This window comes from Tetrao urogallus (genome assembly GCF_951394365.1).
Source record: "Tetrao urogallus genome assembly, chromosome: 2".
Taxonomy (NCBI): domain Eukaryota; kingdom Metazoa; phylum Chordata; class Aves; order Galliformes; family Phasianidae; genus Tetrao; species Tetrao urogallus.
This window is the reverse complement of record NC_136814.1, coordinates 20,527,833-20,641,146: the sequence shown is the minus strand read 5'-3', so window position 1 is coordinate 20,641,146 and position 113,314 is coordinate 20,527,833. Positions and strand designations below refer to the sequence as shown.

The 113,314-nt window shown below is 39.5% G+C and overlaps 1 protein-coding gene across 1 annotated transcript; it reads right to left on the bottom strand.

Annotated features, from left to right (window-relative positions):
- Nucleotides 1–7,422: 7,422 nt before the first annotated feature.
- Nucleotides 7,423–70,853, bottom strand: PTPN14 (protein tyrosine phosphatase non-receptor type 14; the record flags this gene model as incomplete). Its single annotated transcript, XM_079549910.1, has 18 exons — nucleotides 7,423–7,551; nucleotides 11,693–11,856; nucleotides 13,753–13,987; nucleotides 14,952–15,080; nucleotides 18,456–18,674; nucleotides 19,660–19,803; nucleotides 21,931–23,420; nucleotides 25,032–25,110; nucleotides 28,242–28,299; nucleotides 30,577–30,659; nucleotides 31,270–31,357; nucleotides 33,003–33,091; nucleotides 34,401–34,488; nucleotides 36,207–36,277; nucleotides 39,151–39,218; nucleotides 41,652–41,749; nucleotides 62,671–62,840; nucleotides 70,680–70,853. The coding sequence occupies 18 exons, from the start codon at nucleotides 70,851–70,853 to the stop codon at nucleotides 7,423–7,425; spliced, it is 3,576 nt and encodes a 1,191-aa protein (XP_079406036.1).
- Nucleotides 70,854–113,314: the final 42,461 nt, after the last annotated feature.

The following is a 113,314-nucleotide window of genomic DNA, read 5'->3' as shown; positions in this document are numbered from 1 at the left end:
GTTCACCAGATCGTTTTGCTGAAAGCTGTCAGTGCTCTTTAGCAAGCACTTGGTAGTGGAATACATAAAACTGCACCAGATCTTACAGTTCCAGAGATTCAGGACCGTTTAACCACAGCCAAGCCTAGAAAGGATGTACCAGCTGCCTATTTCAAAAGCCTACCTTAACCTTGTCATGCAGACCCTTGTGTAGGGAAATAGCACCTTCACGTCAGAGGTGAGAAGTCCAGGCTCTGATCAGAGCTATACCTCAACATTAGAGAATGAAGAGCAGCTTAATTTGAGCACAAGTAGCTTTCCCTTGAGACACTGGTGTGCCATTTATAGAAGGTTCTTCAGATCTCAGTGTAGCTTCGGTTATGCCAATCAGGCTAACATGGAAAACTAACACAGGCACAGAAGGTGCAAATGCAGACCACCCTTAACCAGCAGAGGAAAGAACTCAAGCACTGTTTTCCTTGAAAAAAATGGTTTATTGTATATTGTGAATATGAAGGACAGCCTTACCAAAAAAAAAACCAACAACTTAGTGATGGAAAACATTTTCATATTTGAAAAGGCTCTATTTACATAAAGGCAGTGAAGGGTAAAAAAAAATATTGCAGTCAATTAATGCCGAATAGAACTTTATAAAAAAAGAAAGAGAAGAAACAGTGCAAAAATACTGTCAAAAGTAATCAGTTCTATACATAAGATAAAACTGACAAGCATAAGCTTATGTACTGATAAGAATAATACATTAAGATATAAAATAGCATGCATAGATTTATTTTTTTTAAAAAAGGCTTTCAATATCATAGCATAGTTCTGCCATTCATCCCTAACAGGAGATGGGGGGACAGCAGGGGCATGTAATTGATATCCCATTTCTCTACAAAATGTATACATACAGTGAGGGTGTGAGATTCAGATTACTGTTTGAGCTAAACTGTCATGTACAGAATTACAGAACAAATACAACCAAAGCATAAAAATACTGAAGTAAAACAGGACAGTAAAATCCAGTGACATAAAACTTATTTAAACATGTTATTTCATTTAACATGACCCACACAATTGTGTGTGGGAATATTACAGTCATCTGCATGTGTAAACTCTTCTCCTTTGTAAAATATCAAAAGAAAGGTACTTAACCAATGAGGAAAACGTGTTTTCCATATGGAGCAATCTCAACAGGGTAAACAACTAACAAACTATTAACAATGTTTCTGGCACTAAAAAAGCTTTTTCTTTTTAATTAAAGATTCCGAGTAGCAGCAAGAAAATACTTTTAACATACACAAAAAGGAAGTTCTTACATATTTATGTATAATTAAGTTGTGGGACTCACCAACATAGGATGTTGTGAAGGCCAGAGGAATATGTGGGTTTAAAAACAATTCATTGAAGATGGAGCTATCAGTGATTTTTAAACACAAAAAATGGGATACATATAAAACTTGGGAAGCCCCTAAATCACTGATTGCCAGCTGTGCTATTGGGACTGAACCCTGTGCTACCTTCAGTTATCTTTCTTCCTTTAGCATCAAATACCAGCCTGTCCTGGAAGAATTTTATAGGAAGCCTTCCTCACTCTCGCCTGCCTGATCAGGGACTGCTTCCACTGAAGTGTCTGAGTACAGAGACTCAATCCAAAACACTGACCATCTTTAAGTACATGATCTAGAAGAAGAAAAACAAAACTATTAAGCACTAATACTTGAGCAGATCCCTGAAATGAATATAGGTTGTTTGATTTTTGGAGGGTTTTTTCACTGTTAAAGAGTACTGGGATTTTCCAATGAGAGCTTCTACCCATGACTTCCAGGCCACTCTCCAAAGGCAAAGTCCCACTACTGCAGCAGGGCAACTCTCAGCTAAGGTGTGCGCAGCTCAAAAGTATCAACACTTCAACAATGACAAAATCATCAGCTGAAAAATGGCTGAGAGGAACCAAGTGAATTTCACTGGTTTTAGAATATCTAACAAAATCTATTTACTTTTAAATATTTATATAAACACTGCTATTTTTAAGCTGCACAGTATTGTTTTGTTTCACAATCTAACAGGAATCTAATGAATTTATCTGTGGCTAAGAACTCAGCCTTCTCTTGTTGGCCAAAAAGCCCAAACAACCAACTGTTCCCTTCCTCAAATCACAGTCCTTGCAAGTCAAGGCTACACATGGCTGCGTGCTTGATGTCCTCCTCTCTTCTCTCACATGGCAAGAGCTTCCTCAGTTCTGTGAGGAAAATGTTTACAAAAGGCTAAGAATGAGCTGGGGACAGCTGCCTTCAGGATTTTGGCCCTGTAGCCCTTCTTCTGTTGACATCAAAATCCATACTCCACAACTGAACCATACATACAGCAGCAGAACTGTGTACGTTTTTATGGAGTACTTTTATGGAGATTAAGTTTTCATGCAGTGTTTTACCTTGCAAGATCAGTTATGAATATTTGCTCCTTCAGTATGATACACCTTTTATTTCATGAAATGTGTGCCACCCTCGAGTTCCACGTATATTCTTTTCCCTAAAAACAGCAGCACAATTTAACCTCTCAGTGAGGTATGAGAGCTGCTACAGCAGGGATCAGCCATACTGATACTTCTGCTTTTTGACTGCACAGCTCCTAGACTGTCAGCAAGACTGACAGCAGCTAATTCAGTCTTCATGTCATCTCAGAAAACTGCTGGGAAGCTGGCTGCTGTGAGCAGCACTGTATGGTTTATAACTGCTGAATTTTCCCCACAGACGCCTGCTACCCACAGGTGAGTCTCCTTTCACTCGAAACACTAATTCAAGGAAAAACTACTTCCAGTAGGGCTGAGCATTTGGGGTCCCTGTACACCTATATAATAGAAATTTGTGGGATCAAGCTCTGTCTTACCTCAGCTGACTGAGGACAAGAGGTGCCAAGGAAGGCCTGGGCAGCAGCTGGAGCAAGTAGGACCTGAGCAGCTGATGTACAGCTCCACTGTTCTCCAGCGCAGCCCATGGAGGACAGAAACTGGATGTCAGCAGTGCTGGGCAGACTGCTGGTGAGCGACTCAACTGCGAGCTCCCATCCTCAACTCAGACAACGTTAAGCATGAAATGCTCTGACCATAACATTAAGCAAAAATTTGATGCCATCAACCTCAACGCAAACACTGTTATGAGTTTAAAGAAAAAGAAGCTGTTAAATATTGTGAAAGAAAATATAGATTAAAAGTGCATGAAAAGGAGAAGACAGAATTCCCAAGTAAGGGTCATCCACTCTGAGCTTTCTCCTAGAAAATAATCCAAGGAGCATAGGCTAATAGGAGCATAGGCCAGACTGCAACATGGGAACCTTGGAGAAGACTGCTGGTTTCCAATCCAAATGTGATTCCATTTTCTTTAAATTGGTGCTTTTTTTTCTTTTTCAAATAAGATTTTCAATCCAAACTTCACTCAAAATGGATGAAACTGTTCTACTGTAACCTACTCACTGTCACGTTTTAGGGTTAAAAAGTATGTGATGCTGCAACCCAAAATTTTCTTCCCCTTGTGCTAAAGAATTCTGCTGTTATGTCTGCGGGCCAGAAACTGAACAGAACTGCTGCTTTAAGTCTGATGGTTTCTCTCCTACAATGACCAATGAAACTGGATACAATACACGTTTTCCTGTCACTCCCTAAAGGGTCAGGAAATTTGCCCAAGTGGTTTGGGGCTGATAAAGCTACAACAGGTTAAAGTCAGGAGGTTCGGTTTTTCCCCTACAAAAGTGTAACCCGTTTCAGTAATAAATCATTGGCGTGCTGAGATTCATTTGCAAGCTGGGGTAGGAAGGAACCTCTAAAGACACACACCACCCCAATTCACTGATGATATTAGCAAGCAGATCAAGTCAAGATAAAATACGTCAGGAAAAAATAGACAAGTCAGATGAAAGGGAAAGTTCAAAATTACCATTCTTTGACAATGAAAGGGAAAAAATGAGTCACGTTGGCTTCTATCTACCACACCAGTCTCAGGAGTTAATTGGAAATGACTGTTTACTATGTGGCCATTTATTTGGCTCATTAATGAGTACTGACTTAATTTGGAAAGGATTTTTGGTGCCATTTCATAATTAATATTTTTCTAAGGCACTTATAATGTGACGCTTGCTTAATTTTCCTTTTAAACACAACTATTTACATTCTCTTATGAAGTAACTTTTTTGTACTGACTGTAGAAACAGTAGGGTGCGTTTCAGCCAAGAATAACTGAGTAATAAGACACAGGGGCAGATTATTTTCCCTCCTGATTTTCTACTTCTCAAATTCCAAGTGGAGCAATGGGACTTGACAGCTCTGAGTTCAAACTTAATTCATCATTAGGAAATTATTCAAAAAGCTAAAATGAGATAACTAATTTAATACACTTTGCTTCAAGGTTTATTCTTTGGCTTGTTTCCCAGATATAAAGCATCTCTGTGCAATTATCTTGCAGATGCTGCTGAAAAGACTTGAAAATGGTTGCTGCTAATGTAACAGGAGATACGTTGGCATTAGCAGGAGGAATTAGAGAAAACTGAAGTTGACTGAAAACTCAACTGATCCCTAAAAGGAACATGGTCAAGATATTACAGCTAAAGAACTCATGGCCATTTGTTGGTTGCTGAAAATCTCTACTAGAATTCCTGTCACACTGTTACACCCATATTGCATAGCAGCAAAAAAAGCAGAGTTTTACATGCATTTCAGAAGGACTCTGGTACAGAGCCTTAGATTAAGTCCTCGCAGCATTTAGGGAAAAGCAGGAGTGTAGGTCCCCTTAGTGATCCTGAACTCAGAGGACTTGGCTTAGGCCTTTATACACTGACTTAAAGCTAGTTATGGCTTGGCCGTATGCATTTAAAACAAGAACAGGAGAACAACCAGTTTTCTTTGTTGCCACACAATAGTAGGGACATTTCAGAAAAGCAGCAGTGTGAGATGCTCTCAGATGAGTGCAGTAACTGTGACTGCAAAACATAAATGCCTTTCTGGATGGCAGTCTGTTCTAGGACGCACCTGAATCGTTTGGGAGCTGGGAATCTATGTCCCATGGCCTTTAACAATGTCAACCTGACCTGTCCCATCTGCTGCTGCTGATTTTCTGTTCTTAGCAGAAAGGCAAACAACTGCTTTCACATAATGCCACATAGCAGCTGTATCCTCAGAAGAAATGAAGAGCCGTTTAGGAAGGAAAAACAGTAGGAAATAGGGAGAAAAAAAAACAGGACACCAGCTTGTGCTGGGGATGCAAAACTGCAGGCAGAGGGAGGACAAAGTGAGCATGAGAGGAACGCGGATTCTGGAAAGGGAGGAGAGTGACCTTGGAGTGGGGGTGAAAATGGAACCAGAAAGGAGTCAAAGATAAGGATGGGGCCACGAATTCGGAGGTATGGGTAAGGCGGAAAAGCAGTGAAGGACTAAAAGATGAAATTTATCTGGGAAATGATTACCAAGAATTTAACTGAGAGTAACTACATTGCGTCTGGTTATTCAGGGAGGTTGCAACACCACCGCTCTTGGAAATTTTTGAAATTTTACTGTATGTGCCCCTGGGTAAGCCTGTCCAACACTGTGCTCAGCAGGGAGTCTGCATGGGCTCCCTTCCAGCCTGATCCATCCTCCAGCAGGTCCAAGCAGAGCACTGGCAGGAGGTCGTAGCAAGGAAAGGAGAAAGGAGTCAGCACGATGAGGGGAGCAACCTCAGTGCAGGAACTTCTCTGTCCGTCTCATGCACCATAAGTAACAAAGTGGGAATTACGTCATGACTTGTTAAGGGTATTTTTTTTTTTTTTTTAATACAGTTCCTGTCGCTTCTAAATAACTGTAAGTACATGCTACCATGCATATGCTGCAAGGTAATTCATAATGTGATTTGCTCCAATGAAATAAGCAGTCTGGAGAAAGGATCGTGCACAAAGTTGTGCAACACAGCTGGTGAATACTGAGGGACAGAAGAGGAGAAAGAGCAGAGGATGGGCCTGGCCAGTGAAATACTTGCAGGATGTGAATTTTTTTCTTAGCTCTACCATAAACTTCACTTTTGGGCCAGGGCAAGCCATTTAAGAATCTGTAATCTAGCTGTGAAGTAGATGAGTACATTTGTTTCCCTTTTCTGTTCTGAACTTCAGGCAAGGACTGTTAGTCCATTATGTGCTCATGCAATGTCTGGTACAACAGACTCCTAATCTTAACTGGAAACGCTGAACACTACCAAGATAAAAGAGTAATAATAAATAGAAGGGAGAACCTAAATGACCAGTAGTGTTGAAACAGCAGCCTGAGAAGAGAGATGGTTTGTGCAATTTAATACAAAAAACACCCTAACAATACCAAAAAACTGCTTGGTACATGCACAAATCACAAGATGGTGATGGGGAAACAATCAAGGCAGACTCTAACTTAAAGCCCTCAACAATCACTGCTGAACAGAATAAAAACAGTACTGATCATTTTTACAAAGATCAGTGGACTAGAAAACACAACAACTACAGCAAGGAAAACACAGGAAACAAAGACACGTGACTGGAGATGTCCAATTTGAATTTGATTCCTTTTCCACACAAGGTGACCATCAAGGCAATAAAAGTTTCTGTGCAATTCGTAAAAGATGCTTCATCTAATACATGTATTTTTTTTCAGCTGCATGTAGTTGAAACCCCTCTACTGCTCAACCCATATCTACAGGAAAGATGCGAGTCTCACCCTGCTCTTGGTCAGTTTTCTAATACTGCTTCAACTCTTACACAAATCCCTTCAAGGACCACAAATAGCAAAGGCTTAATTTAAAAAATCCAATATTGCTTTTTTAAGGACTGATCTAAAACTGTAATTCTCATGGAATTTGAACAGTTCAGCACCCAAATTCTCTGCCCTCACAACAGCCTGTGCTTGAGCCCTCTGTAATGTGCCCTGCATATGCAGAGGCTTAGGTCTCCCTGTCCCAGGACGGCGTGTCCTCCACTTCCATTCATATAGAACTGTACTTGACATCTAGCAGGTCTGTCCTTTTTCTTTTTAAATCATAGAAGCTACACATCTGGGTCAGAATGTTCTTATGTAAGAAGAAGCCTGCTGCCAAATAACTGTTCATTTCAGAAATTGTGTAGTAAAATAAAGCCAGTATTCTACATTTATGAAGGATTGCTTTCCCTACGGACATGTTACAATGCAGACCAGTCATGTCAAATATAGTTCAATTCAAAGCTAACCATAAGTTTTAAAAGTTACTAAAGTAATTCACAAATTATTCTAAGAAAAATAAATTATATCTTCTATAAAATAATCCACGGGAGACTCTAGTAAAGAACAAATTCCTTACTTTCAAGACAGCTTTACAAAGTGCAACATGGATTGCACGCTGTGTTGTCAAGGCAGTTCTCCTCATTCATCAGAAAGGTTCAGTCAGATCCACAAAGCTGGCTCTGAGATGTTTGAAGAGATTAAATAAGTCTCGAGTTTTGCAGGAACTGGATGAGCACTTGATAGACAAATTTGTACTGGGCTATGGTCTGGATCATAAACATTCTCTGCTCCCGCAGGTGTCTCAGCATCACAGGGACATCCACTTTCTGTAAAGTCAAGGAAAAAAGTCATAAAGATGTAGGTTTGTTATATCAAACAGTCATTGCATCAAGTTTCAGTTATAATGTAATGAATTTTAACCAATCATAGTGAACTATTACAATTTTTTGTCACCAATTTTTGAATAATTTAAGGATTAAATTATTAGCGCACAAAAGGTTACTGTGCACTCGGTGCTTTCCCAGCTAAAGCTTATGTGAAGTTCTGGACCAATCTAAACTTGCAGATGACCACATACTCTCATCCTCCAATGGTGTACCACTTATTACCTCTCATGAATTGAACATAAAGAGTTTCTTCTATTTGAAAGTTTCTAATTCAATATAGCTATTTTCAACTCAGTAAAACGTACCGTATTACCTCAGGCTAAGACCTAAATATATCAGTAAGGTCTAACACAAAATTGGAACAGCTAACATTGTATAGTCCAGTTGAACTCCACCACTCAGTGCCAACTGCTCTGATCCATGCTCAAGTACATTCACTGAGGGAGGATCTGAGAGAGTTTTTAAATGAAAGCAGGTATGTGATTTGAAGAGTAAAAGTTCCTCAAACAAAATTGAAGTGCAGGCAAATATACTGATCTTTCCACTACAAGACGGAAAATGACTGTTACCAAAAGATCCAAGAACCCTAACAGCTCACCTCCCACAGCTAAGTCTGTGCTACTGCATAACACTCTGTAAGACATAGTCCATAAAGTGAAACAGTTGATCCTGAAGACCCTAAATCCACCATATTTATTTTGCAGACTTCAGGCCAGTGTTTGTTGCCATGTACTCAATGTCCATTAGCAGCTGGAAAACATTAGATGCCTTCCAAAAAGGCATCTTCCAGCTTTGTTTCATCCAAATGAAATTCATTTGTGTGCCCTGAAAATGCTCTGCAACAGGAACTAAAGTACAGTAAGTGGGGACAGATTGGAAGATCCACTGTAGGAGGATCTAATCCTAATGAGCACATGGATGCACATGCATTCTGTAATGGTCTGATTCAGAAAACGAATGACCTGGATGAAGCAGAGATTTTTCTGAAGTAAAACATTATGATTTGCTGGAAAATTCACTTGGCATTACCATCATATCTCCAGAATTGAGAGAGAAAAAGAGCTATGATGTTACCATGTTTCAGCTATTAAAACAAGTACACAAGGAACCATTCGAAAGTCACTGAGCCATGAAACTGAGCCATGAAGCTGAGCCTGAGGCTCAAATTCAAAGAAAGTGTACGTAGCACATCCCAGGATGAGGGATTTTCAGTTTTCTATTGCAGCAGTAAACAAACACAAGGATACATGCTCCTGTTGAGTGAAGTTCTTAAGTACTGCAAGATACAAAACCTTATCAGGCAACACAAGTGCTCTTTGTAACATTAGTTGCCATTCCCAAAATACACAAAAGAACGTGGCAAATTTTTTGGCTGCAATGAGAAATATTTCAATTACAATGCCTGAGCAAAAGAACAGAGACAAATTAAGATTTCTGCTAGTCAGTGGAGGCCCAACTGAGCATGCACACACAGTGGAAATTTTCTGGAAAGTTTAAAATAATAATCACACTACATATCCATTTCTGTCTGCTTGCATAAAGCTCAGAGTCTCCATTCTGTGTAAACAAGCTCCAACCCATATACCATTGCTTTCTGAAAACAAGGCTAGCTATTCTGCCACATCCCCAAACAAGCTGTTACAGGACAATTCTAGAGAGTCAACAAGCGTAAAGATCTGTACACTGGGATGAGTAATGTTATATTATCTTTGGTGGGTAATAAGGAAAACATAAGCTCTTTTCAGTTAACTTGGCTAACTTGGAGAAAGCCTTCCTGTGGAACTGATTGCTTACAAAAGCCATTTGGTCCTTGCTGAGCAAAGTCACGCGGAACTCAATCGCCCCTGAATCACTACAACAAAATGCGGGCCAGCTTCAACCTGCACAGCCACGTTTATCTTCGTGGTTTGGTGCATGACAGTTCACTCATTTGTACTTGGCCTCAGTGACTCTGTGCATCTCTGTGCATCACACAATACTTTCATTTATTCTCAGGAAAGAAAAGCCCATCCTACCTATTTGACTTCACTCTCTGTTGTCAACCTATTTTTTTACTCCAGGTAAGCAGAACCTTCAATACACCTTCCACAAAAGTCACGTAGTGCTTTGCTAAGGTGTCTTTTGCAAAAAGAAGAAAAAAAGAAAAAACATGACTCAATTTCTGACTCTCAAACTAAAGATCTCCCCTATGAAGATGCACTGAACCTATGATCATGAGTTCATGTTCCAGCGACTACAGCAGTAAGGACTTAATGATGTGACTTAGCACATTTCTTACTGTATGGCAGTCTACTGAAAATATATCCCTGCAATGGGACACAGAGCTTTAGACTCAAGCAGCAAGTGCCTGCAAGCTGCAGTGAGTGAAGCTGTACAGCAGCCAATTCAAAATGATTCTCAACTAAAGCTGAAAACTCAAAATCAAGCAGAATTCCCAGCATTGCTGCAGACTTCCAGGATGGTCTTTATTAGCATTTTCAACCTCTTTCTTCCATGTTAACATCAGTACATCTACTTATAATGACACTTCTGAAGAAATCAACCAATTCCTAAGAATTAAAGCTTTTTAAGTGACCACCCATTTTATTTCAGAAAGAAACGCAAACAATCCTAATTCAAAATAAACAACTGTGATCCCTGCATGAAATGAAACCTCTTTGTAGAGAATGCAGTATCTGTTGCAAGCTGAAAAAAGCTCTGCTTAACTAATAAATACATTTTTAATCTTCTTTTTTTAATTAGGTTTTAACAAACAAAAAATGTTAACTTACTACAATCTAGAGCAACAAAAGCCTTAAGGAAATTGTATTTAATATTAATGATTTCCACTGTTAATCAAGATGCATGGTTTAAGAGACATCAGAGAAATCCTTTATTACTGAGCATTACCACCTGCTCCTACTGAAGTTGGTGGGAATTCTTTTCAATGTCAAGGCTCATCCACATGCTTAGAAGTCAAAGTGTCTCCTTTATCTTCACTTGCTATTCAGCCACTCATGACCAAAATAAGCCCATGATCCCTAGGTGATCTTGTAACTACAGAATAACGAACTGCTGGAGGGCAAAAGAGGACAGAGAAGAACACAACTTCTCGCATCACTTTTTTAAAAATAGTGAAGAGGAAAGTGCAACTTTTCAAAACTACTGATGAAGCACCAACTTGTCTCCTCTAGGACTCACACTGAATGAGCCAGGAAACTGCACTTTACCTAGCACCACGCACAGAAAGGTTCAAACCTGTAACTGTATGGGCACAAAGAGTGGGTGAGCATTTCAGGCACATTACTGGGGGGGATAGGGGAGTAGCTGATGTGTGCCAATGTGTCACTCTTACCATATTCTCATGTCTATGAGAGGTTTTGTCTTTGAGCAGTTCCTTTGGAATAGAAATCCCCCGTTTAAATAGCTGTTTTGCATATGTTGAAATTGTGTGGCATGTCGTTATTCAAGATGTGATGTTTTTTCTGGACATGTCTCCATCAACATAGTACAGGTGAAAAGCAAGTACCTGCACATGGTCATTTCCCTGGGACTCTTATCCTTATCATTGCTCCAGACTACATTACTAGTTTTGTAATATTAGCTGCTATTCTTAAACATCCATTCCCCAACATGCACACAGCTTTCCTTACGACACAGCCAAGTTTAGTTCCAGATGAAATAAGAGGAAATACAAGAGATGGAAAAGTCTGAAGTGTGAGTTTACAGAGCAGTAAATGTTACTTAGAAGCGCATGGAAATTGACATTATTCTTTAGACTCTGTCACTGTGCCCTTGTGAACATGCCATCTCTAAAATGTTAATTAAATAGAGGTACAAATTCTTAAAAGACAGAAAAAAAAAACCTTAATTTTGAATGTGTTAAAATAATGTTCATGAAAACACATAAGATCAACCCAAAAACAAACTACAGTAAGTAGTTTCTGCTCTGGGAAATCTCTTCCTATCATGTTTAATACCCTTATTTCGCAAAGGTAATAGAACAGAAGCATTTTACTGCCTTTTAGTTTTAACCTCACAAATGTAGCTGGTTAGTGAAGGAATGAGCTCAGGGTTTGCCCTGAGATAAAAGCTTACTTACTTCATTATGCTCCAAGCACCCAATCATCAGCTCTGTTAGGATAACCACTCCAGTCCTTCCTACCCCTGCACTGCAGTGAACCACGATAGGAGGGTTGCAGTTGTTGCTGCTGTCCAGCACGCTGTTGGTGTGGCGACGCACTGACTGTATCTCCTCTAAGTAAGCTGCAATGTAAAACACAAAGTTGTAAACATCTATATGTCTAAAAGTTGAAATTAAAAAAAAAAAAAGTCATTCTTTGTCAAAAAGAATTTATATTTTTTACAACATACATTTTTTGGCCAGTATGTACTGAACAATCCCAAATCCAGCAAGTGCCAGCTGGTTGTCAGTTATTACATAGGAATCTGCTCCTTTAAATTAAATTGTGCCTTTTAAAAATTAAATTCCATTTTCCCCTCTGCAAACCTCCAGGTCCCTTAAGCATATGATTCTAGATATTACTTACAGCAATTTCTGCTATTAACAGGCTAGGATCAAAACCCTTGAAACTACTCCCTGTCAAAGCAAGTATCTGATGGGATGTGGGCAACCATCTGCCCTTTTAGCCACCCTCCCTTCTTAGCAAGGCTGGGTCTTACCCACCTCTCTGCGCAGGGGTTGTTTCTCAAGAGTTAGCTCTTCTAAGAGCTGTCTTTTTTCTCCCAGTCATTTCTTGAAAGTACACAAATCAAGAACAGTTGGTGCAGCTGTCCTAGCACTGTTAAAAGCAATCTACTGTCAAGCTACACCATCTTAATATATTGGAAGCTCACTTGGCTGGATGAACACTCTATACACTATAACTCAAGATCTTACACACTTGGCATCACAGCTTTGCAGCCCAAGCTGTCCTTTCAATACAGACAGACAGGCTGTGGCTGGAGGCTTACCAGAATCAGAAAAGCTGCATTTTAAAGCACAACATGAAATGGGACTGTATGTAGTGGCAAACAATGGGACAGAGGAAACAGGAACAATCCGCTTCCAATTACTGCCATGCCTAACCACAGCTACAGGGGCTGGCAGGAGGAGCACAGTACAAAACAAACCAGGAATTGGGCAGTGAGAGCAAACTCAGTATGTTTGCCTTCAAGCCAGAGACCATGACTCTCCTTTGTCAAAGCCAGAATGGCTTTTCTATGATTCTTCCCTGGTGACAGAACTGGGAAAATAACCTACACCATGCAAAGGAGAGAAGATCACTAAAGTACCGTTGCTGACAAAGGGTTCAGCTTCAACAGGGCCATGCTGCAGAGGCTGCAGAGCTAGTACACCGTATATATGCTTCTTGAGTGAGAACTTAAAAAGCTCTGCATCACATTCCATTGTAGTGCCAGAGAAGTGATTTTAGTTACATTATGGTTGAATTCGTATTACTTACTGTAATTGTGTTTACTACTTGGTAAGAAGTACAAAATCTTATAAACTCATTACAGATGAACACAGTGGCTACATTTGTCAGAAATGCATGAGCTCGGACTGTATTTAATTGTGAAGACTCTTTGCATTGTGTGAGTACATGTGGTTAGAAGAGTGGCAGTGTGTTCAGACTAACTGCATTTGGAATAGAGCTTTTTGCTCTTCTGAAGCAAGTCCAACACCTCTGGACTACCAAATACTGGCTGTCAGCAATCAGAGCCTCCTACAGAACTGGAGGAATTGTGCTGTCTTTCACTAACATCTGAGCCTCTCTCACCCAGACTTTTCTAATCACATTTCCATGCAGCCTAATGTCTCATACACTCATTAGAGCTAGGCAGTGGCAGTAATTTACGCTGACAGATCAGCCAGCTGGGACGTCCTTTTATTTGAAATTATCCGTCTTTAGCACTACTGTTGCCTCTGATTTTTCCTCCTGTTACATTCTTCCAGAATGAGACCCTCACCATAGGTCCTACCTCTTGAATCCTACTTCTTTCATCAAATCACAGGACAGTCTAACCTAGTTGAGGCATCTCTATACCGCAGTAGTAAACATTTAAAGTCAATTACAGCTCTGACCAGGGGCAGTGAACTGAATCCAGTGTGAATAACCTTTTGTTTGATATCTTTTATCATGCAAGTTCAAGAATGCTTACATAAAAAGCCTTGAACTTCATCTGGACATCCATGGTCTGGCCAATCAGTATACTGCAAATGCCACACTGTCTTCTCATCTCCAGAGAGCAGATGCTTGACCTTCAGACCAGTGGTTGCATAGCAGCCGGAGTCTGTGCGGAACTTGGTTGTCACCTTGAACTTCCCATAAGTGGCTGAGCTGTGCTTAGAGCCCAGTTTAGGCCAATAACGATGACTCTTACTTCTTCCTCCCTCCTTAATATCACACAGACACACACACAATCAAAGAAGAACAACAGTAGTTAGTTGCTGCAAACAGAGAGAATAGAACTCTGCAGATAAGCTAAGTTTTCATATTCTGAACAACCAGAATAGCAGGGAGCACCCCATAAATAAAGTATCCATTAAAATTCTGTCATGTATCATATCTGAATGTAAAAGAACAGGAATCAGAAAATGTTTACATAGGTAGAGCAGACACATTAGAAATGTTTGAAGAACAAACTTGCCTTGGAGCAAAAGCCAGCTATTGTCTACAACATCTCAGGAAATTTTCTCCTCCTAGGCAAGTCTTTCCTTTCAATAGAAAGGGATTCTCTACAGCAACTTCTAAGTATCTGTTTTCATCAGCCTTGGGAACTGGACAGTGACTTGATGTGGTATGGCACTCCCTCTGTTTGTTAAAAGCAATCAGGCATAAAGTTGAATGCAGTGTTAGTTAGCAAAATGTGCCAGTTTTTATAACGTAGCACATAGTTCTTGGATTACAATAGAAATAACTGTTTTGCTTGGCATAAGAATAAAAGGATTTTTTATTTTTTTTACATGGACACTTATACAGAAACAACAGCTTCTAGTGTCTTTTCAGCTGATAAGAGTGGTGGTATGCAGAACTGGCCTTGGACAGGGTGGAAGCCTGTGTCGTTTTAACCAGCAGCAGTTTAGCACTCTCACATTCCAATGGAAACATCTTTGTTTTGTTTGGCCAGACTGGAGTGAAGCAGGGAGAAACGGGTGTTCTGCTAGCTTCACTTTAGTACTTGCCAAAACAAATGTTAGAAAGTTACAAAATACAGTACTAGAGCAGTCCAGGCGTATGTTCAAAGAGAGTAAGAGGAAAAAGGACTGTTGATGGAAAAACAGGTTAATGGAATGGGAAGCCATGATAATGGGAGACTGACTCACATCAGAAAGATCCATGTTCTGTGATTTTACATACCTCTTCAGCTGTGACCATGGCTATAACATTCACCCCCTGTTCCCATACCATCTGCCAGAAGTCATGGCACGTGTGTGGCAGAGGTCCTTGGGTAGCAATGTAGTGCCACTCCTCTCCGCCTACGGTAACCTGGGATGAAGAAAAAAGAAAGAAAGCAAAAAAAAGTCAGTGCCCAAGTTCTCAGCAGCACTTGTGCCAGAACTGCCCTTTAAACAAAAGAGACCATAACGAACCCTTTGCTTTTTTCTTCCTCTACTGTTTTTCAGAATTCTGAACATGAACCATCCTTCTGATAAGAGCAAATCTGACAAAACACAATCTTTTGTGTTTCCACGTCCTTTCTTGATGCTCATAAACATGAAGCTTTCAGCAAAATGTCATCCATTCTTCTTGCCATTGCATCTGGATTATTCAGACGAAAGTATTTTGAGGCCCTGTTTCAGAGATGGCTTAAATACAAATAAGCAGCTGACTGACTTCCCTGGGCTTTGTGACAAACCCATGATGAAAAAGAACTGAGCACCAGGAAGTATCTGCATACGTTTAAAAGACATTACATTGCTGGAAACGAACTCACAGTAGCATAGAAAACCTGAATGGAAATAATATTTTGCACTAGGGCAGCTAAGGGCCTCCACTGTTCAGGGTCTCCTTCAACTATTTTCCACTCAAGCAAAAAATAGTTTCTTAAACATACTCTTACTACACTGATCCCTGTTGAAGATATGGCCAAAAACGCTGCAGTTATGCCCACACACACAACAAAACAGTCAGACAGGTCCAGCTAGAGGTGAAATCAAGACAGGCTTCATTTCATGTTTCCATTCCTCACTTACCTCAAGTTTTTCCAGTTTAGAAACTGCCATCTACTTACATAGTAAATCCAGCTGGAGTCATGTAAGTCTATTTCCCCAATACATAACTGGATTAAAATCTTATGGAAATATTTATATGCATGACAGCATGCAATGAAATCATTTTTGGAGCACATAAATCACTTCTATGTGTAAAATATATATATGACTGATTATTTGCTATATACACATCAGAAAAACTTACAGAAACTGTTTTTTTAACCAAAGGTGAAAATAACCAAACCACTCTGACACCTACTAGATATCAAAAGTAAAAGGAACAGTTAAAAAAAAAAAAAGAAAAAAAAGCAGTAAAAAAACCCAAAGAACTCAAAACAGATGAACTAATTAGTTTGAAAAGCTAAAACATTTTTCCTTTGCAGACTAAGAACTTCTAATTGTATGTCAGTCCAGAGCCACTTCTCACAACGAAGTTATAAATCCTGAGAAGATTTATAACAACAGTGTTGACATATCCATAGATATCAAGGTGCAGGTGGACAATGCCACCAGCAGAGAGAGGGAGAGGTCAATCATTCTGACAGGTTGAAGCATATACTACATTTACGGTACAAATGTTTGAATATCTTTTCAGAAAGAGAATCAAAACTGTTATTCAAATAGCTGTTCTTGAAGCTGAGTTCCTCGGGTGTTTGCACCTATAGCTAGCACAGTGTTTGTATGGTAACAAATCTCTCACTGCACTGGAAACAGTTTTCAATCCTGTACACTTAGTTCTTCCATTTCATACTCTGCATCACTCCCCTCTGGGACGGAGGGTTAAACACTGCAAGCCCAATGCAAGTAAGCTCCTCAAGCTCTTGCACTAGATGTAAATAAAATCACTACAGCATCAATGTACACCTTGCGCTGCCATATTGGTTCACAGTCACACGTGGTATGCTATTACTGAGCTTTTCCAGTTAATGCTGGTCTGACTCAAACAGTCAGATGAAGTGGTCTTAAGAACTTAATCCACTAGTTTAATTATGATATGCATCTCAGGTGTAGGTGAGTTCTTTGAGTCTTCACTGCAAAGGTCAGTGGTAAATAAGCAGAGAAATACTGAAAAACTGTACAGCTCGCAGGTCGTGCGATGTGAGCTGGAATCCTGCAGGCATGGATCTTATCAGGATGATATAGGAGTTTGTCTGCTGACTTCTGGTCCAAATATCCAGCCTCCTGGCACACGATATGAAAGACCCATAAATAGTCTGAAGGGAATGTGATGCCTGGAATGTTTACTGCATTCTAATGCCCTGACTGCAGGATATTAAAAATTGAACATTGGGCTGCAAACACACTGTGACACTGAAGTAAATTTTGCAGATGCAATTTCACCTTCTTAGCAAAAGAACATCTGCTTGGCTTCAGTAAGCGCCACTTGGAGTGCAAGAGAAAAACACTGGCAAGGACTGCTGTCATGTGCTGAACTATTTGTGCGTGTTCCTGGTTGCTCTGTGAATGTGAAATGAGTACACATCCAACACTGACACTCAAGGTGAAATGTGGACTCAGAGCTGGCCAAGAAAAATTCTTTTCAGGCTAGTACAGGCTTGTGGGAATAATTTATGTTAGGAATCTCAGGATTTTATCCTCCCACAAAGTAGATGAAACATTATGGGCTCTAAAATCCATCATCGTACCAATCCCTGATTATGCAAAAACTCAGTATCTGCTACCTACCAGGCTATGGTAGGGAAAGGATAGCCAGCCAGGATTCTGGTTCAGAAACTGTTTTGATTCAACAGGATTTAGTACTGTAAACTACAACCAAAGAGGCCAGCTATTCTCTTTCAATTTTAAGAGGCTTTTACTCCAGTAAAATATAATGTTTTGTTTATTATTAATTTCTTTTTAATTTGCGTTCTGACAAAGATAAAAAGCAGAGAGCCCTCTCTGACAACAAGAGTATATATCAGCTGAAGGAAAGGTGTTAATTCTCCCAGGATAGAGCAAAAACCAGCAAAGAACTTTGTGAATTGTTACTGGAAACTTAAAGAAAAGCAAGCATCTGCAGCCACCGCAAGATAGTTAAAACTGTTAAAATTGGCCATGTTCATAGAGTAACAGAGTCATCTCATATCTCAAGTTATTTCTACATTCAATTAACTAGAAGAAATCTGGCTGTCTTGATAAAACCTTATTTTAAAACACTGAAGTCTAATGCAGTACCCAAGCAGGAATACAGAGATTTCACTACCATATACCAAATATTGCAATATTTATGTGCACATCCTGAAATATTTACGCAAACATCCATACAGCTATTACTCATAACAGCACATGTTTTCTTTGGACACTGTAAATATTAGGGCAGATTTAACTCATGTTCATGAGGTTTACGGAATGCAGCATCTCTTTCTACATGAGCCATCAGAGACCATGTTGGCAGAGACACACGTAAAAAAAGTAAGAATTCTTCTCTAAAATGAATTCCAAGTCTCTAGAAAATAAATCAACTCATGCACGTTAATTGACATGGGACTTTACAGGTGCCTACGCTGATGTAAGTGTACAATGATGCACCCCGTTTTAAGTTACCTTTTTTAAGTTCCCAAATTACGGAAAATACTACTGTACATCCAGAAATGCAAACACAATTCTAACATACCTTCATTTGCAATACAAAGCCCAAGAAAGCTTTTACCTTTATATGTGAAGCATTGATATAGCCTGTGTTATTTTCTTTGGTCGGCACCAGCTCCACTCGGTTCTCCTCATAAGGAACAACTTCCCTGATGCGGTTGCGCTCAGTGTTTTCAGGCAAGACAGCAGTGGTGAAGATCCCATCTGCCTTTTTCTTTGGAATCTGCTCATATTCTGTAAACACCATCCCCTCTTCCAACTTCCTCTTCAAGATTTTGCACTTGGATTTAACAGAAAGTAACACCAATTGATTAGCTCTTCTTGACAGAATGCCCCATCCATCAGTTCTTTGGATTTCAACATATAACCATAATGTTCTCTCTCTCTCTCTCTCTCTCTCTCCTCTTTTTGGTCACAGTTATCTGAGAAAACACGACTTTCTCTATTTCTACCGAATGAAACAAATAAATTTTACATTTGCTATTTTTAAGATGCATACCATACAAAGGAAAAGCACAATACAGATTCAGTATGAATTTGTATGTAATTTCTCCACAATAGATACTTGTAAAAATATTTAAAATTTATTTTTTATGAAGAAGATCACACCAAAAGACATGAAGTAATAAGCCAGTTTCAAAATGCTGTGCAACTTGCATGTATGCAGTTTCTGTGACTGAACAAAACCTCACCTACATGCAAACCGAGGCTGAGTTCTGTCATATGCATAACAGACAAGATAAGGCTGGAAAATTCTGCTCAAAAAGCCAGAAATATTCGTAGCAAATATCTTTCAAATCTTAACAGCAGAAACTGTTTTTAATTTCTGAAGTTCCAGATACATGTGCATACCCAGATTGCAAACATTAGGAGACAGACAACTTTTTTTCTTCAATTCACCTAGAGACATTATCTGAACTGGTTAGTTGTATCAGAACATGAAACATTCCAAGGATGGTATTTTTAGGTACTTCCTGATCAAACAAAAAATGTGCAAGATTGAATTTACAGCTTGATCTTATGTGATGCTGACAGACGTGAAACGGTGAACAGCCCCAACTCTCACTGACTTCTGTGAACACTGAAGAGATTTAAAACACTTAGCATCAGAAGATGTGCAAGTGTTAATTGCAGACCTTTGACATTTATGACTCTGAAAATGGTTATGAGAAATTGTTTCATATGCTAAATCAAATGTTAATATTTTAGAAACTTCGCACTGGGAACAAAGGAAATGAACAACATTTCATAAGCCTCCATCTTACCCTCTCATCCATTGGCACCTTGGCTACTTCATCCTGGCTGTCCTCCGGCACTGGAACCCTAGCAACCGAAAGTCCATTCAGTGCTGCCAACATCAAGGGCCTCTTCTGGGCCTCCAGGCCTGCCATCTTCTGCTTTTCTAGATTCTTTTGGCAAGAAAAGGCACGTTTTCATCTCTGTGTGATTATTTATAATGCCAGTAAAATGCTGGAATGTTTTTTTAATCTCCAAAATCTGCAACTTTCTGGCCAAGGAATGCAGATGATCACCATTAGCATCGTAAATTCAAATACAACCTCTATTCTTCCTGTTATTCCTCAGAGGCCTGCTCCTACACGAGCACAGAATTTTAATTTCAAAGGAGCAATCCCAGCTTATAATACAGTTTACGTGCCATCAGAAGACATACAAATACAATCTCGAGCATTTTTCTGCAAATACTGCTCTGAACGTAGGACACAAAACACATTACCCTATACATTTAAAGTAGCTCTACTGCAGCCAAGACACCTGGGGCATCTTTTAAAAAGCAATAATTTCAATCTATTCCAACATAGCAATGTATTACAGAGAAGAAAAACTATCCTGTGTTAATACTTAAAATGAAGTCTTTTGATGCACTCGGTTATCACGGTGATTCAAGTAGTACCCATGATGTTCGTTGCACTAAAAACTGAGGTAGGGAGTGGTACTGTTTCTCACATTCCTGCTTTGTAATATGCTGCAATATGGCAAACCCGAGTACAGATTTTCAGCTCACCCTGCTGCCTTCCTAATGCCTCCAGGAGACTGAGAAAAGGGACAGAATCTCCAGAATGAGCAAAATTATGAATATTTTACTCTGTTCTTTTCATAGTTCTTTCTCTCAGATTTGGAGGAAGAGATGGGCACTAGGGAAGCCTGGTTCTCAGCATGCATACAAAAGCTGTGGTCACCACACGGGCCAAATTGAGCTCCTGGAAATACAATACTGAACCTGAAGACCCTCAGACACAGCATGTTTTTTTCAAAAGCTTGAGAGCTTTTTCACCACCAGTGCTTTCCTCCAGAACACTGAGTAAAAAGAAACAAAAAAGCAAAACAAAAATCCAAAAACTCTTTGCTTTCTCTTCTTATTAGACTTTCAGGAAGGAGGAAAATGCAAGTCTTTTTCCTTTCTTTTTTAATTTTTATGACTCTTTACAAGCTAAAGCCTGTTTGAAAGATTAAGGTTTTCAAACCATCACTGTGTATGTATGCGTAGTATGGGGTTCCTACAATAAGGGAACATTTGCATGCCTTAAGACACCTGAACTAAGCTGAAACCACCTTAAAAGTCTAATGCTAAGGCAACTAATTTACTTAAAAAAAAAAAAAAAAATTAACAACTAAAACATATTTTAACCAAAGGCTGATCTGCATCTTTATTCAAAGGAGCACTTAAGCACCTCTAACCTCTCAGCTCACCTTCATTCACATTTTTTATTCCTTTTGATTTCTGCAGCTCAGCAGGTTTTTTTTGTTTTCTTCTCCAGAAGTTCAAAAGAGCCTGTACACTTCTTGTTCACCATATCTGCCGTATTCACCCATGAAATATTATGTTTTATATTTGGGTATCTATTTTATTTTTGAAGGTTAAGATGCTGTATGGAGTAAACTCAGCTTCCATGATACAGCGTAGAGGCCCAAGTTTAACTGCTAACTATTCCATAAGTGTAAGAATCACTAATGAATGAGAAGCATTAAAAACAATTTTTCTAAATTTCTTTGAATATACAGTAGTATGTAAATGTAAGCATATTCCAAACTCTTTCCTTCTGTGACCTACTTGGACACTTCATTAATTTCCTTCAGAAATTGCTTAGGAGCCAAATTCCAAAACAAAAAACAGACACCCTGCTTTCTGTGACTGCAGTTGTACGTCCCAGAGCATAACTTCAAGCCACATTGTCACATAAATAGCTTCAAAATACAAGTCACTGAAATGCAAGCACACCTCATTTCTCCCATTGCCTCCAGTGTCACTGAAGTCTTTAAATACAGTTTTTATTCTAAATTCATCCATAGTTTAAAACAACTATGTCATAGGTGTGTACAATATTGTCATACCTGAGTACAATAAAAAAATAAAAATCCAGATCCATGTAATTGTAGCTGACCCACTGGGTCAGCTTTAAGCAAATCCCACCTGTGTGTTCCCCACAGTTCACATGCCAAAAGGCTGTTAGGTCAGTAAACGGACCTACATGATTACCAATTCTCAAGATGCCCCCGCAACAAAGGAAGACACTTACCCTCATCATGATTTCTCTCTCTATAATGCTGTCCTCAATAGAGAACATTTCAGACACAGGTCTTTCCTTGACAGGTTCTTTCTTCACCCTCTCCTTTACACTTGTGAGGTCAGGCTCTGAGATAGAGGGCCCGAGCGAGGACCCATTTATTGCCACTTGATCTGTCCGAGACACACTGATGGCCTTGGAAGGCCCTGGCCTCATGGCCTTGGCCCTGGCTACGGCCACGGAAGCACTAATATGGTCCTGCCTCAAGGCTCCGTTGCTGACGCTTTTACGAGGCCCGGGATATTCTGGAGGAGGTTTATTTGGTATTCTAGCCAAGGCAGCTTGCAACTGAGCACTGTACTTCATGTTCTCATGGAGGGCTCTTATCTGTGACACAGACTTTGCGGTTTCTTCTTCCTCTTCACTTTCGCTGCTGTGTATCAGCATTGTGGCATCAGAGAAGGTCTTTTTGTGATGGTAATGAAGAACCTGTTGAACTTCATGCCCCATCTGAACCGACTCTTCCGGCTGCACCTGCTCCCGCAAGGTGTTCCTGCGTGGCAGAGGAGCGTTTAAAGTTTTTAAGGCCATGGCTTCTATGCCACGTACCATATTGCTGATGACTTCCAAGCTGTGGCGCTTGTTCACAGCCGCATGGTGTTTCACTGCAAGGAGGGGTTCGCTGACCTCCTGCAGCGACTGGCGGACGACCGGCGAGCTGTCCTCTTGGAACGTCTTTACCGAGAGCTGGACTTTACGCGTGACCAAGTCCGGACTGCTCCCGCTGACATACTTGTGCCGGTGGCTTGCAAGGTCGGGTGTGCTGGTGGCAGGACGTGGGCGCGGGTACGGAGGCGGGGGTCTGAAGAGATAGTTCTTTAACATATGAGCAGTATTGTAATTCTGGCTGCTCTGCAGCTGCATGTTAGCCAGTTCCGGTGTGCTGACCGTGTGTGATATGGCACTGGCCGCTGTCTTATTCTGCACAGCACTGTTAGGGTTCATTTGGTCAGAGGGCGTAACAGGCTTGTTGTAGCTACCACCCTGAGGCCCGTAAGTGACCGTATAAGGATGCCTCTCTCGAATCTCAGGTTGACTGTAAACTAGGTCTTCTGGCTGGTTATAAGCATGCGTGTTTCCAATATTGAGATTCCTCAAAGACTGACTTTGGCTATCCATCTGGATCACTCCTCTCTTCATTTGCCTCATGACAGTTTCATAATCTGGAGTCGGTCGGTAAGACGGGACTATGATTGCACTATGTCTGTGGCTGGGGATATAGTCTGCTCTCATGATGTCACTTCCAGGGATGCTCAGGTTTGAGGACATTGGAGATGCCTGAATGAAGTTCTGTGAGCGATTCAGGGAGTTCATGCTGTGTGCGCTGCATACGCTCCCATTGGGTCCATTACCATTCAAGTAGCTGAAGTCCACTGGACACCTGTCCAAGCTGGTCTGAGACCTACAGTAGAAGGTTTCTTCATTTCCATGAAAAATGCTGTCTGTGTAGAGCAGAGATAAAACATTCAAAGTTTAACATACAAGGACTTGTTATCAAAGCTGAAAATGCAGTCTGCACCAATGATTAGAGAGACAGCTTAGTGTACAGCTGCAGGGAACATTTGGTCTTGGGAGCATCCTTGAGTCATAGAACTAAGACGAAATGACTTCCATAAACACTCCCAACAGTTAGCAAAATACTGTAGCTCAGATCCTTGTGGGAGGCATGAAAAGGGAAAAAAGGAAATGTTTTTGCCTGGCAAGGAAGAACAGCATCTCTCTTACCACCTTGGAAGGATTCACTGATGCTACTTTTTTTTAGGAATTTGGTGCTGCTAACCTATGCTAATCCTGAAAATGTTATGTTTTTGTTGTTGTTGATACACCGCTCTTCGTTACCCAGAGTAGTAGATGATTGTGAACTTGTAGATTCTTCTTCAAACCAGTCAACAGTTTTAAGGATTGGAAGTACAGGGGTATCAAGACCAAGGAGGAAAAAAAAAAAAAAAAAAAAAAAAAAAGGAAAAACAACAAAAAAAGCCCCACCCTACAGATGTGTTAAAAATATTAGTTCAGCAAAGGCTACTTAAGATGGAATGAAGACATTAAAGATGATGTCAGGAGTCATAACTTTACTGCAAGACAGTCCATGTCAAAAAACTTGTAAGAAACAAGTAGCATCTCCCAAGCCTCTGAAACTAACTCAGTTCTTCAATAATTTCAAGAAATTTGCAGCAAGACTGAATTAAAAAAAATTAAAAATCATCTAAAATTAAAAATATCCCCCTCCAAGATGCTGTACTTAATAGTAAAATAGTAGTGCCTACTAAGACAAATTCATATATATACATATAGTTCTTCAGGGAACTATATTGATTAGCTCATTTCGAAACATACCAAATTCTTTCTTAAAACTAGTCAGACAGCCATAACTTCAGAATACTATCAGGTATGACTAAGAGCTCCTCTACCAGTGAGAGCACTTCAACTCTAGTTCTCAGGAACTGCAGAGAACGTAGCCAAACAGACCTGGCTGCATGTATTCCAAAAGGCAGCATGGGTGTGGTTAAGGGTGTGAAACTGAACGTGTTTAGAGGCTGGGCTCTATTCCCAGCCTTGATCAAAGTAACCTGGTGCAACCTCTCAGAGGATTTATTTGTTAAACATGGGGGTAAAAGTGGTTAACTCTCCTTCAATCTGTAAGTATAATGCAGGCAGACATACACTGAGTTCTGTCACCATGGCACACAGATTACTCCTGCAACAAAAGATGTTTTGCTGTTTCATTTTCCTTCACTTCATTTCTCTCCCCACCCCCAGCTGGCATTGCCTTTGAGTTCAGCCATCAGATTTCCTTTAGAAATTATTTTTCAGCTTGCTGAACTGGAATGCCAAGTTTAAGGTCCATGTAATCATGCAAAAGTATTTTAGAACTGAAATTTGACTTTAAACACAAGATTTACTGCAGTAGTAGCTTCAAGAACTGCTAGCTGTCCTCCAACATGATCACAGCAGTACTAGAAATCTAGATAGATTAGAGATCTAGAGTAGGAGTTTCTCTGCATGCACATACAATTAAGGTCCATTTGAGGTAACACATATGCTCTAAGTACCTTGTGAATTATGTGTTTCAGTGTAGTGATCTCCACACTGGACATGCATAGGAGGCAGTATAAATGGATGTTGTCTAGGCTGAAATAAAAGCACAAGATAGAAAAGGATTAGGAACTCGGTTTGCTACGTTTTTGCAAATGAAATGTAGAAAAAATAATTCTCTGCCCTCCCCACCAATTATTTCCTACCCAGCCAAACACACATGCTCAACATGTGTAAATTCTTAAACTTTAAGTCCAAAACTGATCAGCTAGATGCATTTATAGCAAACCACTTCAGAAAACAACATTCAGATTCCCATCTCACTTAGAAGATTTGAGAAATTTATAGAAAGTCCCAGTCTTTGAAGAATTAAAACAAGCAAAAACCAACACCCAAACACCTAATTGGGTCAAAAGTTGAAGATGGAGCAAGCTCAGGGACCTAGAACACTGTTATATAAGCAGCATCAGCACAGATGGACTTAGAATCTAACTGCAGGTAACCTGAATATTGGATTCACTAAAGAAAAGCCTTTTTAACAGAAAAGGATCCCAGAACTCAGCATTAAATCAGGAGAGTTATTTACAGAGAAATAAGTCACAGTTGATGCCATATTCTACTTTGTCCATCAGTAAACTGATACAGTTTGCAATTGCACTTCACCACCTGCACTGTAATGTCCTGTCTGGAGCTGCTGAGCAGTTTATGAAAGCATGCTTTGATATACAAGGAGAGCAGGGAGAGAAGGAAGATGCTCTTCTCTGTTCCTTAACAACAGAACAAGGGATTGTCATCTAAGCTGATTTAACTAGTTCAAACTATTAAGGAATTCTTTGGATGCCCAAGGTCAAAAAGAAACACCAAATGATTTAGTTTTGCATGCACATGCACAAAATGAACACCAAGCAAAAGTTTGCCAATGAAGAGGGGGTGGGGAAGGGGTTAAATTTACATTTCCTATGTAAATGGGGAGACAGAATGAGAATCAAAGAAACTGAGTGCACATATGAATTCTTGCATATGAAATGGCTGTTAAGCCAGGGCTGGAAGATAACAGGAAATATTTCTGCTAGATGAATTACTTTTAAGGGTATAAAGCCCTACTATCACTGAACAATTTGGGCAAAGGAGACTAATCCTGAAGACCCATGTAGGAGAGATTAGCTGGGAACAAATCAAGATGTTTGAAAGCCTAGAAAACGGAAAAATGGTGGGTGGAAGAAACATGGCAGGAGAGAGTTACATTTACTGGAAATTTATAGATCTGGATCAGATAGTTGCCTTTGTTACACAACCAGACAGTACTGAAGCTTCCTGCATATATGCATATGGTCTGGGCTTTTTTTTTTTTCTCCCTTTCTTTCTTTTACATTTTTCTTTTGTCTTAACAGTATTGAAAGCTTTCAGGCATGGAGAACTTCAATACCCAACTTATGGATCACATGGATTAAAAAACAACAACAAATATGTGACACATATGGAGGAGGATTTGCTGTGAAAAGAAAGTGTGAAGTGCCTTAAAATAATAGTTAATAGGACCACCACAATGTCAAAACCATATGAAAGGTCTTACTGTGAAAATAACAAACATGATTCTCAGTCAAGCAGTACAGCCTCACTCCAAAGATTCCACTTCAATTACCATTCATGCCTACTGATTTATTACTACACAAGACAAGTGAATATGCAGGCTTATAAAAGTGCATAGAGAGCAGAAAACAGCCACGAGGGCTTTCTTTTCTTTTTTTTTTTTCCTTTTTCTCCTCAAAGAGAATGGCTCAGACAAGTTAGCAGAACAATTATGAACACATTAAAGTTCAACACAAATGGTCAGCAGCCCCGTTCAAGTTTTAACAGACAAGCCTAATTTTGATCCTCCTTTTTTTATTTTTTATTTTTAAATTTGTTGCCCACTTCAAAATAATCAAGCAGTGGGATTTAGTTTTCCTCTTAACGAGTAGATTACCTTTATCTGTATCTAATAGAAAGCTCTCTCGTTCCCTTTGTGATATATCTGAGGTTGTAGCATAAGAACACACAGCACATTTCATTTCTTCACTTTAATTTTTTTGTTGCCACCTCCAGGGGCCAGATTAGCAGACTGAAAATACTTTAGGAGTGCTTAAGAGAACATAATACACAACCACTGTGTATTAAAAAACACCCTAGAAACAAGCTGAGAATGAAAGAATAAAGAAAGCTGAAGCAACAAAAGGTTTCCTGCAAATGGCTGGGAAATACGAAATGCAACTTTTACAGCTATGGCAATGCATGTGCACTCAGAAAAATAGTCTGCACTGAAATCTGCAAAGATAAAACTATCCTAATATCAGTACTGCTTACTGTTAGTTTTGGAACATTTTTGCTAGCAGTTATCACATCCTGAGGACATCAAGAAAACATTCCTGCCCTTATAAGCTTTCTGCTCACTACGTACCAGTGCTCTAAAGGATCAACAGTGCTGCTACTCTTACTTAACGGGTTCTGAATTACTGTGTAAGAAATAACGACATACTGGATGTTTAAATTAGATTCAAAAAAGCATCCTTAGAACTGACCAGGCCAGAGGGGAAATATTCCCACGCAAATACTCTTTTTTGTCAAGATTTCAGGAAAAAAGTTTTTTGTGTTGGTTTTTTTTTTTTTTCTTTGGTCAGAATTATAGTATTTATCATTTCAAATGGAAATGAGCAGACTGAAAAAAAATCTCCAAAACAGTCTCGGATTGATGATAAAAATTTTACTTAAAATAACACTGACTTCATAGAGAGAATAGGCACTCAAGTCTAGAAACAGAGTAAACTGAGTTAAACTAAACTAGATTTTTACAAAAATCAAATCATTGAGAAAAACACAAGAAGCTGTAAAATTAATGCAGCGAATGGATCCCAACATATTCAGCAAAAGATGGCTCAGAGTACTTCTAGGTGTAGAGGACTGCTTTCTTTAGAATACAGTGTCAATCCAGTAGAAAAGACTCTTAGTTTCTGCAGGGCAAGTAAAAATATAGTTCCTTGAAGACTGTAATTTAAGAGTCAGTGATGATATTATCCAGTTAAACTAATCAACTTGGGCAGCCACACCCCTGAAATTCATTCCAATCACATTGCCTACAACAAATGATTTTATGTTCTTATTTGAAATTTAGAAAGTATTCCATCTTACACCATGTCCCATCTCATCAGAAGAGGTACAGACACTCATAAAGGCTGCACCACAGTACGTACCAAAGATGATCTACTCCAGGTGGGCCGTCGTCGGATAGGGGGAGGAGAACTTGATTGTCTGTGGAAGAAAAAGTAAAGAGAAATGCTAGTCTACACTATTTCAATTCTAATTATGGAATGAAGGGGAAGAATGAGAGATGAAGGATCTGTAAATACTGCTCATTTATGAGATTAAATGAATGCAAATAAGATGAACATATTTTAGATCTCTCTTTAAATACAGTATTCCAATTCCAAAACATACATGCCTTCTATTGATTATTCTATTTAGCTTATTTGGAAACACAAGAAAAAAACAACTGAATCAAACAAAAAAGTCTCTTAAGCAATAAAAACTGAACATGTCATACAGGCACAGTCTTAGATGACTTAATGTGAATACTAAAAAAATACAATTTCATGAAATTCATAGCAATCACTCCAAAGCAATGCACACAGATCAGGAGGAAAAAAGCAACTGGTTAATACCAGCAGGACCAAATACAGTGTTAGAATAGCTATGTGAAGTGGAAGGAAGGAGGAATGTGGAAGAAAGAAAATGAAAAAAGAAAAGAAATACTTTGAAGGAGGCAGAAATACAGTGCTTACGTGAAGAGAGGAAAGGTGGAATTTCTCCTCCTACAGTTTCTGATCTGGTGAATGATGTTATGTGCAATTAGAGGAAATGCTCACAGGAAAGCAAACAACTAGAATTTTAACATAGAGGTCAGGAAAATTACTTGGCTAGAAAACACACAATGCCATATGCAGTCATCAATATCTGTGGCCCTAACAAGAAGCTGATACCACATGAGACCGTGGTAGGAAGGAAAGCAGTTCTAGTGGCAGAAATGCATTCAAACACCAGTTATTTCTTCCACTGATCTCTTGATGTTCCCGATCTTTATTAATTCAAATATCTGAAAGCTGTATGCAAACCTGATACACCCTGTTCATACTGACACTCACATACTTATGGCTCAGTGTTCAGAAATAACCATGAGTAAAAGCTATTGCTTCTACAGTCTAGATTATTAACTGAAATGGAATAGTGCTCTCTGCTGATCCCAATAAACAGCTTTAAAGGGGAAATAATTCTCAGACAATGAATAATGACATTTTGTTTTCTCTTCTGACTGTCACAGCAGAGATAAATGAGAACTTCCTCTGAATTCAATTCTTCTCAAAGTATTAACTTTAACACTGGGCTATTAAAATGCATTACACTCTGCTAATAAAGGCCTTTTCTGGTCTTCTGCTCAACTTCCAAGGCAAGCATTATCTGCAATCTAATCAACATCTTTTTTTGTATGCAAAGGTATCACCATGTGTAGTTTACCTCATCAGTCTCTCCAATACTTGCAATTCACCATATGTTTATATATTACGTGCACATGTAATACTAGAAAGTTAGACCTTCCAATCATCCCTTCATCACTGGCTTAATTTTCCAACACATTATTACACAGCTGAATAGATTGGATGTCCACCTCTAACTAGAACTTTTGATGAGATTTCTTCATAGCCTCCTAGCTGTCTAAACTTAAGTTTTGCAAAGGATTCATGATCCCATTGCTATACAAATCTGGCATATTTTGAAATACTCACAAAACACTCAACTTATTAAAGCTAAACTTGTCTCAAACTAAAATTGGTCATATGCTGGTATAAAAGAAGCATTCTCAGCTGATAAACTTAGTTTTGACTTACAACTAGAGTCATATGAATTCCTCCTTCAGTTTGAGTGAATACACCTGTGAGAGAGAATGAGCTCATGACCAGTTTTTTATTAAGTGCTCAAAGCAGAGCCTATAAAAGACTCTGGGTTCAGATTTAGTCTCTGCTGAGTTGTGTTTGTATGGCTATGTAAATGAACTTCCACAGGTTTTCCCCCTGCTTGGTGCACATAAGAAGCAGATTAATTACGCTACCCAAATTAGAAGAGGATATCCTGTGTTTTCCACCAACCTTACTTGTTAGATACATAGCACATCCTTAAAATGCTACTGTAATTCATATTTTGGCATGTTAACATAAGTCACCTTTCAATCCATTTTATACTAGCACTCCGGGTTGTTATGAACAGCACAGACTAAAGTTCATTATTCTGTCAGATTTGGTTGTTCAGGGAGCAGTACCCAACAGAGCTCATACATCCAGCCTCTGAGGGCTCAGAATTAAATTTTTACTTCATTCTGCTGTTCTAGGTAATGGTTAAAACATGAAAGAAAAAACAGCAAAGTAGAGCAGAATAACTGACACAAGTGACTAGGAAAAAACAACAAAGCCAGACACACCAAAACTCCGAGCACTTCCAAAGCAGGGTGTCAGAATACAATTCTGAGGAAATACTCACTCTGTGCAGATTTTGTTCTGTTTGTAAAACTTATGTCTTGCTGCAAACAATCGTGAGATATATTTAGCATTTTCAAGCTCATCCTTTGAATGCAAGGGAAACAAAAGAAAAAAAGAAAAAATGCATATAATCATTCATTTTGTTATTCTTACCAAGAAATAGCAAGGGTTCTACATATCCAATCATAGTAATGCTTAGTAAGGCCTGTCATGTACAGAATATGCCTGCCAAGAACATGTCTAGTGCCCTCAAGAATGTTTAAGGCATTGAATTACTGAAGTAGTGCGGCATGCCTTCGCATGCTGCCTCTTCACTGCGGGGTCACGATGGAAGGAGAAAAGGACAACAGAAAAAATGGCTGCAAGTTGCTGGCTCAGTCTCTACACTGGCTTGGTTCAGTGAGATGTAGACGATTTTAAGTGCAGAGCAACACTGCACTCCTTGAGTCCCAGCGCATGCACGTGTGGGAGCTTGTCTGCTGTTTCTACAGCTTCTTATGCTGCTATTGACATGCCAGTATGACAGGCAGTGTGGCACCATGTATGTTTCACTGAACAAGCACTTCAGTTTTTTTGCAGAGTTCCCAGCATATTATTACTTAAGTGTGTTTAGAATTAGAATTTAAAAGGTTTTTAATAAATATGCTTTATATAAGCAGATTTCTTGATAACGCTGATTAGATCTTTTTCTTACTGTGTGAAAGAGCACATTCTCCTCTTTGTTGATCAGCTCTAGAATAATTGAAGACTTGTTATGTGCAATATTCCCAATGTCATTCCACCTGTAGAGTAAAAAAAAAAATGTGGTAGAGTTTGCCAACACATACATTCAAGCATTTCACAAATGCATTAAGTATCCTTTAGTCAACATTAGTCTTGCTTTATGGGAAAGCTTTTTCAGTAGCTGTTTGGTGAAGAAACATGGCCAGGATAACAAGGAAATCAAGCTCCGATTCAAGGAGAAATAGATTTTTTCAGTTTTTTACCTGAAGCAGGAAATTTAAAAGCTCTCTTTAAAAACACTGTCTTCAGGAATTGCAACAGAATGTACACTGAAAATGCATTAGCAATAAATACCCTGAACACTAGCATTTTTGTATTGCTTGACTGCAACCAGATGGAATTTTTTGTTTCCTGCAGTGCCATTCCTGCTGTTTTCAACTTTCCTACAGAGACAGTTCTTTCTAAAAAAGGGTAACTTGTCTACATGGTTACATAGGCTACGCATACCACGTTAATGCTCTGTTTAACGTTCACACTTTTTTTTTTTTCCAAGTAATTGTCAGGTTACCCAAGATTGGAGTTGTAATCTTCTTACAAATAGCTGACAGACAGACACAACAGACACACTGGCACACATTGCATGCAATCCATGGGGATGGAAAAGACTTGTTTGTTCTGTTTGCAGCATGCATTCCTCTTCATGTCATGGCAGGATGCTTGGAGTGCATATTTGCAAGAGTAAGGATCCCAGCACCAGCTACCATTTCTACATTTAAGAAACTTCTTGGTTTTGACACTACATTTTAAGATGTGCTCAGAATGGCACAATTAAAAGAATTATCTAACTTCTTCACGGAATTACACATGTAAAACATCAGCCATATGGGAAAGAGAGACTTGACAATCTCAAAAATAATCATTTAATGCCCTTTTTAGGTCAAAACAAAACAAACAAAGCTAAGCAAAACAACAACAAATAAAAACCAACACCCTTCTTGTTCAAGTCTGCTACAAGCCTTAGTTTATGACTAAAAATGAGTGTACCTCATAAATTAATGTTCAGGTTCACATCCTAACAGCAACAAGGATAGGAAAAATCCACTCCACATTAACACCAACATTAATGGAAACACTCAACAGTAGCAGAGATCTTGCAACACTTTCATACATAATTTTTTTTTTGAGTTACAAAACCCACAAGAGAAGGTCAATAAAAGGCTTTAGTAATTCTTAAAAATCAAAACAGTTGTACAAACATGTAAATGACAGACACACAGATTTCAAAACTGCAGTGAGAAAGTTCAGTTTTTTTAGTGGGATATCTAAATATGGAAACCAGATTTTCAGAAACATTGAGTGCCTAGACTGCCAGCAGTGAGCTTTAACAGATTTGCATTCAGATGCATCAAAGAAGCAGACACAAAGGCAAGAAAAGAAAAAGCATCAAAGCCTTGTAAGTAGAACATGATACATGACAGACAACTACATCTTTCTTGCCATCAAACCTATTCAGGGACATCAGAAATTATTCTTTATCACATCTCTTACGGCCAAGAGGCCAATGCTGAAAACGGTGAGGTGACTACTCCTTAGTGAGAGGATTGGGACTATTGAAGTCACATATTTAAGTAAGGAAGAAAAAAAAACCACACACAGAGCTCTGAAAAGAAGATCACTTTAAATGCTGAAGTCCCTAGCTTTTACCTATAGATCACAGTTGTCCTTCCAATTCTGTTTTTTATGAAGATTCCCATGAAGAAAATACCGAGGTGTATGTCATTTCCATGATTATCCTGCACAAAAAAGGTATATATTTAGATTAATCAAGAAACTGGCACAGGCATGCGCAAGAACATGTGCTGAGCTACCAAACAGAAGCCATTCTTAAGGATGAATGTGGGACTAACCTTTGACTAACCTACAGTTTGCTGCTTTACAGGACTCTGATTTTCATTATTTCAAAGCACCTAACACTTAGGTGGATTCATTATGTTGATAAGCGAGAATAGATTAAGGCTAAATGAGCCCAATGTTCTCCTGTAGGAAACAACAAAGACCACAAACAGGCATTTGTTATGTAACAGCTCACATACCCTATAACTGTGAGTATAATTATCTAGAATCCTTATGACTCTCAAAAGCAACAGTCCTCATTCACACTCATTATTTCTCCAGTCACCTGATAAAACAGAGATTTCAGAATCCAGACCATACCTGGAGATGGAATCCATCTCAAAAACTTTACCCGTCACATTTCCTCATTCAAAGTATTCTGTGCATGTCACCCTAAGACATACTTGTATCTTTATACAGATACAGCCTGCATTGCTTTGCAATTATTGCTTAAATATTCATCTGCATGCACCATATACCGTCCACTGTTCTTGCAATGCTTTTCAAAAACCATTGACTTTCTGTGTCTACCCATATTTCCTTGCAGGATTCCATATGTGCTTCTGTTGCATTTTACAGTTCTTCTCTTTAAAATGCTTTTTTCTTATTGCTAGAAGAGCTTAATGATGTTGACAAGTTTTTCTACATTTAATCGACAAAACCAACTCTTCGCTAGCTTCACATACAGCAATGGAGTCAAATTGCACACGGCAGAAAGAAGCTTCCAGTAAAGGGGAACTGGCTACAGTGCAAATTAAACCTTGAACGACCCCCTCAGTTTTAACTGTGTGGAGGACTTGTGTGTAGGTGTAAGAAATTAAGGAAAGGGTAAAGTTAAGGCTTAATAAATAGCAACTTAGAAAGATAGGAAAGAGATCTTCGCTTCCTATCCTGTGAAATAAGACCAGAACTGAGGTTTATTTGCCACAGTCATTCTCCCTCAGGAACATCTCAGCTTCCCAAAGGAGCATGCATGGGAGACAGACCCTGGCACATACAGTCTTTTGTGTCAAAAGGATTTTGGTGGAGGGGAAGTGACAGCAGTAGGATACCCTCATGCTGCAGTCTCCATTCAAACTACCAGAAACCATTTAATCTTCTAGAACGGTGAAACAACTCCCAGGTCTTCCAGATGAACAACGCCCATGTGTTACAAAGCTCACTGCATAACTGCATGTAGGGGTTTCTTTCTTATATATGCTAACATACCTTCACAGGGAACAGTTCCTGTCCAAACCCATCAAGGCGTTCCACTTCATTGATGTACATTAGCTCAGCCTCTGCTGCTGTAATGCCACTGCAATTGGAGTAACAACAGCAAACGATTCAATATCACATACACATACATAAAATACATTAGTGAAAAGAATGGCAGATTCATAGACCACTTCAGAGGATGTTTTGGAGATGCTGCCTAGCAATGTACAACAAATTCAACTTTCAATGATAGGATCACAAACAGTAAGGGGTGGAATTTTACTGTACATTGCTAAGGTAAGGTATAAAACATAGTTCAAACTATAGGAGGAATATACTGAACTGATCCATTGTTCACTGCATCAAATGTTTTTCCAGGCTTTATTAAACATCAGGTTGTTGCATTAGACTGTGTCTTTGTGTCTAGTCTTGGATGGCCAATTTGAGCCATCAGAGTCCTAATTTGCATTAACAGCATATAAATTCACTGAAGTTGCTTAAAATGACTTAAAAGTGAAGACCTACATTTTCATATTGGCTGCAACCTAGGCAATAGTCGAAGTTTTGAGAAGGTTCTCTTTCGTAACAGAAAACAAACCATCTGAAAACTTCTACACACGTGTCTGCACATGCTCCTGTCACAGCTCAGGAATTCAGACAGACTTCAGCTCTCAAAAGCAGGTCAGAATAGATTGCAGGTTGTTCCAAAAGAAGGTCACAATTAATGTTTCTCCTCTTTGCTCCTCCTTAGTACAGCTTACAAACAGAAATATAGGAACTAGACACTTAAGAGAAACAGGGACAGAAAGCAGGTGGAATTTGATCTGCCTGCTGAAGTAAGGATAAGTGTTTGTCCTTAGTGAAGCTGAAATGACTCTAAAGAGCACAGCAGGGGGTGGAAATCTTACTTTTCAAATCTGTGAGTTAACCAAGATTGCACAAGCAGCCCTGAGCAAAGACTGAAGAACAAAATCAGGTCTATTCATGGTCAGCTTGGAAGCTAACCCTTTGGTCTGCATCAAAGGCCCAAGCTTACATTGAAACTCAGACTGAGAATGGCCTTCCACTCAGATATTGGTACTTGTACCTTTAGAACCAATTTTTTTTGTTGTTGTTGTGTAATCAGGAATGTTGCATCTTTCATATAGTATTCCAACTACATTTCATATAGATAGATAGAATAGAGCTTTAAATGTAGATTACCAAACAAATGTAGATTATTTCCAGTAACACACAATGTCATTTTTCTAGAGGTTTGAATACCTTTACCATCAGGACACAAAAAGATGACACAAAAGAAGTCTATTTACAAAGGAAGACTTCAGGACTAACATGGAGATTATTGATTAGTGACTGTGTATTTAAATTTTTCTACAAGGAGACTTAAAACTCAACAAGATAAGGTGCATTTTGTCATTTTCATTTACATTATCTTGGGAGGGTATGTATCCCTCCTTCTCTCGAATGAGAGAAAACCTTGACGAGACCCCCTTGGACCACCCTGTTCAAGTCATGGGGGTCTTTCACAGCCCAGATTTAAATGAAACCAAAAAGAAAAAGAAGTCTAGTACATAACAAGTAGCTTTACACATGTTCCTTTAACCTGATGGTGGAAATGCTCATTTATTTGGGATGGAATTCCATGGCAAATTTGTGTGCCCAACAGGCAAACACTAATTAAAAATCCAGCTAGATGTAGCATAACAGTAACATGGAGAAAAGTTAGTTACCACTGCAAGGAAAAGGTGGGGAAGAAGGAGAAGGGCAATTGAAAAAAAAAAAAAGAAGGAAAGCTGAATCTTCACATATCAAGTTCACCTGTGTGTTCGGTGTTCCTGTGCAACCTTTTGAGTCAGTTCCTCCAGGACAGCTTCATCCTGGGTCCAGTCCTATAAAAATATTAAGTAGCATTAAAAACTACTCATCCAAAGAGACAGCATAATGCAGGACAGGAATTCCGATGGCATGCTTTAGGGTTGTTTCCTGTTTGTGCTCTTGGTGGCAGTTACAGAGAAGGAGCTTAACACCAACTGCACTGCAAATCCAGGGCACATGTTTGAGCAGGGGTTGCTGAAGACATGCAAGAAAAATATTATGGTCTGAGATGGGTTATTTTGGAGGTAAAATGATACTGTTAAAAAGAGTGCTAAGGTGGGTTTTTTTACTGCAAAAATCAGAACAGACTGCAGAGCATGGATAAGAAATCTTTTCCTGGATAGGGACCAAACAAGCCTTGAAAAGCACTTGGAAGTCTACAAATGAATATATACCTTTCAGAACAGTCCAAAATAATTCACACGCCACGCAAACTGAACTTATGGGTATTTCCTGTCCTGCAGGTACTGCCTTCCCCGTGTTAACAGGGATCAAAAACTTTGCTATCTCTTCTACTATGTAATAGAATTCACTTCAAAGTTGTGACACATTTCTGAGTAGAGTTTTTTTCTTCCAAAAATGAGATTATATATAGGGTAGAAAAAAATCTGAAATAATTGGGAGAATCTTAATAAAGGAAGTCTGTTCATAAATTCAAGGCAACAAAAAGGAAGCTAAAACATTTTCTTGAAAATGCCTAAGTTCTAATTTTTACTTTTAAAAGCCTTAAGACTGCATGTAATGTACTTCAGTACACTGCTTGTTTCTTGCTTAGCGAGGCCCTCCCTCTGATATTTGCTTCTGTCACAAAAATATGTGAGAGTGGTAGCGTGCTAATGAAAAATGGCACTGTACATGCCTATGCACAGCTACACACCTGTGGGGTGTACTGTGTACATAACTTTGTTCTTTTCACTACTGAAGAAATGCCATTTGACACACATTGTAGCCTCACAAGATCAAACAGTAAAAAGGTGGCTGCCGCTCCCTCACGCACCGTCTCTCTTCACTAATGAATTTATGGCAATGTTCTTGTTGGAGGCTCTTAGTGTGCCTGAGATTTGCTGAAATACTCCCACTTGCTTCAGGACTAGTTTATATCTATAGCACTTATCAACTGTCACCAAATTTGTGGTGAAGTGTTTACTGCTGTATTACTCACTCCTCCCCAGCAGGGCAGAGACCAGAAATTAAAGGGAAAGAGATGCCTAGAGAAACAGCTGATTTAAGAGTAGTCTCCTGAAGGCTAAGGAAGCCAATACTTTGCTATTCTTGTCAAATTTGTTAGTAGTAGCACGGATGAATGGCTAGATACCACAAAGTAGTAAGAGGAAAGCTTACCACCATACAGACCACAACAACACAGCAAAGGCAGTTGACTCACAACATAAGTTCTAGGATATAAGCCTGAAAAGTAACTGCTGAACTACATTGAAATGTGTCTTGAAATCTCATTTGGAGGCTTAAACTCTCCCCTTTTTTTTTTTTTTTTTAATAAAAACACCATCAGTATATTGAAAGAACTTTGTAGGTGTAATTTATGAGGTGACAGCTTGACTACACCTTTCTGTCTGTACTTGCAGTCATCATCTTTCCCACTTAAACTATCATACATGCCTTCGTAAGCCATCGACTATATACAAAATCATCAATTACCAATTACTAACAAGAATTCTTGTTGTAACAAGAACAGATGAATAACACCTATTCCTAACAAAGAAGTCTCGCTCCACTAGTCAGGTTAACAGAGGATCCTCAGTGAAAGGTCAATACCAAAGCTCTGATCTAGGTATAAAAGATTCAGATCTCTGCATATTCATTAATTTCTCCTCTTCTTGCTGATCTTCTTTTCCAGGTGACAATCAACTCTGCCTGCTAGCTTGAAATTGCACTTTCACACTGAGATACTGTGTACACATCACCTCTTTGGACTTGAGAATTGACTACCAGCTTACAGCTTACTGCAGTTCCCACGCAGTCAAAAAGTGAAGGTAAATGGGATGAAATGCTTTAATCATTCTCCTTCTGTCTTTCCACTTACTGAAGGAAACCAGCTGATTAATTTTTAGGCAGTAACAATTCAGGCAGGGGAAGCCCATCTCACTTCCAAATTTTGTTTCTAGCCTGACAGAATTTCAATTTCTTTTATTTTGTGAAGTTTATGCTCAAGCTCTGTGCTCATGGAGTTTCTGAACTAAAACAGCCCTAATCTAAGGTGGTGGTGTTTTGTTTCTTTTCTCCTTTCTTTTCTCTTTTTTCCTCCATTTCTTTTAATCCATTCTCCCAGATGGACTCATTGTCATGGGTTACAAGAAGTTGGCCTTTACCACCATAGTTCCCAATGCCATCAGTGACTTAAAACACTTCCCTCAGCATTCAAATCATTTGCTTGTTTCCCATTTAAATTTAAAACAATTTCACAGCACAGTCCCTGGAGAACATTTTGAGAATAGATTCACAGTTCACTTCAGTCTAACAGTCAATTGATGTAAAATCACATTCTCTTGGGCAAAGATTGCATGATTTGTCCTGTGGCACAACCTTATTACATCAGCAGTTTTTATATTCCATTGTTTGGCCATGTCACTAATGCTGCAGTACAGTTAATATACAACATTCTAAACAGCTGCAAATTGTTTTTGATTCAAGAAAGTACACTTTTTTGTTGATATCTACTCTCAGTGGAGACTTAGCAGGAACTGAAAAAGAGCTAAATTTCTATAGCACTTACCCATCCAGCTGCAATCGAGTATATTGCAGAGCAAGGTTTATTTCCGCTATTAATAATTCAGTGCTGGTGCTTTTATTCTGTTATCAACAAAGCCATCTCTGAGGCATGGAGAAATTAGTCATAAAAGACCACAAGACAGGAGGATAAGGAACTCACCATAGGAAACAAGACATACTCTCGGAGGAAGTCATGAGATTCAAACTGATGATAGTCTCCAAAATCCGCTGGAAAAAACAAGACAATTACTCATTTTAGCACTTTCTACACATATTGAGACCACACTCAGTCTTTGCGCAGATGCTTAACTTCAAGTGGGTGAGTTCTCTGTGAAGCCACAACCCAGAACAAAGATTTCTGTTTGTACTTTAGCTTTTAACACGGAGGTCTGAAAATAAAAGTGCTATTACAAGAGATCAAATAACAGCCAACAAGCAATTTCTCTCTTTTGATCCTTTATATTGTGACCATTTGCAGTGCTTAAACATCAGGAGTGCAAGAGGTTCTTTTCTTACTGTAACCTCAACGAATTAATACTACCATCTGGCAAGACCGCGATACCCCGTCTCTTTAAAATGGTACATATTTTGCTTCTCCAATAACCCCAGTCCTAACCAGGCAAAAAGAATTTAGCCTGCCTCTGCTACAATTCTACATAATTGTATGAAAAAATGCTTAATTTTACAGCCTAGGAAGTGAAGATCAACAAGTCAATTATATTGAAAAAATAATTTAACAGAGTTTCAAAATTGTAGAAAATCCTTCCAAAAGGCTCAGCTACTTAAAAAAAAAAAGAAGAAGAAAAAAAAAAAAAAAGAATATATATCTGTTAAATACACAACAACTTATATCAAAAGAATATCTTGCCGGGAGGTTTCTATTTTATATTAACTGAAGTGGATCAAACGCCATCTACAAGATTCTTATATTATAGAAGGTGGAAATCCCCACCATAAATCATATTAACTAAACATTCTTTCAAAGCTTCCAGACAACTTCATGTATTGCAGGATGCCAAAAATGCAGTTTCATTTTGTTTTCACCTCAGAGTTATGTTTTAACATAAACAGAAAGAAATCAAAATAGACATGAAACAGACTCTGCAAGTTTGAAGAAGTATTTCAAATATCTTTGGTTGCATCACACAAAAAGGACAAAGGGAGTAACACAAGGTCACGAATAAAGCAAATAAGATTAAGTGCAAGATCTTGATGCAATGGCCTTTGAAATATTATAGATTACATTGAAAATTCAGGATAACTACTGCAAAATGTTACAGATTAGCTCCCAAAGTCAGCTAAACCTTCAAGAAACACAGGACCAGGCAAACATATTTGGTGCCTATTTATCATTAACTTACATATTGGCAAAGTTTAATTTTCTCATATTACAAGATTTAGAGTAGAATCTTATATTCATCTTTTCCATTATTCATAGAACACAGCAAGATATAACAGGAAACATTTTTCCTTCAAGCTTTAACCAAGCAATAAAATACTACAACAGAACAACTGCCCTATAAAAATCATATTAATATTACTCTTAATCATAATTGGCATTATTTTTAAGGCACTGCTATTTGACAGTACAATTTCAGAGTATTTAAAAAGAAAAGCGGTTGCTGATACCTTTCTCAAACCCATTCAAGAAAGCTGGTACAGCCAGAACCCAGAGACCTGGGTTTTCATTTTTATCTACTTTTCTCTCCGTGCCAGAAAAGAGCATGATGATTAACACCTTTGATAACCAATTCTTTAAGACAGTTGCAAAGCATCTCAAAAACTACCAACGGCAGCAAGAAGCAGATCATGGCTGCTCTGGCGCTCCTGCAACTACAAAGCTTACTCAAAATGGAAAAATGAAGATCCTTAGCTTTCATTTAGAACTTTCTGAAAGTTCTATATTTTCAGCAACTCCATTTTAAGAGTCAGATTCTCACATATAAAAATTTTACTAGGGCATGATGCACCACAGAACCTGTAAGTTTCAAGATCAGACCTTCTCATTTGTTATTATATATATGTACTTGTCCCTGTTCCCTGAGAGGTGCAGTGTTGAGCGCACGATTGTTGGAATTTACTTTGAATTCTCATAGTCATGGATAGACTGAAATATATTTTCTACAAATACAGGGCTTCCTTCTTTACCCATGTACATGCATGATCTTACTTTTATTGATGTCCTTAGGAGGCTTAGAATAAAAAGCAGTTTATTAATTTATAATTCATGTAAAAATTATGGTCATGTGTTCTTTCATATTGCAGATAGTGCTACACAGCAAAATGAGTTTTTAATTAAAGGTAAAATTAAAATTGCTCCTGTGCTCTTTGATGTAATTCCACTTTAAACCAGAGAATGCGAAGCAAATTCATTACTGTAAAGTACTTTGTGGCTGGAACTAGAACTGGAGTCTAGTTCAAATTCACCAACATGGCTTTCAGAAAAAAGGAAAGCTGCAGATTGTGATGTGGTCCACCATCCCCTCCCTGAGGGTACAAGCATTTCATCAACACCAGTCCACCCACGCATTTTTAAATATGTAAAAAAAACCTGGCTGTTGTGAATAGGAGTCATACACGGCCCTAGTCAGTACCAGTCAACATCTAGAACAGCCCAAAATATCCCAGTTGGAAAACGGCAAGCAGATCACGTCATCTTACCTTGCACTGCTAAAGCAGCTAGTCGAATTCCCTGCTCCAGTGAAGAACGCAATCGGCCATCAAGAATGTCCTTTTTCACTTGTAGGTAATACTGATATCTACAAAGCAGAAAAGAAAACAAACCAGAAGGGCAGTATGTATATACAACTTCTACAGAACAACAGACTACTTAAAGCAAGAAAAACTCGCTACAAACATGTCAGGCAGCTAAACTGCAGTCAGTGCGTGGTTTAAGAAGTTCCACATCATCTGTAAAGTACACACATGTCAGCAAAATAAATCAAAATGATCCCTACATGTGCAATGTTTCCAGGTGTATGAAAAGGAAAATAAGATGTTCTAGTTTGATTTAAATGTTCTAAACCACAAAGATGCGGGATATCTGCTGGGACAACCTCTGCTATAAATTCTGCGCAAGTTACAGAAGACCACGCATTCTACAACTCATAAAGAGGCTGTTGCATCTATGTGCTGTTTTTTACTCAACTATCACCATTTTGATAGGAAAAAAAGGAATGTCAGCAATATATTTTGGTCGACCAGTGTAACTTTGTGGCCCATATAGAAGTGTGTGTGGTTTTTTTTTTAGTTGGAATCTTCATCTGTAACGTTGACCTAGACACAGTAAAGCAAAACCAATTTCTAATATCACAAACTTGATCAACAACTAATCACAAGGTAAACTACGTTTAGGCACCACTCCAATAAGACCAGTCTGCATGTCCATTCAGTCTCATGCACCCCAACCCTGGACCTGCTGACAGTAACTGATGTGCCTTGCTAACCACAGTCCAGAAAACCCAAAAGTCATCAAATGAAGGGGTTTCTTCAAGTGAAGGGGTTTCTTGAGCTGTGACCATACACATCAGTCTGATCCACCCTAACCAGGTTACAAGGCTAGGATGCCCTTTACAGGTCACCGCCCTCTGGTGCAGACCCTGTCCTTCACCCCCAGCTGCCCTCCCCTGACGCAGCTCCATGCTGTTCCCTCGGATCCTGTCGCTGTCACACAGAGCAGAGCTCAGCGCTGCCCTCCGCTCCCTGTGAGGAGCTGCAGCCACCACGAGGCCCCCCCTCGATCACTCTGTCAGAACTGGATTAAGAAAGAAGTCATACACAAGGATGCTAACCAGCCTCAGAGCCTCTGACCATGGCAAAGGAATAGCAGTCAAGAAGACTCAGGACAATAAATGCCTAACTGGACCAACTGGACCAGCACAACACATTTGACCTTAAGTTTGAACCTTTGGGAACAGAATATAAACAGTTCTTGTCTTAATGATTTCATGCACTTAGTCGCCCACCTGGTACCAAGGCAATTCACTTTTCAGCAATGAAGGGCCACTCAAATATCACCCATGTCACAGGAATTGCACTACCTTAACTACACTCAAAAACGTTACCACTTAACTCTGTGCAAGCATTAGAAAAAAAAAAACCTACATGCTTAAAACCCAGCATAACCCAAGCCATTCTTTGAGGGGTATTAATTAAATACAGCATTTTACACTCTACCTCAGTTAATTCTTTTGTCTGCAATGTGAGATGCAGTAACTTGCCACTAGACAGCACCAACGCTCTGAACAGACCTGTACTCAAGGTAGCAGCACCATTGGCAGCTACAAGCAGTGCAGCTCTCTCAGTGAAAGGCCGGTGGATATATTTTAATGTCTGAAAAGCTCCCCTTTGAGTTCACGGATTTTATGTGCACTTAATAAATAATTGTTGGGTTACTCATTTTTAGGTTTCCTCTTCCCTCTCACTTCCCCCAGAGAGGAGTAAGAATAACATTGTCAAAGAGGAAAGAAAATATTCATCAGAAGTGCTTAGACATGGCTTTCACAGAGCCATGAAGGTTAAATCTTCGGCCAACTTTGAAATTTGATGGAGAGAGGCAATATAAAATCATACTGCTTCTCAGCATGACACCTGTGCTTCAGCCCCAGGCTTCGCACTTGCCTAGCCCAAGAGACAAGTCAGCTTGTTTGCAATTCTTTGCAATGACTAACTCTAAATTCTGAAAACGCATGCTTTCATGCAAGCCTGATGTAAACTGCTTTGTCAAGTATGTAGGTGAGTAAGTGTTTGCTGAATCTGATCTTAAAGACTGCAATCCTGAAGCATGCTATTTATGGCACTGGTACATATATATGCATGAGCTGCACATTCTAGTCTGGCAGAACAAAAGGAAAATCCTCCATCTTCCTTAAAGCTCTACATAGTTAGAACAATTGCTAAAGCAGACACAAACTTAAGAGACCACACAAAAATGAAAATAATGTAGAATCCTACAACATCCTAGCTCTATAGAAGTCAAGAGTATCACCAGCTTTCATGAAGCCATGATTCCAATCGCAGTACCCCAAAACCATGGAGAAACCATAGTTTGGGTTATCTAAGTAAGCATCATGAAAAATAGGATGTCAGTGCAACTACTGTAGTACCAAATACTGTGACCACAGCTTTCAAAAGGCAAAGTGATGTGTTATACCTGCAATTTTAGACAGTACTTTAGAAAAATGTTTTAAGAAATCACTTAGCACTTCATGGAAAAGATGCCCATTTGAAGGTGTGCAAACTTGTATCTGATACCAGGTCATGCTCAAAAAATCTTAACAGCATTATTCTACAATATTATGGTACAGCATTGCATTTACTAACACTGTAGTAGAACAGAACACAAGGATTTGTTACTAATAGACTGGAGTCACATAAGGCATGAACTGGAGTCACTATTTCCAGTGTCCAGGAAGAGGTGGAGCTGAGCTGTCACTGAATGCCCTGAAGGAAGCTCTGCTCAAAGGCTGTAATAGCTTGAGGAGCTGCAGATTCATGGCTCAGTTGTTCTGCAAAACTGTGGTCAGGCTTTCTGCCCAGTCAACAGGGAACAGAAATTGGCCCATATTCTATCTAGGATTCAAGGCTCTTTCATCTGAAATTATGTTAAACATTGTTATTATGTCACTCTGCTATAGCTGAGAATGCTCTTTGTTTAGGTTGCTAAAGTATATCTATAATTTGAAGGCAATTAAACATTTTAAAAATGATTCGGCTATACATTCAGTGAGGAAAGCTGTTCCAGAACAGCACATAAAAACATGCATTTCATAAGCCTCTTATTAAGTGGTTTAGCAAGGAAAGCACATGGAAACTGAACAAAAGAAAAGTTTGCAAACTTTACCCCCGAATAATAAAGAGCAAGAAATTCAAAACTAAAACTTACAAAGCTTTACACACAAAATCAGTCTGAGATACTAGGGGAGCACAGAGAAGAAGAGAGACCACCACAGCCAAGTGGACTGACAGCTGAAATCTCTCACCCTCATTTTTGGGTTAGCAGTTTTTAGAAGAGCCTTTGGGTGCTCAGTACAATGAAGGCTACTACAGTTTGCCAGCCTGTAGCTATTTCCAAAGGGAATGGGAGTGGACAACAAGTCTGAACAAAGCCATAATTATAAGGGTATCATTTCCCACAACTCTATTTAACCATCATAGAATACATGAAGAGTACATTTGCATCTATTGCACTGAAAAGCACACTTTTTCTGAAGTAAACTGGACAGTTATGAGAACATTTGTATTCCAGAATCAACATCTGCATTTGAGCAATACATAATACGTCAGAGGGTTAAAAACCCTAGAAGCAGGAGATAAGGGTAACGTTTTGATATGTAATTACAATACCCACATTCTGACTCAGCTGCAGCTGTGTAAACCTATGGAAACTCCATCTGCCCATACAATTCCGCACGGACCTCCCAAGACCAAGTTTCCTGTTCTGCTCTCACTTAAAAAAGAACATGGGTATCCATAGAGTGTCACTGACTTTTCCCTGTACTGCTCAATCACAACTGATTACCCAATATATCCTGTCTGCTGCTCTTCTAAATATGGTGAAAGTAACTCAGCTTTTTTGATTTACACTCTCTTCAATAAGGAATATTTCTCAATACAGTCAGTCGTGCAGAACCTGGCCCAATCAACACTGGAAGTCAGATCTGCATGGAGATATTTAAGGGTGGTCTAAAAAAGCAAGAGTATGGGTTAATTTTGCAGAGTCACTGTTGGTGCACTTCATCTTCAGTTTTCCTATTATTAACTTCTACAAAGAACCACCGGGTAAATATTCCATCAATAACTACCCATTATCACACCTACCAAGCAATATCCAACTCTGACAGAAAACACACAAAAACAGGATGAAAAATGCTTACTGACCAAGGGTTTTAAAATCCACCTACTTCATACACATACATATATTTATATAAAAAGATGACAGGCTAGAGACAAGAAGGATTAGTACTGTTCAAATGCTGTACTGATCAGTCTAGATCTTTGCTATCATTCTCTGCTTTTATTTTCTATACTTCAGAGACAGGAAGGATTTGGGAAATGCACAATGTCTCTTGAACAGCATCAGAGACTTCTCAAATTTTGTTTTTAATCAGTCAGTAGCTGATTCAGTTTCCCTGGAAGCTTCAAGTCAGCATGAACAAATGTGTTTGTTTCAATACCAGTAGCTCTTTATCATGAGTACATGTTCAAATGCACACAAGCACCAGAAAACATTAGTTATCCAAGGGGTACAATTCCTTTAAAATTGTTTCTAATGATGCAATTACTGGCTTGACTTTTTTTTAATAACTCATTAGGTACCATTTAGGCACCAAGCCTATCTCTTGGATAACCGCACAGCTATGTAAATCAACTTCAATTCTGGAAAAAAGAGAGACCTGCTTTACTGTTTCATATGTCCAAAATAAAGTCTTCAAGACTCAAAGGAGAGCTAGATTGGCCTGCAAGTGATTCAGCTCTCTTTGAACTTTAAAAATAAAATAAAATGGAAATAATAAAAAAAAAACACTATTAGAGTACAAGATGATCTTCAAGAATTAGGGACACAATAAAATTCTCACTGAATCACAACAACAGCCTGACACAGGTTATTTAGGTTTACCTCAGAATGGTAATATTCTTCTGAACAGAGACTATGTGTACAGTTATGCAATTATCTGCCCACAGGGGAAGCAATTTCTCATGAACAGAGGACTTTTATCATGAACTAGAATTATTTTAAGCATTAGCTTTGATATTTGTGAGTTTCTTATTCTTTTTACTCCTTAAAACATGCCATGATCTTGGCTTAAGTAGCAACAGGATTCCATAGAAAAGTACATGCTACGTTTTTAAAGAAATTCATTATTTTAAGCATGTGGTCTTTCAAACTTTCTCAGCCTTTGAGCTGGATGAGTCAGATTACAGCTATTCAATGTGGGAGCAAAGGAACTATTTGATAAAGACAAAAAATATTGTTTTTATTTATTACACGTTTGAGAAAATGATAATATTTAACTCTTCCTGGTTGCTTATCTGAGAAAAACATGCTTTAAATAGAATTTTCCTTATTTCATGAATAGAATCTGAAACACGTGGCTGGTGAAGTAACTCAGACAGGAAACCAAGGAAGATTTGGCAGAGTTAGATTTTGTTCCTAAGCCTCAGTCGAGAATGCTGCTTACTGGATATTACTTATTTGATGCGAGTCGCTTGATATCGCAACAAAATTTACTCCAAAATCGAGCTGCGTTTTTAATGGCAATAAAGAAAGGCAGGTAGATAAGGTTGGTCTCTTCAGATACAATCTTTAGAATATTGGCAAAGTTGGTGTTTTGATTTCTGGGCTTGAGCATGCTGAAACACATTTGGAAGTAAAGATTCCATCAGCACATCTTAATCTCAAGGCATTTTAGAAAAAGTTGTACATACATTGATGATGTCATTGACAGTAATGCAGTGCTACCGTCTTGTCTTTGCCTTTCTAAAAAACTTAGATGATGCTGATAAACACCATCCCTAGCTTGCTCCTCTGCAATTTCATCCATTTATCTCCCAGCGGAAGCCTGATATTTCGCAGCATTAGACAATAGCCATTTATCTGGGATTTATGAAAGAATATTCAAAAATAGGGCTGTGCTCCACTACCAAAGAACAATATTTTTCGAAAGATATTACTGAAAACAAGTCTGCCACACCCTGCAGCAGATCTTCAGAAAGATCAGTAGCCTTGCCAGAAAGAAGGAGACAAAAGAGTCTTTGTCACACATGCAGAAGGATATTCCTTCAGAAGTGCAAACTATCAATGCCAACAGTAAAAACAGTCATAACAGTTTTTAGGATAGGAATTCCTTCATCAAACAACCCTAGAAGGTAGGTAAAGGTTTGCTCCAGGTAAGTGAGAAATGAGATTGTTCAAAAACAGCATCCACCTCTCCTACATCCTGGTTTCCTTAGCAGCTGAGTGGAAAAGATGACGGAAGCTAAAAATTAAACGTATGGAAAGATTGGTGTCATTCCTTTTCCCCTTCCAATTAAGGTAGAACAATGCTGGGTTAGCATCATTTTTTATGTCTTTGTACAACTGAAAAAGGAGATCAAAACACAATTCGTATCTATCCCCTCATCTCGATCAAAAGACAGTTCATATCTACCCCCTCATCTCTCAGTCTCTCTCATTTTAGAAGCAAGAGTTTACAGCTAAATGGCAGAAAAGAGAATTTGGATAAAACAGGCGAATTTCACAATGACAGGCATTTCCTTTTGTTTTGACATGCAATTTGCAAGCAAAGAGACAAATAATAAACTTGCTTGCTCTGAGAGCAGAGTGGCTGAGGATACTGGGATTACTCAGTCTGGAGAAGAGGAGGCTCAGGGGAGGCTACTGCTCTCTACAATGGCCTGAAAGGAAGTTGTAATGAGTTGAAGGTTGGCCTCTTCTCCCAGGAGCAGTGATAGAACAAGAGGATTGCTCCAGGGAGGTTGAATATTAGGAAACATATCTTGGAAAGAGCAGTGCGGCAGCAGCACAGGCTGCCCAGGGAAGTGGTGGAATCACTGTCCCTGGAGGTGTTCAGGAAATGCAGAGATATGGCATGTAGGTTACTATCCTATTCAGCATTCTTACTGGCAGCACAAGACTGAAGAAATTTGGAGGTTTGTGCAGTGCTGGAGTTTCCCTCTCCCCATGCTGGAGCTGGGGGATGAAGCAGAACCACGGAGTACCATGCTGCTGCTCGCAGGCCCTGCCTTTCTGCAGACACCTTTTGTCTCTAGCCACCAGCGCCATGTCCTGACCCATTGATAAGACCATTGTGAGAAGGGAGGTTAGATTTTAAAGAAATGTTTTGTGAGCACTTTGTTTATCCTGCCTTTTTTTTTTTTAGAGACCACAAGCACTTACATGCACCCGGTCCCCGTTGAGGCCTGCAGACATGACACGCGCCTTCCAAAACACGTACTGCTTCCTTGAAAGGCTTAGCCAGCAGATGCAACTTTTTGGTATCCACCAATTTCTTTATATTTAAAAAGGAACCCCCAACCACAACAGATCCATCCTCTGTCCTAGGATCTACTCTGTTTTTAAAAACAGTGTATTATACTTTTTGGATACTCTGAGTTCAAATAAACCCACAAATATGAAGCCAAACCTTAAATCAGAAGGCTAGTAATAGCATGCTTTAGCAAGAAAGGGAGGCATGCCACAACCTGATCCTGATTTTCTGCCCTTGAACTCTTGAATTAATTATAACAAATTACAGGGAGCCCCACTACAATTTATAAGCACAATAAACTCCCTCACAACCACCTATAATTTTATCAGGGTTAATCCAAATACCTACAGAATTATACAGTACAAAACTCCAACACACCGTTTAGAGTAAAAAATGTGGGAAGCCATATTCTCTTGCTTTACAAGCCTCATCTCTAAGCAAAGGCTAAGTATGCTCCCTTCAAGTTAGAGTCCAGCAAAGCCAGACCTGGTGATACCACCAGATCGTTAGCAGTTATAAAGGCCAGAGGAGAACTACAAAAATTGCAAAATTTTCAGCTGAAAAATAACATTCAATATAAGCATAAATATCACACAGAAACACTAGACTAGAATATCTGGGATTGAGGAGTTCATTAGCCATGTTTCTTTAAAAGTAGTATGCTGCACAATCCATCTGTTTTGGATTTTTTAGCACATGCTACAATAGTTTTATTGTTCAACACGGCAGTCCCACTGACTTCAGAGTCCTCATGTACTTCACTACATGTTTGCGCCTCCTGAACTGAGACAGACACATCTGGCTACAGAGGTTACAGTATGGGAGAAGCTTGCTCTCTTAACAATTTTTTTCTTAAATGATCAAAAAACAAAATGGAACCAATTCAGTCAGCTGAATTATTCAGCAGACCAACTGTAGCAATGCCATATACTGCTTTTTTTATATAGCTCTTAAAGGCTACGCATGATGATCAGTATTTTCATTCTTGCAGTCCAGTTCACTTCAAACAAACAAACAAAAAGAAACTAAAAACTCAACACAGTGAGCGTGTTGGAGGTAAGGGAAAGATGCAACTTTCCCTAACAGTGATACCACTGGAACTAAACCCAGATCTCCATCAATTGGCTCCACAGCTAGAGTGATTATCAAAGCCTACGAGAAAAATCAACTCATGCTAAAGTTCCTTCACCTTTTTTTGTGCAGTCTGAAAGAAAGAAAAAAACAAAACAACAAAGCACAACCCACAGTACTTTACAGCTTTTGTTTTGTTTATTGGTCCAAAAACTGCTGCCTCCACCCTCACCTCCTTACGAACACAGTCTCCTCCATTTCCACACAGGATCCTCATGAGGAAACAGAGCGCACACACAAAGAAAACCCTCTTGTTTTTTTCCTATTTTGAAACCCAGCAAAATTTCAGCAAAAATGAGATTAGACAGTAATGTGAATAATAGCTTTGATTTATTTCCTTTACTCACATGTGTTGACTCAGTTCAAAATATGCTGTTCTCTAACCTGAAGAGTATATGCAGCTAACCTTCAAGCTGTCTCCACTATGGGAAAAGGTGGTTTAAGTTGCATGTGGAAGCAATATGAGTCAACAGTTTGAAAATTCTCCTGGTAGCCAGCCAGGTTAATGGCCAAGCAGGTTAGACTATCACGCAAAAAAAATGTGGGGAGTTAACTAAACATCTGTGTACTCTAGCTCATATTCTGCAATACTGGAAATAAATAGATAAGTTTATTAAAAATTGGTTTAAGTACAAGCATAACTCTACTAAATTATTCTCTAGACATACACAAAAAAAACTTTTAAATTAAGGCTCTGGAAGAAAACTTTGTGTATTTATGGAACTCAAACAAACAACAACAAAAATTAATAAAAACTTCACGTATTCCTGTCTCATGTAATCAACATTCAAATAAAGCTCTACTATATTTAGATATATAAATATAATATATGTAGGAGAAGTTGACTTTGTTTGGAGCTAAAATCCAGTTCACTCATTACATTTTTATACATCTCCGGTAGTAAGAAAACAGTGAAATGAGACATAATGAAGTTGCCCCCTATGTGTTGGGCCTACAGTACAGTAGATCATTCCTGTGAAACTATTACTGAAGCACCTAAAGTTTGCAGAAAACATGAAAACTCAGGCTGTTTCCCTTTCCCAAAGACTGATGAATATAGGATTTTCACAGAAATAGTTGAACATTCACTCTGCACATCAGCAAACCACGCAATAAAACTGTGGCCCAAGAAGATGTTAGAACTTCCTTCTAACAGGAGTGGATGCAATCCTGCAAAAGCAAACGCAGCTCTGATAACAATGGGCAATGTTGCCAAAGAAGTATATGAATCACTGCCCAGTTGGGTGGGTAAAGTAGAATCATTTCATGAAACGAATAATTATTCTTTGTAAAAGCTTCAAAACAGCTGAAGATATCAAATGCAAAAGCAGCTGCCAAAGATAAAACAGGGAACCAGTAAACATTTCACTGTACAGGAATGTGCCATCTTCTGACACCAAGACTTCTGCCAAATTCTTTTTGAGATTTTCAGCTGCACAGGGGCCTCCGCACAAATGCTTCTTTTAAACATACTCAGAGACTTCAGGATTGTACTGACATCCAATTGCAGCTTTCAGCTTTCTACTCTGCCAGTAAGGGAAAAAAATATTAAAGCTATTCAGCTCCCTGAAAAAGGGTGTATTTCAAACATGTTGCACCTCAGCAATAAGGATAGAAGATGATGTTTGCTCCAGCCTGTAGGACGGCCATCAAAATTCAATAAATTTGACTGAAGACTTGCAGCACTGCTGTAACCAAGATTTCCAATGCCTACAGAAGTCTCGAATTAAAAAAAAAAATAACCCCAATCAAAAGCAAAGGTCTGTTTGCTCGAAGTTGTTGGCCCAAATGACTCTTTCTGACGCTGTAGCCAAATTTCAGACATCTACCTGAGGCTCCTTAACAGAAGACCAGTGAGCCGCAGTTCCCTTTTTGACACAAGCAGCAGAGAAAGGATGAATCACCTGAGGAAAGCGATCCATAACAGAAGAATCCTGAATCACGCTCTGGAAATGCCCTTCTCTTCCCTCTGATTACACAGGAAGTCTGGAGCAACCTTTACTCCTGAGACTCATCAAGAGAAGATGCATGACTACAAAAGGACCAGCCTGCATCACAGAGACTCACATGCAGACCTCCAGCAGTCTGCACTTCGCTAAAGAGAGCACTACTCACTGCTACTGCAGTCTGTAGAAAGATAAAATAGGGATATTAGCCCCAGTCTAGGTAACATGTTCATCTCTCTAAACTAGCGCCTTAAGTACCCTGGGAGACAAGTCAAGAGCAGCACACCATCCTGTAAGGTACACTATGATACGCACTGTGTGTACTGTGCTACTTAATGAATGGGCAGACTCATTTCACAATGATATGCACTGCTACTACACCTTAAGGGGGAAAAAAGCACTCACACACTTTCCGATAGTTTAAATGACAAAGGCAGTGAACTGCACAGTTCGTGGATTAGAAGAGGATGTTTCCTTTCATCTTTATTTGAGGACATACATAAAGGCTTATGGGCACATCCCTGACTCAAGTATCTGGGGATGACAAGTGTTTTCCATTTTTACACTTCTCTTATCCAATCTCTCATAAAACAAAGGATTAAATAGAATCCCTCTTACTTTTCTTAAAGGGGGAGAAGCAAAACTGCTCCATTACATTAGATATCCCAGCCATTCTCAGTATAACTCTGAAGATTCTCACTGTAAGCTGCAACTGAGAAATTAAAAACAGCTATTCATTGAAGTAACACATTCCCGTCTTCTGACCAGCAAGGACAAATTGGTTAAAAACAAGCCATTCTTTTCTGGGATATGATATTATGCATACATCATTAATGCAGAGGTCAGAACCAGGCTCAGAAAAGTTGGGCAGGGCCTTGGTAGGGCAATCACAAGTGAAATGGATGATAAGCTGTACTTTTTAATAAGTAACCGTGGATCATTTGGCCTTTATTTTAAAGCTGTTTCATTTCATGCAAATGCTCTTTCTACTTTATGAGCAATAAGAACTTCATTTTCTCTTTCTTCTCCACCATTAAGAAAGCAAAAGGAAACAGTTCTAGTACCAGCATGTCACTTGTTTGATTCTAGAACTCCACAGGCTTGTTTACTTTCATAAAAGTGTATTAAAATATATACTATTTTTTGACTAGCCAATTAATTCTTGCTTTTATTGCTACGACAAACCATGTCCTCTGTCTTGTGCTAAATGCCAGTTCAGATGTATGCCTGTATTTAAGACATTTACACTGATGTAACATAACGACACACCCACAACACTGAACTGCATCCTCTTGCCTATTGCTTCCAGGCCCTAAATATGCTTGCTGCAGCCAGTACCAGTGGCAGACATGACTAAAAACACTACCTAGCAACTCAGAATCAAGCCCTTGGATGTAGTTTGAGAATGAAAACACTGAAAAGACAATATAACAGGACCTGAAATGCTGTGTTTTCCTGAAGCCTTTCCATTTGAAAACAACACTGTCCTCAGACATCTTTAACTCTCCTAACCACTGCATAGCAAAGCCAAGGAACGACATTTATCCCACCTTTGTTGCTATTTTATTTCTTAAGATATAAGGAAATCAAATTACATCTTCTTTTCCTACAGCACAAAAAGTATAAACCTAAAGGAGCAATTCTGTATTACAGGAAATAAGCCCCCCGACAACCCCACTTGCTTTTATAGTTGTATGTCTGTTTTAATGAATGTGAAAAAACACAACCTTCAGGGAATAAAACAGATCAAAAATCACCCTGTTAAAAGTCATTCCAACGACGACTACAGCAGAAGCTTTTTCACTAAATTTTACAGAAACTTCTTGGCCTTTGCTTCACACAGAATGAATCCACATCCATCATGGAGATGGTGGTGTGCTTTTGTCTATTAGGAAACATTAGATGTGAATTTCAAGTCTCTGGAACATTATTTCTGTTTAGAAACTCCAACAATATTTGCTTTTTGTTTGCCCATACCTCTACATCTTAAACCTGGCATAGCCCTTGAGAGTTAATACCTAGCCAGAGTTTGCTTATCAAGTGCTTTGTATGTGAGTAAATCCAGCTTGGCCACCTTGCTAAACTCAACTTCTCAAATGCTTCAGTTATGTAAGAAGGTTACTATCCATAAGCTTCAAAGAAAGCAAGATCCAATTTCTCACTTCATATCAAAAAGAAAATTAGTTGCAGTTTTCCTGAAGTTTTCTACTGCAGATTACAGCAAGATGTAAAAATCACATTTTAAATAGAAAATAGTAAAAATCACATTTGAAATAGCCTGCTATGAGCACAAAATGAGAACAGCAGACACATTCAGATCTTACAAGCAGACTTTCGAGTGGTTTTCCACAAGTATACACACAAAATAAGTACACTGTTAATAATACAGCCACAATTTGTGTGTGTGTGTGCATGACGCTGGAAGATCTACCAGGGAAAAGCAAAAGGCCAAGAAAGATAACGATTCAAGGCAAGGAGAAGAGCACAAATTTAAGTAAAAGAGAATTTACAAATGAAGTTCTGTCAGGTTCCAGGGGCTGTGCATGAACCCCCTCAAAGGCATGCCACTATTTAAAAATGACACATCTAGATATGCTTTTCCTTTCGTTTATTGAAAGCTATAGAATACTTGGAGTCATACCTCTCATGTCTTCACTTCCTTGCTGCATTACAGAGCTGGTTTGAGTTTTGTTTTGAACACATAAAGGAATCCCTAAATGAAATTCATATACACTAACATAATTTCAAGAGCAGTAAATTTTAAGGAAAAATCCAAACAAACTCAAAGAAATATACACAGAAAATACTTGTCACAAGTATTGACAATAAAATTATACATCATTCTATGTAAGTGCAGAATTTTTTCCTAAAGTATAAATAATTTCTGGTTCCCAACTGTGGGAACCTCATTCTTCAGCAAGAGCTGCTCAGCGTTCAGTGCAAGCTGTGTGAATACTTCCACCACCCCAACTGGCATGGGTGAATCCAAGCTGGTCTACACTAGACCAATGAGGAAGCCCCAGCAATCTGTAAATGCTGTCATTTAAGAATTAGACACTCAAACATAATTTGCTGTCATTTAAATGGCCCAGTACATAGCCTAGAGTACTTTAACAGTGTCAGATCTACTGAAATTTAATACAAACAGTTTCCATCATGGGAGAATATGTAAGAATACGTGACTAAGCCCAAGAACATAAAATAAGTATTATTTCCTCATGATAGATGAAAATGTGATACTGTCTAATGCCAAGATATTCCTGTTACAACATTTCTAACCATCACTGCCACTGCCTTCAAAACACACTAAAGCAAAAATGCAAGCTGAAGTATCCAAAACTGTATTTATAGTTATGCAATGCTTTTTTAGAATTGCTACACATGTACTGCACAACCACAGACATGAAAACACATTCACTTTCTGGTCTAAAAGCACCATATAATGTAATAGATTAGATCTAAGCATCAACAGCTTCTTAAAATATCTGGCACAAAGAGCTCAGCTTTCAATAATCAACATACAGAGAACAAGCTCCCCATTCACTGAAGAAAGTCAGCAGGGAGAAGGGTTTGCCCTCCTCAGCAAATTATTTTATAAACAGGGAATTAATGTTGAATCTTGAAGGAGTTCTTATTTTTTATGTTAGATCTTAAACATTCACTGAAATACAAAGCCAAAAGAAAAACCCCAAATCCCCTCAAACAAGAATATTACCAAAAAGCAAAACAACACGTAACGATATGAATGCAAGAAGAGACCAAGCAAGCACTGCACATTTTTTGTTGCTGTTGTCCTCCAAAAACATAATTAAGGCTTATTAAGTATCAGGTTGTTTACAAAGTTTACTACAAGCTTAATGTGTGTTTTTTTATGCTGCAGTAGCCACTAATATTTAAAAAGTCCAATAATTAAAACAATAAAACCATCAAAGGAGCACCAAAATGGAAATGTTCCAGACTGTCTAAGCCTGGGTGGCCAACCAGAGCTCTTACGACTCATCCAGCCTGCAAGCAGTTGAAAAGCAGCACATCTGGCCACATGAGCTCTCCAACCAGAAGCTAAGATGTACAAGGGCGGCTGTCAACACAAACAGAATAGCCCGAGTTCGAAGGCAACCACGAGGATCTTCAAGTTCACCTTCAAGCCTCCACACAGCACCAGCCAACATTCAAACTCGATGTCTGAGAGTGCTGTCCAAATGCTTCTTGAACTCCTGTAGCTCAGGGCCACGCTCACTGCCTGGGGCAGTCCGTGCCATGCCCACCGCCCTCTGGTGTGACAGAGCTGGAAATGCTATTAGAAGAAACTTACACTGGCTTATGCTACGGTAAAAACACAAAACAGTTCTGATCATTACTATCATATCAGTGTTGAAGTGCACAGCCCTCTTGGTGAGGAGATGCTTCCTCTTTCTCACCGGGCAGGCCACAAAGCACTTTACTGTGCCAAGTAAGGGCTATATGTCATGGCCCACGTGATGTGACCAGAACTGCCCCATAAGCATGGCACAGCTGATCAGCACCTGCACAGGAATTAGGACTTTTCCTAGAAGAGGGCGATGGAAATTGCTTGCGTTTGCTCCCCTGGAAGCTACACAGCCTGCTCCTGGACATGGTCTTCTTAAAGGAGCAAGCATACTCTTAAACCATAACTGGATAAAGTGCGCTGTAAACTTGAAGCAACAAGTATTTTTTGGAAGAGAAAAATTTGGGCAAAGAAGTAGGGCTTCCTCTGTTGGAAAACCAAACTTTAAAAGTAGTTACAGCAGTAACATTGAATTGTTAAACTCAGATTCAACTCTCCAGGTGCAAGAGACCATTTATCTGGCCTTTGTTCTTAAACAGTCCACACTCCCACTTCCCACTCATTCGCTTAACCATCCAACTTAATCACACACCTCTGTACTGCTATCCTGTACGATATTACTCTCTCTCTATATATATACATATATTTTAATTGATGCTGAATTTTTAAGAACAACTGCCATTAAAAAATCCTAAGGGTCTACCAAAGGTGTATGAACAAGTGGGCCACATAACCCATCCCAGCCCATCACTTCAGGACAGCAAAGTCAGTGCTGTCCCAAACAAACTGTATGGTATACATTGTGCTGACACACCGTGATATACAAAAATACTTATTTCAGACAATGGAGTCACCACAGTGCTAAATCAACTACTGTGAACAGGGGGGTACACAGAGAGACTTCTCAGACTGCCAGAAGCCAGAGGTGTGACCAAGCGTGGAAAGAAAAGCAGTTTAATGTACCTTATAACCCTAGCAGTCAAAAGAGTTCCACATCACCGAGCTTGCCACAAAAGCAGATGGGCACACGAGGATGTGTTATCCAACCTTAACAAGCAATTAAAAGCACCATTTAAAAATAGAATCAACCAGTGCAAAAACTGAACTGAATGCACTTGTATTAAAAGCTAGCAACATAGGAAGATGTGCAGCTTTTGTTTGTTCAAAAAAAGTCACATAAACACAAGCTCAAGTAGGTGAGACATTTGAGGAGGTTTTTTTGAACTGAGGTAGGGTGAACTCTGAAGAAGAAAGGAAGGAAAAGAAGTCCAGAGTTCAATTAAAAATAAAAATGGATTTGCCAGAATCCTTTTCCCCTGTAAATAAAAAGTGGTCCCAAACCACATATTTTCCTCTCCGTTTCATACTGCAGGGATGTAAAAACCCACACCATCATAAAGGTCTGTAGCTATATATATCTAAGAAAATACTTGTTTTCAAAGTCATCACTGAGCAGCTGCAGAAAGATAAAGGGGGGGACTGTGAAAAAATATTTCTTTAAAAGATAAACACGAGAAAAAAAAGCAAACAGCTAGAAATGGTGAAGAGCGAGCTAAGATAATAAAACAAGACAAAATAGACATTTATTTAGTTAAAGGAGGATAAGTTTAAGGCTGATTTTTCCATAGACCCTCCAAAAAACAGGCCTGGTAGCCACTGACTCCGATTCTCCACCTGCAAACATTTCTATGCAGGTGCAGGCATCTCTTTCCAAATATTCAGGGCTTTCTTTCACTGAAAAGCTGTGCAGCAGGCTCTTTGGGAACAATGCAGAGCCGAGAGCTGAACTCAGGGCAAGCACCCAATGCAGCACAGCATACGTTCTGCAGGATTCTGTTCCTACACAAACAAATCAAACCTAACTATCGCACACAGTACCATGGATATCCTACTCATCCACGTCACTGCTTCCATTTTGCAGCAGCATACTCCAATCTGCAGCAGTGCAAGCCTCATTTGCACAGACATTACTAGCTATGAGACTGGAAGCTCCTTCCAAAAAAGAAAAACACATAGACCAAAGCACACATCCATTATTTCACAGGAGGCACGAGCAGTATCACGTGTGAAGAAAGAGATACTGCGGGAACTAAAATGCAATTTCAGTTTTCCTTTGGAAATGTAAGGAAAAAAAGATAACCCACCATAACTGGACATGGATCGTCTGATACTGATACAGAAAGCAGCACCCACATTTTCAGAAAGCCGTAAGTGTGTGGGTTCTCTGTTTTTGGAACAAGAGCACATTTGTTTACTCTAGACACTGTACAAAGACTTTAAAAAAAAATGGTTGAAAGGATGCCTCCCCTCTGAGGAGCTAGCAGAAAATAAAAGGCAGATTTATATTTCTAATCTATGCAAACATCTACTCTACAAAGCATCACAAAGACTGCTTTATATCAGATAGTATGCAAATCCCAGGTGCCTTAAATATGCCAAAAGCATGTGCAGCATCTCCACCTGCAATGGCTACTCACTCTGAGAACAGCTGGATGACTAAAAAGAGGTTATCTAAGCAGCCCATAGAGCTTTCTATGAAAAATTCCTTTTGCTGATGTGCCAACTCCCATAGTCCCACCCAAATGGCATCTGCTGTAGCTTCCATCAAGACTGAAGAGCTTTTTAAATTGATCTCATCTGCTTTAAAAAAAAAAAAAAAAACTTCAATATTTTTTCAAATTATACTAATTACAAAACGGCTAAACTTTTACTGATGCCTTAGGAAATGATCATGTGGTTATAATTCATAATTCCCATTGGAAGATGTCTCTGGGACTGGGTGCATGTGAGACTCTGAGAATACAGGCAGAATTGATGCTGGAGTGACTGGGATCTCAGAAGAGACAGCACTAAGATCAGAAGTTACCTACAAGCAAGAAACTCAACACAAGACAAAACAGAAAGAGCAGACAGAATAGGAAAAAAGAAGTAGGGCTCTGTTAAGGAGAATGCAAAACATCAAGAGTACAACACTGTTACACTGAGAGAAATGCACAGCAGCAATGTTTGTTTAATTATTTTTACCAGGAAGAAAGAAGAAACAGGTGGTTGTTTCTTGTACATTTCCCTTGGATACCTGCAGGGAATTTCCATCGCAGGTCAGGAAACACAGCTGTCCCGAAAAGCCTCACCATTTGCACTCAAATATCATTAGCCAAATAAGAGTAACTGTATCCTATTCCTTCTTCTTACCCTGTTCCAGTGCTCTATTTCACTTTTTCTGAGTAGGAAAAACAAAACAAAACAAAACAAAAACCCACACAATTAGTATGTGCATCTTTAAGCACGTGTCACATTTATAAACACACCATGGAGTCAGATCTGATCTACTAAAATGAACTGTGTCCCTCTGAGTACTCTTTGCCTCATCTTTTCTCATAGGTCTCAGAGGTTGACTGTCAGACTCGTGTTTTCTCTTTCCTTCCCAAGGATCCCACATGCCCTATCCTCTAACATCACAAATATCTCTTATGGCCTAACATAAGGCATCCCACACTGAGCCGTGGCTGTGCTTGTGGTTATGTGATGGGCACCTGCAGCTCTGAAGCTCCTCAATAGGCAACCTGGGGAATATTCACACACTCTGTCACTCCATACCTATCCACACTTTTGAAACAATGAAATCACCTGGACACAAACTAAAATCCAAACAATTCCATCTGAACATTAAAAAAATAATTAAAAAAAAAAAGACAAAAACCCCATACTCTGCTATTGTGAGGGTGATTGAGAATTTGTGGGGTCTCCTTCCATGAAGTTCAAAATTCCATGGAACCCAGCCCTAAGCAATGCCCTCCAGCTGGCCCAGCTCTGAGCACATGGGTTGGGCAGGATGAGCTCAAGAGATTTCTTCCAAACTCAGCCACTCTGTGGTTAGCACTGCTACTTGTGTTGTGCTTCAGCATGTCAGCTGACATTCTCACACTGTATTTCAGAAGGACAGTACTGACTACTTATTAGGTTACTAGTAAATTTCTCTCCCAGCATGTCACATATGGCCAGGTGTTCATTGCATCTCTACCACTGGGGGACACAGTGGTCAGACCACTGTTACCTTCATTTCTGCATTATACATTTGGCTTGTAATATACAGCAAGTTATCAGCAAAACCACAAAAGGCTCCTGACCACTGTGAGAGGAACTGCTCAAGCAGAGCTCCTCTCTCTCGGCAAAACCCAAAAGCCTTGGATCATTTCCTCTCTATTCAACAACTGTACAAGGTCCCTGGCAGAATATTCAACCTGGGACAAATCTCTCATAACCAGCTGTCACAGAATCACAGAATTGTAGGGGTTGGAAGGGACCTCCAGAGTCTATAAAGCTACAAATCAGAAGTGGAGTAAACCAACTCAGTCAGACAGTCACAATCAAGCCTAACTCCAAATGCATATATACTCAGTTTCAAAACAAGTGTTTAATCAGTTTACCAAGTACAATCAAATTAAAAACAAACAAAAAAACAAACAAACTAAAAAAAAAAGCCCTATTTGTCCATCTAATCAGACTTCAGACTAATCCTTCCTCTGGCATTTGTTTCAAAGGAGTTCTCCATGTATTCACCACTAAATGCTCTGAACCTAAAATTTACTGAATCTAATTAGAATTGCACAGTTGAAGGTTTCCCGCCTTTACATCACCCTCACAGAAGAGATTCTGCTTCAGAAGAGAAAAAATCCTGATCTTACAGGCTATTCTGCTTCTGAGATCCATTACTAATCTGCTAGTTTTGATGGAGGGATTAAAAAAAATAATATCAATGTGAGACACTTAGAAGTCTCTACAGCATATGTTATCAATCATATCAGAAGGAAAAAAAAAAAAAGCAGCTGCTCAAATTGAGAGTTCTGTGAGGTTCAATTGTCATTGAAGTGTTTTGTTATTACCAACCTGGGCAAAATGAGCAAATATACCTCCACAGGTGAGATAAGAATGAGCAATCAGCACTGCAGGCTGCATCTTAAACAGGCAATAGCATCCAAGTATCTACCTACAGTTCATCCAGCACACAATTAGGCTAGGATCAGGCCAACAACCACGAGCAACAGAAAGAAAAAAAAAATAAAAAAAATCAGACATTCTGACTGCACATTAATTAATTTTGAAGGAAATATTCTGAGGTTTCCTTCTTCCAAAGCACACAAGACAGGAATGCACGATATAGACAAGTGTCAATGTTTAGTTTCAAGTCTATTCACAGGGAAGTAAGATTTGTTTTCTTTAGGCTTTCGACTCCCTGTTTGACAAGAATTCTGCATACACAGTCATGACGCTGCTTGACAGCTGTCATTTAATAAAATCAAATATTTTGCATCCTACCCAAATTAGTTCCTATGTTCAATCTTAAGATCCTTTAAAATACACCATATGCAAATCCTCAGCATACTTCATATCTTGCACACCTAGAATTAATCTACTGTTTCTCAACTACTCTTACACAACTTTTAGATACTATGACCATAAGGTGAATTTCACATTTGCAGTATCAAGGCTAGCACAGAAAGCTTCTGCCAGCCTGCACCTCTCATCCACTTATTCCAGTCTTGACCTTACAACAGCTGTGCTAATGCAACCATGTCTAAACCAGATAAATTAAATAATTTTGGCTAAAAAGAAAACAAGCCCATCCCTTTTTGGGTGAGGTGGGCTATTTATTTATTTATTTATTTATTTAATACAACACAGATGTGCACAAACCACAGTGATGTGGTTTACAAGGGCAGCCCCTCAAAAAAGCTGTATTGTTACAAATGCAGCACAGGGCTCTGAGTAAGAGAGTAATTCCCATAGAAGTTGTTTGCAAAGGTGCAGCCTGATCATAATTAAAGGACTAATACCCTCTAACAATTTTAATCCTTTTGTGAACTACAAGGAGAAAGATCAAGAATGGGATGGGCAAAATCCAGAAAGAAACCAAAGTTCACTTTCAGCAAAACACAGATGTAAGAATAATAAACTGAAACTGTATGTGAAAGTCATCTGTGTATAGCTTTCTTCTAATCAGTTGAAGGTTAAAGGAGTATTGTCACGGTGTCTCTTTCAAAATTTATTTCAGATTCTTAAATATGTATTTATCATTCCTTTTTCGTTTCTGCAGTTGGCCATGTATAATCAATCATTCACCAGTATTGCAATCTTTTTTTCCCCAAACATATATAACTTAGTGATGATTGCCTTTCCCTTTTTGGGCAGCAGGCAGGAAAGGAAAGAACCAGGTGATTCCTGAGTGAGTGCTGAATGTCAGAAACAAAGTAATTGTCCGTTCCCTCACAGCTATCACACAGAAGTGTGAACAGAGGGAATTCACATACCTTGTTACCTCCTGTTGCAGTCTGGAAACGCTGGGCACATAGAACATTACCCCGAAGAAAAGCAAAGGCTCATTGGCAAATTTGTCCAGCTGCTTCTTCAGAGGCTTTTCCAGTTCAACCCAGCGGGCTTGCTGGCTCTTGCTGAGAAACCAAAGGCCAAAGTAGTGTGTCTAGATAAAGAAACAAAATAGTGTCAGTTTATCCTTTTCAGCTAGACCACACACCAAAAACCGACACCAATGCAAACAAGAACAGATGGCACTGTGTCAAATCTGCCATTTCCATATATAAAAAAACAGAGGTGTTTTGTTGTTGTTGTTGTTTGGTTTGCTTTTTTTTTTTTACTGTCATTCTGTGATTTTTAGAACATCCTTGAAGACAAATTAACACTGCAGTATAATGTACTTCACATGCAGTACTATCAATCCTCTTATCTCTCCAGATACACTACGGGGTTCTATCTGAGATTATGGCATAGATAACTAACTGATTTGCAGAAAATGTCTGGTTCAATTTTATTATTTGACATGCTTACACCTGTACCTTGTGAACAGACAGCAAACAGCAAATATTAAGTCTTAATCAAAGCGCAGAGCGTCATGAGATCACACCCATTGCAAACAAAAGGACAAGGCAACCCTTCCAACTCTTCCTATTCAATGTAAACTTTCAAGTAGCTTTCATTAGTTTAAAACCCTAAAACAAATGAAATGCTTATTTTGTTGTTACAGCTTAACTTAACTGGACAATCCTTCCGCATGCAGTCACAATACTTTGTACACAGTACCACCTTTCCAATAAAGATACTGGAGAGAAACCTACACACATTTGCCAACATGTATTTACCAACGCCAGAACCATTTTCCTGATACACTATACATAATATTCGCATTCTAAAATAAAAATCATTCACAAGGTTTTATGACGTGCAAGAAAGTACTGCAGAAGACAAGTTGTTTCCTCTAGGCTCTTGAAAAATAACCATGTTTAAAGCTTCAGCTATTTCATATACTGCGTCAGTCTCAATCGCTGTCGTGCATCCCTTAAAAGGGACAAAAAACTGTTCCTGGTGGGTAGTAATTGACAAGGAGCAGTTTTCAGAAATAGAACTTTAAGTTCTATAAACTGGTAGTAAGAAGCTGAAGGCATGTCTGATTCATCATGAAAGGTTCCATCAAAAAGCCCCTAAACCACCTACGCACTGTGCCAGTACTGTCCATAAATGCATGTTACAATTAACACTTAGTACTACAACTACAGATCTGAAGGAGTAAAAAAGCACTTGTGCTTATTGAAGGAAATAAGCCATCCCTTCCATTAGTTTAGATTAGCCCTAAATGAAATAAAATACTTATTTTGTTGTTACAGCTTAAGTGGACAACAATCCTTCCACAGGCAGTCACAAGCTTTTATACACAGCACCACCTCTTAAATAGAAATACTGGAGAAAGGGTAAGAAAAAAGAAACTTATTTCCTGTTTTGTAAAGTGTTCATTTGAAATTACTTTTAATACATTCCAAAAGTTTGGCCTAGAAATCAACCATCAAGATTTCTCCAACCAAATTTTCCAGATACTCTCATTTTTCAAAAATGTGTTATCAAAAATAGAGACAAATTGCAACATGGCATTTTGCAAAAGCAGTCATTACAAGTCTGTTTCACTTCAGAAACAGAAAGGATACTTCTCTAAAAAACACTATATCTACCATGACTTAGCATCCAAGACACACACAACTAATGCAATACTGAAACTTTAAAATACTTAGAAATTACAACAACGCATCATAAGCAACATTGCTCTAGTCTTCTGATTGCTGATGAACATGCAAGAAAATCATATGCAAAAATGCTGAACAGTAGCATAGGTGTATTTACTTTATGGTCTCATTGTGCACATAGTTCATATCCATATAATTCATATAATTTTCCAGAATGTCCAGATTAGCATTTAGCAAAGGTAACGAATTCAACTTGATTCCTCAGTTAACTCTGTCAAATCTGCAGTACGCCTTGCAAATGCCTCGTTCTTTCTCTTTAACAGTAGCTTGGGTACAGCATAGCAAGCTGGTTCCTTTTTTCAAGAAAATCAGTGCAGTATTTCCTTCTAGAATTTGAAGTCAGTCAGTCCGGGAGACAAAAAAATCCAAACAGATCAGCATAGGGTAACCTTAAAACAAAAATTCACTAACCAATTAGCTGATAGATGCCTATTCTCTCTCCAGAGTCATCACTGAATTAAGAAGTTCTTTTTGACCAGCTCAGTGTGATAGGAATTAAAGTAAACTAGCAACTAAGACGACTTGCAGCCTGAAGTCTAAAATAATTATTCAAGGGATTGAGGGCATTAGAATTGAACAGCTTGAATGAGCACGTTGCCTACTGAACAGCTGGGCAATGAACAACAAAAATTTAGTTTTGTTACAGTAGAAGTTTCTTCAAGTATCAAATCCAGGAAAGAAAAAAAAAAGGAAAAATAATACAATCTGAATCACTTCTAAGGAATATGAAGAGAATGCTGCTTCTAAGCTTCTGGAGTAGAGCAGATACAGCAGACCACCCCTTGGGAAGCATGCATTTCACAGCGCCAAAAGATGACCATTTTTCCTGGAAAGCAGCCTGGAAAGGATCAAGCAATTGCAGACAAAACACAAGAACTGCAGAATGGAGATTGAGTCACAAATGCATGCATTCGGAAGAGAAGACCAACACAGTTATCTGAATATTAGCTTCCAGTAGCCAGGAATTTTTCTTCTTGAAAATGTTAGAATTTTCTAACAACTCTCTGTGCAGAAGGACTTCCACATCCACTACCACAAATGCCTAAAGAGCTTCTACCCCAAGAAACATCAGTACTTCTGATCAGGAACAAAGGAACACAGGACTGGAAATGGCTGAACCTCCAAGTTCAGCACACTGTGACCTGTCACATGATAGTACAGAAAGCCTTACCAAATCTGAGTCAGGTGCTGCCATACTCTAGCCTACAGAGCATTTTTACAACACAGAGAAATCACAGGTTGGATGGTCGGATGATTAAAAACAAACAAACAAAAAACCTTTTCATCTATAAGCAGCTGGCAAATTGCAAAAGGTGGTCTACCTGTCCATCTCAAAAGTAAACCATTGGCAAAAAAAAAAAAAAAAAAAAAAAAAAAAAAGTACACCTACTTGTGGCAGGCCCCAAATTAACACAGGTTGCTCTAGTAAGTAAGAACAGCAAAGTGGCATAGAAAATAAATGATGCCTTCACTTCTAAAAAAACATACATCTTCTACTCAGGGTTGGCAGATGGGCAAAAATACACTTTTTATAACAGTGAACATATGCATACACATTCAGTTTATGGACAAAGAGCTCCAGTTGCTCATGCTTTTGGTCTGTCTAATCCAGAAATGAATGAAGAGCTCTGTATGAAAAGAGTTTGCAAGAGTTTTTTCACAAGGCTTGGGCATTATCCTTGCCTATCAGGCATCACTTCATCAGTGTACAAGGTACCCATGCAGATGCTGTGGTATGAATCTGTGAATCCAAAGTGCACTGTGTGAAAAGGTGATCTTTGAAACATGGTAATACAAAAACTGTGTGAATAATTTCTTTTTTTTTTTTTTAAAAAAAAAAGAGATGTTTTTCCTGCTCAATTTCCAGTCAATGATGCAGTCATTTTATACTTAGACTTAGCCACAGTCCTAAGTCCAGAGCTACGCTTGTCTTTTTGTCAGGCAAAACCAGCAGAACTGTCAACACTACCAGACTACTTGCACTCACTAAACCAGCAAATCTCACTCACAAGAATCCAGTGAGACAGGCTTAGTGTTTATTAAAGCATCTGGTTAAGTGGCCAACTAAATATTTATCCTCAGGGAAGAGGCAGAGTTCCAGCTCCTCCGGGTGAAAGCATTAAGCTCTGCTGTCCTGGGGTTCTCACTCAGCCAGCTGTTCCTAGAAGGATCTAAGCACTGCCTGAACTCAGCCCTAGCAGGGTTGGAGAGAAAAGTCCAACCAAGTCAACTGTGGAGGCAAACTGGATGCTGAGCAAGAGTCTCCAGTAGTATCCAACAAGGAAGGAGCATCTTCTAGGAAAAAAAGAAAGAAAAAGAAAAGCAGAAAATTGCCACCCTTGTGGAGCAGCTCGCCACTCTTTCTTTGGCTGGGTTTTGGAACACCGCAGTGCTGGAGGTACCACTATGGAGTTGAGCTTTAATAAGTAAGTTCGGTCAGAAAGAACCTTGCCCAACACCCTTTGCCGATCCCACTTCCCCTCAAAACAAAACCTCCACAAAACAATACAAATTACTAACAAAACATTCTAAGATCTGTAAACTTATTTTTTAAAGTTAATAAAGAGAACAACAGGAAGAAACAGAAGTGAAATCTCACAACTCTCAGAGTTGTACAGATTACTTCGCTATTTGAAGTAAGTTCACTTAGTCTCACTTGAAAGGAAAATGGTACTGTACTGAAAAAAACTTTTTATAATCTATGCAGATCTGTGCAAAATTATAAGAGGATGCTTCTGACTTCATCCTCCTCCTCTTTGCCCTTCCTCCCCAGTCTTCTTATTCATTTTTACATAATGTTAAGCTTATAAGCTCAGTCCACGGGGACTGGTAACTGTTCATCTACACGGACTGATGCTTTGTCAAGAACTTTGCTGAAAGGGATAAAAACAGATTTTACAGTAGTTACATGGCTACACTTTCTATTGACCTATTCCTGAACCCTGACTCAGTCAGGGAGTGAGCTGCATTCCCCAGAGATCAAACAGAAATATGCATAATCCATTAGATACTGTTTTTCAGTTGTGCGCAGTGTAATGATTGACGGTTCTTTGCAACAATATATATACAGTTATATCAAACAGTTTTGCTTTCTGGCAGAAGCTTCAAACAGTTGTTTGGGTTTTTTTTGTTTGTTTGTTTCTAAAAAACAGCTTGAGAGAAACATGTATACATTCCTAGCACTAAGGTAAATGTTGGGGTACACCTGGGATCTATTTAAACATAAGAACAAATGAAGGTATTGAACAAAAGTTGTACTTTATTTTTAAAAGAACAAGCATTTTCAGCTGGGACTGCATGGAGACTTGAAACAGGATGTTAGCTGTTCTGTGCACATGGGATTTAATGAAGTTTGTTTTTTCTTTACTTGTACATCACAGAAGTCTTTTGCTTCATTTTGGAGAATTCACGAAGCCTCTCTCCAACACGGATTCTTGCAAAACTGCTTTACTTCCTCAACCAATACATTTAGTGTGGCCTCTCCATTCTACTCAGCTATCAAGTTGTGAGAATCTCATAGATTAAGTTTTGTCAAAATATCTTTGACCTTTCCGTGACATTTGATTGGTCAGTGACTGCAAACTTCTGAAAACTCTAAGGAGGGAAGAGGACTGTCACAAAATGATTGCATTAGCCTTCTCTCCTCTGTCAGCCATGTCATGAAGACTAGAGGGTCCAAATAAGAATTGAATTTATGGTCAGAAAGTTCAGCACACATTAACAAGCATCTCAGAGCTTGCTAGTTCCAAAGATTTATTACATGAGGAGCAAAGAGGATGAAGGCACACCTAAGGGTTTGAAGATGCAAGTAATTCTCTTCCCTCCTAAACAAGCAGCAGTGGATGCTTCTAGAATCAATCAGAAGGGGAAAAAATAGAAAAGAGACTCAAGAACACTTCTGTTAAAATATGCTGTACTGTTGAAATCTGAACTTTACAAAATTGGTTCAATACTGCCAAAACTTTGTTTAGAAAAAAAAGTGGAGAGGGTGATGAAAGAAGGGGAAAGTGTTCCAACAACATCAAAGCATTCTCTCCTGTGTTGTTAAAATATTTTTTCATCTTAAAACACAAACTCTTTGTGCTGACATTTCTTTTTGCATGACACAAACAATTTTGAAAATGAAAGAAAACACCAAAGCAATACAAAGCCCCCATGAAACTGAACACTGCCCAAAACAACTTCCTTTGCTACTATACTGTCTGATCTCTTTTTCTGGAAAATTTTGAAACTTCAGGCTTCATTCCAAAGTGGAACAAAACATATTCTGAAATCACAATATGCTTTGTGAAGAAGAATGCTAACCCACTGATAGAGCTATTGTTCACAGAGGCAGGTGCATTTGTACAGAAAGAATCTTCAGGCCCCACACTGCGCCAACTTGATAAACCACAAGGAATACAAGGAAAATCACTTCATTCTTTTCACTCCTCTCTGCACTGGAAGGAAAAGGAAACACCTAGCCTCTGTACAGACACTCCAAAGTGTCCCCAGCAACAAAAAGAAATCATTTTCAATTCCTGGGAACTCCTCATATCTAAAAGACTGGGGTAGTAGAGATGCTTCTATATGTTTAAAAATACGATTATCAAAAAACACCATACCATCTTCTGACTCTGTCCTATTCCTGCTGGCACATTCCTCTGCCTATTCCACAGAAAGACAAGTGAGATTCTTCTCTCACTCATTATCATTGCTGATCTGCAAAATGAGTGTTTAGCTCTCATCTGCATTAGCTATTTGTATGCTACCTTCCAGTTGCCACCATTACAAAGGGCTCTAAATGTAAGACACTGCAAGATCCAGCAGGACAGTCAGACAATATGGAGCAGTTCCCAGGCAATGATTTTCAATCTGTGGTTTGCAAAAGCCCGTAAGCATGCAGGATACTTAAGGAGTCCACGGAGTTTAAGATAAGACAGTTCATTTGTGCCACACATTGGAGGGAGCTTTCTCAACACTTAACAGACAAACTCTACAGCAAGAACTAGAAAATAAATGATTTTGGTCTTTAATAAGATAAGTCTGGGTCTCTAAACTTTTCTGTAGTAAGTACTGCAAATGAAAGAAACCTTTTGTTGTTTTAGATACTAAGTATTTCAGTTAAACAAAAGAAAGAAAAAACCACCCTCCAATTTTACTAGCTGTTCAGTCTACTAGAACAATTGTTGCCTGTTGTAGTAAGTTAGTAATAAGAATATATTTGTATCAAGGCATACATTTGAAAGCCAGAGGGCTCATTCTCACTGATATAACTCAACCTACCATGTCAATAAAATCAGGGTTTCACTCAGACAAACATGACTGCAACTTGGCGTATCAGCATCTTGATTCAGAAAGTAACACTCATCATTTTCTAAGAAAAGAAGAACTTTGTCCTCACACTTCAAAGAGCTCTCAAAGCTACAATGAAAGAGCAATAGCACAGCACTCTGGGTGTTGCTCTATCTTCAGTTTTCACGCAACCAGAAGATGTTCGAGCTCCAGCTGTTGGTCATACCTGGCCAGCTCTAAAAGTAACAGGACTCATAGGAACAAGGACTGCCTGAACTAAATGACATAATTAGGTTGGAAGGACCTTAAAGATCACCCAGTTCCAGCCCCCCCTACAACAGGCAGGGCTGCCACCCACCAGATCAGGCTGCCCTGGGCCCCAGTCAAGCTGGCCTTGAACCTCCAGGGATGGGTCAACCACAGCTCCTCTGTGCCAGTGCCTCACCACACTCTGAGTAAAAAATTTTCACCTAATATCTAACCTAAATCTCCCCTCTTTTAGTTTTAAACCATTTCCCCTTGTCCTATCACTATCAGATGGTGCAAGAAGTTGGTCTTCCTCCTGTTTATATAAGCTCTTGTCAAGTACTGGAAGGCCACAATGAGGTCTCCTCAGACTCTTCTCTTTTCCAGGCTGAACAAACCCAGTTCCCTCAGCCTGTCTTCATAGGAGAGGTGCTCCAGCCCTCTGATCATCTTCACGGCCCTCCTCCAGACCTGTTCCAACAACTCCACATCTGTCTTGTGCTGGAGGCCCCCAGGCCTGGACACAGTACTCCAGATGGGGCCTTACCATGGCAAAGCAGAGGGGTACAATCCCTTCTCTCATTCTGCATCTTGTGATGCAGCCAGGATACAGCCGGCCTTCTGGGCTGCAAGTGCACACTGCTGGCTCATGTCCACTAAAAATGTGTCAAGTTATAAAGTGACAGATGGCCTTTCCTGGTTACTCTTACCTCACGTAATTCCAGCCTCTGAGCAACAGCTTCCAAGCACTCCTGTCCTGTGCTCTCCACAGAGAGAGTGCATTCGATGACATTGCTGTCCAGCAGACGGATCCGTGTCACAAAGCAGTTCTTGCTCAAGACATTGTAGCGTCTGGTCCGTCGTAGTTTCAGCCCGAAAGGCATGGCTGTTGGCCTAGAAGATTGTCTCTTCCCTTTACTCTTCTAAGAGTATCAGCACACTTTTTGACTTGCCTTAAAGGCCTCTTCAATTGGTACTACTCTCCTCCAAAAATGGAGGTGGCTGTCCATTCCCAGGGCAGGCTCCAAGGAATTCCTGTGAAATACATACAAATAAATAGAGTTAGGTGTGAAATTCGATGTTCCCAAAGATCAGAGGAACGAAAGACTGCTGAAGGGAAAACGGTCACATTCAAACCCTTAAACAAACACCTCTACACATATGACTGTCAGGCAATCACGACATCTCCCAAAAGAACACATTCTACAGCAAATCTTTCAAAAATTCTATCTCGGCACTGAATTTAAGGCATAAACTTAATTGCAAAGTCACTCTATGAGAAGCTCAATGAAAACTGCAACTCTACTGGGCAAACATACGGAGGTGCTAACTTTCCCACCATTACCCCACCACAGGGGTCTATAACATAATCTTCAAGTTAGGTTTTTGGTGTCCTCAGGCAAGCTTTGAAAGCTAACTAAAGTAGCTAAGGAAGAAAGGAATTTAAAAGAGGCAAGAGTTTGAAAGAAGAAAGTCTGCCTGTAGTCAACAGGAAATGCATGTGCTCAGTACTTAAGAAATATCAGACCTGAAGCATGCATGTGAAAGGCAAGAAGGATCCAAGACTTTACAGAAAAGGTTCCTCTGAAGCAACTAATGACATTTTGTTCCCTGCCAGCTGCAATACGATTCTGCATTTCACCCTTTCAGGTGGAATGAGTAACTGTCAGATGTCAGAGAGCAGAATAAAACCAAGTGGGAGAAAGAGAACACCAATTCTGGACATCTCTCCGACTACTCCTAAAATTTATCAAGGAGGCACACAGCTGTTAAACCAAAATACAAAGCAGACAAAAGTACTAGAGATACAGATTAATGACAGCTGAAACACTGTGATCCTTTTTATTTATTCTTTTCTTCATTTCAGAAAGGATCAGACTCCATTTAAATCAAAACAAAGCATATGTACTGGCACAGCCAGACTCATAGTGTCATTTTCTACATGCAGGCAGGAATTAAATAAATGAAAAAAGAAAAAAAACAACCACAGGAATTGCTTGTTACCAAACTTTCCTAGTTCAGTTTGAATATTCTGGAGAAAGAGATAGAGGAATGCTAACAATGGCAATTAGAAGTCCACTTCCCTTAAATAATACTGAAAATAAAAACTAGCTCCCATTTCTTCGTAAGGGACACAACAGAAAGCATTGCCAGCAGAGTATGCATCATTTAGCTGAATGTGACATTTCAAATGGATAGTACACTGCCCACATGTATTGTTTGGCATAGAACTGGATGAATCCGTCTTTAATGAATGTAGTTGCTATGGGGATTATTAGAAGCAGCCCAATTGACTACAGTGATTATTGTTATACTCAAAACATAACTATCACATATTTGATCAAGAATATTTTCTAAAGCCAATATAACTTGTCATTTTATCCAACAATCCAAACCAAAGTCACATACTGAGAAACACACGCAACTCCTCATTATTTGGGTGTGCAAATTACTCTGGTAATTTGCTTTACCATAGAAACACCTACAGACTCTGAGAAAGGACATGTACCATTTGACAGAGATGCAAACAAATTCAGTCAGCTTAGCTGCTGTACTTTCTCATTTCTAACTTTTGTGAGCACAAACATTATTTCTATATCTTCAGGATTGCATGAAAGAATTTCTATACCTTGCATCACTGCAATATCAGAAGCTATCAAACATTAATGAATTCATCCTCAAAACAATCTGATGAGGCAGGGACATTATAACTATGATTCAGAGAAGAGGAATTGAAACAAACATCACCAGCTTGTCACTGGAAGAACAGAGCAGAACCATATATAAAAAGCAGGTCAGTCTATGCTTTAACCCCTAGCTAACTATTTGGCAGTTATTTTTCCCATGAATCTATCCAAAACCACAACATGAAGTTGAACAGTGGGAAGAATGAAAGGAAATTACAAAGAATTAAGGGTGTGGAGGACTATATATATCTTATCAAGAACAGTATTTTTGTTCAGTCTCTAGCTTTGCAGATAATTTTAAGTGGGACACAGAGGGTTTTAGCTAGTCTTTTAAAAAAAGTAATATCATACTCCATAAACATTAAACTATCCAACTCTTTAATGATCCACTGTCCCAGAAGACTTGCAAACAGACAATCTGTTCTGGAATAAAACCACCAATTCCCACACAGTGAAAATGTTAACGGGACTACAAATTAATTGTTCTATCATCTGGTTTGCTTATGTAAATAAGGGCAATATTTCCTTCACTTTTCTAGAAGCAGAAAAGTAAGAGGAATTTTTTCTCGAGTCTATCAAGGGCCAACAGCTGGCCTCACTTTCTCTGGATGCAGACATACAAATGGGTTAATGTCTTTGAGTTACACTTTGTATAACATGGTTTGGGTTACCTTTTTATTTCACACAAATATACAAGAGTGCACATAATCTGCAATATGAAACATCACACTTGAGATGATGAGGCTGAGACAACATCAACTGGCTCAAATCAGACCACCCTTTAACAATTGTTAATTCTGAATTTAATGCACATGTCTAACTTTCCCATTTACACACTTTCTGGATTTTGGACCACCTTTACACTTTGGTTTTCTATTAGGCTGTCACTTTTAATTTTTCTGTTAAGCCCTCTAAGTAAGATCTTAAAGGTCCAGATCATTTACAGATTCCTAAATCAGAGTACTATGCTTCATTATGTTTGTATAATTTTAAAAGCATCAGGACTCTCAATTTTCACTTGTAGAATTTTGTAGACAACTGAAAAAGGAGAAGGCTGGAAACAGAAGGGTTCTGGTCTACTACAAGGAATGCTGAGTTTTTCCACAAATAGAGCTCTTGACCTGAAAACTTGACAGAAAGTTAAGCAAAAACCCATCACTTTTCTGAATGCAAAAGGGAGACAACTGTGCCTACTGAATTAACATCTCTACTATAGTCAAGTTTCCAGGCTCCACAGAGAATCTGTGCCTTGTTCTCAGACGTCCAGTGAAAATATGTCTCTTGCTCTAAATCTTGTGTGTTGATGGTAGGCAGTACTCTGGCAAGCAAGTAGGCCCATGAAGACAGCAGACATGAGACCTGCGCCTGCCCATGGCAGAGGGTGAATTTTCAGACAAAACATGGGTTCAGGAATTCAGTGACACGCCTTTGCTTCATACGCACTTGCACGTCAGGCGCCATTTTGTCAGACTGCTCCTGCGCTGCCGTCTGTCGTGCAGCGACAAAGCGCAATGGAATATTGGCTGGAAGGTTTAACCTCTACTGCCGCACCATCAACATATGGCTCTGATGGCACGGGCCAACATATTACAAGAGGCATTTCAGAGCAGCCCTCATATAAGTATTATCCTGTTTGAGCAAAATAAGAAATAAAATGAAAAACGGGCCAGTCCACCTGCTAGCATAAACACTTAAATCCTATTTCCTATACTGTATGTTTGAAAAGGCCACATGGACAAAGCTAATGGCTAACACAGCAAAGATAAAGAATGAAAACAGACTTGACACAGAATAAAAATCCAACTTTTAACCCACAATCACATTCCAAACATAACCTAAGTTCTCTTAACAGCTTTCACTAGAAAACAGCTCAAAGAGGGAGTCTCAGTTAAACCTCTGTTAAGACCACATGAAACAATGAGTACACAAAAATCAAGCCAACATTTTACACCCTTTCCAAATCTGAAAAAAATCAAACTAACCAGAACTACAAAAAACAACTCCTCCTCTGCTCTACCAACAACATCTGGAGCTGGCTGGAGTTTCTTAGTAGTAGTTTTTGCGAGGCAGACTGAAGGGACAAAGGAGAACAGCTCAGTATTTCATGAGGAAGAGGCCATGTGGCAGAAGCTCCTTTGTGTGATGAAGGACACTGCTCCATTAGCACAGCATTCACTTGCTTCCTTAGATTTATTGAAAGCCAAGAGAAAAGAAAGGCCAATAAATAATTATAGGCCAATACAACTCTTGGCACATTTGCAAGCATGTGACTTGCTCCTCTATTCCAGACTTCACATATAGGAGTTGAACGCAATGATCCTTATAGGTCCATTTCAACTTGCATTATTCAATGATTCTATATACTACTGTATGACATTATTGTATGAAAGTTTAAAAAATAATAATGAAAAGGCATCTGATACAAAATGCACTTAAAGTAGAATGCATTCTCTCCCTTCACTGGCTTCTGTATGCAATTTTTGAAACTCCAGGAAAAAAGCAATTACTGTCAAACAGCAGCCTGTATTTACCAACAGCATCTGGCTCCCTTCCAGCATTCCTGGCCCAGCAGGAGCAGCAGCACACCTCACACAGCTATGTAACCCTGGGCTGGGCATGAAACCGCAGCACTTGGTGTGCACTCATGTGGGGTGCAGCCTACGGTTTGAGGGAAGAATAAAAATAACAGTGTTAGGGAGACAGGAAGTGCAGCACAATCCATCTACGTTTCACTGAGTTCCACATAAGAGAGGACATCTCTACCTGTGAAACAGCCTCCTCTCATAGAGGGGCTTCTAGGCATCTAGCAATCACCTACACGTACGCAGGGTGGCCAAGAACTCCCCAAGGACATTTAAAGCAAAAGACAACAGCTCTTGTTAATATCACTGTGCATCGCCAAATGCATCACACAACACCAATACATAGCGAGCAAAGATGATCTCAGCATTTCTACTTTCCCAGCTCCATTCCAAATTTCCCTTCCCAGTTTTCCATCAGATCCATCTACTGTAACAGATTCTTTGTATTTAAGTTACACTGCATTTTCCCTGTGTGCTATGAGTCAGATTCTACTGTAACTACTACACTATCTACAGTAGTTCAACTCTTGTTCAAGTAAAAAGAATAATTCTGATTCTGACCAAAGTTCTACCCTTGTTTTCTTCACTTTTGATGACATACCTGCATAAATGTCATTAGAGACATTCTTTTCATCCTATTCTCCTCTACTAGAGCAACTCTTCTGGTGTAAAAGCATCTTTCTTACGCAACCACCGAGCAGCTCCCTGGAAATTTAGTGGATCAAAGTCCGTTAGGCAGACACATAATAACTCTTGTGTGTCTAGGGGAAGAAATATCAAGCATTTTTGTGGACCTCACCATACCAGTGTCCAACAAATGGTTCCTATCACAGAAGTGACATGAGCTTCCCAAACTGCAATCTACTGCTTTACCCATTACCTTCTCACTTTTTCCTCCAGAATACTCTCAACAAACAGGTCTTCCTAATGCAATTATTGATGATGGACACTTTATGAGTTACTTTAAGGAGTCAAGGCAGTAGCTGAAATGCATAAATGATCTAAATAAGACATGGCTTGCCACTCCAGTAAGCGTTAGTCAATAAGAATGCTTGTAACGAAGCTGGAGCTTTTGCCACTCGCAGATATGTCTTGTAGAACTTTGTTCATTAAAACAAAAGCAACAAAGTCCAACCCAAGCACACACCAACCACTCCAGCTGCAGTTAATGTCACACTACACCTCTGTGCTATGGCGGGGTGCAGCTCCGCAGGGCACAGCACTGAGCCACTCAGAAGAACAGGATAGTTTTCAGCTTGGTCAGTCAACTGAAATAGCTTGTGGCTGAGTGCAGCATGAGAAGGAATGTTATTTTATGCGCAATAGTGAGTTGATTCAAAGTGCACCACTTTTTTTTTTTTTTTTTAAATATTTTTTCCTCCAATCTAAGCAATTTACTCTAGAATTAAATTCCTGTTAGAACAGTGAGGATTGCAAAATGTAGATGAAACACATTTACTATACAGACAGGCCACTCAGAGGAATTGCTGTATTTTGATGCACCTTTCTAGCAGACTGGGTATGACTGCTGCTGTCCCTGAAGTACCACTTTTCAGAAAAAGCTCCTTAACTCTTACTAGCTACATCCTAGCAATCAACAATCAGGAAAACTAACTACTGCTGGCAGAGTAAATTTAAATTGTTGTCAACTGACTTGAAACTTATCAGAAACTTTGATTCTTGTCCATATTTTACTGCAGTGGTTACATTTGGTAGCAATGTTTACGGCCACCGCTCAGTTCTTTCCAGCAGTCATCCTCGTGAAGAGCTTTCCACTCCTATGGGCTGACTAGAGCTACAGTGGTTATGAGAGATTACATTTCCTGCTAAATGTGATTGATAGGCATGCAAAAACATTATAAAAACAGCAAAGGATATGCTTAATAAAAAACAGGAAAATTTCCTAGTGTGTTTCCATTATTCTCTCATGTTACAAACACAGAAGTAAAACCACAAATAAAAGTTTTAAATATACAATAAGACAAAGAACAGAAGCAGTAATTCCAGTAGTGCCAAGTAACTGAATCAGAACGGAGCAAAATTACCCGCGTTGGTATATTCACACTAGTGAAACGTGTACTAGTTCAAACTGGGGCCAGGAGTTCAGTAACTTCTAACAACGCAATAAAACTTTGTTTGAACTCACAAGCTAACTAAGGGACTAAGCAAACTACCAAACACTTCAGATATCACTGGACTTGACAATCCAAGCGAGTCCCTCCCAGCTAAAGATATTCTGTGATTTTACAATCACCTATCCTTTTTGCTGAACACCAGTCAAAAAAACCTACATCGAAGAGCTGTCTCTGGAGCCATGCAGGCTCCTTGTGCTACCAGCATGCCTCTACACGCTGTGGCCTCCAGCATCCCCAGCTGTGGGATGAGCTCAGGGTTCACTGTTCCCAGTACACCAGCAGTAAAGTGCGGGCATCAACTCAGCACCCTACTGACTCCCCATTTCTTCATCATATCATGGCCTGACTCTAAAGAAAGACAAAATACGGTCCTCTGCATGCAAGTATTACCAGTGTGATAATTCCTCTTCTTCTTTTCAACTGCTTTACACAAGCTGAGTTTCTACGACTTATAATCAAGCAAAAGAAAAAGCAGCAGTAATGCCTGCATACTTCCCATTCTGTTTTGTTTTCCTTAGTATAAAAACTTGGAAAGTTACAGTCTTTCAACTGGGACAACTTGGGTTATAATTACGATTTTCCAAAAACGCATCAGACTACCTCCAAGTTTTAAGAATACAAAAGTCAAAAAGGCGCCTATCTAATATACTGAGATCACAACATATCAGGCTCTTTGGCTCACGAGAAAAGAAAATATTTTCTTAAAAACCTACACTGTAAAACCTAAAGGATCACATGTACAAACAGGGAGAGGGGAAAGATCAGCAAGAAACTCTCAACTTGCAACAAATCCAATGTAAACAGTGCAGTGGCCCCTCCAAACCACAAATCTGCACTTTCCTTGAGAGAAAGAGAACCAAAGCTCTGACATCAAGTTATCTGCAAGTTTACAGTAAGCATAAAGCTTTGTCCAGTTTCTTGAAGTTCGGAGTAGTCGTTTACTTCCAGAGAGAGGATCAGCAAATCCCATTCCAGTGAGGAACTGGAATAATGTGAGGGGAGAAATGTGGCTGCAGATTTAGCAGCAAGAGCCAAGGGGTGGGGGAGTAAGAGGAAAGGGAGGAGAGGGACAGAGAAAGAGGAAAAATAATAATAATCAAAAAATCATGTGCACTGTACATCCTAAGCCACAAATAGGCACATTTAGTTACATAAGCAGATATTTGATGTCAGATCATAACATGAACTTTTGAACTTGCAAAGAAAAAAGCATCTCCACTACTCAATTTATTAAAATGTCAATGCTACAAAATGCTGAAAAAATTCCTTCAAGTTCTGTCAAAAAGGGATTATACTGGGGGCACATGCATGAAGAAATTAAATCTTATCTTCGCTGAATACAGGTCTTGATATAAATCATGCAGCCAGAGCCTATGAATAACAACATTTGTTTCAACAGCAGAACAGAAAAATACCTCATCTGAAACACAGAGTCGCTGGCGGAAATGAGCTAACGGTATTTTTCTTTCTGTATTAAAGGATTATTTTCCAGTGCCCGCTGTGTGGGCTTTAACACTGGCCTGAAACAGACAAAATACTTAGGAGTAAGATTTATGGTCAAAATGGGAACTTTCTTTCAAATGACTGACTTTTCTGAGCAGCATCTCAGAATTTGAAGCCTCCAACGGAACCAGCACTCCGAGCAGCTCTCTGTGCTCCTCCTTCATCTCTGCTGAGCATTACATTGATAAACAGTATTTGAAAACAATTACCTGGGTATCACCGTGTTAGATGGCACACAGTAACTAAGAGATTAACAACAGATGTCCCAAGTTTTTTTCCCTACTAATTTTAAACAGGGAACCCCATACACTTCAAATACCAGGCAAGCCCACCAATATGAGCCCTTCAATGTGTATGTTTTGCAAAAGCTTTCAAAGCACCCTGGGAGGAAGACTATGACTTTACTTTCACAGTACTTCAGTAAGCTGCTAACTGCATTTACAGCAGTAGGAACTGTACAAACAGTAATCTCATATTGTTTCATCGTTCAAAAGTGTATTTTTGTTGTCATAAACATTATAATAGATATATTTAGATTATTTCTTGTAACTTCCCTTTCATCATTAATTCTACTTAACACAACAGCTTTGCACAAAAAGTAAAATTGTATTCTCTTTAGAAAACAAAATACAATTGCAGCTTTATGTAAAAAAATATGAAGTAAGTTTTAAAAACAATGGCTCAGCTTTTTGAAGCACAGCAACAGTGCTTCAAAATTACTTTACCATCCTTCATAAGTCTGTTTGAGCTAAGTATTTGCCTTTTATATATGATGATAACTTTATTTGGAATCGTACCTGAAGTTTACGTACTTGAAGCTTTTAATGAGATTAAAGCCTGTTTAACTTACCCTATAAAAAAAGTTAGCTGCTTTCAAACACACAAGGGAAAAACGTTCTATAGAAACCTTTACTGGGTTATGAGCTGCAAATAAATACTTAACATCTAATGTCACTTTATTTTGCTGCTCTTTTCAAGCAACTCAGAATTAAGACTAATTAGCTGACTTTTGGTTCTCATATGAAAAATAGTAAAGTTACTCAAATTTAAGCTGTATGCTGTATCAATAGCTTGGATCAAAACACAACTTCACAAAATCAAACCATTTTCTGTATCAGTACAGGTGGGTGCACTTGTGCATACATATTCAAGTGGCACAAATAGGTCTTTGATTCACTGTAGCAGTCACTGAAGTGCTACTGAATGCAAGCAAAGAAAAATACTGCATTATTATGCAATTTTATTTTGCTGTACGTAGGTATGAGAACTGACCAGCAGAAAAGGTGAAATCAATGAGGGGAAAAAAAATGGTTAAGCAAGCTTTCTGTACACACCCTGCTCTTGCTTGGCATCACATACTTGGACTTGCAGAAGCCTACTAAGACAAGGCATCCTGTCATTTACACTTGGCATTGACTGGAACTGTGGGAGAAGCATGAGGCAAACACCCACCACCAAAACAAGCGGAGAAAGCCCATGAGATTACAGTCCTTCCTGTAACTGTCTCCGATTAGTGAATTGGAAGCACCTCATTTCTTTAACTTGAAGCCTGACACCCACATTCCTCTGCAGCTTAACGTGAAGAAGAAAGGAGACAAGCACATCCCACTGATGCCCAGTGAGCTGGTTCCATTTTCTATCACTAGTCTCTGAGACAAATTTGCTGAGAATTAAATGGCCTTTTAAAAAACGTATATATATTTATATTTTTAAGAAATTATTAGCTGTGCTTTCAAAAGAGTTACTAGAACCAAATGTTCATGGGGTAATAATTCACAGAATTCATGCCAGGGATAAAGTGACAGAATAAAGCCACCACAAAGACCATGCAGAGCAAGGAATGAGAAACTTCCACAAACTGCTGACAATCCCCATGAAGTATGATTTAGCTGAGAGACAGCAGCAGCTCTGCTCTTCTCTCTAGATACCTACAGACAATGAAAACAGGAAATCTGACTCACAGAATGGTTTGGGACCCTTAAAGAATGGAAGAGTCCTTAAAGACTACCTAGTCCAACCTCTCTGACACAGGAAGGGCTGCCACTCATCAGATCACATTGTCCCACAGCCCCTATTCAATCTGGCCTTGAATGCCTCCAGAGATTGGGCATCCACAGCTTCTCTGGGCAGTCTGTTCCAGCACTTCAAGTAGCCTTGAAGAGAATAATTTCTCCTTCACTTTTAATAAAAGCTGCATTTACCCACCTTAGTTTAAAAGCATTACCATTTATTCTACCAAGACTTCCGTTCTCCATTTCCAAATTCACACTAGATCTACTTAAGAAAAAAAAGAACAAGATTCCTCCTCCATCGTGACAATGTTAGAGCATTCCCCTTTGGCTAATGTAGGCCAGCCTACAGCACAGATGCTGTCCAGCCTACAGCGTAAGGACCATCTGCGCAAGACTGATGTGGGAGGCAGAAGAGCAGCAAAGCTCTGCTGCAGCTGGCACTGAGGGCAGAGGATTGCTGGAAAGAGACTGAAGTGGCCACGAAAGAAAGCACAGCTTGTGTTTCCCCAGCCACCCCCGCAGTGTTGAATGCAGGGTAGTCAGTCCAAAAGTATTTTCAGTGCCTAAATATAACACAGGCATTCACAGAGCATAAATAGGAGAATCCCGGTGAAGGGCTGTCTTCAAAACAACATCCACTTCTAAGTCAGACTCAAGTTCCAAATCGTATACTGGCATGGTGAATTCAGGACATCCTTGCAAGAAAATAATGAGTTTATTGTTATTGTACCCATCTATTTTTTATAAAGTTTCTGGAAGCAAAGAACATGAAGTGTCCTAAAAGAACTACGCATATATCCTTATGCTTCTCATGAGTCCCAACCCGATTTAATGCAACACTGTCACATTCTTATAGGACACCATAACACCAGCTTTCATTGGTTTATGGGTATGCACTTAATGGCTGCCAAGCTGCTACGTTTCTGCAGTCTTTCTTCTAAAATTTGATATATAAACTTGTCAGTGTAAAATACATCTGGCCCTTAATAATACAGTCTATGCCCAAAATAACATAAATTGGTTAAAAGCACAAAGCCTAGAATTGGAATTTTTATTAAAAAATAATTACAACTTCAAGAAAGAAGGAGGAAAAAAACACAGAGTTTTGAAGAAAAGTTAGCAGATTTAACAAAAAAAAAAGGCAGTAACAAAACTAACCAATTAACCAAAAACAAACAGAAAAGCCACACACAGAAGACTACGAAGTAATCCCAGAAGAAAATTTAAAAGACATCACGAGAATCCTGTTTCTTATCTTGACCTTCCTACTCCATCAGGTGTTATGATAAAGGAAACCCAAGATTACTGATTTTCCAGATAGAGCATTTCTGAGGAGCATCAAACACTGTGCTATAAAAGGTCGGGTTCCTTTTTCTATCCCCTTTATCCCATTAGAACAGTCTGCTCCTGCAGGACACAAACTGAACTCTTAAAAAAAGCAGGCATTTTGAATCCTTCCTGAAGCAAGTCTGTGCCAGCCTGGAAGATGCAGCATCCCTCACTAGCCACTTATGACAGATGAATTGCAAAATCCTGCATTCCTGGCTCTAAGCACTTGAGTAAAGCAGTCAGGAAGTGGTAGCGTGATTTAGGCACTGGAAGATGCACGTTCTGACACAGACAAGGGCAGCACAAATCTTTTACCATATTCTCACAAATGGAAATAAATAAAGGCAGCCACAAGACCAAATCCACATTGCACAATCCCTCCTCAGGCCACCAGGCTAAGTAATTGTTTGCTGCTTAGTAGGACTCAAACAGCAACCCTATCCTTGCCATGAAAGGATATGAAAGTATTTTATGAAAGTATTCAGTTTTAAAAGAAAAGCTTTTTTTCCCCCTGTGAATCACAGCAGATATTGTTTGCTGAGGAGGAAAAATACCCACGACTTTGCCTGGCATAATGTAGGCAAGGAGCAGGGAAAAAGAAAACTGGATGTCAGAGATAACCAAACAACTCAGAGATAGGAATTTCTTCTGCACAGATAGGAAAGAGCACAAAACTTTCAAATATCTCCTTTGTACTCTGAAGAAGTAAAGTAGTGAATAGCATGAATTGCATGCCAGATTTTTCTTCTTAACTCCTTCGCCTATTCAAGCTGCATTTTTTCCTCACTCACCGTTTCTTTTTGTTTTTTTTTTTTTTTACAGTACAATTAATAAAAAGAAGCCTCAATTCATCCAATTTGTCTTCTAATAATAAAAACCAAGAATGCCCAAAATCTGAGGCTTGTATCACCAATACAAAAACAAAGCTACACCTCAATCTAATTTATCTTCTGGCTCCTTAAAAACAGAGGTCAAACATAACTCATTATCCATTTTCAAGAGTTAGACAAATCCATTTACATAGGCTATTATTCAGAGACTGAGTGCAATTATGCCATTCTATGACAATAACTTTACATTAGCATACTGCTACTATCACCTCCTTCAGGTTCAGTTCTGTTCCTCCAGTACCTCACAGAGGTGAGAATGATGTATTTATGTAGAGATGGGAAAAATATTACAGTATTTTCAATAAGTTCACACAGTAAAGAAGTTGAAATCAAGTCCTCCTGCCACAGTTGATGCCAAATAGTCTCCTGATTTCTCATTTGTTTCTCCATGGAACAGTTTCATGCATCTTGGGTATTTTAGAAAACAAAGGGAACTCTTTTTATAGCCAAAAAAACAGTAGTATATTACATAGCTTCATACCAATACAGCATTTTCAATGGTCATAGTCCCCATATTAGTGGGGTCTTAAATATAAGAACAGATTGTGTGGGATCTTGAGAATTGAAGAGAAATTTTCAGGCAAGGACACCTATGTTAAAAAGCAGTCCACATAATTAAGAAGGTTTGAATACTCTCTTGCAGCTGGAGAAAAAAAAGACTAGAATGACAATAAAGATTTCTCAAATGGTATTAAAATTATGTGCCCTTGCAGCGTTCCATATATAGCTAGCTAACCTGGATAGGGTGGTACCCTAAATACTGCACAATGAAAACAGAGGAAAAGGCTGGTTATAGACATAAATATAAACCCACTTTTATAAGTAGTGTTTTCCTTCTACAGAAGGAAGAGTGAAATTCTCCATGTAACATTTTATTCTGTAAATGAAGAATACTGCTTACAGGCTTCCTGTAGTGGAATGCACGTTTCTTTTCCATAAGCAATTTAAACTGCCAAGTTTAAACAGAGAAAAATATTACATGTAACCATGGATATCTAAATTTAGAAAGACAAACAGTTCTCCTGCTGTGAAGGGGGGGTAGGATGGTAAGAAAAGAATTGTTATTACAAATCATACAGAAAGGAACTGTGACAGTACATGACGTGCACAGGAGGTAAGGACTAAGTCGGACAAGTGCCCATGAGGGAGACTAGGCTTCTGTAAGTGCTCCATCTGCAATACAACTAACTACAAAAACATCGCGTCTTATGGTCAGCTTCATTTTCTTTCCAGCTGAAAAGCTCTGAGAAGGATAACACCACCACCAGAGTCTTTGTAGCCACTTTCAAGTTCAGTGCCATAAGCACAGACTGGCATTATTATAATGTCTGCATATAAGTTAGATATCTATTTCCCAAAGACACTCTGGTTTTGGCTAGAAGTCTTCACAGACTTAGCTGGGAGTTTCTTTTATCTAGAATCTGAAGCAGAGCATCTAGATAGTTGTACTGCATGCAAAGACACCTTCATCAGGTATTGTTCCACTTCTTGCAACCCCGAAAGGAATAAAATCCAATATCTGAAATGTACTATGAACATTTCGAGGTAAAAACACAAAAAAAGAAAAAAAAAAACAAAAAAAACCACAAGTGAATTGTTTCTTTTCTAAGGTCTCAAAAGAAATACCTGGACAAAAATGTAGATAGCATGGGACACTATAATCAGCCAACGGATCTGCTTGAGGAAGCAATCCCTCCAGGAAACAAAGGACATCCTATTCTCAGCTACAATGGAAAACAAATTTAGTTCCTTCGTGAATCCACTAGAGAAGAAAGTCATAGCTGTATGTATATCAAGGTACATCTTAAGACGCAAGAACTCGTCTTCTCAAACTGAAACAGTTAAGTCAATCTACATATTCAAGTAATATTGTAGTATTCAAGTAATTTTCAAGAATGCAACCTATAAAACTATTTCATTCTTAAAAGGCATTATCAATTACATCCTTGAAAACAAGAATTGCTCTCTCCCCTTTGAATCAAAATCTGCTATGCATTTCTGATCACTTGTCCAGAATCAGCAGACGTACTAATCCTAAAGTCATCTAGACTTGAAAATCACATTTGTTTTGTTTTCCCATGTCTTACACACATAGAAATTCCTCACAAGATTATACCAATCATAACTACTTATAATGATAAATCAAATCTGTGATCTTAAAATGATCTTAAACGCTTGTTTTTATTTCTTGACAACATCATGAATAGAAGATATCCAGAAAGTAAAAAAAAAAATAAAAAATAAAAAAAATTATACTATCATAGCATCCAAATTAAGACAGGGCATATAATTTTTTAAGGGCAGACACTGGAAATGTACCTTCCAAACTAGAAAGCTGCTAATGCTAAATTAAAAGAAATAACTAAAATTAACTTCCTTGCTCATTAATATTAGATTATTTAAGTGGATGGTCTGAGGACAAAGAAACCACCCAAGCCCACCAAGGCACAAAAGGCCTCTACAAAGCCTAATTGAAAAGATGAGCAGTTTTGAAATTTGCTATTGTAAAAATTGTTACTGAACAACTGGAATTATGAATTCAGCTTGCTGAAGGGTAACTGTGTTACACAATGCACAAGGATGTCATGGAGTTAGCAGGATCCCACACAGGGCACTAACGTCCCCATCTCAAAGTGTCACCAGGACCATACAAACTGCAGTCCAGCTGACCTTCCTCCCCTAACTCCCTCTGTGGCTCTTTGTTATGGCCTGGCTCAGTCTGCTGTCTCCATGTTTTTACTGTGCATCAGAACACAGGAATATTTTGACTAGATATCCGGAGTGTTCAAAATGTTTTTGAATGAAAACAGTCAAGAGAATCTAAATAAAGTTAATGAGGTGCAAGAGAGGTACACAACACTCATTTCTCTCCACTAAAATCTTGGTATTTAACCTCAATTTCATCTGTTAAAAGTTTAACAGCCTATTTCCGCCACTGCTCCAACCATGCTTAAGTGGCTGAACCTATCTTCCAGCCAGCCACGAATTCCCAAACTTATGGACCATGCAGTGAATCAGGCTGGAGCTGGACAATCAAATAACCCTTGTTTCCCCAACTGTCTGTGCAGAACAAATCTTGACACAAGGTGTTTTTTTGTTTGTTTGTTTGCTTTATTTTGCAAACAATACTACTTTAAAATGAACCAAATACTGTCTCCTAAAAATTCCTATCCTTGGCAGTTGGCACATGTCTGCAAACACAAAGAGAGCGTTAAACCAACCATAACCCTGCTCCAGGCACCTGAACCCCAGTCACAAGCATGTGTTCGAAATCCTACAGGCGCAGTAGTTTGAAATGCAATTCACTCTTTGATACAGCTCAGTAGTTTAAAAGCAGAGGGGCCGTATCCTATTAAAAATAACAGGAAATCAACCATAGCAATAAATCTAAAGCTTTGGCTGCTGTAGTTTCTTATCTGCCATGAGCAGTTGGTGGTATGCAAAAAGCATACAACTTTTTCTTTTAAAAAACAGATCAAAATAAACAAACAACAACAACAACAAAAATCACTCCAAAACTGAAGGTTCCACTTGAGAATAGCTTACATCAGTCAGTCACAGCTTTGGGAGACCCGAATCCGTAAGACCTTCTCCTTGGAAGGCAGGATATCCTGTTATATTTTGATGGTTTACTGCTGCCTCCAGGCAAAAACATGTCACTGAGAAAACAGAACTGGTGCAAAAAACTGACAAGTCCCAAGGAATCTCAGAGGTTTTGGCACTTTTGACACAACTTGCATTATTCTTCTCATGCAATTTTTACATCCAAATGATATCTTCATCTCCTCTGATAGTGCTTTTCTTGTTATCTGCTGAAACAAATTGAGATCTATGATGATGGCAGTTTCTTCTAATGGCTTACCAGTACTTGAATGGGGCTGCAGCAGCGCAGTCTCACTTGTGGAGCTGCAGGTTCTGCAGGGCTGGAGAAGACAGCACAGGGCAGGGAAGGGGTAGCCAAGCCTCTTCCCTGAGCATAATACAAGATATAAGCCAAAGGCTTTCATTAAACTGACAGATACTACACCGAGCTTTTTGCCAGAATAACTGTGTATATTGTGGGTATGACTTGTTTTCCACTCTTAAAAGGCAGAGCTTTGCCAACAAAACTTTAAAGACTAGCAACAACAGCATGGGTGAGTGTTTGCATCAGTTTGTTTGCAGCACACGAGTGAAGTTAACCATGGTCCAGTTTCTTGCCAATCTAATCCGCACATCATTTAAAACTAGTACTAGATATTTCTTACTCTGATTAGGTCATACAGGCATTTCTGAAGCAGACTGCTCAGGCAGGCAGCCCTGCTACCAATCTTATTTATTTATCTTTAAATCAGTGGAAGATTGCAAAGGTTGGAAAAGTACCAGGGACAAGTGCTTCAATACAAGAGATAGATACCTACTTTAAGAGCTAAAAACATTTCTAAAACATGTATATTTTGCTTACGTTCAGACAACTAGGCACGCAAGTTGTACGAGATATTTACTATGGAAAGATCAAACCACTGCATCTAAAAACAAACAAAAATGAAAACCAAAACAAATAGACCAACATAACTAAACCCTTCCAGACCTAAAAAAAAAAAACAAGAAAAAAAAAAAACAAATAAATAAATAAATAAAACCAACACAGAGACCGAACCTCCTTGCACTACACCTCATTACAGCAGAGTAGTTACAACATGTTTGGAGAGCACCTCACCTATAAATGAGTGCTAGAAACAGGGCTCCATCTTTCCTATTATCCTGAAGGAAGGTGGAAGGGAAGGAAGTTCCATTTTGTACCCCAAAGAACCCCGAAACCGTCTTACATTAATATACGTAGGGAACTGAATCAAAAGATTATTCTCCTTTGCATGTATTATTTTTGCAAAGCTGTTTCCCTGACTGCAAAACCTATACTATAGCTGTGACTGTAACTTTATTTTCTCATTTCAATTGCCTGATTTTGAATCTCAATCAGTTCCTGATTTCAAGAACAAGGGAGACATAAAGTGTTTTTCAGATCATCTGCCTCCAAAAGCAAAACCATGTTAGCCAAAAAGTTCCACTTCTTGATACTACTTTTGGGTAGCCCCTTCTCTGGTATCAAAAGGCCTAACAAAAAACTGCAAAATGGCAGGAAAACATCGGGAAAGTAATAATCACCAGGCTACCAAAATGACGTCCCACTGGGATATTAGAAGGCAGAATTTAGAACTAAAGAATTTCTTCACGCTTGAGGGCTAACTTTCAACCAACACCAACCCATCTGTCATACATCATTTTATGTCTACTTTTATTTCTTTTTGCTACAGAAAAAAAGGGGATGTACTTCAGAAATGTTACGGATCACCAGATCTGTTTCATATATTATCAAAGCAAAACATTCAAGCATTTTATGGAGTTTAAGATACTAGAGTCCAGAAGTGCTTTTTTTCTTCTGTAAGCAAGGCTCTCTCTTTCAGTCAAATTAAAAAGTAAAGTTCAAGGTATGTTGTTAATTCCCTGGGGGAAATGATACACAATCCACATGCACAAAGAAGTTGGCTTGAGTGTGGTTGTTTTTACAGCATGGAATCTGTTTCAATCTATGTTTGTTCAACGAGATACAAGTCTAACAATGGCAATTTGCTAAAAGCTTGTCCATTAAGTACATAAAATAACAAAAAAAAAAAAAAAAAGGCCATAACTCCTTTCAAAGATACACGGGTACAAAATGACCAAAACATAAGCACTGAACTTGATTGGTTGTTACAAAACCCCATGTTCCTGTGAGCTTCATAACTTCAATAATCCATCTGTAAACACTAAAATTTCACATTTTGTGTCCTCATTTCTTTATTTTTATTTCATAAAATAACCTAAGTTAGAATGGACCCACAGTGCCCACTGTCCTCTGTTGCAGACCCTGTCCCTAACCCCCAGCTGCCGCACTCCTAACACAGCTCCATGCCTTTCCCTCGGGCCCTGACACAACAGAGCTCAGCACTGCTCTCCACTCCCTGTGAGGAGCTGCAGCCGCCATCAGGCCTCCCCTCAGCTCCTCTCCAACTGGCCTCTTTGTCAGTGTTCGGACTTGACTTAAATACAGGATTGCAACCATGATGGCATTCTAAAATGATGAATCATTTCTAACAGTTGTTTGAGGCTTATTAGGTGGTTTCTTGTTCTCTCTTCACAGCTGATATAGCTAAATGACACTGTTGTTGTTCAAGAACAGCAACTTCTGCCTTTTGCTATTTCACAGAATAGGTTAAAACATCTCCATCCCCTGGCCCATGTTCCTAACACATATGTTACAGAACATATCTTACCATGATGTATGCTTATACCTTACCTACAAAGCATTTGCACAAGAGAACTGAACTTCTCTTAGTCTATTCAGCACATGGATCGTAAGAAAAACGTTGGCTCAACATCTGCATTTTGTTCTTACCACAGAGACCCAAAGCAAACTTTAGGCAAGACTGCATGGGGATTTCAGAATGGGCAAGTGATTTCACCAGATGGGAATCAACCAGAAGACAAACACAGCAAATATCACTGAATTATCAACATTAGAAATAAAATAACATTTTTAAAAGTACATTAAAATGTTAGAGATATGAGCAACAAACACACATACTTAGTGTACGAGCTTGTTATTGTGGCCAGTTTTTTTTGCAGATGGTCAGTTACACTGTAGTATGGCCTATAAACTGGGGGGTCACAGCGCACTTCCTACTGTTTTCAAAAATAGAGCATTCCACAGTTAAGATATATTTTGTCTTCATCAGCTGCAGAAACCAGTTAACCATCATTTAATCACACATATTTGGAGAGTGACTCATCAGATGTCAGGTGCTTAACGTGCTCCTCAAGTAACCATCTAGCTGCCGACATCCTTCCTCCTCCATCTCCAGGGCACTGTGCATAAATGATCACAGCAGTGGAAAGTTTGTGTCAGAGGATTAATATCGTTAGTTATCATGGTTAGGATTTACATCATTGAGAGAGATCTGCAATGCTGTAACTCTTGTACCATTAGGTACAGGCTGTCTTGTAAAGAAAATAATTAAGAATGGAATTTCCTATATGATTTGGAAATCTTTTTTTTTTCTGGTAATGTTCTACTTATCTATTCTTCAGCCAGCACAGTGCGGGCTTTTTTTTTTTTTTTTTTTTATATAAATTCAGTTATGCTACCTATTAAAGTCAATCTGTCACTTTAATTCAGCAAGTTTCAAAAAAGTAGCAACCCATAATTCATTACTGCTCCGCATTACTGACAGCAGCCACACGACATCTGGTTAGCGAGATGTGGCAGCCTTCAGCTTCAGGAGCTCCTTTTGGTGTTTGTCTGAAGGAAAATTATTTTGATCCCTAAATTGGTCCAGATAGTAACTCATGAGTTATCCCACTCCTCCTGCCTATGTAGCTGCCAATACTGTACCACAGCAAATACACTTTTCAAAGCAACGCATCAGCACTAGAGATGAACTATCCAAGGAAGCTCCTAACATCTAAACCCTGTAATAAGCACTCTGTAAGAAGCAGAGTTTTTGTAAATGAGAACTGTTTCTTGAGTGTGTCAGATGAGAGCTTTGAATTTTCACACAGCTGCTGGGTTGGCAATACCAGAAGTGGATTTCCTCTGGATTCTTTTGAGTGCTGACGTTTAAAATCACAACAAATGCCTGGGTGGTTGGCTTAGACTGGAGGACCTGTTCTAACAGCTGGTGGAACATCAAAGCACAAACAGAAAATAAACGGGCTTAAAGCACCTAACAGCAACACAAGAAGGCAGAAAAAGTGATCCGCTAAAAGAAAATAGCAAAGAAAAGATAATTCCCATAACTAAAGTATCTTGCACAACGCCTCATAACCAACAGTCCCTTTCCAGGCTCAACAACACAAAGCAACACAAAAAAACCTACAGAATCACTCTCCATAGGAACATTTAACTATAAAAAGCACAGCAATACAGAAAATCGCTGCACAAACAAAAAAACAGAGGGTAAATCATTCCCACTGAAATTATACAACCTGCTGAGAACTGGGGAGGCTACAGCTAGCTTCTTCCATTTTAGTAGCAACTGTTGTCTCTAGCAATGCTGCCATTAAAATACTTTGCAGGCCAACCAAAGACAAAACTTTTCTTTTGTCAACTTTGCTTACGCAGCAACTTAAAGCAATCCATCATGGAACCAAACAAATAGAATAATTTTTTGATCTTCCAACAGGAAAAAGCATTTGTAGATGCATATCCATAGAGAGCCAAGGATAAATGAAAGCACTGCAGACTTGAGCCAGGCTTAACGTACCAAAACATGGACAAGTTAATTACAAGGGTGTCCTTGACCTCCTGCAACATAAGGCCAACTTTTTTTTTTTTTTTTTTTGGAAACTGTACACAAAACACTGACAATAAATGCATCAGTAACACTTCTTTTCTGCAGATTTTACAAATAGGAGCGATTTTTAGCAGATTAACAAAGTGAGGGAAGAAACGCCAATAGATGCCTCAATCTTTACAACTTCATTCAAGTCACTTGAACTGCTTAGTGGGCAAGGTGATGGTGGGTTGATGGCTGGACTAGATGATCTTAGTGGTCTTTTCTAACTTTAATGATTGTATGATGTTATGATTCTATATATTTTCATCTGGACAGCTATTGGAATCCCCATTTTGCAGCTACTAAATCAGGTTCAGAATAAAATAGGAAAGTGTTTATTTGTACACTTTGGATGGAGGCACTGTAAAGAAAGAGTTAATGAGTGTAACTTCAATAACATCCACTCCTGGCTGTATTTTTTCCACCACAGTGGTAGAGCACATGGGAGAAGGGAAGAGTGGGGGTATTATTACTCACCCTGTATTACAGATTGTATGGGAACTGCTGAATCATGGCCTGAACCTCTGATTGACCACCTGAGGCAAGCAATGAGTCAGCCATGGGAGAACAGGTGAAGGCAATTCACCTGTGCTGCCTTCCGGAAGGGGTGGAGCCTGGCTTCACCTCTCCTAGACCCCATTTAAGTGCTGACTGCTACTGAGGAAGGATCTCTTTTTGGACATTGCTCTTTGTGGAGAATATTATAAGCCTACAAAATCGGTAAGCATTTTTCATTTATTATCTTCCTGTTGTGATAACCTTACTTAGCCTAACTTTTCTGGATATTTCTTAATTATAACATCTGTATATTCCTTGATTACACACAGATAAATCAATCAAAATAGAAAAGGGTAGAAAGAAGGACTCAACTTTTCTTATTAACCCTAACCAACCAGAGCAATCAATAGTCTTCAAGACTTTGGAGAATTGCTTTGTCTCATCCCAACTGGAAGTGCATTTATCCTTATGGAAATGCAGAAAAAAGCTCTGTACAGAGAAAGTGGCTGCATCAGTACGATTAAGGAAATCCTCTTCCTCCAGATTGGTTCCTCCCCACAATGCTGTAAATTCAACAAACCACATTCAGTCTGAGAATGTAATAACTATATATGCTTCTGGATCTCTTTCAGTTAGCAAATACAACAAAGATATTAAGCATCCAAGGCATGAGAGCTGCCATTCCAAGAAATGCTCCAAAAATAAGTAGCAAAAAAAAATGATAACTCAGAAGTCACTTGCTCTCCACAATTTTCAGACTCCAACACCCCATCTGGAAAAATGCAGCAAGTTCTCAAATAAGTCTAAAAGACTTCAATACATAAGAGTTATGAAAACAGCCAATTTCTGTAACTGTTTATTATAGTTCCATATATCTATATTTTATATATATATTATAATCCCATACATCTAGATGTGTAAACACAATAAAAAGCTACAAAAAATGTCAAAAAATACTTCCAGTGAACCAGATGTTAGTTTCACCAAAGGGATACAGAATACATACATGTGGTTGATATATCCTGATTTTTTTCATTGGAAGGACTCATTTTTGCCAGTGCTCATTAACTGTTTTTGAAAGATATGTTTTGCTTTCACACACACACAAAATAAGCAATTTTCACAGAATTGCAGAGGTTAAAAGGGACCTCAAGAGATCATCCTGTCATACACTGCAAATCCTACAGTTCTAGGGTTTTTCTGTGTGCTCTGAACTTCCAATGGAATATATTTACTAAGTGTATTTCTTTTTAATTAAATACCAAGTTAAAACTGTTTCCACACTAGCAACTGATAAAAAAGAAGTCAATTCCCCTGTAAGTGTCACAAGTATTGCCTTGCATTATCCTTCAGCATAAAAGCATTTTGCCAGGACTTGCTGTAATTAACACCTTTGCTGACCACAGAAATCAAAGCTGAAAAACTTTAAAAGTGCCTTTTCTTCTTTCTTAAGACTGACTATATGTAAAGCTTATTTAATGAAATGTTGCTACCGTTTCCATCAGCCTTAATCTGGAGAGTAGAAGTGGGCCAATCTTCTGTCAAGGTGCTGCTGTGTCGAGGCCAGTTATCTCTGCATTACTAATAACTGTTCTGCCTCCTTATTGCTACTCCAAAATCATATTTCTGCTGAACTTAGAGTAGGAATTTCTGAGTGTGGCAGCACAGGCAAATGCAACCACTCATCTGGAGAACCCTTTTCTTTCCTTTTCACCAGGGTCTCTCTGAAATCACTCTGCCATGATGCCCAACCATTTTCAGAACCAATATTGACCTTTCCTAGTCACAGGGTCCCTCTCCCAGCTGTGTAGCTCTATGGCATTTCTTTGACATCACAGGCTGCAAGCACAACCCCATGTTTCTTGTGTTTGTACATATGTTGGTCTACCATACACACAGCAACAAGAAGTATTTTTTGGAGTAGAGGAATAAGCAGCTCTGGCTCACATATTCACAGAATGTGAAATATGGTTTAATAAAGCTAACTAGATCTCAGCTTCATGCTATCTCTTCAAAGTCTCCCATAACTAAAATGCTATTTCATGCAGTAAATCCAAAAAGCAGATGTAACTGAGAAAAGTAGACTTAGAAGCCTTCTTATCTGGTGAAAAATCTTGCATCATCCAGCAAGAGGCAAAGAGGCTGCTCCAAAAGAATAGCTTTTTTTCAATCTCTTCTACCAAGACATGTAAAATTCACATGCTCTGATGTGCTTCAAGAAGTCCAACCCTCACTGATAAATGCTCTCATACAGCAAAATACACAAGCAATCTATAGATCTACGTATGCACATACAGTATAGACAGGATCTTAAACTCATAGTGGTGTCTGGTTCCATAACATATGCCCTTCTTATCAAATGTCATTTGTATTGCCGTGCCTGCATCTGTCTGCACAGATGTCATCCCATGTAAAGAAGCATATGGGCTTAAGCTGACATTGTTAGCAAACAGGAAGAGCTTTTGGCAAAAGAAACTGCACACAAAGTGTTCTCTCTTAACCTATCTTTGGTTGGCTCGTCTGCTCAGCTAAAACTGGTAGGTTACTTTCTGAAAGGGCATAGAGCCAACCTAACAGATGGGCAGAAGTAAAGTCATGCCAAAGAAACAGAATGTGCATCTAATTTGATAATTAGGGGCTGAATTTCCCCTTAGAAATATTGCAGTGGCAATGCACACTAAGTTTCCAAGCTTAAGGGCAAAAAAAAATATGCTTCAGCCTATCCACTTGCAGGTTAATTATGAATATGGAAGAAACAAACAAACAAAAAAAGCCATGGAGAAGGGAGGAGACCAACCAAAGACTCCTATCATTCAGGATTAGCGTTCTTCAAGGAGAGATGAAAGAGAAAAAGGGGATGAAAGTAGCAGTAAGATTAAGCCTTTATCCTGAAATAGCTCTCCACAAGGGACACCTGCAAATCTTGGCCAAAACAGTTCTGTGGCCTCACTGAAAATAATTTATGCTGAACAGAGATAAAAGTAAGGAATTGATGGCTACTTTACAAAGCATTAAACACAGCTTTCCTGTCCACAAGGAACAGCCAAGCTGATAGCTAGTAAAAGGCAAAGGACAAAGTGTTTATGGCTCTGTGGAAATCCTATATAATTGATGTATAGGAGCGCTTGAAACTGCTGAAAATTATCTTGGTTTTGATATACAGTGATACATACTAGTGGCTGCTAAAAGAAAACATGAACAGTGAAGGACAGAAAGCAGAGGACCCAACTGAAAATCTACTTCTAACACTTTACAAGTATTCATGCAATAACGCAGTAGTCCCACAAATACTCTAAAAAGATCTGTTAAAGCAGGCTCTTCTCGTGAACTGTTTTTCTCAAGTGTCTTCCCCTTCACCTGCCTTTTTAAAGTCACTTTCTTCAACAGGACAAATGCCAAGAGCCATGCAAGCCACAGTTTGGGAAAAAAAACATTGCTCTAATTCATTCTCCTCTTCCCACTCCTAAAGTGACTCTTTACAGATTTATAGCTTCTAAAACAAGAGTATTAAGAGTAATAACAACAACAGCATCAGTTAAGTGGGATTTGCAGACCAAATATATATATATATATATATATGTATGTATGTATGTATATGTATATACACACACACACACACATATATATTTGCTGACCAAATATTTATTGGGATAAATGAGAATTTTAATCCTGCCTTTTTATCACATAGAGCTGCATTGAAGTATTCCAAGAAGTGTTCGCTTACTCTCTCATGTTTCCTACTTTGGGAAGCTGAACCTCAGAGAGGCATTTATACCACTGCCAGGATGGAAATTAGCTCTCCAGCTCTGATTCACATCTTTACAGCGGAGCAGAAGACTTAGCCACAGATCTAAAATAATATGAAAGGGATAGCTGCTAAGTGTCTCAAATTGCATGCTCTGCTTTACAGACTTCCATTGAGACATCTTCCTCTGAAGAAATTTGTCAATTAAAATCCCTTTGTTCAGCTGTCAAACTCTGGTGAGTTACTTCCTGGGTATAGCATGAGACTTAATTGAGCTTTTGTTTAATTACGATCAAGACAATGATGCTCAAATGAAGAACATAACATAAGCAACTGAGTGAAAGCAATCAATTAGGATGACCCTCAAACTGGGCGTTTAAGGGAGAAAAAGAGGCCAGTCAAATTGGCCATAGGCTAAAATGCGAAATATAAACCTGTTACTTCCTAAAATAACACATGGCTCTAAAAAGCAAATAAATTAAATGACATGAAGTGCAAAAGAGATAAACACTGTGAAATAAGATGAAGATTTTATACCTCAGTGCAGCTGCCATAGCTTTGGAAAATGTAGAAATAAGTTAGTGGATTAACATGAGTGCTTGTGACAAAATAGTAAAGTAAAAAATAAAATACAAAAAAAAAAAAAGCTTCACAAATCTAAAGATTTGATCCTGAAAACTCCCAAATTCAGGACTAAAAGAACACAAGGGGTGCTAATTCAAGATCTATGACAATAACACAAGAACACAAAGAAGCATCAATTGGCAGGGCAGCAGCTGCATTTGTCAGACCAAGCAAATTTAATCAGAGGGGTGAAACCTAAGAACAAGTTTAAAGACCTCCATATTCAAGCATTAGTTCAATCTTTACATACGCTAAGAGTTTCAAACTCACTGACATTATAGGCAAACACACACCTTGATAGAAATGGCATTTTACATATACAGAGGCTCATTAGAAATCAAGATCACTTAATCTCCAAAGTTTTCTGAAAAAGAAGAAAAAGTATTCTACTCCACTGCTATGGAAATTCAACAAAGCTTTTTGCTGTGAAGTCTCCTATCTAGATTTTTTACTTACTTTGAAAAGTACATGTCTATGTCTGAAATCCAGCACATCCCAGACCTGTGTCTTATAAATGGTAAGAGAATATGTTAGCATGCATATATTCCAAGATTCAGAAATGCTCAGCCAGCCTCCTATTTTTTTTTTTCCCATCACCTGCAGAGAGATACTAAAAAATGTGATTATATAATAAATAAATTCTCACCTTTGAAAATCAGGTCTTCTCCTTTCTCAGTAGCCAACAAAAATCTTCTATTCATTTTACTAAGAAAAGCCAGAAAGGCTCCACCAAACATGACACCGTGCATCTCATACACTTACTTTTTCAGCCAAAGTTGATGGCTGAAGAGTTATTAATCAGACAAAAGCATTTCCCCCATGAAACATCGAGAAAAGTAGCATCATGGTTGGTTAGAGCAAGTAAACACCAGTATTCACACAATTTCTGTAGTCCAACCTGAGCTATCACCCAGGTGAGTTTACCTTTCTTCCTGATAAACAGACACATAACAAACCAAAAGCAACCGAAATAACCCATACCATGATACCACACATTGAGGACCAGCTCTCCTTTGGTCTCTAGAAACTGAAATCACCAATCTGACACAGTATGCTGCTCTTATAGAACAGACACCACACTGAAAACATTATCTGAAAGCAGAGGTTCACATCCATGAATAAGAAGTTATACAGCTAAGCAGTCTGCTTAGCTTGTTGTATAAATTATCCAAGTGTATCAGCTCCCATCAGAAGTTATACTATTTTTCTTTGCCTGCATGTTATTACAATAGCATATGCCATTAAATTAAATAAAATCTGAGAAAGTATCAGCTAGAAAGATATTTTAGACAAAGTAAAGAGGAAGAAAAAAAGAATCATCACAAAAGGATAAGAAAAAATAGAAAAGTAAAGCCTTTATTACAGAAATGATACTAGTACATTCTGAAAGAGATTGTAAAATTAATGGAAAAAACCCAGTGAGACAGGAAGCTTAAACACAGCTAATCTAATGATGCCTTTCATAACACAGGAAACAAGCACACTACCAAAGAGATGACAAAAGCAGAGATTATTTGAGGCGTTTACTTATTCCCAGACCTAGCTAAAAAGTGTGTTAAAGGGACTCCAGCTAAGCACATCAACCTTACTACTACAGCTTTTTGTTGTAGAAGTCAGAGTGATTCATTTTGAAAGCCATGATCCTGTATGCTTAATGCAACAGCACGTCACATCACAAGCATCAAGAGTTACTGTCACTTTCACGTGTTCACATTGGAAACACTATTTCCTCTTACTCAAATTTCTGCTCACATGAATGCTGCAGTTTGGTCTGCAGAGCTGCAGGATGCAGCCAGAGGCTTTGGGATGGAATGTTTGCCAGTTGGCCTTCCGTACCTCCAGCATGAGGTACCAAATAGATTGACTAGTCGTGAAACACTGAGTTGTAATTCTCCTTCTCCCAGAACATGATGTAAAGATGAGATCTGTACTACAGTGCCAACATCTCCACATACATCTGCAATGCTAAACCCTTCATACATCAGCATTGGTCTGGATTACACTGGCTTCTCTTTCACAAGACTCTGAGCCCCTTTTATCTAATTATGTCTCTCCACAGCTATCTCCAGATCTGAATTTAAACTAACCAAGCCTCAGTAACTATGCCTTATGGCCTTCCTCACAAGAGGAAAAAACACTGGTGAGTTATCACCATGATCTTGAGAGGACAAGGAGAGAACAGCGCTCAGTGCTACCAGACACAGCAGTCGGGCGTCCTTTCTGTTTCTCATTTCCTTTGACCTTACAGTTAGTCCTTGTGAAGTTCCCACAGTTGGCAAGGTAATGCATCCATGTTTAAATACACTTAGCACAAAATGTACGCATGAGCTCGATGATGCCTTCTGTGCACGCTGCCACCGGCTTCTCAGAGCTACTTCTTCAGCCAAGAAGAGAAGGAAGCACGCAAATCACTGAACACATGACATGAAAAGTTTCACACATACTCTGTAAAGATATACACAAATACTGCAAATAAATTTAACATTTTTGAGCCTCCTGTAAGCGACCATTTCATGGACATATCTTTAACACCTGAGAGAGAGAAGCTGCAGAGAAGGAACAGCGTTTACGTTCGAGTCAAGGCATCACTTTTCCAATGTCAAATGCAACAACAGGCATGGTGATAGCACACAATGCAATCACATGTAACAAGAAGTAAGACAGCCTTTTTTCTTCAGTTGACAGAAACTACAGTTTCTAAGTCAGTGTGTTACACATTTTCCTGTATTTCTCTATATGACTATGAGAGTAAGAGATCTGTTGTTTAAAAACAAAACAAAAGATTCAAGTTCTCCCGAAGCTCTCTTCTTAACAGGCAGAATACTCAACACCTGACATCAACACAGTTATACAAAATAGATTCCTCACTGTTTGTTGCTTTGCACATCCCTCAGGTTGCACCGAGGCTTGGCACTAGCACTGTCCTATTATTATACAGGTCACATTCTTTCAGGTTTGAGTTGTGCACATGGAGATAGCTATGCATGCCAGAGAAATAACTTCCCAAGACGCCAATGGAGGAATCTCTACACGCAAGTCATCACACAAATGGCCCCTATGTGTGCTGGTTCTCCACAAGACGGACTTGACAAGTTTTTTCAGATCTGCTTTCCTATACACAACAGATGAAATCATAAGACAGGTGTGAATATAGCCTGCACATCACACCGCAACACAGTTCTAGCTGGGGCAGGAATGTCAGTGTGCAGGTAGATATATGGTCTGTCAAATGCTTCAGTATAAAGGAAATGAAGTGCGTACCAAAGTACTGGTACAGAAGTACAAGGTATTGCAAAGCAGATCATTTTCATTGATTGTGAAAATCCCAAAAGATTGTATTGCCACCACTATTTACTTAAAAGATCTCTGGACTGTTTTTACAGTGCTATCTTATGAGATTCTCTGCTAAATAATGTGTATTAAGCACATAAGCAAAAAGAAAAGAAAAAAAAAGTCCAGTAACCCAACTCATCTTCACCCTTTCAGCTGCATAAAGAGCCAATAATTAGTGGAACCAATATCAAATGTTTTTTATTTCAAATATGTGAATGTACACATATATTTAGAATACATACACATGTATTTTAAATTTCAAATCACTACGGAGAAAGGGACCTAACTGATCACAAAGTCAGAGCCTTGTCCAGTTTCCTGACAGATGTTTAAACCCTTCACTGAATGCTCTGGAGGACTGGCTAGGTTATTTTAACTTGGTCCCCACAGCAATGCTATGATTCTTGAGAAACTGATACAGTAAATCATAGAGCTCATTAACAGAAGGTTTTTTTCCTGGTAAGCAGTTTGGATTCTGTCTTAATCTCAAATAATCTTCATATTATCGAAGGGTCTCTTCAACACTGACATTTTAAACATCATTTTATTTTCATTTCCATTTTTTAGACTTCTTTTAAAGGTACTTAACAAAACTAACACCTCATGCATTCTCGAACCACGCGCTCAAGCTGTGGTGGGCTCTGTCTTCAAGACAGCTATTTACAATGTCATTTTTCCATTCCAAGAAAATATCTGAATAAATGAGGATTTCCTTCATTGCTATATCCTCTATCACTGTGTTTGACATACAACATGGAGGGACGAAGAAGTGTATGTATACATATATAGTGTATATAAGATGTATACATCCCATCCCTGGAGTCATTCAGGGCCAGCCTGCCATAGGGCCTTGGCTAACCTGGTCTAGTGGGAGGTGCTCCTGCCCATATCAGGGGATTGGAACCACCTGGACTTTAAGGTTCCTTCCAATCCAAACCGTTCTGTGATTCTATGAACAAAAGTATGAGAACAGAGTAATCAAAATTAAGATGTATTTAACAGTAGACACTGCTTTTTGAAGTCAGCTTTATTAGCATGGAAGTTACTGTATTAAGTGAGCTCTGGCAAGCTTGCCGCCTTGCTCTCATGAATATCTCAACATATTACTCTGGAGGGGGTGAAAAACGAAGTGCAGAATTTCACAGCAGCATGCAGTACTTGTCAGGTACACTAAACATACACTGCTAACATGAAAGCTAAGCTCCGTGTTAACAAACTTGTATTGGAACACAAGCTGAATATACAGAACTAGGAAGGAAACCTTATATAATATCAACGGAGGTTAACAATGCTGACTAATGTAGCAAAACGCCTAATTGTCTGGAAAGGGGTGGCTGCACGTTGCAGATGTTTTGACAGATTAATTAGCACATGGATGACAATCTTCATGTCTAAATCAGGTTATAGGAAAGCTGTAAGAATATATTAATATATCTGGGAAAAAAAACACTTGTGCATCATAAAGAATATCTCAGCCATCATCAGGCAAGGCTTAATGTTTTCTGAAATCACATCCTACTCAGATCAATCCTTTGTGAAGGATTGAAGTGAAGAGACGCACATGGAAGTGTATTACAAAAGCAAAGAGATGTTCTGTGAGTAACAGTTTTAGACTGCTACAACAGCAACAAAGACCAAGAAGTAAGACCAAGTAGAGAGAGACTCTCGCTCCAGGCTATGACATTCTCCTTCAAGGTGCCTCCAGCGAAATACTCATCACTTCACAAGGTCAGACCCTGAGGTAGGATCAGTAATTCCCTTTTGAAAAGAACAGTCTCTTAATTATCTAGCTTTAAGTTTGCAAGATATGCGTATTCCTAAATCTGCATATTTAAATGTACAGGTTTATGAAAATTTACCAATTAAATGCAGAAATTGAAAACATGTCTACATGAGCTATTTTACTCAGAAGCAGAACCTTGTGCCCTACTTTCCATTCTGAGCTCTGAAGCTCTGCTAATACTTCTGTCTATCAGCAAAACACTGCATTCGCCTTCCTCTTAAGTTAGCAGCCAAGGTCTTTCCCAGTAAGTTAATAAAAAAATTTTTGAAAGCAGACTGAATCTTCACAAAAGAATGAAAATAGAAACTCATCCTAACTAGTAGCTTCAATTCCCTTAAAGTGTGCCAGACAGGAAAGGTGAAAATAAATATAAAACAGTTCTGATCATTTCAAATGCCTCCTTTCCAGGACTTCTGAAATAAACCCCCATCATCCCCAAAGCTCACAAAGGTTCTTCTTGTGGCAGTTCTGCTCATATTGAGCACTCAGAAATCTCTTAAGAGAGGTGAGGGATTGTCTCAGAAATTTGTATTTTCTGTATTTGGGGTAGGAGTTGAAAGGTCTGTTCCCACTGAAGGCATCAGAAAACAAACTTGATTTCAACACATGATAAATTAGGCCACTGGATATTTAACTTTTCCTTCTTCTCTCCCTCTATCTTGGAGAACAGACCCAAAGTTCTGTGTAGAAACTCCTTTACACAATGTCTCACCTTTAAAGGACCTGAGATAAGCAAAGCATATCACACACACAGGAACTGCAGGGCTTCTACTAACAGTAGGATAGTTTTGGTTTGGAAGAATAAATGAAAGTGCTGAGGGAAGGGGTCTCTACGAAAACATCATGTAGTGGTAGCTGTCAAACATGGGATCTGGCCCCTATGAGTTGAATCTCTGATTGGCAAAGCCCTCTGATTTTGCCCAGGCTTGTCCAAAAGCCCAGCTTAATTATCATCATCAATAAAAAGCTAAAGGCATTTTATCTACAAGGTAGTGAATGCCTCCTCTCAAAGGAGGGAGTTCTATGATAAGAGCTAATCTAAAAAACCCAAGGAATGCAAACTATTTTCTCAGTTGTAAAAACATGAAAGAATTGCACAAACACAAGTTAAAGCAACTGCTGGTAACCTCACGCTTCTCCTACACATCCAGCTAAGCCAAGGCAAGTGCTCTGACTCAAGGAAGTCCCAAAGAAAGGCATCACTTTGATGTACGTGCATGAAAACATGGACATTTCCATTCACTTCATTTTCTTAGCTCAGAAAAGCAGTGCAATGCCGTCTTCAAAGAAGCTTTGGCCTTTTCAGTGGGGAAGTCAGAAAATCAATTTGTAATAAATAAACTTTCTGTGAAGCCTGAGCATATAAAAAACCACAATATTTCAATTCCACCTGCATTAAATAGAACCACTGCAGTGGGTTACAGGAACTGTTACAGTCAGCCCGATCACCAGCCGCTGCCCTGCTTCTAACAGCAGCTTACCCTACATCCCCTCAAAAAAACATAACAAGCATCACAGTAGACACTTGCAGCATGATCTGTTATAAGGGAAATTCCTTAATACCTGTCAGACTGTGCTTGATTTATGGCCTAGAGCACCATGGTTAGCATCCCTTCAGCTGACAGCTGGAACCATTCCTTTTATCCCCATAAGCAGGTCACTTTCCTTTTTCATCCTACCAGGCTGCTGGTTTGTATGATTTCCTTTGACAGCAAGTATTACCATTATTTGCTTTAAAAAATAAATTAAAAAAATAGTGATTTAGCAGCATTATATATGTTGCCTTGCAAACTACTCCCTACATCTAGACAGCGTGCTAAACCAAAGGGTACTTAGCACTTACTAATAGACAATCATTATTTTGCACATGTATTATCCTACCTTCTCTTATTGATCCCTCCAAAATGAAACTACGCTAACATTTTCAGTTCAACTTCATATGAGCATTTTCCAACCTCTCTTCTTTGATAGGGGATCACAAATTTAGTATTCCAGGCAGATTTGAGCATGTTTAATAATCTCCTCTGTGTTACTGCAACAGCATTTCACAACACTGTTTTCTTCTCCCTGATGCTAAGCATTAAGAAGGTGCACAGGTGCACAAATGAAACACTGCTGAAGTCTTCCTCCCCACCTTAATACAGTTAGTTTACAATCCAGTAACATGAACGAGTAATGTGATTATTCCCTCCAACATGCATATTCTTGAATTTATCAACATCATCTGCTATGCTTCCCTTTTACCCAGTTTTCTTGGATTCCCTTTACAATTTCTCAGTCTTCTTCAACCTTGTCTAATCCAAATACTTTTGCATCATTAGCAAGTTTTGGCACAGCATCATTCACCCAGTTTATTAGATCACCAACATACACATTCACCACCCCCTGTTGTTTCTACATCACCTGGTAATTTAAGGTTTACAGACAAAAAAAAAGTTAAAAAAAAAAGTTCTTAGTCATAAATGGCATCATTTCAGCAAGGTACTGGTGAAATAAACAGGAAAGGAGCAGTCTTTGAGAACTAGGAAGCGAGGTTGCACTTTCCAAAAGCCTGGCACTGAACAAAGGTCAGTCTCTAAACTTTTGATTAGCAACAGCCCATGCTGCAAAACATCACAGTGGGCTGTAGGACAGCATTGTCCTGAGGATATCACCCATTCAACATTTCCCACACCTGATTCCCTCAAAAAAAATCTTCTGTTTAGAAATTCTTCTTAGCGCTAGTTAAATTTATGCTTCATCGGTGATAAATTTGTAGTCACGACTTTTGAAAAAGTTGTTCATCTGTAGTTGATTATAATACATATGACTGCTTACTAACAACAATGACAGTAGAAAATACATTTTAAAACAAGTATGCACATTCCTTTTATGTACACACTTTGCACCGCATCAGTCTTGAGCCCATAATTCCAGGTGACACTTTCAATATTGATAGATCTGACCTTGGGAAATACTTTGAAGAGCAATCTTGAAGCCTTTTTTTTTTCACTCTTCTTTGTATCTAAAGCCAAAAATACCAATCAGTATTGCTCAGGAGGCAAGCCACTGCATCTGCATAGTGGCAGCACCTTCAGTTTGAGCATCTCCACCAGCTCCCTAAGATGAGGCCAAATTTCATTATAGTATACACTGACAATTGAAGAAATTAAAATATTTCTACTCCTTTGATTCTTATCATGAAACCACCCTTGAATTCATAAAGTTTGCTTAAAAAATGTTCCACTGTCAACAAACAAAATAACAGCAGATTTAGTGAAAATCATTCTCATTGATTGAAAAGGAAAGTAACTCAGCCACAATAATGTGCAAAAACTAAAAGGCATCGTATTAACCCATCAGAATCAGACTATTTCATGAAAGAGATGAAGACCAATCAGGAAAACTCCCATAACCTTATTAAAACCTAATGCCAACCTTCTGTCACTTTAATACACAACTTAAACCTTTCACACTCCAGAGTCCTCCTCAAACCCCCCATGCTGGCCAAGGCAAAGGGGACAGGGGTAGAGAGATGGGGGACAGCTCCTGCCTTAAGGCCCGTTCCTATAGCTGTAGGTAACCTTATAAGCTCAAGAGCATGCTGGAAAACAGCAGGCTGTGCAGCAGCCCTGTGCGGAATCTGGGCATCTGCAGCATGGGTGGACAAATGATGCTTGCTCTGGCCACACATAGAAGCACAGACATAGGCAGCCAAAAGCACCCCATGAGTTTTGAGGGCTCCAGCATTAGGCAGAGAAGGGCAAACACACCATGATAGAACAGAGCTTTTCCAGACAAAGTTTCAGAGCACCTCAAGCATGGATTCCTCACACGAGGAGCAATAACTGCAGTGCCACCACATGAAACCAAGGTCTCCTCTTCTGGAGCTCCAGAAGGAATTAAGCCAAGGTGTGTTGTACTTGTGGTGGACCTGGACATCAAAGAGACTTTTTGGCATGAAAATTAAGCCTTTATCAAAATATTATAATTGAACTGAACACACAGGCACAAATATATTGTGTACTAAATATTATAGCCTAATTCTTGCAAACATTTGTAACTATTAATAATAAAGAAATTCCACAGTTTCTAAAGCAGTATTCATGAATATGAATTTAAGCATGTGGGTGAGTCCCTGAAGGACTAAAACCTGTGACCAACTGAGAACTTGCTACAATCTGCGCACCAACAGCAGTTACATCAGAAACACAGAATCAAAAACAGCCTTACTGAGTACGAGGAGAAACAAGTGAAGACTAACCCCTTTCGCTATAGTGGTATCAAACAGACTTAGAACAAAGAAACAGCATAGTTACCAGAAGAATGTAAGCAAATATTTTTTTAAAAAATATCAAATACCTTCTTCAAGATTGGAGGAGCCACTGGCAGCCAAAGCAATCTACTAAGTGCATGGGAGCAGATCCACTTGACAGGAAGCCAATCCACTGTTACACTCTGCTAAGTAACTGACAGTCTGGACAAGGGTGGCTAGGAGAGCAGTCAAGGCAATCAACATGAATTGCTAATTAACTCTGCTCCAAAACTATTTCTTTTGCTATCACCGAAATGGTTATCAGACCCGCTTAAAACCATTCACTAACGTAGACAGAGCAGCTTAGAGAGTAGCCCTGCGGTCCCAGCCTGCACCATGACACCCTCAAGCCAAACAGCCATGCCCTCAAGCCCAGCGCACACACAGGTGCCACAGAGGAACAGATGGCCACAGGCCTGGGAAGCACCTTCCTGCTGATGGGGCCAAGCAGGCAGCACTCTCAATGTTCCTACTGCCACCCATTGCATACACACAAGTGCCCTCTGCCTGCGAGCAGCTCTGGCACAGCCTCCCACAAAAAGTTCAGAGAAGTGCTGTCAGGAACAGAGCAGGGCCTACAGCTTATTCGCATTGCTCTGATACCAACATGCAGAATGTTACACCATATAAAGAGCGCTGCTTGCCGGTGACTGACCTTCCGGAGGGTGCAAGCTGTGTGATCCCTGCGGACTGAACTTCATAGCCTGACAAGTGGTCCCCAAAGTGCCTTCCCCGCGATGGAGAAGCTGCAGGTGGCACTAAGGGGTAGGGGGAGCCATCTGCCATTTCACTGGCAGATTTCCCCAGCTCCGAGGAACTTTCAGCATGTAACAGTGTTTCTGGAATAGCCGGAGCCAGCAGTAGTTAAGAGCTGGAAGGAAAAGAAAGCAGCAGCTTCTCGCAGAACTATTTCTTTCAGCCATGGTTTCAGGCAACCAGCCAGAAATCCCAGAAAACTTTCTGGGAAGCGGCGCGTTGAATCAGAGCCTCTACCGACCTCTGTTTGCTTCCACCTCGGTAAAGTTACAAACAGCCGAGGAGATGCTCACGATAGAACCGTGTGGTAACGTGATGCAAATCGCAGATAAAGCCCCGTCGATAGGAAAACGCCAGCGCAGGGTCCGTCCACACGCCACTCGTACATTATGTAAGCCCGTCCCAAACACGCGAGCCCGGAACCCTCCCGTGCACCGCCGCTGTGTCGCTGCCCCCCGCCCGGGCACACCGCGGTGCAGCAGCAACAAAGGCGAAGGCACCAGGGCGAGGAGAGGCGCGGGCACGGCGACAGACCCCGGCGATCTGCAAGCACCCACCAGCGCCGCGCGTCCCGCAGATCGCACCCCGCGGCCGGCCGGGCTGTCCGAGCCGGCTCATGGCAGCTGGCCGACCGGCGCTCCCGGCCCGAGCTGAGCTATTTTAGTCGGTTACGAACGGCGACGAGCTGCAAGAGCAGCGCGCGGCGAGCGACGAACCCCGCGGAAGCGCCGCCCGCAGCACGGAGCGGAACGCGCTCCCGGGACGGCTCGGAAGGCGGCGGGACCCAAGCGCGGTCAACTCGGCGGCGGCTCCTTACCTGCTGGGCGGCGGCTCCGGCTTCGTGCGCTCCCGCGGGAGGCGGCTCTCCCGGCCCGGAAGGCGGCCGCCTTCCTCCCTGCGGGGAGACCCGCTCCCGCCGCCCCGGCCCGGCCACGGCGAGGAACTTCGGCGGGGCGGGCGCAGCTGGGGCCGCCGGCGGCAGCGCGGGGAGCCGGGACGCCCGGAGCTGCTGCCGTCGCCCGCGGGCTGCGGGCAGGAGGAGGCCGGGCGGGAGGGAAGGGACTGCCGTCCCGCGGGGGCGAGCGAGCGAGCGAGCCGGAGGCGGCGGGGCCGGGGCCGGGCTGGGGCGGCGCGGGGAGTCACGGCCCAGGAATGCCAGGAATGTGGGGCGGCCGCTGCGGCCGCGGGGCCCGGAGACGTCGGGACGCGACTTGGGATTTCTTTTTTTTCTTTTTTTTTTTTTTTCCTTTTAAATCTTTAAAAAAATAAAAATTTCCCCCGCCCTAACGAAAGAGGAGGGCTGAAACCCACCCAGAGGAGGAGAAGAAGGGAAGAGGAGGGAGGAAGAGGAGGGCGCAGGCCGCTGCCAATGGGGGCGGCCGCCCGCAACAGCCCTCGCAAGGAGGGCAGCTCTGCCAAGTTTGGGGCAGAGCCGCCGCGCCTTCCCGCCCCTTTCCCGCCTCCCGCCGCGCGTGGCGGAGAGGGGACGGCCCGGCCGCGGCCTCCGCGCACGTGTCTCGGCCCGCGGCTGGGCCCCAGCGGGGCGAGGCTGAGGCCGAGGAAGGGGTGGGGGCACGGCGAGGCACGAGGTGAGCACCTTCGGAGGGACGAGGGGCCGAAGGAGGCCGGGTGGGAGTGGATGAGGGAGCTCCTGCGCTCCCCTCTGCCTTCCTCTCATAACTCCCTGTTAATACCTCATGGTCTGGCTTTAATAACATCACCTCTTGCCATCCCCCACTCCCCACACACACAAATTCAGTCACAGCATTTTTTTTAAATTTTTTTCGCAGAATGGCCAGGGTTGGAAGGGACCTCAAGGATCGTGAATCTTCAGCCCAATATTCATCAATTGAGAAATACAATTCAATACTAGAGCAGGCTGCCCAGGGCCCCATCCAATCTGGCCTTGAACACCTCCAGGGACAGGGCATCCACAACCTCTCTGGGCGGCCTGTTCCAGTACCTCACCACTCTCTCTGTGAAGAACTTCCTGCTGACATCCAACCTAAATCTTCCCTCCCTCAACTCAAAACCATTTTCCCTTGTCCTGCAGTTATCTACCCTTTCAAAGAGATGATTCTCTTCCTGTTTGTAGGCTCCCTTTAGGTACAGAAAGGCTGGAATGAGGTCACCCTGCAGCCTTCTTTTCTCCACGCTGAACAAGCCCAGCTCCCTCAGCCTGTCCTCATAGGGGAAGTGCTCCAGTCCCCTGGTCATCTTCGTGGCCCTCCTCTGGGCCCTCTCCAACAATTCCCTGTCTTTCTTGTGCTGGGGGCTCCAGACATGGATGCAGTACTCCAGATGGGGCTTCACAAGAGCAGAGTAGAGGAGGACAATCACCTCCCTGTCCCTGCTGGCCACCAGTCCTTTCTCCATTGTAGCACTTTCAGCCTCTTGCTCACTGCAACTTTCGCCTTCCACAGGGGAGCTATTCCTCACCCAACAGCGCAGAGAGAGAAACAGCACTGGGGCCGTTCCACTCTTGTGGCATTGCACATTGCTGGAGAACAAGCAATGTACAAAGCTGTTTTGAAACTGCATGAAGCATCCAGGATGCTCGGCAGGTGTGGGAAAGCCCTTCCCGTAACTGCTGCAATGAGAAGGGACAGAGTGCAGCAGGCTGTAGGAAGCAAGGAGCACCATCACTGCCATGGGCAGATCACACCAGCCCAGAACACTTAAGACTGGTGTATTAGAAATTACATGTGACCTCCTTGCTTGTCATAGCTGATGGTCAATTTGCAATTCCTTTTGCACTGTATTACATTTTTTTAATGTTACCCACATTCCAAAAAGCGTATCCAAATACAAGTGGGACACCTGTGTAAATGTCAAGTTTACACTTGACATATCCCTCTAAAACTGTGACAACAGGACTTGTACAGACTGGAAAACTATGAAAAATAGTACAAACTGAGGGCTGAAGCTATGAGTTGTTGAGTATTTTTGCTGCTTCTACACTTTACTGAAGGAGTACATGAGTAGATTCAAAGGAGTCAGCATTAATCGGATTAATAATGATAAGCAGATCAAGAGCTGAGAGAGGGCGAAATAGCACGGATTCTTGATTTTCATAGGTAAGTAATTGTGTTTAAATACTGTATACTGAAACATGGGTCTATGCTTTACCTCTGCCATAATGTAATTACATTTTGCAAGGAAAGTCCTTTTCATCTAAGACTTTCAAATGTTTTATAAGTGCCAGACCTTAATGAAGAAAGTAATTATCCCCATTTTACATAGGGCTACACTGAGGCATTAAGAAGTGACACCATTTAAGATTGTTACTTGAATTAGATTAGACCGCATATGGATACAGAGCTTTCAGTGGCAACCTGGAAGCACCATCAGATGTCAGATGATAAAATGGAGCTCAGGGCTGCTGTGCTCTGAAGTTACACAGTTCAACTTCATGCCAGTAAACAGCTTCCCCCTCCCAAGTGGAAAGTTGCATGAGAGAGCAGCGTGCATCAGAACTCAAACTGAACTTGTTAGATTCCTGTCGTGTTCTCTGCACAGTGAGAGGTGTAAATTCTTTGTTTTTAAGATGGTAAGGATTGACTTTTGCAGCTGTGCCTCAATGTGAGCTTTAGCAGCTGGCCACTTTTAGGTTTAGCAGCTGGCCACTTTTACTTTCACAGGTTGCATTTGAAGAAAACTTATTCAATGACCTCAGTTGCAAATGAAGTTGCAAGTTGCTCACAAATTCTGAACAGGAGGTTTTATGTATTGCCCACCTGCAGCACAATTCCCTAGAAGAAATAAAAACAGACAGCATAAATGTAGTTGGACTATTTGTCAGCAAGAGCTGCTACTCAACAAACTCTGCAAAACTAAATGTGTTTCAAAGTTATCCAAACAAGAGAAGATTCTGAGACTGGGAATTGTGAAGACCACTACTTTTTTCATGAGATTACTTAATGCAATGTCTATATTGTACTCTCAGTGACTGCAGCTGGAGACACTTTTGAAGCACATAGCTTCATTGAGATTATAGCCAGTTACTGCAAGGTGTCTTCCATAAGCAATTTTGTGTTGTTAGTGCTACTATCCCTTTCTAAGGCTGTTGAATCTTTACGTACAGTTTTGTTACCCCAAGAGCTGCTAGGAGTACATGACTCTGGGATTAAAACAGAGTTCTTACTACTTAGTGGAAGGTGTTCAAAAGTTTCGTATCAAATTGATGCAAATCATTTATTTGGTTCTAAACCTCTATGCTGGTTCAAATTTGCCCAGAAAACTGACAGGTTAATCTTCTATCAGTCACATACAGGCTGGGCTGTATATTATCTTTCTGTGCCACTGAGAATCATGTTCCAGCATTTTATTTTTTTGGCTGAAAAGGTGACAATTCTAAATAATATTTAGAGACTTTATTGACTCAGCATAATAATTTATGGAATTTACCTCCAAAATATTATCTCAGCTCTGGTATATCAGGTATATCTGATATATCTTTACTATCAGTTTCTTCTACAACTTCATCAAGGTTATTATACTAAGATGTTCCATGGAACAGTAGAGTGGATGGGAAAAATTACTGACAGAGGACTATGCCCTAGCTACTAGTCTTCTGTGTGATCTGGGGCATGTAACAGCACATCCCTGTACCTTACTTTTCTTCTCTGAAAATTGACATAATGATAGCAATCTCAAGAAGGTGTATTTTGATTTGCAGATGAAAGCAGTGCATAGGACATATGTGTTATTTAAAAGAAAAAAGTAAGTCCAAATAATGGATGTGAGGGGCTTGAATGTTGTCTCAAAACCCAACACTGTTCAGCTTAACCAAACATTTAACTATCAGCAGAGGAAAATTGATTTTATCTGGATCAAAATTCAGTAAATGTTTATGTCAGTGTTATCTGAAGAGTCATGTGCAATTAATTTTTGGATATCTTAGCACCTTGAGAGCAAGACCTGTATTAAACATATTTTGAATGTATTTAAACCGAGGCTCAAGCAATTCCTGAGTCTTGTTATAACATGGAAAAATCTCAGTCCTTGTTGGTTGGTGAAACCATGTCATAACCTGTTTTGTATAAAAATGTTTTTAAGCTGTGCTTAAGCAACAGCTGGTGGTTTCTCCTGTGAACGGTAGATGATGTTTAATTAGCCTTACCATCATCTACATTACAATCAAAGAATGCAGTTGCAACACATTCCCGATTTGTATTGTAAATGTGACCCTAACTGTGTTCCTAAAATCTCTGTCATGTGCTACAGCTGGGTACACTGACCTGATTGTAATGTAAGCAGAAACTTAGTGCACTAATATAAATTCCTTTTCCTAAAATCATATTCATTCTTGTTAAATTGATACTTTCAATCTTTGAAGCTTACCACAAGCAAAAAAAAAGTTTAGTTCTCTAGTATTCTCTGCTCATTAATTATTCCAATTAATGGTGCTTCTCAAAGTCATCTCTTAGAAAAGGAATTTGGATTACACAATCTTGGAAAACAAACCTGTTGCCACCAAGCATGAGCTAACATGTTATAGTACTCTACAGCTTATCACAGGCAAGCCAGCACCCAGTTTTGTAGACCAGAAAAAGCCTTGGTTGATAATCTGTGCAAATAAACTATGCTTGTTGAATATTCTAGTTTGCTTATAGTCCGCCTGAGGACTTACTGAGTACCTGTGCCTCTTTTTAGCTCTCCAGTAAGAGTTGCAAAATGAAAAACATTTCAGCATTTGTGAGTAAAATAATGAACTTTAGATTTCATGGTTGTAAGCACTGTCAATGGAACCAACATGAGCGATATACCTCTCTGTGCATCTATAACTGCTGTCCAAGTTAAAATAGTGTTATGTTCAGGACAGAATGTTTTTCCATTTTCATAGATTAACAGTTTGGTTACTTTTGAAAGTATCATCTACAATAGTCATAAGATCTTCAGATTTCTGAGACACAGCAGTCTCCTGGGGGGAAATCACTAGCTTTTAATAGAAGTTAACTAATCTAGCATTATGATGATAAACCTAAATGCATAAATTTCTGCCCCATTATGTAACATACTCTATGTGTATAACACCTGGCTGAATAGCAGCACAGTAAGTCTACATAGCAGGTATAAATGAAAGCAACTTGACAATCAAAAATTATCAGCTTGTAGCTTTAGGACCCAATTTGTCAATGCAGCTTAGCACAAGCATACCTTGCAATTCAGTTTTTCCATAAATCCATGGGATTTAGCAGCACACCTAGCAGCACACAACTGATTTGTAGATATTTTAGTTGCTGCTCACTTCTGATAGTCATAATCTTTATTATGCATGTCGGCATTGATTTAGATGTCAGATTGTGAGCACCCAGGTTTGAAAACATCTAAATGCCACTGCAAGATAAATTGTTTCTTGAGAAAGCAAAGGGTTTATGCCATAATCTGATGTCTGTATTGGGGGCTGTCATAAACTTGTGTAACTTGAATTGAGCTGTTGATGTTTGGGTGCAAGAGTATGTTTGAATAGGAGAGTTCTGTAAAACTTAAAGACTTTCTAAAATCAACCTTGAAGGGCACTGCAAAAGACCAGTGTTTCAGCCATATAGACCTCACCTTTTTGAAATCTCTATATTGTTTCTAACAGAGTCCTGATTCTCATTTTACTTTGAGTCCAAATTCACTCAGAACAAGTTTTCTTGTTAATAATTTTGGAATGTTGAGAGTGCATAAATATTATTTTGTATGCTACCGTTTCATGCACCTTAGAAGGTTTTAAAACACACACAAACATTTCCCTGGAAAGTATTAATACAAAAATGGTGTAAGAAATATCAATATGACTGTTGGAATGGGAGGAAGGTAAGGAGATCAAACG